The sequence below is a fragment of the Panthera onca genome, chromosome B1 (genome assembly GCF_046562875.1).
Source record: "Panthera onca isolate mPanOnc1 chromosome B1, mPanOnc1 haplotype 2, whole genome shotgun sequence".
Taxonomy (NCBI): Eukaryota; Metazoa; Chordata; class Mammalia; order Carnivora; family Felidae; genus Panthera; species Panthera onca.
The window spans coordinates 87,941,333-88,084,226 of NC_138342.1; the positions used below are offsets into that span (position 1 = coordinate 87,941,333).

General features: G+C 37.0%; 1 protein-coding gene, 1 non-coding gene and 1 pseudogene across 2 annotated transcripts; 2 read left to right on the forward strand and 1 right to left on the reverse strand.

The window, feature by feature from the left end:
• Nucleotides 1–800: 800 nt before the first annotated feature.
• On the reverse strand, nt 801–89,010 carry PPA2 (inorganic pyrophosphatase 2). The gene is made up of 12 exons (XM_060654507.3): nt 88,721–89,010; nt 75,461–75,525; nt 73,464–73,508; nt 68,816–68,869; nt 67,260–67,379; nt 58,687–58,773; nt 47,104–47,230; nt 22,852–22,979; nt 19,697–19,782; nt 12,287–12,356; nt 2,086–2,122; nt 801–1,017 (listed from the first exon to the last, which is right to left on the reverse strand). Exons 1-12 carry the CDS (start codon nt 88,893–88,895, stop codon nt 983–985), a joined length of 1,029 nt encoding a protein of 342 aa, XP_060510490.1. The 5' UTR covers nt 88,896–89,010; the 3' UTR covers nt 801–982.
• On the forward strand, nt 23,964–24,067 carry LOC132693442 (U6 spliceosomal RNA). Its single transcript, XR_009616824.1, has one exon. It is a non-coding gene; the product is annotated as a U6 spliceosomal RNA (small nuclear RNA).
• A 4,843-nt stretch (nt 89,011–93,853) lies between the features above and the next one.
• Nucleotides 93,854–94,173, forward strand: LOC132693279 (guanine nucleotide-binding protein G(I)/G(S)/G(O) subunit gamma-10 pseudogene; annotated as a pseudogene).
• Nucleotides 94,174–142,894: the final 48,721 nt, after the last annotated feature.

The window sequence follows — 142,894 nt, forward strand, 5'->3', positions numbered from 1 at the left end:
TGGTATGAAAAGGAGAAAAGCCAGAGGCAGAACAACATGTTGAGGAGACAACAGGGCATGAAGTGGAGCTAGGCCAGTGAGTCTGAGGCAGAGGGCTCGGTCGGGGATGCATGGAGAAGAGCCAGGAAGCTGGTAAATGGAGCCAAGTGACCTGATGGGAAATCCAGCACAGTGTGGGTACAAAGGAATGGAGAGGGAAAAGCAACATTTAGATGATCTTCATCAACAAAGACAGGAGAAGGGAGGTTCAATATGATTCCAAGGGTTTGAGTCGGGGGCTAGGAGAATGTTAATTCCACTGTTGAAGGCCCCGGGAAGATAAGAGTACAGTTCCGGACCAGAGGGGTTGAAGGAATTTGAGGAGACATCCAACAGAGACCCCAGACGACAGACCTGGGCTTCTTTTGTAGATTTGGGTGTCATCACCAGAGGGATGAGAATTGAAACTAAGGGGCCTGAGATTCAGAGAGTTTAGGCCCTCCAAAATATTAAGTTACAGGAAAGAGCTTTCATAAATGTAAACACGTACACAGGACTAGTAAGAGGACACAGGTTGGCTAAAGAAAGGTTCCGCCAGCAACTTGCAAAAAGATAATATGGTGTGAAAATGAGAATAATATCTATACAAATCTATTAACTTACTAAATTTAAAAATTCTACATTAACCCATAGAAATAAAGCTAATAAAATGGTTGGGTTCCTTTGGAACCCAGAAATTAGTATAGTCAAAACTCACTGCTTCTAAATTTCTGCTATGAAATTAAACAAAATCTTCTTTTCATACCAATAAATATCCCAAATAATTCAAAAATTTCAGTTTATTTACATATTGTATATCTCAAAAGAAGTTGGGAAAAAAAATGAAGTTTTAACAGGAAGTCAGTGAATTCTCATAGCTCTGCTGGTCTCTAGCATTTGGGGAGAGGGAGTCGTGGAGTCCTTGGAGATTGGAATCTTGATGACAGAACTTCAAATGTTCCAGTCACTTGCCAAGGAAGTGCCATACTTGCTCTGTGTCTGAAATGGTGGAAGGGGGTGTCAGGGAAGGGGTAAACAGCAAGGGAGAGAGGGAGAGATGGAGGGAAGAGAAATTTCAGTTACACCTTGAGGAAGTATTTAGGCAGATAAAAACAATCATGAGCTTGCTATGACACACTTCCCTATTTAAAGTTACTCCGCTTTAAATCCCAAGTTCTCTCATTTGGCTCAAGCCTTATATAAAACTGGGCTAAACACTCCGGAGCCTTTCCATTTTATTTCCTACATTTTTCTGGATCATTTTAGTCTCTACTGAATAACACAGAAGTTAGTGCCCTAGCGTCAGCATGAAAGGTCTAGGGAAAAAACCCTGTATGGTAAAATTTGACTGCTTGTCAAATATCCAAAAAATGGAATAGTATTGCAGAGAAACAATCTGTTAGTTTCCCATATAAGGAATATAGCTTGCTTTCCCATGAAATGTCTATGGATTTGTTCTTTTCTAAACACCGTAGAACTTGACAGAGTAAACAGTTCTCATTTTTCCTCCAACTTTGCAAGCTGAATGCTCTTCTAATGTTTTATATTAAAACAAAGGGCCAAAAATTTTGCAAAGTTTCAAAGACAAATGATATGTGTCTATGCTTGTATTTTGAAATTTTTACTACAGAACATTTTTACTTGTTTCTCAAAACAGCTTCAAATAATGGCAACAAAAAATAAAGTTATTTTCCATCCTACGATAAACTGTGATTTTAAGATATTTATTTAAAATGAATGATTCATTAAAGTGACAAGATAATTTAAAAAATCTTCCAAATTCAGATTACCTGGAGTCTCATTAAATTTATCAGAATTACCTGAAAATTTTCAGTACTTCACCAAAAGTCACTAACATAATCAAACTACTGTCTAGCCTAAAAGCAGTAAATGTGCTCCTTCTCATTTTTTGAAATTACAAAATAAATGATTTCATTTGAAAATTTTAGTGACTATTTAAAAAGTTATTTTACTTGGTTTATATAACTTTCATTAATCTATTGTGCTTTTTTGTCTGGTTTCCACCACTATAAACACATCTAGCTCAAGAACCAAAATACACCATACCTTCTTCATTACTTTCCTTATTCGGTGACGAGGACACCTGAAAGATAAAGACAGAGATGAATCCCTGTTATGAATATTTAGATGTGGAAACTACACCCAGAACATTTGTTTTGTTTTGTATTTTTATGGAACTAGACAACAAAGTTTACAAGCAACGGTTCTCTAACCTGAAAAAAGGAAGTACTTCTCTTTGCCTTTAATTATCACTGCTTCTTCTTTTGGATAAACAAACCACAGACTCAGAGTCAAACAGAAAAAGCATGCTTGAAAATATTTCTCTCATTAACCCATGGGAACTACTGAGAATGTGAAGAGAAGAGAGAGAGGTTTCCTTTCAGTTGTTTCTTTGGCCGAGGACTAGGGGACACAAACCCAACACACACATTCATGGATACGTGAGGCACACACACACACATTGTGGAATTCATTTAGCTGTCTTCCAGAGCATTTAAATTAATTTTTCTGTTCATTTCCATGACTGGGCCAAGATTTTTAGAACAGATGCAGTATAATCTGTGATAGACAAGTTTGAAAGAAAAGCTTTTCTGAGATACCAGATTTTTTTCATAATTAAGAACAATACATTTTTTAGTTTTTTTTTTTTCTTTCATCTTGTTTTATTGAGAGATTCCCTCATCCACACAGAGGAATGCACAAAGCCCAAGGATAAACATCTATGCAGTCACCACCCAAGTCGAGAAATGGAATAGGCCAGGCCCTTCCCCAGTCATAACCTCTTTTCCCCTAGGGATAATCACTACCCAAATTTTGTAACACATTTCAGATTTCAAATTTAACAATCAACTTCTAATTCTAGTTCTCTGAATTTGCTCATCCTAAGTAGGAAAGATCTGCCTCTAACACTTGAGGTCTGGGGCAAAGGTACAAATGGAAGACCACATACCACACATGGTAATACTTAAAAGTTATAAATCAAGCTAACAAAATGATAAATTGAACATAAAGTATGTTCCATTCTATTATCTTGATAAATATACTTTTGTGATGACTTGGAAGCCTTGCTTGGCATTCTAGACACCTCAGAGACTGCCTGAACATAGCCGAGTAAGGAAGAGAGGCACAGGGCCCTCAGCCCACCCCACTTCTCTTCTTTCCTCAGGCTCCAGTCTGTATTGAGGGCCTCATTTGTGCAAGGGCAGAAACTCCAGGCCACAAACCTACACACTCCCTTCCTCCAAACAGCCACCCACTGGCCCCTGCAGAAATGATGCAAGCAAATGATTCACACAGGAATGAGCACAGAGCTGGGGAAATGCCCACAGAGGCTGTAGTAACAGGCTTGTAGCAACCTGGGCAAAGAATTCCAGGGTCTTGAGTAGCTAGAGGGTGGTATGGAATGGGCCGCTTGGCTCCTGGTGAATGCACAACTATGGTCCCCTGGTCTTGTGGGGAGGGATGTAACTGGATGAAGGCCAAAGCAGGACCCTCTACAAAGCAGAATGCAAAGTAGGGCTCTCCTTGCTTAGGTATAAGGGTACTATTAAGATCAAGTCAGTAAGGAAGAAAAACTTAAATTTCAGCAATATTAAAATAGTCCCTGTAATGATTAATGTGTTACCTTGGAGGGTGTTTTTAGCTGAGATTAACATTTAAATTGGTAAACTCTCAGTGAAGCAGACTGCCCTCTGTAATGTGGGTGGGCCTCAACTAATCAGTTGAAGTTATGAAAAGAACAAAAAGACCAGCCTACCAAGCAAGAGGAAATTTTCCAGCGAACTGCCTTTGGACTTCCCCTGCATCACTGGCTCCCCTCTTGTCTCCAGCTTGCTGGCCTACTCAGATTTTGGACTTGTTAAGCCTCCATACTCACTTTTTACATATATCTACATATCCTATTGTTTCTTTGGAGAACCTTAATATATTCTCCTGAATCATAAATGGTTTCAAGTTATTTTTCCCTCTACTCTTTACGAAAAAGGCCAATCAAATATGCTTTATTTTCGGTCACAGAAAAATCAGGTAACAATGTAAATAAATAAAGAAGACCTCTGTATAATGTCATGTAAAACCTCCTTGAGATTTCCAAGTACTTCAAAAAAACAAAAATTCTATTCGCCTTCCTAGCACAGAGAAAATGCTTAATCATGGTTGGTTTTGAGGATGATAGAACTTATGTAAAAATTGGGTATGAAAGCACCACCACAGTAATAAAAATTATACTGAGAGTAGGCCCTTGGGATTTGATGGCTGTTTTACTACACAGATTATAAAACAGAGTAACCTGTTTATTTCTTGGAAATTGGTATGCTCAATCAACAGTGCAGGACATCTATCACAAAGTTTGTTGGAAAGTTAGCTGTTTAGATTTCCTGTTTAGAATGGGCAGCTGTTTCTTGCTGGAGCTGCCAAACATTTCAGGGGAAGAAAACGTATGGTATACATACGTACATCAGAGACATGGAGAGTTTGGTTCCAAACCACTGCAATAAAGCAAATACTGCAATGAAGTGAGTCAAATGAATTTTTTGATTTCCTACTACATAAGAAAGTATGTTTGCACTATAGTCTATTAAAATACAGTGTGCAATAGCATATCTAAAATAACAATGTACATACCTTAATTTAAAAATTACTGAGAAAAAATGCTAACTATCACCTAGGCTTTCAGCGAGTCAGTCTTTTTGTTGGTGGAAGGACCTGCCCTCACGTTACTGGCTGCTGACTGATCATGGTGGTGGTTGCCACAGGTTTGGGTGGCTGTAGCAATTTTTAAAACTAAGACAACAACGAAGTTTGCCACATTGATTGACTCCTCCGTTCATGAACAAGTTCTCTGTAGCATGTGATGCTGTTTGATAGCATATTACCTACAGTAGAACTTCTTTCAAAACAGGAGTCAGTATTCTCAAACCCTGCCCCTGGCTTTATCAACTGAATATATGTAATATTCTAAATCCTTTATTGTCATTTCAACCATCTTTAAAGCATCTTCAGCAGGAACAGATTCCATTCCAAGAAAACACTTTCTTGGCTCATCCATAAAAAGCAACTCATCCATTCAACTTTTATCATGAGATTGTAGCAATTCAGTCACATCTTCAAACTCCACTTATAATTCTAGCTCTCTTGCTATTTCTACCACATCTGTAGTTACTTCCTCCACTGAAGTCTTGAGCCCTCAAAGTCATCCATGAGGGTTGGAATCGACTTCTTCCAAATTATGACTTCTTCCTATGAATCATAATGTATTTAATGATGTCTAGAATGGTGAATCCTTTCCAGGTTTTCAATTTACTTTGCCCAGATCCGTCAGAGGAACCACTTATCTATGGCAGCTACAGCCTTACGAAATTTTTTTTTTAAGTTTTATTTTTATTTTGAGAGAGAGACAGCCTGAGTGGAGGAGGGGCAGAAAGACAGAATCCCAAGCAGGTCCCGGGCTGCCAGTGCAGAGCCAGATGTGGGGCTCAAACTCATGAAACTGTGAAATCATGACCCAAGCCGAAACCAAGAGTCGGACACTTAACTGACTGAGCCACCCAGGTCCCGTGAAATGTATTTCTTAAATGTTAAGGCTTGAAAGTCGAAATTACTCCTTTGATCCATGCACTGCAGAGTGCATGTTGTGTCAGCAGACACAAAAACAACATGAATCTCACTGTATAGCTCTGTTGGCACTCTTGGGGGACCAGGTGCATTGTCAATGAGTGATAATATTTTGAAAAGTCTTTTTCTAAACAGTAGGTCTCAACAGTGGGCTAAAATATTCAGCAAACCATATTGTACACAGACGTGCTGTCATTCAGGCTTTGTTGTCCCATTTACAGAACACAGACAGAGTAGATTTAGCCTAATTCTTAAGGGCCGAAGGATGTGGGGGATGGCAATAAAGTCACCAGCTCCATTAGCCTATTCTTTGAAACTCTGAAAGCCAGGCACTGACTTCTCTTCTTTGGCTCTGACAGTTTTAGATGGCAGCACCTTCCAAAAGAAGGCTGTTTAATCCACACTGAAAATCCGTTGTTTAATGTAGCCACTCTCATATTTTAGCTAGACTTTCTGGGTAACATGTTGCAGCTGCCTTTACCTTTAACTTCTGTGTTATGGAGAGGCTTCTTTCCTAAAACCTCATGAAGCCACCCCCGCTAGCTTCCAACTTTTTTTCTGCAGCTTCCTCAGCTCTGAATTTACAAAATTCAGAAAAGTTAGGGCCTTGCCCTGGATCACGCTTTAGCTTAAGGGAATGTTGTGGCTGGTTTGATCTTCTATCCAGACCCCTCAAACTTTCTGTTTCATCAATAAGGCTGTTTTGCTTTATCATTTGGTTGTTCACGGGAGTAGCCTTCAAGAACTTTTCCTTTGTGCTCGCAATTAGGGTAATTTTATGAAGCAAGAGGCCTACCTTTCGGCCTGTCTTGGCTTTCAACATGTGCATTCTCCATGAAGCTTTATCGTTTTTAACTTCTGATTTAAAATGGAAGATGTGCGACTCTTCCTTTCACTGGAACACCTGGAGGCCACTGTAGGGTTATTAATTGGCCTAATTTCAATATTGTGTTTCAGGCAATAGAAAAGCCTCTCTATGGGCCAGATGGGAACAGCCAGACAGTGGAACAGTCAGAACGCAGATAACATTTATCCATTAAGTTCACCATTTCATATGAGTGTGGTTTGTGGCACCCCAAAACAATTACAAGAGTAATATCAGAGTTCACTAATCACAGATCACCATAACAAATGTAATAATAAAAAAGTCTGAAATATTGCGAGAATTACCAAAATATGACACAGACACAAAGTGAGCAAATGCTTTTAGAAAAACGGCACCAATACACTTGCTCAACACAGTGACCACAAACCTCAATATGAGTACGATGTAGTATCTGTGAAGCACAATAAAGTGAACTGCAATAAAAGGAGGTATGCCTGTACAAAATAGAACACTTGGGCAACTCCTCATTAGCCTCAGGAAAGAAATGGACAAACTACTCTAGCAGAAACATCATCCCATTTTATTTTAAAAATAATTTCTGGAATGTTCTTATAACTTCATTCTTTTTAAAAGATCATTTCTACTTTTAAGTAATCTCCACACCCAACATGTGTGTGATCTCCTTCGAAATCACAAACCCAAGATCAAGAGCCGCATGCTCTACCGACTGAGCCAGCCAGGTGCCCTCTTATTTCTTCATTCTTAAAATATATTTCTTGGTCCGTAAAAATATTCAGTATGCACAAAGCTTTGTATAAAAGAAAACAATCATCACAAGTCTAGAACTCAGAGATAAGAACTATTATAGTTTCAAGGTCATTTTTTTAACCTTTTTCCATGTTAACTCATGCCAAAAGAGAGATGGATATTTAAATTTGAAAACAACAAGGGGTGCATGATACACAGCCACTACTATTTCATTCTTCACCTAGTCAATGGCCTCCTGATTCATAAACATGACAACAAACTACACCTTCTTACAGGAAGTGGAGTAACTAAGAGAAGCACCTAAAACTGACCCAATCCCAATTCTGTCAGGTGTCCCCATCACTACATCTTCATGGTTAGAAACATACAAAGGATTTTCAGTTACTTACTGGAAAAATGTGGGCACCCTCTAATAATCCAATACAAATTCTCCACAAAAGAGTATTATTTTATACTCTTATTTCAAAATACTATCTTCTCCCCTTTTCCCACTCCAAAAATACTTCCTCATGAATATTAGTATATTTGATTTCTTTCAAACTAATCTACAGTTTGCATTACCAAAGTATGTCTTTTTCTTTGACCCATCAAAGAAAGCTTACTCTAGCCTCTATCCCTATTCATGCATAAACTATATTTTGAGTTGATACGAACCATTAATAAAACTGCTCTGTACTTAGTGTTTCTCCTTCTAAAAAGGTCCCTACGAGCATCTTTCACTCCAGGTTACATTTGTTCAAACTGACTAACACGATACACTGATTGAAACAATATAAAATTGTGCTTTTACTATATGAGTTGATATTCTTTCACTTTATTATTATAAGGGTTCAAAATTAAAGGGAAAAAAAGTTCCCGGTTTTTCATTCAGGTATAACAGGGTTTTTGGTTGAATTATATTTCCAAAGTTCATAGGGCAGTTGCTCTACATTAATTTTACTTTTATATTCCTTTTCTGATTTTTGCTTTAGAAATCCAGCAAAATATGACCAATTCTTAGTTATCCAGAGACAAAATGTAGAAGTATTTTAAGTCGTGTAAGTTTAATCTACTGCCTCTCCCTTTCAATAATGTATGCAATTGGCTAGAATCTAAGAAAATGGTTGATTTTATTTTAATTTCTCTTGTCCAGGAGCACCTAGGTGGCTCAGTCAGTTGAGCATCCAACCTTGGGATCATGACCTGGGCCGGAATCAAGAGTTGAACACTCAACTGACTGAGCCATCCAAGTGCCCCACTTTTATTTTTTAGAGAGAATATATTTTTAAGTAAAGTAGAAAAATCCCCCTTTTCCTTCTCCTTCCAAGTACTACTCATTGTGCATCCATGAACCATCACCACTGCCATCTCTAAGCTTTGTGTGCTCCAGCTTTACCTGAGACTGCTTTTAGGGGAAACCTGGCCATGTGAAAGCAAAAACAAACACTGCAGCTGCTAAGACTTCTCTGAGAGGCACTCTCTCATCCCAGTTCCAGAAGTTTCTAGTGCCTTCCATCACTCCTATGAGCTAAAGATTCACAGTCTCATGAGATTGGGCCCCTGCAACTGAGCAGGAGTGTGCTTATTCTCCTTGCCCTGAATCCTAGATTCTAAGAATTTTAATCCCCATGGCTACCAGGGTGTAGAGGATCTGAGGCAGGTCTAGGAATTTCTTTAACAAAGAGTGTGGTTCTTTGTCGCCCTACATGTACGGAGTTTGTGTGTGCCACCTCACAAAGTTCTTTTTTTATTCCCCCAGTAAAATGACTAATTTCACCAAATATTTAAAAACCTTACAAATTACCCAATTCAGACATTCCCCAATCCATTTCCTCAGAGAGCAGATTACAAGGAAAGTGCTTAAATAAAAGCATGTGGGAGAATTCTGGGTAAAAATTCCCAGATGGGAAAAGTAGTTAAGTATTAGAATAAGTTGTTATATTGTGGAAACTAATTTCTTCTCTTTCCCTCTCCTCTTCTTCCTGTTTAAGTCTCTGAATATAAGACTAATTCTCACTGAATAATTTATATTAGTCACAATGACTTAACAATACCCAACAATGGAATGGGCTATCCCATGAGGGAGTATAACACTGGAAATACTCAAGAGGCTGGAATAGAAGGGATTTTTCTCTATGTGGTCAATTTAACTCAACAACATTAATGCCAAGTAACAGTAAAATCAACGTTTATTGAATACTGTCTGTTTCACATTTTACCTGGATTATCTCATTCAGTTCTCTACACTAACTCTTGTAAGAAAGATATTATTATTAGCTCCATTTTATAAATAAAGAAACCAGGCATAAACAAGTTAAATAATTTGCTTTAAGTTACAAGTGACAGACCTGGGATTTGGACCTAGACAGCCTGACTCCAGAACAAACCTTTTTTTTTTTTCCTGTTAAAAATTTCCTTGGACTAACTCTGACATGAAACAAACTGTGCATACTATATTTATAGCATGTAGTTCTGACACATGTACACACTCATAAAGTCATTATCACAATCAAGATAATAAATATATTCACCATCATCCCCAATTTCTTCCTGTCCCTGTAAGAGAAATTGTAAAATCTTTCCTTCCTGGCTCTCTCCCAAACTCTCCAACCAATGATGTTTTGTGTCATCATACATTAGCATTTACATTTCCTAAAATTGTATATAAATGGTATGATATAATATATATATGTATGTCTGCCTTTTTTCACTCAACATTTTTTTGAAACTCAGCCATGTTATAGCACAGATCAAATATTCATTTCTTTTTATTGCTGAGCAGTATTCCCATGCTTAACATACACTCTGAATATACCACAATTCATCCATCCATTCATCTGTTGATCGACATTTGGGCTGTTTCCAGTTTTTGTCTATTACAAATAAAGCTGATATAAACATTTGTGTATAAGTGTTTTTGTATGGACATATACTTCCATTTCTCTTGGGTAAATATCTAAAAGTGGAATGGCTAGATCATATGGTAGGTAGATATTTAACTTCTCAAGAAAATGCCAAACTGTTTTCCACAGTGGTTGTATCATTTTTCATTCCAACCAGCAGACTATGGAAGTACCTCCACATTCATGTCAACAACTGGGATGGCCAATCTCTTAAATTTTTAGCTATTCTAAAAAGTGTGCATAAGCATGTCACTGTGGTTTTTAATTTGCATTTTCTTAATGATTAGTCAAGTTAAGCATCATCTCATGTGTTTTCAGTATGTCTTCTTTGGTAAAGTGACCATTTGCACATTTCCTTTGGAGGTGAGGGGATGGTTTATTTTCTTATTAATGAATTGTGAGAGTTCTTTATTCTAATACAAGTCCCTTTATCAGGTATATGATTTTCAAATATTTTCTTATACTATGTGGCTTCTTTTCATTCTCTTAAGAGTATTTTTTACAGAACAGAAAACTTTAATTTTGGTGAAATCTAATTTACCATTTTAAAAAATAGGTTATGCTTTTAGTGCCATATCTAAAAAACTTTGCCTAACTACCCAAGATCAAAATAGGTTTATAGTTTTAGGTTTTAAATTTTGGTCTAGGATACATTTTAGACAATTATCATATAAAGTGCAAGGTATGGACTGAAGTGAGGTTTCTTTGGTACCCTATGGAATAACCAACTGTTCAAGTCCTACTTATTTAAAAGATTATCATTTTGAAAATCAGTTGTGCACATACATGTAGGTCTATTTCTGTATTTAATTCCATTCATTTCTTTGTCTAGTTTTACCCCATTACTCAGCTCTCTTGATTATTGTAGTTTTATAAAATATCTTGAAAAAAGGGCGGGCTCAGAATGAATGAACTCATTCTAACAAGTTTAATCAACAAGATCTATGTTGATAGAATATTCAGGATCAGTTGATTAGGTGATATTTTAGGATAAATTAACTGCTTTGGTGAATGGATAGTTTTAAAATACAAAAAAGAAAAAAAATGGATTAAACTTTTGAGTGATTAACAGAACTGTTGCAGGAAGTATATACTTGTGAATATGTATTGAGCACAATTTAATGTAGTAGCGTTGAGACCGAAAAAGGAAAAAAAAAAAAAAAAAATGACCATTAAGTAGTCACTTGACAATATGTACAGATCAGTTAGAAAAAATATTGTCATTATTACCAAGAAAAAATAAAAGCCAACAACCTGATGAGTATTATGTGGAAGCATTTGAAAAACAACTTGGAAAATATCTACAGCAGTCGTTTGCCATGCTTAGGGCAGAGATCTTAAGGGTAGTGGCTCTGAGGAAGATGAGAATAGAAATGATCAGAAGAATTATGGGATGTTGTTTATGAATATAGATGTTTGAATGTATTACAATCATGAAAGGCCAAGCTGTGTCAGAATGAGGATGTTGTGCAGATCTCATTGCACTGGGGATCTTCAGAGGCAGAGAGCACTGCCCTCTTACTGGGTGTCCAGGCCACAACGTGGGTCTCTGACCCACGTCCTGTCACAGTTCAACCACAAGACCATCCAGTTGTGTGTTTTGGAATATTGTGTCAAGCATTTTTTAACATTTATGTGACTTTACGGCCAAAAAAGAAGGAAGAGGCATCCAACTTGTAAAGGAAGATGAGGTGAATGTCTCTGTAGAATGTTCAATAAAATCTACCTGAAAGCTACTAGAATAAGTGACTTTAGCAAGTTTGTTACAGGATACAAGATCACTATACAACAAACTATTATATTTGTATATGCTGGCAATACACAATTGGAAACAAAATAAATACATTGTTTATAATGGCATCAAAAATATGAAACACTTAGGGAAAACACTGGAAAAAATATGTGAAGAACCTGTGACCTATAAAGCATTGCCAACAGAAATCGGAGAACTAAATAAATGGAAAGATATAGGTTGGAAGATGCAACATTGTTGTGTCAGTTCTCCTCAAATTTTGATCTATAAATTCAGTGCAACATCAAATTCTAATACACTTTTTTTTACAAATTAATAAACTCATATATATATAAATACCAGAGACCTTGAATAAACAACCTTATGAAGAAGAAAGTTGGAATAGTAATTTCCTTTTTTCCTTACCAGTTCAACTATTGATCTCGCTTCCTCTTGAGTACAATGGAAAGGGCTGTCGCATATCTGCACGTTTGTGCTGGTGAGGAAAAGACAATGTTATTATCAATCAGGATAAAAAATGAGCAATTACCAAACAAGAAAACCAACTGCAAATATCCCACACTGGCTGTGTAACTCCAGTTATTTATTTCCAGCCAGTGATAAAGGACCTGAATGAATATAAACTGAGATGTTTGTACATTCTTTCAGGCAGAGTTATAAATATAGTGCTCCCAGCACCGCACATTCCAGAATATGTTTTTCGTTTAAATAGTACACAGATCTAAATAATCTCCTTGAATATAAAAGACTATACATCACAACTACACTTTACGTTTTGTGAGGAAAAGAAACTTGACCCATGAAATGATGACTATAAGGAAGAATTTTCCTTTGAGGTGATAAACACTGTTACTGGCTACTGAACGATGCTATGGAATCTCTTTCTCAGACAGGTGAGGAAGGCTAAGCTAAGAGTCATGACAGGAAAGCACATGATACGAAAACTTGGTTTTCGTACAGGGAGGGAAGGTCAGCGGGGCATAAGACAAGGAAAAGCTCTATGAAATCAAAGCCTTCCCACACAACAGGGAATGCATGCTATCTCCACAAGCATGCTGCCCATTGTGTATTTCCTACTTCCTAGATGAAAGCAAAGGCATCATTCCTCTCAAACATATTAAGACTGATTTTTTAAAATTTCATCAAAGAAATCAGATTAAAATGGATATAGAAAGAAGCAGTAGAGAAGGGAGTTAAAGCCAAAGGAAAAAGTAATTAGCAGATCCCTAAAGAAGAGGAAACACATACACACACTTGTCCCCCAAGTGGACCTAAGAGATATATATTATCGGATACATTTTTATAATGGCTTTGTGAAAAATACATTGGGATATATATGATAAAAAGATCTGCCTAGTTATTTATTTATATAATGTCTGTAATCAGACATTGGGTACATAGCAATTACAGGTAAGTGGTTGTTCTCTTTTCTATCCAGACTCAAAATGTGGGATTTATTTTCATTCTTGGCATGAATAAAATTTGATGCAAGTTTGCATTATCTTTAAGGCTATTTTTTATTCTGTTCTCCACAGCCCATATTTAAGTAAGCTAAAAAATGAAAAAGGGAAGGTGTTATAAGTCAGATATTTCCCTAAAGAATGTCAAAACTAAATTTAAAAGAACAAGGCAAAAAATTAGACACTGTGAAGCCTTAAGTGCTAGTCCTCTGAAGGAAGCATGGTGTATTCTAAACATGCTATATACGATGTTTTTAACGTTAGAACTAAGCCAAAGTAAAACGTACCTTTGGAAATTCTGAAAAATGATGGTAACAGAACAGGGGAGACTTCTCTAAATAGGGCTGCCAGAAAAAATACAGAATCCCCAATTAAATTTGAATTTCAGATAACATCAAACTATTTTTTAGTATGTCTCAAATATTGCATGAGACATTTATATTAAAAAGATGTATTGCTCTGAAATTTAGATTTAACTGGGTGTCTGGTATTTTATGTTAAATTTGATAACCTACTTCTAAAGAAACCCTCTAACTCTTAAATAAAGAGAACAAACTGAAGGCTGCTGGAGGGGTACTGAGTGGAGGGAAGGGCTAGATGGGTCATGGGCATTAAGGAGAGCACTTGCTGGGATGAGCACTGAGTGTTGTAAGTGATGAGTCACTAAAGTCTACTGCTGAAATCATGACTACACTATATGTTAACTGACTTGGATTTAAATAAAACTGAATCTAGAAAAATACAAAAATAAATAAAGTAACCCTCCACTCAACAAAGCAAATCATCAACAGAAACGGCAAAAACAGACAATATTAAAGCCAACTCTGTAAGTTTTTAAAATTTTGAATAACTTTCTAAATATCTCTCATACAGTATCTTGACAAGTAACCAACGGAGCTGAGGAAAGCCAAGAGGCTCTGCCATTTTCGCCTTGGGCAAATGATTAGTATGACTGTTCAATAATGAAATGGAAGGTATACAAACAGACTTGAGAGATTCGTACGAGACAACATAAAGATGAGAGACCATAAACCCTCTTGTTACTATTTCTCCAACAGGCTCTTAGAGTAGCATTTGGTTAGCTAAAAATAGTGCCAACTTCCTCACCAACATTCTCTTAGTTAAAAAAGTATATAATCTGGGTTGTAATAGATGTCCCCCAGGATTTAAAATACTTTGAATGTTTGAAGGCATGTTATCAAGAAACATTTTTATTTTTATTTCCTCTAAATTGGCCCCTATATAAAAAGAGTTAACACTGATTCATATTTATTGATTGATTCAAAGAATTTTTTTTATACTATGTGTTAGGGACATTTCTAGATGCTGGGGATACAGTATTGAACCAAAGAGCTCCCGTGGAGGTTAGAATATTAAGGGTTCTTTTTAGCCTTAAAACTATGAATGTGGCCTGCAAGAGAAGCAGTGTAACCACTTGAAGGATGACTAAGCTAGAGGTATCTATTACAAATGAGATTTAAAATAATGACTGAGAAAAATGTGCTGCTTTCCTTTTTACAGTAAGATACTAAGTATTTTGTTGTAAATTTACACAAATTGTATAGCCTGTACGCAATCTTGCTGACCAAAACAAGCAGACATGACATTAGAAGAAAAGATCAGCAATACCAAAAATGCTGTGGATGACAAATCAAACTGCATTTAAAAATAATAAAAAGGTGTACTGATACGTAATCGCGCAAAATAACTGATTACATAAAAAGATACAGAAACAGAAAATTACCTGCACATAATAAGAAGACATATAAAGATGAAATTTACAAGGCCAGAGATATGGAACTTTTTAGTAAAGAGAAAATGATTTTCTTCAAGGCAGACAAAGGCACACACTCATGAGAATCCCCAAAGACAGTGTCCAGGATACAGATCTGTCAAGGCCTTTCATTTTCAAGCAAAGTAGTCAAGAAAAAAAAGAGAAAATTTAATTTAAAGAGATAAGAATGACAATGATTTTGAACCACAACCTCCAGAGTCTATAGAAGAAAACTGACATTGAAGTAAATCTATATACAAAACTATATATATAGCTACCCATATATAGATCAGGTACACCTTCCTCTAGAAAAGTAAAATGAAACAATTTTAAGACCTAAACAATTTGGAAGAACAAATCTATATAAATATTATTTAGGTTTATATGTTATTTATATATATATAAATACATATTTATAAATAATATATATTTATATATTATTTTTATATACTTATATATAATATATATTTATATAAATTATATATATAATATATTTATATAAATTATATATATATAATATATATTTATATAAATTATATATATATTCATATTCATTCATTCATATATAAATATATATATATATATATATATATTCATTCATTCAGTAAGCATGTTTAAATCACCAGTGGCAAGTCCTGACACTAAGTGCCATGATACAAACTCAATTTACAGCATAAAAAGATAATAACACACTCCAGGTGCTACACAGAGGTGTGTACAGCAGTGATGTGAGGGTACAGGTAATCTTGCCCAAAACAAATAACAACTCTTTGTAGAGGTAGCATCTAAACTGCTCCTTGAAGAATGAGCAGGCATTCATGGAGGAAAAACAGGAGACGGGAGGAAACAGAACATGAGGCTGGAAAAGTAGGTCTAGACATATTAATACATAGAAGAGTAGGATTGGATTCTATGATCAAAGGGAGCCACGAGAAGTTTTTGAGCAAAAAATGACAATCACATTTGTATCTTTCAAATATAATTCTGACAGTACCACAAAGATTTTATTAAACAAGAAAGGAGTTGCAATATAAAACAACTGAGTAAATAAATGACAAGTAACTGAATCAAGTAAGTGAAACTGAATTAATTATTAAATTAAAAACTAAATTTAAAAAACCCAGATGCTCTAGAAGAGCATCTGAGAATCAGTCAAAATTTGAAAAATTTAGATGGGTCAGAATAGATAATGGTTAATGAAAAAAAATAAACTGGCAAAATGAATAGTACATTTCTGATTTCTTAAAAATAAGGTAAATAAGCCACGGCTGAAGAAAGAGCAAGAGGGGCTGAAGAGTAAAACTCAAATGGCAAAAACCTTTATTTCTCCTGCAACACACTGGAAAGTGACTTTAGGGGAGAGCAGAAATAATGAACTTCTCTGTGTTAAAAGAATGTGTAGCTTTCAGAGTAAATATTAAGCAATGGGAAAAAAAACCCCAAAATAACAACCAAACCTCTTGTGAAGAAGAGGATTACTCAGAGTATCAATTATAGAATTTAATAAATGCAGGGATCTTGGAAGCAGAAGAGTAGCACTAGATTTGAAAACAACAAACATCTGTTGGTTTTAAAATATTAGTCAACAATTTGCTCCAAGACGTATTCACTGAGTGGCTAGCACATGTCAGGCATTAGGAATAGAAAGATGAATAAGGTATCCTTCTTCATGTGCTTTTGAGGAAGCTACGTGCTAGAGGAGGAGACAAATTAATAAACCACGCAGTTAAGAACTGGTAAGCGTAATAACAAAAGGACACAGGGAAGCAAGGAATGCACAGTATAATGGCAGCTTGGCTACGAGGGAAAGCTTCCCAGAGAAAGTGAAGTCAAAACTAAATCTTAAAAAGATGAGGAAGTTAGCTAGTTCAAGAAATGAGAAGATAATCATGGCAAAGGTAACAGCATGAGGAATGGCCTAGAGGTCAACCAGAGCATGGTGTCTGTGGAGTGACAAGTGGTTCTAAGTTGTTGGAACATGAAAGTAAGAGGCAAGAAGTGATAGAAAATGAGGCCAGACAGAGAGCAGGGACCAAATCCTAGACTAGGCCTTGTTTGCTCTTCTATGAGAAGTTGAGACTTTATGCTTTTTAAGCAGAGAGGCTTATCAGAAGCACCTAGGTAGGGAGATTTAAAACATTCAGATTCTTAGACACTACTCATCAGAGACCCTAATTTACTAGGTTTAAAGGAGATGAATGCATCTGAATTTTCCAAGTTTTCCTAGTTAATTATTACGCACTATATAGTGACAGAAATGCTGGGATAACAAAATGTGGGCCTACACTCAACTGAGTAGGGAAAATAGGCTGAAAAAGACAGGGGGAGCTTGCTAATCAGTAACAGTGTACATTTTAAGGAATTAAGAGGAAGAAGCAACTCATTAAGACAGGACATAAAAGCTACTATGAATACATTTTTACAATCAAGTGGTGATAAAAATAAGAAAAAAAATGGCCAAAATAAATTAAAATTTGAAGATTTTAACTTTAAATTACCTACATGAATAAAATTTATACCCAGAAATGTACACCCTGAACATTTTTAAGCTAAAAGAAGATTTATTTTGTTGTATTCTCTGAAAAGACAGAAGTAGAATATAGCTGGCAAGAACATTAAGCCTGGTATCTGGCTTAAATGATGGCTCTCCCACTCAGCGTGACCTTAGATCACTTAATCTCTACGTGGTTTCAATCTCATCATGTATAAAATGGAGACAATGATACACATCTTACAGGATCCTTGTATTAGGTAACACATACTAAACACTTCGAACTTGCAAAATAGTACAAAGTTCAATAAATGTCAACTCCTGTTGTTAACGTAATCCTTATCATCACCTAGGAGGCTACAGCAAAATGACTCCAGAGAGTAGAAATAAAATTACCCTCAGAGAAAAGGTAATTAGTCTCAGCACAGAAGGAATGACATCAAGCTACAGAAAAACTAACCAGAGGTAATCTCTACCTGTGTAGCTGAGGAACCTGGAAAACACACAGGCCCTTAAAGGACTGCAAAAACTTTTCCAAAAGTACCATGAGGAAGAAGATGAAAGCAAACAGTGAGCAAATACTTCTTTGGACAGTGAGAGACCCTTTTTACAGGAGCTCACCACATGAATGTCTGACTTAGAATATCATAAAGAATAGCTCAGTCTACTAATTACTAGGATAGTCACGACTAGAAGACATTCACTTATACCCAGTTTTGTTAATAAATTGTACTACTTAAATCAGAAATAATCACTTGATTTTAAGACTCTGCTAAAAAAAAAGGAGTGGTCTGCCTAAGTGGTTAAGAAGAAAGAAAGGAGAAAATCAAGGAGTTGACAATGTTACTCGAGCTTACAAAGAAACACAACCTGAAGGTTAATGCCTAAGCATTTGTGTCATAGGCAAGATGAGTCTCTTGATGACATAGATAAAATATATCTTGAGACTAATTCTTTACTCCATGTGATTACTGTATTCTAATGATTTCTTTAATGTCTCTCTTGATTCCCAGACTTCATGCTCCGAAAGGGCAGAGACTCTATTTATTGTAGTCACAGTAATAGTCCTGGAACCAGCACACTCCCTGGTCGCAGATCTTCAAATCAGTGTTTGTTGAGTGAATGGCTTCCCAATTTCTCCTGATTTGGAGAAGGGGACAGTGGAGTTGGGTACTCTACAGAATGACACGTGTGTTTGCTTTCTGTAGTTAGGCTTGCCAAAAGTCAGTTGTTTTTGTTTCTAAACCTGTTTATAAGAGCTGTCTTTATTACTATTTCATAATTTAAGCAGTAATTATGCTTACTGAAAAAGAGGATGTGGAAAGAGAACTGATTCTATGAATACTATGCAGGCCCTAAAAACTAGTAAGGCTAAAAAGCCTCAATAAAGGTGACTCACTATAATAACTTGGTGTCAAAGTAGATGTGGGTAAGAAAACTGTAAAAAGGTTAGAAAAAAGAACCTTAAAAACCTATGAAGGTTTTTAACTGTAAGGAGTTTAAGAATTAGAGGATCTTATCTTGGTTTTCTATTCTATATTACACTAGATTATATATATAATCTATATGGAACTTACATAGAAAAGGTCTTCGCCCTATATCCAAAGATGAGTGAGTACACATTTAAATGTTTTAAAATAAAATGTTTGAGTTACATCTGTTACTGTTGTTTGATTCCCTGTAATCAATCAGCTAGTGACCCAGATCATGATGGATAAAAAGGCTTTGTACTATTTCATCAAGAAATGATGTGGTGTTTACACATAAACAACCATGTCTGCACATTGAAAAATTGCTATTTATTCCCTCTTTGCACATATCACAATGTATTATAATTAAATGCCTGTTTACTCAACAATATCCCCCACTAAACTATAAATCTTTTGGGAAAAGGGGCCATGTCAATTCCCAGTTTCATGGTGTCCACCCAGCACTTGGTAATGCTTTCGATATTGGTGTTTCATGAGTATTCTTTAAATGAAAAAAAATTGTAATTCTCTTTTTAAAAAAATCAAATTGAATAGCATTATATGGATGTTTAGTATCAATTAATAATAAAATAACATTACATAGAAAAGACAAATCCTTACCAATTTATAGCCCCTCCATCACACTTCTTCATAAGCAATGCTTTCCAACATTCATGAGTAGATTTAATAACTTCAAGAGCAAAGGCCTAATTCCAAACCAAAAACAGATATAAAGATCACATCACCATACTAACATGGAACTATTATCACTATGACAGCTAATTTCTAAGAACGTGAGCTCTGGAGTCAAGCAAACCTGAATATAAATACTGGCATCCTTATTCACCAGCTGTGTGACTTTTGAGCAAGTTACTTAATTTCACTAAGTCTTAACTTCTTCATTTATAAATGGAAGGTAATAGAGATATTGTAATTTAGGGTTGGCAAACTAGGGCTTATGGGCCAAATTTAGCTCACGAAAACACCATTTTTATAAATGAAGGTTTTTTTTTTTTTTAATGTTTACTTTACTTCTGAGACAGAGAAGGAGGGAGGGAAGGAGGGAGGGAGAAAGAGAGAAAGAGAGAGAGAGAGAGCATGCGCGAGTGAGCGAGTGCGGGGAGGGTCAGAGAGAGAGGGAGACACAGAATCGGAAACAGGCTCCAGGCTCCGAGCCATCAGCCCAGAGCCTGACGCGGGGCTCGAACTCACGGACCGCGAGATCGTGACCTGGCTGAAGTCGGACGCTTAACCGACTGCGCCACCCAGGCGCCCCTGTAAATGAAGTTTTATTGAACACAATCATTCATCTGTGTGTGGTTTAAGACTGCCTTAGCACCACAATGGCAGAGGTTAAGAACTTGTGACAAAGACCATATGGCCTACAAAGTCAAGATGCCACACCTAATCCAAAAGGCCTAGCTATTGAAAGGATAAATAAGTTGTATGCAAAGTGCTTAGTCTAGTCCCTTGCTTATAAGGTAACCATACACCTATTAACTTCATCATCATCAAAACTATAGTCTAACTGCATAAACATGTTCTAAAGAACATCCACTGTCTAGAGGTGGTAAACCTCCTTAACATTTTCAATTATTTTTTTCTTAGTATAAACTTAAATGGTGTCCGAAAATGCAAAACCAATGAAACACACACACCTCTTGCTAGATATCTATCTAGCAAGACCATCTAAAGGAACACTTGTTCTGTTATTCCAAAGCAGCAAATTCTTTTGATTTTTTTCTCCTTGCTATTTTTTCTTAAGGAGAGTCCTTAGATATTAACTAATTTTACTAGCTATTTTCTCCTTCAATTACAACTAAACATATTACAGTAAGAAATGAAGAAATTAAAGAATCTTTGGAACCAAGATGTAATAATAATGAGAAATCTTCTGAAAAAGAAAAAAAAAGTTTTCTCAGGTCTACTGTCATGTGACATGAAGGAGAATGGCTAAATGAGGTGATATGGGGAGTCCCCTTTAACATATGGTACAAAAAAGCCAATTTGTTGTCAGGATAACACAAGGAAAAGATTTTTAACCAAATCATTCGAGTAATTATGATTATTTAGAATCACTTTTCCAGCACTTGCTTAAAGGAGTCAGCAGGAAAAATCTAGATAGCACAGGAGTCACCTTTTCAAACATGTTAAGGAGATGCAACTTAATTTTCCTGAGTTAGGCACTACATTTTAAACAGAAGTGGTAAAAAGCAATGCCTAAAAATGATTATTTTCTGAAACCAGGTTTATAAATAATCTAGTCTTCATTCAGAAAAGAATTAACATTTATCAAAATCAGGCAAAAAAACAAAAACAAACAAAATAAAAACCACCCAAACCATACTCTGAGGCAATAAGGAGCCATAAAAAGTTCAAATTATAACATATTATGACATATTTTTAGAGGAAAAAGACAAAAATTAATTTATCTTATAAATCTTAAATATTTATTTTTAAGAGTATTTAATTGAAAATAATAGTTTTATATCTACATTTAATAAGTCTTAGACAAAGCCCTCAAGATGTTAAGGGTTCTTTCGACGTGCCTTTTAAAAAATACTAGGTTATGGGGCGCCTGGGTGGCGCAGTCGGTTGAGCGTCCGACTTCAGCCAGGTCACGATCTCGCGGTCCGGTCCGTGAGTTCGAGCCCCGCATCAGGCTCTGGGCTGATGGCTCGGAGCCTGGAGCCTGTTTCCGATTCTGTGTCTCCCTCTCTCTCTGCCCCTCCCCCGTTCATGCTCTGTCTCTCTCTGTCCCAAAAATAAATAAAAAAAAAAAAAACGTTGAAAAAAAAAAATACTAGGTTAAGCAATAAATTCTTATATAACAAGATATTTATTATAATTTGTAAGTTTCCATTAACATGGCTTACCTTACTTGCAAAACATGTTTTACTTATTAGTATCCACTTAACTGTTGGTGTGTACTGTGTGTAATTTATATGGTGGTAAAAACTTTATTTTTTAAAAATTTTTTTTAATGTTCTTTATTTATTTTATTTATTTATGCTCATGAGACAGAGCATGAGCAGCGGAGGGGCAGAGAGAGGGAGAGTCACAGAATCTGAAGCAGGCTCCAGGCTCTGAGCTGTCAGCACAAAGCCCGACGTGGGGCTCAAACTCACGGAGTGTGAGATCATGACCGGAGCTGAAGTCGGATGCTCAACCGACTGAGCCACCCAGGTGCCCCAATGGTGGTAAAAACTTTAAAAAAAATATATTCCATGCCTTAGACTTAACATCCTTAGCCTATTTTCTCCATTTGTATCACATGAGAGACACTTCATGGTAACTTTGTGGTACTCCAACAGAAAAATTCTATTACAGTAGGATAATTTAAGTGCTTTCTTAACTGTTAAACAGCTTAAGTCAGTCATGGTAGAATGAACACTTAGAAGAGAAGCCTCTTGGGATTTACATTAATGGTAAGTTAACTTTCTCCTCTCCACAATAGTAAATGGAAGGTGGTTTTGTCATACGTAATATGCAGACTGAGACTGATCATGGAAACCCTTCATTTTCTGAGATGAAGGAGATATCAACAGATAAAGAGATGAATCCAGATATTTATCAAGACTTACTGCTTCACTTAGAGACCTCCTGAAAAAAATCCTTTAAAATAAATTTGACAAAATAATGTCCTTAAGTATTCGAGTCAGTATAAAGCATTATCATGTTATATACAAATATTCACATAAGAAACCCCCAAAGGTGAAAGAAGTATTGTACAAGTATCACAAGGCATATTTTAAAATAAAGATTATCATCTTCACCTTGTTTCTGAATTCTCCATTAAAAGCAAACTGGTTTTCTGGTTTTCCTTCTGGCACCTTATAAAATCTGAGCCAATTAAGCGTAGCTTCCAAGTAACCTGGTTTGTACTTCTTAACATCATCAATATCTGCAAGTGAAGAAACAAAATACTTTGTTAAAAACTGAAATTCATTCCTATTAGTGGTAGAGCACTGGACTGAGGGAGTCCACCTTTGTTGCTAGCTAGCAGTATAATCATCATGTATCAAACCGCCTCTGGACTTGAGGGTTTCTTTCATATGTAAAACACTACTCCTTCATTCTACAAACATTTCTTAAGACCTCCAGATGCTATGTTAGGTACAGGGTATAAGCAGATGAAGACAACAAAGTTATTTTCCTCAAGGAGCTCAGAGATTCCAATTAAAGGAAACAGACAACAAATAGCAATGAAGTGAGATTAAGTGAGATATACTTAAGGATTGACGTCATTCTGTGAGCAATGGAGAGTTTAGAGTAAGGTAAGTTACATCAGGATCTGTGTTTTAGAAATATTAAGCTAAAGGAATACGGAAGATAAAGAGAGGGCAGTCCCCAGAAGAAAACATACTAAAGTCATATGAGAAGGGTTTCTCACACACACACACACACACACACACACACACACACACACACACCAAATACTGAGTTTTGTTTTGTTTTTTTGAGAGAGCGCAAGCGGGGGAGAAGGGCAGAGGGAGGAGAGAATCTTCAGTAGGTTCCACACTTAGAGTGGAGCCCAACGTGGGGCTCAGTCTCACAAAAGTGAGATCATAACCTGAGCCAAAATAAAGAGGCAGACCCTTAACCAACTGAGCCCCCAGATGCTCCAGTAAGTTTCCCATTATGTGTCAGGCATTGTTCTAAGCAGTGAAATATAACAGTAAACAGAAATAAGCCCTTTCTCTCACAGTTTATACAATAGGAAGAAACAGACAACAAATAAAGAATATACAAAGGTAAGTGGTGAAAAGTCTGATGAAAAATAAAGTAGAATATGAAAGAGAATGCAAACAGGGCAATTTTAAACAAAGTGATATCTAGATGGTTCAGTTTTTACATTCATTTTCTATAATGATTTTCAGAATTTATTTTTAGTTCTACTGAAAACAGCTTAAAAATTGGAATGATAAGAAAAGATTAACATGGGCCCTGCACAAGGATGTGACACAAATTCGTGAAGCATTCTATATTTAAAAAACAAACAAACAAACTTAACCATCACATTCTGAGCATATTTAGTATATTCATTTAAATATAACTGGAAACAGTACCATATTAATAACAGACTCCTCCCCAAAAGAGGTCTCCAAGAAATGTATCCGTTCCAATAAATACCAATTCAAAAAATATGGGAAATAACTAAATGAAAGAAGTCTTTACTCACCACCAGACTGTGACTTACGGGAAACAATATAAAATGACATGGTAGCACTCGAGAAATTAGAAAGGTATAACTAAAAGTAGAAGATGACACCATGCATTCGGATAATTTAAAGATCACTTGGTTTCAGACTAGCTCATCCAACCTTGTGGGAATCCCCAACCACTAGGCATGATAGGGAAAAGTAAGCATTTTGCAGGCATGAGGTAGACAGGACGCCTGCCTTTTGCCTGTTCTGAAAAGGTTTGGTAAGAGTTACATATGCCTCCAGAAGCCAGATGTTTTGCTTAAGTGAAGTAAGTGTGGTAAGGCATGTAAAAATGGCAGAAACCATGGCAAACAAAAGACTGCGTATATTGCCTAAGGCATTCAAATTTAAAATTTTATAACACGTCAATGGGCCACACATCTATCTAGGGTAATTCTGCGACAAACAGCAGAAATATTGTAACTAAGGGAACAAATAATCACTTGAAACTGAACACAGGGCACACCTGCTCTATTAATCACAGTAAATACATATTTATTAAGTGGTGTAAGATGTTTAGGATAATGAAGTCTAAAGATTAAGATATTTTTAGTAGTATACATTGTATCCTGAGTCATAGAGTTCTTTGTCATGCCCAAAATAGAACACTCAATACTTATTTCACCTAATGCACATTGATTCCTCTTTAAATTCTGACTTTCTACTTATCTAATTAAAAGTGCTTCTTTCTAAAGTGAGCTTTCTATTGATCATTTTCCTACATTCTATATTTTTGCAAAATCTCTCCTAAATTAACTACTACTACTGAGTTCTTCCAATGCATTGTCTTCTTAAAGGGAAAGGAAATCTTTTAGTTCACTGAAGGTGAATAACCAGAAATGTAATTTAATCAATGTCCAAAATAAATCATTTTCTATTACTTAAATTTGATTTATGACTTTATCATTGTACCTTACCAAATCTGCCATTCTCTGTCCCAATGCATAGACTTTTTTGTTTTTTTTTTTTTTTTTAAGGTAAATGTTTTTAATTCAGTGACTTTAAAGGAAAAGCTTAAGGAGAAGCCAGTATCTATCTTGGCTTAGGTGGCTTTCTCTTCAGATATTATGAAGCGAACTTGGTAAAGACACCAATAACAAAAACCCCAACAATTTAATAACGCCCAATAAAACTCTGCAGACATAAGCGAAATGTTTCTATTCTCAATTAGAACCTGGAATAAAAGCTGTATTCTCTCTCTCTCTCTCTCTCTCTCTCTCTCTCACACACACACACACACACACACACAAATCAAAATGAGCAACATTCAGAAAATCTATCAACAGCAAATACCTCAAGCCAAAAATCTTATATCAATACCAATAGTCAATTCAATTACTCTTCTGAAAATATGAAAAATTACACCTATAATCTAGAAACTGATTTACAGTCTATAAAAAACTCAGTTGTTTTTTATAAAACTGAGAAGAGTAAGTATATTCATATTAAACATAAGAAAACTACAACTAAGAAAATGTACAAGATTTCCCAAAATTTATCCAACACATTCATGGTAGAATTAATATTATAAATACAAGTCTTCCATGAATTCTTTTCTTCTATACTGTACAGCTATATTGTCACTGGTTTTATTTATATTAAAAGAAAAGGAAGCAAACCCTGAGAAACTTAACAACAGAAAACAAACTGAGGGTTGTTGGAGGGGAGATGAGTGGGAGATGGGCTAAATGGGTGATGGATATTTTTTTTTTAATTTTTTAACATTTATTCATTTTTGAGAGACAAAGTGCAAACAGAAGAGGGTCGGAGAGAGAGGGAGACACAGAATCTGAAGCAGGCTCCAGGCTCCAAGCTGTCAGCAAAGAGCCCGATGCGGGGCTTGAACGCACAAACCACGAGATCATGACCTGAGCAGAAGTCGGAAGCCTAACCGACTGAGCCACCCAGGCACCCCTGGGTGATGGATATTAAGGGGGACACTTGTGATGAGTACTTCGTGTTATATGTAAGTGATGAATCACTAAATTCAATTCCTGAAACCAATTTTACCATATATGTTAACTAGACTCTAAATAAAAATTTGAAATGTATCAAATAAGTAAATAAATGAATGAATGAATGAATGAAAGTGTAGATGTATTTTTTAGTTTTCTTTTTTTTTAATTTTTTTAATGTTTATTTATTTTTGAGAGAGAGACGGCAGGGAGGGGGGAGGGAAGGACAGAGAGACATGGAGACACAGAATTGGAAGCAAGCTCCAGGCTCTGAGCTGTTGCACAGAGCCCTATGCAGGTCTCCAACCCACAAACCGTGAGATCATGACCTGAGCCAAAGTCGGAGGCTCAACTGACTGAGCCACCCAGGTGCTCCTTTAGTTTTCCTTTATTGTGGTAAAATATACATAAGGTAAAACTTGCCGTTTAATGTACAATTCAGTGGCATTAAGTACATCCACAATATTGTATAACCATTACTATTCTCCATTTCCAGATTCCATTTTCATTAGATATATATTTTTTAGAATATATATTAAGAAAAGGAATTCTCTAGTAATGATTTATACCCATTCTTGTAATTAACTTCTTATGGAAGTTTCTACTATAGTTATACAATGCATTTTCTTTTAATATTTATTTATTTGAGCGAGAGAGCACATGCACGCAGGTGCACGTGAGTGGGGGAGGGGCAGAGAGCAAGAATCCCTGATAGCGAGAAGCCCTACACCAGGCCTGAAGTCAGGAACCTGAGTTCATGACGTAAGTCAAAACCAAGAAGAGTCAAACACTTAACCAACAGAGCCACCCAGGTGCCCCACAGTGTATTTTCAAGATGAACTAACCCAACAATAAAATCAGAATAATCTAAAAGAGTTCTATTATATAGTCAATTAATTTATTTCAGTTTGTTTTTAACTACAAATCAAGCTCTTTTAAAAAACAGATCTACCGTATCAACTCCCTGAATGATTAACAAAGACTTTCCACTTCCGTAAAATATTTTAACTGCTGTCCATAGTGGTCTGTATGTTGAGTCTGGCAGAAAACTCTGGAAAGAAGTCCACACTTTGCTTCTACCAGTTAAGTTTTAGCTTTATCATGAATCAGGTATGTTTATTCCCAAAGCACTTATGCCAACCGTATCGGTGGTTGTAATTATGAGATTTATAAAATATTATATAAGGCAATGATTTTACCAGTATAAAAAAATTATTTCTATAAAACTGACTTCAATGTTTTGAAAGAATTCAATAAAACAGTTTGCTAAACATATCTGCTGTCAAATTAGGCCTGAGTAAAAAAAAATAGTTAAAGATGAGGAAAAAAAACCATACAAATCTACAATTATGCATGTAGATTGCTCTGCATAGTGAGGAAAGAGGATTTTAGATATGAAAGGTCAGGGACAGCCTCTGATAAAACTTTAGTAAATTGTTATTTTTTTAATGTTTGTTTACTTATTTTGAGAGAGAGAGAGAGAGAGAACACAAGCAGGGACAGAGGCAGAGAGAGAGGGAGAGAAAACCCCAACCAGGCTCCATGCTCACTGTGGAGCCCAATGCAGGGCTCGATCTCACAACTGTGAGATCATGACCTGAGCGCAAATCAAGAGAAGGATGCTTAACTGATTGAGCCACCCAGGCACCCCAAGTTTTAGTAAATTCTGGGATGAAGTGTGGGAGCAACTCATTCAAATATTTAGAAGAGGAGAAGTCCTGGGAAGAAGATAGGAAGTGCCAATAATCTGAGGTATGATTGTGCTTAAAATGGTTAAGGAAGACAGTAAGAAAGCCCTGTGTTTAGAGCAGAGTGAAGAAAGAATGTTAGGAGATGAGATTAGAGAAGCAAGCAGCCACAGGCCAGTCACAAGGGACTCTAAGGGCCATCCTTTTACTTTGAGATAAGAAGCCATTAGAGGGTTCTGGACCAAACAGTACAGATTAGGAAGATTGCTCTTTCTGCTGTGTAGGGAAAAGATCATAAAGGAAGAAGTGGAGTCAGGAAATCCAGTCTTTGTAGATGAAATACAATGAGGGCCAAGATAAATGGTAGCTGTATGGAGGTAGTGACAAATGGTCAATTTTGGATATTTTTAGAAAGCAGAACTAAAAGGAATTACCAAAGAAAAAAGTTAAAAACAAAACCCAGTAAAGATCAGACCTATATAAAATTTAAAGTATCAAAGAATGAAAAAGGAATAGCTGGCAATATTAAGTAACAATTTAAATTATAGTACAATCAATTAAGCAGTCACCTAAATATTTATCACTGTAATTTTTTTTTTAAGTTTCATAAAAAGGTGTCAAATGGCCGACTAATAGTGTACAGCCATTATTTACTTTATAACAAAGTGGTTTCCAAACTTGAAAATTTAATTAGAAAAGATTAAATCGAGTTTCCTTAAGAGAATTTTTATGTTAAAACTGGAGATATAAAATTTATAAACAATCATAGTTCTATATAAATTCACTAGAAAATTTATAATTTCTTTATTAAATATTAGCTTTAAGGAAAAACAGAGAATAATGATAAAATATAATGACAAATTTTAAAGTTCAATTTGGCTTCTCCAAATCTAGTACTCTCCAGTTTAATTTAGTTTTCCTTGACTAATTTTGATTTAGGAATTTACAAAAGCAAAGAAATTAATCTAAAAATATCTTAGTCAAAGCCTATCATTCCATCTCTGTAAACATTAGAGGATCATAATAACACTTTACATTTTGTAAAAGCAATCTTTGTGACTTAGCTTTTCCTTCATCGGAGACAGTGGTATACCTTCCATGTAATTAGGTTTCTTCTCCATATAAACCAATTCATTTGTTTTTAAAACCTAAAAGAATGTCACAAATTGTGATCTATTAAGCAAAAAAGAAAAAGAAAGTGGTTTGTGAATTAAAGTTTCTCCTGTTCTTTTTTAATTAAAGATACACTCTTACAGCAGGGGGAGATTCTAGTCACTTCTATTTTACCCAGACTTCAGAAATAAATGATATAAAAGAGGTGAAAACTCAAACTGGTAAGGTTCATTTTATACATACCGCCCATCAAGAATGAAAAAGAAATACCTAAGGTATGAGATCTTTTTAATCTAGAGATACATTAAAGCACTAATGGGCCTAAAAAATGATTGTGAATTAAAAACAAACAAAATATCAAGAAATTTTAAGCATGAGAAAATTATGACAACACACTTGGTAAGCAAATACAATAAATCTACAGATTAACAATAAAACATTTTAAATAACTCTCTTGCCTTCCAAGAAAGAACCATACCCAGTCCCTTCAACTTTTTGTATAATTAAAAATAGAATATTGAAAAAAAAAAGAAAAATATACTCTTTTGTTATTTATTTAACGAAAAACTTTTTGGTCCAAAAGAAAATAAAAACTCTAAGAATATTCAGAGAACAATGAAAATAAGAACACTCAAAATTTATAAGAAGAAATTAGGTAAATTAGGAAAAACATCCCATTTGGAATCAGCACTAAGTTCAAATTCCAGTTTTGGAATTCATATACTGCATCACCTTGGGAAAGGACATTATTTTGTATATTTTCTTCCATAAAATGTAGAAAATCTAAGCTGTTGTAAGGATTAAATAAAGCAATATATTAAAAATCATTTAATAAAAATAAGGGATCATTCTTAAGAAATATTAATTGTCATCCCTCCACTCCCCTAAAACCTTTTCCATGGAATGTAGACAAAGTTATATTCACAGGCAAACCTAGGTCCTTACATGCTTTCATCTCTCAAAAATAAATAAATAAACATGAATTAATAATTTAGAAAATTACTGAACATTCTTAAATTAATACTGACAGTTATTTTATGTTTAATGTGTATGACTCTACTGAGAAATCAATGCAGCCAGGCACAGATATACACAATATAAAATGCACTAAAAATAACACGAAAGGGATGTGGATATACATGCACACACATACACATGCATACTTAATCCTAACAGTTTTCTATAAACACATCTATTCTTATGGTAAAGATGGGGCCTCAAATGTATTTGTAATTAATTTCTTTTTTTTATTTCTTTTTTATTTCTTTTTAATTTTTTTCTAACGTTTATTTATTTTTGAGACAAAGAGAGACAAAGCATGAACGGGGGAGGGGCAGAGAGAGAGGGAGACACAGAATCGGAAGCAGGCTCCGAGCCATCAGCCCAGAGCCCGACGCGGGGCTCGAACTCACGGACCGCGAAATCGTGACCTGAGCTAAAGTCGGACGCTCAACCGACTGAGCCACCCAGGCGCCCCTGTAATTAATTTTTTATGACAAATGCATTTACCTTTCTTTCTAGTTCTCATAAAGCGTTTTCACTTCTATTGTGTTTAAATTAAACTTAAATAACCATTTTTTAAACACATTTGGAACAGAAAGGAAGCAAATACATAAATAAAATTCCTTTATTTCTGAAATGAGACTCACTCAATTCAAGTACATTAACCAAATTATCAATAATTAAAAACAATGCCCAACTTTATGAAGCATTTCTCTTCACAGAAAACAGAAACCTCGGTCAAAGATAAGCACTGATTTCATGTTTCAACATACAGGTTAACCTACACCAAGATAAAGAACATAAAAAGAGAAAACCAAAAATACTCAAAAACAAGATAAGCACCCTGTAGACTCAATATGGGACAAAAATGCCTGTTAGGCAAAAGCAAGATGGCCATATGATTTATTGCACATACTAGAATATTTCTGAGACTCCTAATCAAGAGGAAAAACAGCCAACAGAAATCAATCCTGAGACAACCCATGCAAATGAGGGTTTTAAAGTAGTTGTTACAAATATGTTCAAGGACTTTTAAAAAATATGGTTATGATTCATGAACATGTGGAAATCTCAGTTAAGGAAGAAAAAAAAAGCCTACAAAACTATCAGAACAAAAGAACCAAATGAGGAAGTAAATGAAAAGTCAGATGGGTTTAATAGCAGCATTTGGATATGGCAAAAAAAAAAAAAAATCACAGAAGTAGAAATTAAAACAACAGAAATTATCCTGTCTGAAGAACAATAAGGGATAAAGACTGAAAAGACATAAAGAGAGCTTTAGTGAACTGTGAGATAATAAAAAGTGGTTAAAAATATGTATTAGGAGTCTCAAAAGGAAGGTGAGAGAGAATGGGATGAAAAAAAATGGCAAATAATTATGCAAATGTGTAAAAACATGAACGTACAGGTCTACAAAGTTCAGTATATTCTAAGCAGGATAAATATAAAAGAAAGGATACTACTTAGTATATCAGAGAAAAATTGCTGAAAATCAAAAATGAGAAAATCTTTAAAATAGTCTGAGAAAAACAACATATACTCTGGGTAACAACACATTAACTGCTGACTTCTCTTCAGAAACAGTGGAGACCAAAAGAAAATGGAACATCTTTGTAAAGATCCCTTTAACTCAAAATTCTATATCCAGTGAAACTACACTTCCAAAAAACAGGTCAGAAAAGACAATATCAGATCAATGAAATGGAGAGAATTCATCACCAGCAGAACTACACTGCAAAAAAATGCTGAAGTCGGGGAGCCTGGGTGGCTTAGTTGGTTGAGGTCTTGATTTTGGCTCAGGTCATGATCCCAGGGTTGTGGGACTGAGCCCCGCATTGGGGCTCAGCACAGAGCCTCCTTAAAATTCTCTCCCTCTGTCTCTCTCTCTCTAAAAATTTTTAAAAAATAATAAGCTATAAAAAAATGCTAAAGCATTCAAGTTGAAGGTAAAGGACACCAAATGGCAACTACAGATCTTCTGTTTCTGTTTTCTGTAATAAAATATATGGGTATGGACAAGGCAAATATGTGGGTAAATGTAAATGAATACGTGTGTGCGCGCACGCTTCTCCTAATTTCTTTAAAAAAAATTTTTTTAATGTTTTTATTTATTTTTGACAGAAAGAGAGAGAGAGAGAGAGAGAGCGAGCATGAGCAGGGGAGGAGCAGAGAGAGAGGAAGACACAGAATCCCAAGCAGGCTCCAGGCTCTGAGCTGTCAGCATAGAGCCCCACGCGGGGCTCGAACTCACGGACTGTGAGATCATGACCTGAGCTGAAGTCGGATGCTTAACCGACTGAGCCACCCAGGTGCCCCACTTCTCGTAATTTCTTTAGAAGACATTTTATTATTTAAGACAATACGAAACAAAAGCACAAAGAATGGATGGAGGTTCTGGGAGCAACAGGCTCTCTCCTACAACTGCGGGTGGAAGTGCAAAGTGACACAGCCACTTTGGTAAACAGTGTCACAGGTTCTCATGATATTAAGCATACAATTACCATCTGACCCAGTAACCCTATTCCTAGATATATCCCTAAGAGAAATGAAAACCTATGTTCACACAAGAACTTGTATATAACTGTTCACAGCAACTTTATTTGTATCAGCGCGACTGGAAGGAAACCCAAATTTTCATTCAGTACATCAATAAACTGTGGTGTTATCTATACAACGGAACACTATTCAGCAATCAAATGAAACAAAGCATACTGATTACACACAATATGCAGGAATCTCCAAAGCATTATGCAAAGAATAGATATGTACACATAACAGAAATGTACACACGACTCTAAAGAAACAGAATAGCAGTTGTTGAAAAACTCCAGAATTTTAAGTATAAATATTTTCTCCCTCTAAAATAAGCTATTGTAATGGAAAAATTAGTATTAAAAACTTAGACACGAACCTAACATAGAATATAACAAGATCTTCTTAGTAATCTGTAGAAAAAAATTAAAATGCTGTTGTTATCTGGATTATTTCCACCAGGCTACAACACAAAGGGAGGGTAGCATATCATCAGCTGTGGATTTTTTGTTTTTATTTTTAGATAAAAACCAGTAGCATAAATGTAATGCCGTATCTCTTTGCTCATATTATTTAAAAGGAAGAAGATACTAGAAAATGGCCACATGCTTGAAATTTTGTCCAAAGGCGGCAAAAAGAAAAAGGAAAAGGTAAAAAAAAAAAAAGAGTTTCCAATTCTATGGGATTTAACCAAAGGAAATAATGCACAAAGCTCTCACTCCAGCACTATAGCTGCTGCTCTCACAGAGCTAAATATGTGCACAACGGGCCTCAAACAAAATCTGTGGGAAGCAAGAACATAACGTTTTTAACGATATCTTACAAGCATTCACAAGAAACAACAGCTCCATTCCACAACACTCATTATATTTTCTGCATCACAAATAGAGGCTCTAGCTCAGAATTAATAGTTTGAATACTTTCAGTTTACTCAGATCTCTAAAAGATTTTGTTTTCCACACTGGTCTGCACATCCATGCTTCATAGTACACAGTCTGATGAACTTAGTAACCCTCATTTTATTGACCTTTCCTTCTCCATTACCCTTTTCTACTAATTCTACTCTTATCAACACCTGTACTAAAAATATACATTAATATCATGAAAAATAATGGAAATTAACACACAACAAAATAAGAAATACCAAACAAGGTAATTCTACACAGAGGCCTATTTGTATTGTATCAGAAAAACCTCCTGGAAAAGACCTTGGTAGATTTTCTTCCCCCAAAATACAAATATTCATTGCCATTTCACAAGAAACTTTATGACCAGTAAAGTGAAAATCATTCGGGTGCCTTAAACACAGCAGAAATTCAAATAATGTTTCTAACCTGATCTTAACTGGAAGCATTTAACAGAATGGCTAAAAACTCAGGTTTGGGGTCAGACAGACAGACCTCCAATGAAGTTCCAGCTCCATCATCTAAGAGCTACCCTAGAAAACTTAAAAATGTGCCATGTCCCCAAGAAATCTACTTCGTAATCCTTTAATTAAACTGTGTTTCCTTCAGCACTATCTTTGAAGACAATTTATTTAGGTCTTTCCACTTTAAAGGAAAGCTGAAAATAATGAATTAAAAATATTTCCGGGGCACCTGGGTGGCTCGGTCGGTTAAGAGTCTGGCTTGGTTTCTGCTCAGGACGTGATCACATGACATGATCTCAGATTTGTAAGGTTAAACCCCGCATCAGGCTCTGCACTGACAGTGTGGAGCCTGCTTGGAATTATCTCTCCCTCTCTCTCTTTGCTCCTTCCTCTCATTCTCTCTCAAAATAAATAAACATTTAAAGCAAAAATAAAAATATTTCCTAGAACAACCAAAATTTATGAGATGGGAAAAATGCTAGGGATCATTTACCGATTAGAGGATAAATTCTGCACCTTTAGAGTTGGGGACAGTAAAGCTTCCAGAGCTTATAAGACTTTCCCAAGGTCAGCCAACTAACAAACACAAGAGAGGATTTTAGAATTTAGGCCTCCCGTACCCTTCACCATACCACAAGAGTATCACTGAAACCTAAAAAACACTGGAAGAGGTCAAGGTTTAAAAAAGAAGCAAAATATTCCCAGTGATGTAATTCTATTCTTAATTATAGTACATTTTACTCAATTTGTCCCTGTTCCTCAAACTACCTCTTCCCACACCCCATCCCTACACACCCATGCCTATTGAAGTACCTATTAGTGAAATCAAAGGAATGAAGATCAAAAAAACCATCCTTTTACTGGGACCTCTAATCATAATTAACTCACTGATGCCTACATTATTTAAGAGCAAAGGGTCAGCACTCCCAGAAAGTAACACTGTCCAAGGCCACAGATACATTCAACTACCCCAGTATTTTTCAGAGGAGTGGTGGGATGCAGTGAACAGCACAGGCTCTGGAGACCAACTGGATTCCAGTGGCTCCATGTATGACTTTAGACAAGTTACTAACCAAGAATCCCCCCTCCCCAGTGCCTCAGTTCCTTAATCTGAAAAAAAGGTAGGGGAGACACTATCACATTTTGCCTGAGCTTATGTAAATAAGCTAAACAGATATTCCAAAAGAAACACTCAGCATAATTACTAAACATGCAGTAGTTATTACAGAAATGTGAGAGCATTTAGGATGACAGTGATGATATACCAGCCCCCTTCCGGGCCAACGAGCCCGTGCACAGAAAAGCAAACTGAACTCTATTCTCGCTGGTTCTAAAGGATAACACACATATTTTCCTTTAAGATTTCTATGCTATTCTCTATTTTTTTCTCCCTAAATAACAGTATTAAATTGTGTTTTAAAAAGTAAGGAAATCAAACACCATGTAAATTTCCTTATTTTTAAGATCATAATTGTATGGACACTAGGTGTCCATTCAGCAAATGAAAATTTGAGTCAAAGAGATTTGGTTTTCACATGTTTATAACTGCCTTGAAAGACATTGAAGAACTATACAGTTTTATATGACTTTTAAATTTCTCTAAAAGTAAGCTGAAATTCTACATATATGAAATACAGATAAATTCTGATACTTCTAAGATCAGTACAGTGCTGGCCTTTGAAAAAGTCCCCAAAAGTCCTCATTTTCAATAATTCCCTTTTTACTCATGTAATTTATTCATCCCAGAATGTATCTAAACCAATATAATTGTTCTGATTTCAATTTTTGTTTTCTAATTTTTTGTTTTTAAAAACTGCAAAATCACTGCATAAGCAACAGTTTAAAAATAGAACAGACAATTGTTTTCATTTATTTAAAGATCAAACAAAAAAATCTTTAACAGTCTGCAAGTTGAAGTAGCTTGTAGGCCTAAATTACCTCCTATGAGGTTACTTCACCTGACATAAGGTCCTCAGGCATCACTGGCATTCTGAAGAGGTTCAAACATCTGTCTGGTGAGTATGTGAAGCTCTACATTATAGAAGGTGGTTAATTTAACCCAAGGAGAAATTACACATGCCCTCGTATTTCAATTTTCTTAAAAAGCTCTGAACTTGGTTATTTCATAACCAAGCACTATTATCCCTAATGGCCAAGGCATTCTCTAGTAACAATTTAGGAGCCCTGGGAGTCTTATTAACTCTTTCAGGCCATTAAGGTACCATTAAGAGCATTAGAGCCTGGAACCTAATTACAGGGTATTAAAAGGTCTTAGTGCTCTCCAGGTGTTAATGAGCCAGCCAAAGTGACTGATTTTCTACCAGGGAACACAAGAAATTTGTTTTTAAATGTTATTTAGACTTTTCTTTTTGGAGTTTCACCATGGCTATTTCTGTTTCAGAAGAAAAAACTGGAAGATTTAAATAATAAGATTAAAATTACAGAAATACAGCCAGCAATCACAGTTTCTAACTGAAATACATTCTCTGATGCAATGGCTAGTTTTAGTTCAGTCATGTCAAAGTTAAAACTACAAAATATTAGAACAGGTCATTACAGTCTGCACATATGTTCATCTGGATCAAAGAAGTGATTTCGTAATACAACAACCCTAAAACCTCCTTGTAGAATTGTAATAATTCTCCAAAAAATTTTAAAAATATGTATGGAAATAAAGAAGAACATACTGTCAGTAAATTAAACCAGACTTCTTTTTTTCAAAAAAGAAAACATAGGTACTGATCATGTCAAAAAACAGCTTCTTTTTTCTTAAGGTAGTGGAAATTAATGAGGGATTATTTTTTAAATGTCTAAACAACACTGAAAATGACAAAAATTTCTTTATAAATTTCTGTATTACACACATCCTCAGAAAACTACCGAATTGATAAAAATTATAGATAGCTATCCCTTCCCCTACATGATTTTAACCTTTCTTCCTATTGATCTAATAAAAATTCCAAGAAGTAAAGACAACAAATATTTACACTTTATTTACAAGTTATATATTTTACAATAAATATTTACACTTTATTTACAAGTTATAAAATCACTTACTCCTTTGTGATAAAATCCCAACTTATACACAGTAATTTTTTTAAGTTATTGCATTAGGTATTTTAAAGTTATTTAAGTAGAAAGTGACCCCCAAAAAGACCTTTCTGACATGTATGGACTCAGAATCAATCTCCCAACCACTTCATGTAAAAATTTTTGGAAAATGTACACCAGCCAACAATGAAAACAAAAAAGAGGACATGAAAGAATCTAAGAAAAAACAGAACTATTAACCCAGGGCAATGAAAAGAAACCCCGTGATGATTGCTGTGCAGCAAGCTATTCTCTTGTGTCTATAATTAATATGATAAAGGAGGTGAATAATAGTATTATTCACATAAACACTATGAATGTTATTTGTTATTTTTCAATTTTCAGACTCAAGAGACAAAATATGAAAAACAGTTAAAGAACAGAATTCAAATATGATAAAATTAGCCACTGTGGAGCTACTGTACAGGCCAGAGAAACTGGTCTGAAAAGGACAGAGAAGTAGTGCAGAAACTTCCATGTCCTGGTTTTGTACTGGGCAACCACAATTTATTGTTCAAAAGTAATGAAGTGATAAATAATGCCCAAAGTATAATAATTAGAGTTATTAACATAATTGAAGAAGAAATACAGTAACATAATTTAAAAATGTATAAGAAATTAAATTCCTAAGTTTTTGAAGCAGCAACTTGAGTCAAAAGGAAAGACAAAATTAAGAAATACAATGCTTGAGTAGAGAAGCGACTGTGCAGGGGAACTAAAAACATACAAGGAAGAAGATACGAGAAGTCAGACTGGCGTGAGAAGTGGGAAGGAGAATTGTACTTTTTATTTTGTATTTTTACATTTCTGAGTTTTTATTTCCAAGCATATGATTATTTTTATAATTAAAAATGCCATCCAAAACACTGTGTTTGTGATTCTGGAAGGTTAGATGTGGAAGGGACACATAATGAAATGTTTAAATGTTGCTTAATTTATGATTAAATATTGTTAATTTTCAAAGATGTAGAGAGAGAACAGCAACAAACTTGATTATCTGTTAGCTAATATTTATTTAATCATATGGGTCCAAATACACATTTTTATCTTACTGAAATAAAATCACAAGTTGTTATAATAGGTATTTCATCTAATCTAGAAATCAAGAAATTGATTCCTTTATTTGTTTGTAAGGTCTCCTCTCTCCTGCCAAAGGTCAATTTTTAATCTGGAACATATAAAATAAGCCACATGCTTACAATACTTAGGCTCTTACTGAACTACACAGTAGGTACCTTGAGAAGATAAATTATTATAATAGAAGACTATTAAATATCATAATCAAATCATATGAACTGTTTTTGTTTTGTTTTTTTTTTTTTAAATTCCTTCACAAATTTAGGAAGTTTTCCACCCCTGCAATTACGGAGCATCTCTCAGTTCTCATCCCCTCTAATGCCCCATTTTAGTAGGTGGTAATGAAAACACAAACAACAAACACACCAGGCTAAATAATGAAGAAAAAAAAGTAAAATTAAGAATGACTTCTGTCAGGGGCACCTGAGTGGCTCAGTTGGTTGAGCATCCAACTCTTGGTTTTGGATCAGGTCATGATCTCTAGTTCATGGGTTCGAGCACCACATCGGGCTCCATGCTGACCATGTGGAGCCTACTTGGGATTCTCTATGTCCCTTCCCCCCGCTTCTCTTTCTCTCTAATAAATAAATAAAACTTAAAAAAAAAAAAAAAGAATGATTTCTGTCAATTAACATTTGCTCAAGCAGCAGGACAACAAAATCTGTCTTTTGTCTGAAATAGTTGAGAGAACAGCTGGATCATGTTTGAGAGATACAACAAGTATAAATAAAAACTTGAGCTTAAATTTAAAATAATTAATTAATAATTATTATGACTCTGCCACATAGAGTCATCTAGTATTCCATGATTTATAATTTAAAAAAGTTCTACTATGATTTCTTCAGCCTTTGTGCCTGTATCTATTTTTTTCTTGGGTCACTATAAAAAGAAGAGAGAAAAGAAAATTCAATACAGATACGTAGAATATATCACAATAAGGTGAAGGCAAAAGGAATTAAGAATAAAACATTTCAAACTCTTAAAACTATAGAATAACTTACTCTACAAAATCTACATATATGATTACTTAAGGTACTACCCAGAGTGAACAATATGCAAATATCCTTAAAGTAAATAATATCCATTTCCCCCCATATTCCTTACTCATTCAGGAAATAAATACAAAACACAATGTCAGCACATCATTTCAGAGCAAAATATGTCAATAGTACTCAACAAGTTCTTGTAATTATTCTGGTCTGATGTCACCCAACCTAAATAAGCTTCAGTATTCCTTCCGGTGTGTCTTTTTGTACAAACATACACAAAAAGAATTTAGAAGATGCCAAAGTGCAAAGTCATCTCCATTCAGGAAACAAATAGAATTAAAGTAAAGAAAGAGAACTTTTCATTCTAACCCTTAGCAAACTCAAGAGAAACATGAGGTACTTATTAGCCTTATGTAATCTTGTTTCAGTAATACTGCTAGTTACAAAAACCACGAATTACTACAATCAAGTATTAACTGCTTAGTACGATATTATAGATAGACAATGGACTTTATAATCAGACAGAAATGAGTTCAAATCATAGTTCTACTATGTGATGGATGTGCAAACTTGAGCAAATTATTTAAATCCCTAGAGCACCTTTTAAATTAAGAATAATAATATGTACTAGAACAGGTACAAGTGCTTGGCATATGATGAGAGTTCACAAAGTTAAATCACTTCTGGAACAGAACTGGGCTAAAGAATAGTTTATTCCACCTAACACATAGTTTCATTCAGGCACTCAGCCTCTCCAGTGTATAGGGGGCATCCCTTAGCAGAGATTCATAACTTCAGTATGTCATATCACCAATCAGTTAGTTACATGATTTGTTTTGACTGGCTGTTGCACCATTATTTTATCAGTTCTCATTTGAGGAGCAGTTAATGCATTAAAGAATGTTTAACAGTGTATTTTGCTTCTCTTACATACATATATATGAGAAATATACTAAAGAAACCCAGGACAAAATAAAAGACAGACAAGAAATATATATAGTTATGAACTAAAGCCTCATTTTTAATTGTAGTTTTAGGTTTTAGTTTTGCCTCTGAGGTTATTTGTACTTCACCTTATCAGATCCTTTCCTTTCTTTTTTTTTTTTATTTATTTATTTTTTTTTATTTTTTAATATATGAAATTTACTGTCAAATTGGTTTCCATACAACACCCAGTGCTCATCCCAAAAGGTGCCCTCCTCAATACCCATCACCCACCCTGCCCTCCCTCCCACCCTGCCCTCCCTCCCACCCCCCATCAACCCTCAGTTTGTTCTCAGTTTTTAACAGTCTCTAATGCTTTGGCTCTCTCCCACTCTAACCTCTTTTTTTTTTTTTTTTTTTTTCCTCCCCTCCCCCATGGGTTTCTGTTATGTTTCTCAGGATCCACATAAGAGTGAAACCATATGGTATCTGTCTTTCTCTGTATGGCTTATTTCACTTAGCATCACACTCTCCAGTTCCATCCATGTTGCTACAAAAGGCCATATTTCATTTTTTCTCATTGCCACGTAGTATTCCATTGTGTATATAAACCACAATTTCTTTATCCATTCATCAGTTGATGGACATTTAGGCTCTTTCCATAATTTGGCTATTGTTGAGAGTGCCGCTATAAACATTGGGGTACAGGTGCCCCTATGCATCAGTACTCCTGTATCCCTTGGATAAATTCCTAGCAGTGCTATTGCTGGGTCATAGGGTAGGTCTATTTTTAATTTTCTGAGGAACCTCCACACTGCTTTCCAGAGCGGCTGCACCAATTTGCATTCCCACCAACAGTGCAAGAGGGTTCCTGTTTCTCCACATCCTCTCCAGCATCTATAGTCTCCTGATTTCTTCATTTTGGCCACTCTGACTGGCGTGAGGTGGTATCTGAGTGTGGTTTTGATTTGTATTTCCCTGATAAGGAGCGACGTTGAACATCTTTTCATGTGCCTGTTGGCCATCCGGATGTCTTCTTTAGAGAAGTGTCTATTCATGTTTTCTGCCCATTTCTTCACTGGGTTATTTGTTTTTCTGGTGTGGAGTTTGATGAGCTCTTTATAGATTTTGGATACTAGCCCTTTGTCTGATGTGTCATTTGCAAATATCTTTTCCCATTCCATTGGTTGCCTTTTAGTTTTGTTGGTTGTTTCCTTTGCTGTGCAGAAGCTTTTTATCTTCATAAGGTCCCAGTAATTCACTTTTGCTTTTAATTCCCTTGCCTTTGGGGATGTGCCGAGTAAGAGATTGCTACGGCTGAGGTCAGAGAGGTCTTTTCCTGCTTTCTCCTCTAAGGTTTTGATGGTTTCCTGTCTCACATTCAGGTCCTTTATCCATTTTGAGTTTATTTTTGTGAATGGTGTGAGAAAGTGGTCTAGTTTCAACCTTCTGCATGTTGCTGTCCAGTTCTCCCAGCACCATTTGTTAAAGAGACTGTCTTTTTTCCATTGGATGTTCTTTCCTGCTTTGTCAAAGATGAGTTGGCCATACGTTTGTGGGTCTAGTTCTGGGGTTTCTATTCTATTCCATTGGTCTATGTGTCTGTTTTTATGCCAATACCATGCTGTCTTGATGATGACAGCTTTGTAGTAGAGGCTAAAGTCTGGGATTGTGATGCCTCCTGCTTTGGTCTTCTTCTTCAAAATTACTTTGGCTATTCGGGGCCTTTTGTGGTTCCATATGAATTTTAGGATTGCTTGTTCTAGTTTCGAGAAGAATGCTGGTGCAATTTTGATTGGGATTGCATTGAATGTGTAGATAGCTTTGGGTAGTATTGACATTTTGACAATATTTATTCTTCCAATCCATGAGCAGGGAATGTCTTTCCATTTCTTTATATCTTCTTCAATTACCTGCATAAGCTTTCTATAGTTTTCAGCATACAGATCTTTTACATCTTTGGTTAGATTTATTCCTAGGTATTTTATGCTTCTTGGTGCAATTGTGAATGGGATCAGTTTCTTCATTTGTCTTTCTGTTGCTTCATTGTTAGTGTATAAGAATGCAACTGATTTCTGCACATTGATTTTGTATCCTGCAACTTTGCTGAATTCATGTATCAGTTCTAGCAGACTTTTGGTGGAGTCTATCGGATTTTCCATGTATAATATCATGTCATCTGCAAAAAGCGAAAGCTTGACTTCATCTTTGCCAATTTTGATGCCTTTGATTTCCTTTTGTTGTCTGATTGCTGATGCTAGAACTTCCAGCACTATGTTAAACAAGAGCGGTGACAGTGGGCATCCCTGTCGTGTTCCTGATCTCAGGGAAAAAGCTCTCAGTTTTTCCCCGTTGAGGATGATGTTAGCTGTGGGCTTTTCATAAATGGCCTTTATGATCTTTAAGTATGTTCCTTCTATCCCGACTTTCTCAAGGGTTTTTATTAAGAAAGGGTGCTGGATTTTGTCAAAGGCCTTTTCTGCATCGATTGACAGGATCATATGGTTCTTCTCTTTTTTTTTGTTAATGTGATGTATCACGTTGATCGATTTGCGAATGTTGAACCAGCCCTGCATCCCAGGAATGAATCCCACTTGATCATGGTGAATAATTCTTTTTATATGCTGTTGAATTCGATTTGCTAGTATCTTATTAAGAATTTTTGCATCCATATTCATCAGGGATATTGGCCTGTAGTTCTCTTTTTTTACTGGGTCTCTGTCTGGTTTAGGAATCAAAGTAATACTGGCTTCATAGAATGAGTCTGGAAGTTTTCCTTCCCTTTCTATTTCTTGGAATAGCTTGAGAAGGATAGGTATTATCTCTGCTTTAAATGTCTGGTAGAACTCCCCTGGGAAGCCATCTGGTCCTGGACTCTTATTTGTTGGGAGATTTTTGATAACCGATTCAATTTCTTCGCTGGTTATGGGTCTGTTCAAGCTTTCTATTTCCTCCTGATTGAGTTTTGGAAGAGTGTGGGTGTTTAGAAATTTGTCCATTTCTTCCAGGTTGTCCAATTTGCTGGCATATAATTTTTCATAGTATTCCCTGATAATTGTTTGTATCTCTGAGGGATTGGTTGTAATCATTCCATTTTCATTCATGATTTTATCTATTTGGGTCATCTCCCTTTTCTTTTTGAGAAGCCTGGCTAGAGGTTTGTCAATTTTGTTTATTTTTTCAAAAAACCAACTCTTGGTTTCGTTGATCTGCTCTACAGTTTTTTTAGATTCTATATTGTTTATTTCTGCTCTGATCTTTATGATTTCTCTTCTTCTGCTGGGTTTAGGCTGCCTTTGCTGTTCTGCTTCTATTTCCTTTAGGTGTGCTGTTAGATTTTGTATTTGGGATTTTTCTTGTTTCTTGAGATAGGCCTGGATTGCAATGTATTTTCCTCTCAGGACTGCCTTCGCTGCATCCCAGAGCGTTTGGATTGTTGTATTTTCATTTTCGTTTGTTTCCATATATGTTTTAATTTCTTCTCTAATTGCCTGGTTGACCCACTCATTCGTTAGTAGGGTGTTCTTTAACCTCCATGCTTTTGGAGGTTTTCCAGACTTTTTCCTGTGGTTGATTTCAAGCTTCATAGCATTGTGGTCTGAAAGTATGCATGGTATAATTTCAATTCTTGTAAACTTATGAAGGGCTGTTTTGTGACCCAGTATATGATCTATCTTGGAGAATGTTCCATGTGCACTCGAGAAGAAAGTATATTCTGTTGCTTTGGGATGCAGAGTTCTAAATATATCTGTCAAGTCCATCTGATCCAATGTATCATTCAGGGCCCTTGTTTCTTTATTGACTGTGTGTCTAGATGATCTATCCATTTCTGTAAGTGGGGTGTTAAAGTCCCCTGCAATGACCACATTCTTATCAATGAGGTTGCTTATGTTTATGAGTAATTGTTTTATATATCTGGGGGCTCGGGTATTTGGCGCATAGACATTTATAATAGTTAGCTCTTCCTGGTGGATAGACCCTGTGATTATTATATAATGCCCTTCTTCATCTCTTGTTACAGCCTTTAATTTAAAGTCTAGTTTGTCTGATATAAGTATGGCTACTCCAGCTTTCTTTTGGCTTCCAGGAGCATGATAAATAGTTCTCCATCCCCTCACTCTCAATCTAAAGGTGTCCTCAGATCTAAAGTGAGTCTCTTGTAGACAGCAAATAGATGGGTCTTGTTTTTTTATCCATTCTGATACCCTATGTCTTTTAGTTGGCGCATTTAATCCATTTACATTCAGTGTTATTATAGAAAGATATGGGTTTAGAGTCATTGTGATGTCTGTATGTTTTATGCTTGTAGTGATGTCTCTGGTACTTTGTCTCACAGGATCCCCCTTAGGATCTCTTGTAGGGCTGGTTTCGTGGTGACAAATTCCTTCAGTTTTTGTTTGTTTGGGAAGACCTTTATCTCTCCTTCTATTCTAAATGACAGACTTGCTGGATAAAGGATTCTCGGCTGCATATTTTTTCTGTTTAGCACACTGTAGATATCGTGCCAAGCCTTTCTGGCCTGCCAAGTTTCAAAGGAGAGATCAGTCACGAGTCTTATAGGTCTCCCTTTATATGTGAGGGCACGTTTATCCCTTGCTGCTTTCAGAATTTTCTCTTTATCCTTGTATTTTGCCAGTTTCACTATGATATGTCGTGCAGAAGATCGATTCAAGTTACGTCTGAAGGGAGTTCTCTGTGCCTCTTGGATTTCAATGCCTTTTTCCTTCCCCAGTTCAGGGAAGTTCTCAGCTATAATTTGTTCAAGTACCCCTTCAGCACCCTTCCCTCTCTCTTCCTCCTCTGGGATACCAATTATGCGTATATTATTTTTTTTTAGTGTATCATTTAGTTCTCTAATTTTCCCCTCATACTCCTGGATTTTTTTATCTCTCTTTCTTTCAGCTTCCTCTTTCTCCATAACTTTATCTTCTAGTTCACCTATTCTCTCCTCTGCCTCTTCAAGCCGAGCCATCGTGGATTCCATTTTGTTTTGCAATTCGTTTAAAGCGTTTTTCAACTCCTCGTGACTGTTCCTTAGTCCCTCGATCTTTGTGGCAAGAGATTCTCTGCTGTCCTGTATACTGTTTTCAAGCCCAGCGATTAATTTTATGACTATTATTCTAAATTCACTTTCTGTTATATTATTTAAATCCTTTTTGATCAGTTCATTAGCTGTTGTTATTTCCTGGAGATTCTTCTGAGGGGAATTCTTCCGTTTGGTCATTTTGGAGAGTCCCTGGCGTGGTGAGGACCCGCAGTGCACTTCCCCTGTGCTGTGGTGTATAACTGGAGTTAGTGGGCGGGGCCGCAGTCCGACCCGATGTCTGCCCCCCGCCCACTGCTGGGGCCACAGTCAGACTGGTGTGTGCCTTCTCTTCCCCTCTCCTAGGGGCGGGATTCACTGTGGGGTGGCGTGTCCCGTCTGGGCTACTTGCACACTGCCAGGCTTGTGTTGCTGGGGATCTGGCGTATTAGCTGGGGTGGGTAGGCAAGGTGCACGGGGGCTGGAGGGGCAGGCTTAGCTCGCTTCTCCTTAGGTGATCCACTTCAGGAGGAGCCCTGTGGCAGCGGGAGGGAGTCAGATCCGCTGCCGGAGGTTTGGCTCCGCAGAAGCACAGAGTTGGGTGTTTGCGCGGAGCGAGCAAGTTCCCTGGCAGGAACTGGTTCCCTTTGGGATTTTGGCTGGGGGGTGGGCGGGGGAGATGGCGCTGGCGAGCGCCTTTGTTCCCCGCCAAGCTGAGCTCTGCCGTCCGGGGGCTCAGCAGCTCTCCCTCCCTTTGTCCTCCAGCCTTCCCGCTTTCCGAGCAGAGCTGTTCACTTATGACCTCCCAGACGCTAAGTCGCGCTTGCTGTCGGAACACAGTCTGTCCGGCCCCTCCGCTTTTGCCAGCCAGACTCGGGGGCTCTGCTTGGCCGGCGAGCCGCCCCTCCGCCCCGGCTCCCTCCCGCCGGTCCGTGGAGCGCGCACCGCCTCGCCGCCCTTCCTACCCTCTTCCGTGGGCCTCTCGTCTGCGCTTGACTCCAGAGACTCCCTTCTGCTAATCCTCTGGCGGTTTTCTGGGTTCTTTAGGCAGGTGTAGGTGGAATCTAAGTGATCGGCAGGACGCGCTGTGAGCCCCGCGTCCTCCTACGCCGCCATCTTCCGGAACCCCTTTCCTTTCTCAATTACACTCAAGAATGGCATAAAATCTCTTGCTGTTCCATGTGCAAGAAAAGGTTTTAAATGCACATAAAATAAGAGAGGTTAACACTTAAGTGTTAATGAGTTCCCATCCATTCAGAAATGGCATATTTTCTAACTGAGGCCTAGAAGAAACCGGGAACGCGGAAAGAATGAAACTGAAAGAAAAAAGGCTAGAAAAATAGGGGGAAAAATAGAGAATAATAACAATGGCCATATATTCAACACTTGATATGACAGCCAGATGCTTTAAGTGAATCATCTCTTACTGTGGACAAGCTCACAAGTAGATATAATTATCTCCCTTAATGGGTGACCAAACTGAAATTCACAAAGGTTAGATAATCTACCCCAAATCACTCAGAAAGTAGCACAGCCAGAACTCAAACTGAGGTGTGTCGGACTCCAAAGAAAGTCCACTCTTTATCATAGCAAGCTATTTCTAGAACTTAAATTTCTAGGACATCAAAATTTTGTCAAAGGACAGTTATCTTTCCCTCCATTTTTGCAACGCAGGACAAAAACTAGATACAGAAACAGCGTATGTCCTTGATGAACATGCCTTCCTTAGGTTTCTACTTACTCAGATGAACAAGAGAAATTTAAGCAAAAAAAAAGGAAGGAAGGAGGGAGGGAACCTACAGACTGTATTTCTTAGTCTGAGGTACCACCTGTCTATCTAGCCTTTTCTCTTTCTTGTTCTTCCTAGCAATATGACACAACTCAGATATAATCATAATAGATTCTCCTTTATAATCTGTGGATGAAGGGAATAAAAAAATAAAACACATAGATTTAACTTTCAAATATACACATTCTGTTTTACATGAGCCCCCTTTAGATGCTAAGAATTTGAATGACATACTGATTTACTTCTGATTCTGGAAAGTTACAGACTTACCATGAAACTTTGAGGCTTCAGGGTCATTCACATTGATAGCAATTATTTTCCAGTCTGTTTCACCCTGGTCAATAAGAGCCAAAATTCCAAGGATCTTCACACGAATAACCTCTCCACAAGAAAGAACCTTTAAAGAGAAAAGAAATTCAGCATTTTCAAGGCTTTGGAGAAATCTACTCATATATCAGAAAATACATATGAAAGGTTAAAAGCATTACAGAATGAAAATTAATAAAGCTTTAATAATTAAAGATAATATAAAAATAGTCTATAAAGCCTATTATGATATCCCTTTTAAAATTAAGTATCTTGATTCCTTTTTAGAAACTAAAGTTATTTATAGATCTTGAAATTTAATGTACTAGGCCTAGAAACTCCTACTAAACAGAAAATAAACCCATGCATATCATTACATAGTATAAACCTGGATTTTGCTGCTTGGGGATAAAATAGAGAGCTGAGAATCCTCTTAAAATGCTGTTTTGCAAAACACATTTATCAGTTACAAGTGAAAAGTAAATTTTTAACATATTAGAATACAGCCTTAAGATAATGAATGACACTGGAAGAATTAATATGTTAAAAATACAGATAAAACAGGTTTCATAAAATGCCTTAACAAGATTTTAAAGGAAACCAAGAAATTGCATGATGTTGAAGCAGATGTTCCATGCATTAAAGAAAGTTATTTCAGTGGTTCCTTCAAAGTTGCCAATGCCAAGTTTATATGCATGCATCCTTCCTATATCCTGTTGGCCCTACAGAATTTCACTGCAAGCTAAAATTTGAACACATGCTTCAGAACAAATTCCTGCATGATTCAAAATGCAGCTTTACATTTGGAAAGCAAGGTACGCAAAAGAAAGTCACTTTTGTGTCTTGAAATTTGAGAAGGAAAAAAACCCAGATCTGAAACCATAAAGTCAAATAAGTCCTTTCAGAACATTTGCAAAATGAATCTAAAATCTTAATATAAATCTACAGGAATTTGTAATTAGTTACAACCTAATTACACACAACAGATTAGTACGATTTTATAAAGTAAACTGAAATCTCACTTGTAGGGCAATATGCACAATTATATTAACCAGACTCTCATATGTCTACGCTCTATTAAGTACCCATCACTATGTTAAACACTATGTATCTAAAAAAACCCCTGTTCTCAAAGTTTTCCGATCTTGCTGGGGAGACTTACACACCTCATGCCAGGAGATCCTTTATAAAACAAAAGTGTTCAAATTTGAAGTTATCACATAATTACTAGTGTAAGGCTGGCCACACTGGTTAGCTCAGTTATAAATTAGATTATTGATTCTTGACCAGAGGTAATTTTGCCCTCTTGAGACTATCTGACATTGTCTGGAGACAATTTTCGTTGTCAAAAACAGGGAGGTATTACTAGCATCTAATGGGAAGAAGCCAGGGATACTGAACAGGACAGTCCACTGTAACAGAATTATCCATCCAAAATGTCAATGGTGCCAATAGAGGACCCTGCAGAAGCTGTTGGTGGCAGGGGGAATTCCGAGGAATCATATAGTTTTAAAAAGCACCTTGTAGGGGAGGAGTCAAGATGGTGGAGGAGTAGGGATACCAGAATTTCCTTCATCCCTCAAAGGCAGTACTATTGAGGTCATAATACTTGGAATTCCAGGAATCCAGGCTACAAACTGACAGAGGCATCTCCAGGGGTATACGGAGACAGCTTGGTGGGACAGAGCCTTATAGTTTCTGATTTGATTTTTGGTCAATTCTTATTGTGTATATATATAAATATATATATATAAATATATATATATATATATATATATATATATATATATATTCTTTTTCTTTTTTTCTCTGTTCTCGTTGTTTGTTTAATCAGGCATTTTTACTCTGTTCTTTTTACACCTTTTCTGTATCTCCTTCTTCTTTATTTTCCTCTTTCTCTTTGTGGATTAAACCCTATAGTTTCTTTGATTCTCTGCCTGGTCTTTTTCTCCACTCCTATCATCTCTCTCTGTTTGGGATACGGTTTCTCTTCCCCCCATCCTTCTCATTTCCAAGTTTACTTCAACAAACCAATCAAAGCACACCTGGTGGATGATCCAATCCACCACTACAAGGAGTGAGATAAAGCAGCCAAGACACAGGAACAGAGTGCACGTAACACACTCCAAAAACCCCTTCTGAACTGCCAGGCCCTGAACAGTGTATGACCCCTTTTTAATACATTAGTACTCACAGGTACAGGACACATAACAAGCTATTAAAACATGTAAAGGACATAAAACTAGCTAAAATGACAAAATCAAAGAATTCTCAAAAGAAATTCCAGGAAGAACTGACAGCCAGAGAATTGCTCAAAACAGATACAATATATCTGATCAAGAATTTATAATAATAGTCGTAAAACTAATAGCTGGGCTTGAAAAAAGCACAAGAGACAGGAGAGAATCTATTGCTGCAGGGATCAAGGACCTAAGAAATAGTCACGATGAATACACAGGGACAGCAAGGATGGGACAAGCAGAGGAAAGAATAGGTGAAATAGAAGATAAAATTATGGAAAATGGGGAAGCTGACAAAAGGAAAGGAAGGAAATTACTAGACCACGAGAAGAGAATTAGAGACCTAAGAGATTCAATGCAATGAAATAATATCCATATTACAGGAGTTCCAGAAGAAGAAGAAGAAGAAAGAGAAAGGGACAGAAGGTTTATTTGAACAAATTATAGCTGATGGGGCGCCTGGGTGGCTCAGTCAGTTAAGCGTCTGACTTTAACTCAGGTCACGATCTCGTGGTCCATGAGTTCGAGCCCTGCGTTGGGCTCTGGGCTGATGGCTCAGAGCCTGGAGCCTGCTTCAGATTCTGTGTCTCCCTCTCTCTCTGCCCCTCCCCCGTTCATGCTCTGTCCCTCTCTGTCTCAAAAATAAATAAACGTTAAAAAATAAAAAAATAAAAAAATGAACAAATTATAGCTGAGAACTTCCCTAATCTGGGGAGGGAAACAGGCATCCAAGTCCAGGAGGCACAGAGAACTCCCTTTAAAATCAATAAAAACAGGTCAACACCATGACATATCATAGTGAAACTGGCAAAACAAGGATAAAGAGAGAATTCTGAAAGCAGTTAAGGAGAAATGGGCCTTAACCTATAAGCGTAGACACATAAGGGTAGTAGCAGATCTGTCCAATGAAACATGACAGGCCAGAAAGGAAAGGCAGGGAATGTTCAATGAGCTGAACAGGAAAAATATGCAGCCAAGAATCCTTCATCCAGAGGTGCCTGGGTGGCTCACTCAGTTAAGCATCTGACCTCAGCTTAGGTCATGATCTCACAGCTCGTGGTTCAAGCCCCACATCGGGCTCTGTGCTGACAGCTCAGAGCCTGGAGCTTGCTTCGGACTCTGCGTCTCCCTCTCTCTCTTTCTGCTCCTCCCCCACTCACACACTGTCTCATTCTCCCTCAAAAATAAATAAAAACATTTTTAAAAATGTTTAAAAAAAGAATCCTTTATCAAGCAAGGCTGTCATTCAGAATAGAAGGAGATAAAGGCTTTCCCATACAAACAAAAACTAAAGGAGTTCATGACCATTAAGCCAGCCCTGAAAGTGATCTGAAGGGGTGCCCTGCGAGTGGAAAGCAGCAAAGCAACAAAGACTACAAAGTAGCAGAAACATAATCACAAGCATGAAACCTACAAATAGAATAATGACACTAAATCCATATCTTTCAATAATCACTCTGAATGTAAATGGACTAAATGCTCAATCAAAAGACAGAGGGTATCAGAATGGATAAAAAACCAAGATCCATCTATATGCTGCCTATAAAAGACTCATTTTAGACCTGAGGACACCTGCGGATTGAAAGTGAAGGGATGGAAAACCATCTATCATGTTACGGGATGTCAAAAGAAAGCCAGAGTAGCCATACTTATATTAGACAAACTAGATTTCAAAACAAAGACTGTAACAAGAGATGAAGAATTATATTAATTATATTTAATTATATATTAAATATATAACTATATTTTATCATAATTAAGGTGTCTATCCATAAAGAAGAGGATCAATTATAAATGTTTATGCCCCCAATGTGAAAGCACCCAAATATATGAATCCACTAATCACAAACATAAATAAATTTACAGATAACAATACTGTGATTATTGGGGACTATTTACTATATTTGCTCTATTTACGTCAATGGATAGATCATCCAGGCAGAAAATCAGTTAAAAAACAATGGCTCTGAATGACACACTGGAACAGATGGACTTAGCAGATATATTCAGATCTTTTCATCCAAAAGCAGCAGAATACACATTCTTCTCAAGTGCACATGGAACATTCTCCAAAACAGATCACATATTGGGTCACAAAACAGCCCTCAACAAATATAAAAGGACTGAGATCATACCATGCATATTTTCCAATCACAATGCTATGAAACTTGAAATCAACAAAACACAAAATTTGGAAAGCCTCCAAATACACAGAGGTTAAAGAGCATCCTACTAAATAATCAATGGGTCAACCAGGAATTTAAGAAGAACTTAAAAAATATATGGAAGCAAATGAAAATGAAAACACAACAGTCCAAACCCTTTGGGATGCAGCAAAAGAAGTCCTAAGAGGAAAATACATCGCAATCCAGGCCCATCTCAAGAAGCAAGAAAAATCCCCAATACAGAATCTAACCTCACACCTAAGGGAACTAGAAACAGAGCAGCAGAGAAACCCCAAAGCCAGCAGAAGAAGAGAAATAATGATTAGAGCAGAAATAAACAATATAGAATCCAAAAAAACAGTACAACACATCAATGAATCTAAAAGCTGGTTTTCTGAAAGAATAAACAAAACTGATAAACCCCTGGCCAGACTTCTCAAAAAGAAAAGAGAGAGGACCCAAATAGATAAACTCACAAATGAAAGAGGAGAGATCACAACCAATACCACAGAAATACAAACAATTATTAGAGAATACTATGAAAAATTATGTGCCAACAAACTGGACAATCTGGAAGAAATGGACAAACTCCTAGATATCCACACACTACCACAACTTAAATGGGAAGAAACAGAAAACTTGAACAGACCCATAACCGGTGAAGAAATCGAATCCATTATCAAAAATTTCCCAACAAAATAAGGGTCCTGCACCAGACGGCTTTCCAGGGGAATTCTACCAGACATTTAAAGCAGAGTTAAGTTCTCACAAGCTGTTCCAAAAATAGAAACGGAAGGAACACTTCCAGACTCATTCTACGAAGCCAGCATTACCCTGATTCCCAAACTGCACAAAGACCCCACTAAAAAGGAGAATTACAGGCCAATATCTCTGATGAACATGAATATGAAAATTCTCAACAAGACACTAGAAAATCAAATTCAACACTATATTAAAAGAATTATTCACTATGATCAAGTGGGATTCATTCCTGGGCTGCATGGCTGGTTCAATATTCACAAATCAATCAATGTGATACATCACATTAACAGAAGAAAAGGATAAGAACCATATGATCCTGTCAACAGATGCAGAAAAGCATTTGACAAAATACAGCATCCTTTCTTAATAAAACCCTCAAGAAATTTGAGATAGAAGGAACATACCTTAATACCATAAAAGCCATATATGAAAAGGCCCACAGCGAATATCATCCTCAATGGGGAAAAACTGAGAGCTTTCCCTCTGAGATCAGGAGCACAATAGGGATATCCACTCTCACCACTGTTGTTTAACATAGTGTTGGAAGTTCTAGCATCAGCAATCAGACAACAAAATGAAATAAAAGGCATCCAAACTGGCAAAGAAGTCAAACTTTCACTTTTCATAGATGACATAATACCCTATATGGAAAACCCAAAAGGCTCCACCAAAAACTGCTAGAACTGATACCTGAATTCAGCAAAGTCACATATACAATTGCACAAAGAACCATAAAATACTTAGGAATAAACCTAACCAAAGAGATAAAAGATGTGCACGCTGAAAACTATAGACAGCTTAGTGAAGAAATTGAAGACGACAAAGAAATGGAAAAGCATTCCATGCTCATGGACTAGAATAACAAATACTGCTAAAATGTCGATACCACCCAAAGCAGTCTATACATTCAATGCAATCCCAATCAGAATAGCACCAGCATTCTTCTCAGAGCTAGAACAAACAATCCTAAAATTTGTATGGAACCAAAAAGACCACATGAATAGCTAAAGTAATGTTGAAAAACAAAACCAAAGCTGGAGGCATCACAATCCGAGACTTTAGCCTCTACTACAAAGCTGTAATCATCAAGACAGTGTGGTATCAAGACAGACACATAGAGCAACGTAATAGAATAGAGAACCCAGAATTGGACCCATAAATGTATGGATAACTAATCTTCGACAAAGTAGGAAAGAGTATCCAATGGAAAAAAGACAGTCTCTTTAGTAAATGGTGCTGAGAGAGCTGGACAGCAACACGCAGAAGAATGAACCTGAACCACTTTCTTACACCATACACAAAAACAAACTCAAAATGGATGAAAGACCTAAATGTGAGACAGGAAACCATCAAAATCTTGGAAGAGAAAAAAGGCAACAACCTCTTTGACCTCACCTGCAGCAACTTCTTACTTGACATGTCTCCGAAGGCAAAGGAAATAAAAGCAAAAACAAACTATTAGGACCTCATCAAGATAAAAAGCTTCTGCACTGCAAAGGAAACAATCAACAAAACTAAAAGGTAACCAATGGAATAGGAAAAGATATTTACAAATGACGTATCAGATAAAGGGTTAGTATCCAAAATCTATAAAGAATTTACCAAACTCAACACCAGAAAAACAAATAATCTAGTAAAGAAATGGGCAGAAGACCTGAATAGACGCTTTTCCAAAGAAGACATACAGATGGCCAACAGACACATGAAAAAATGCTCAACATCACTCATCATCAGGGAAATACAAATCAAAACCACACCGAGATACCACCCCACACAGGTCAGAATGGTTAAAAGTAACAACTCAGGAAACAACAGATGTTGGCGAGGATGTGGAGAAATGGGAACCCTCTTGCATTGTTGGTGGGAATGGAAACTGGTAACAGCCACTTTGGAAAACAGTGTGGATGTTCCTCAAAAAAAAAAATAGAATTACCCTACAACCCAGTAATAGCACTACTTCAAATTTACCCAAAGGATACAGGAGTGCTGATTCATAGGGGCATATGTACCCCAAATGTTTATAGCAGCGCTATCAACAATAGCCAAATTATGAAAAGAGCCGAAATGTCCATCGACTGATGAATGGATAAGGAAGATGTGGTTTTATATATACAATGGAATACTACTCGGCAATGAGAAAGAATGAAATCTTGCCATTCACAACAATGTGGATGGAACTGGAGGGTATTATGTTAAGTGAGATAAGTCAATCAGAGAAAAGACAGATAGCATATGTTTTCACTCTTATGTGGGATTTGAGAAACAACAGAAAACCATGGGGGAAGGGAAGGGGAAAAAATAATTTCAAACAGAGAGGAAGGCAAACCATAAATGACTCTTAAATACAGAGAACTGAGGGTTGATGGGGGGTGTGTAAGGGGGAAGGGGAAAATGGGTGATGGACATTGAGAAGGGCAATTGTTGGGATGAGCACTGGGTGTTGTATATAAATGATGAATCACAGGAATCTACCCCCAAAACCAAGAGCACAATATATACACTGTACGTTAGCTAACTTGGCAATAAATTCTCTTGAAAGAAAGAAAGAAAGAAAAAGAAAGAAAGAAAGAAAGAAAGAAAGAAAGAAAGAAAATAAAAGAAGCTTGATTGATTAGGAAAAAAATTTAAAGATAGCACATTGTAAACTGTTTTATTTTTATTCACAAAAATTAATCTACTTTGAAATTTCATATAATGTAAGAGCAGATCTGAGATGTTTCTGGTTACACCAGCAAACAGGAAACATGTCTTGGGATTATCAAGTTTCATCAGAATGATACATGCTCTCTAATCTCATAAGCAACAGAAAGGGATTGGACAAACCACTGCCTTGCTATAATACCTTTAAAGACTAGAAAGGAAACTGTCAATCAAACCAAAAACTGAGAATAAGATATTTAAGAACAAATGGTAAAATTCTTATGAATCTTCCATAACTCAATTCATTCTAAATCAATTCAACAAATTTATGCAGTAGTGTTAGACACCAAATGAATAATACATGATCTCTCAAGGAACTGCAACAGCCTTAAAATTTTCTGTATCCTGTGGCTCTAACTCTATTATCAACTTCCAGGACTCTGCTCCCTTTCCTTTTGTCCATTTACAGTGTGGTGTTCAAAGATGCTTTCCACTATGATGTTCCTTACAGATGATTTAAGGACTCTTTGCATACCCAGACACAAAAGAAAGGAGCACCATACCGACATAGACTTAGTCTTCATTTTTTGTAAGTGTTTATTTATTTATTTTGAGAGAGGGAGAAACAGCATGGGTGGGGAGGGGCAGAAAGAGAGGGATAGAGAGAATTCCAAGCAGGCTGCATGCTGTCAGTGCAGAGCCTGATGCAGGGTTTAAACTCACAAACCAGGAGATCAGGACCTGAGCCAAAATCAAGAGTCAGATGTTTAACTGACTGAGCCACCCAGATGCCCCAAGACCTATTCTTTAGATGGTGATTAACACTTACTTCATATTTACTATTGTTTCAGGTCTCATTAACTAAAGGAATACACTGCACTGGCTGTAAGATAAAACCTATTTTCCCAGTTCCATTATAAAACTATCAGTCTACCCTTCCAAGGAAATCAATGTCTCCAGCAGAGCCTGTTACTAATTCTTGCAGTTCTTGTAGTTCATTCTTGAAAAATGAGTTGAGATTCTCAAACAATGTAGGTGTGCCACAAAGCTTTTAGGAAGAATCAGATGGGAATTATTATCAACCTTTCTAGCTCTTATGGAAAGATTTCAAAACATAGGATTTTTAAGTCATAAATACTATGAAGCTGAATTCTTTCTCCATCATTCGTAAAGGTGTTTGGCAAATTACTTCACACGATGTTTTAGGACTTGGTTTCTCAACAGTGAAATGGAGATCCTATCACTTATTCCTTGAAGTAAAGAGCAAAAGATATAACACATTCATGAACTAGAATGTAAGAGTCTTCTACAGATAATATTTTTTCTCTCTGGGCACTACCTGTATTTATCAGCTCACACTTGTCAACTGCTAACTTCTCAAGGGCCTGGTATGAGCAGAATATAACAGTGGTCTACCACAAAAGTTCTGTGCTGATTCCAAATTTGAAGGAGGTAAAACTTCAGCTGGACCCAATCAATACAAGAAAACCATGGCAAGTAAAACGGCTTAAAGCCTGTTATCCTGTGTTTCTACTGTAGTATAATGAATTATGACAAACCTAAAGGTTTAAAACAGTTTAAATTTATTATCTCACAGTACTCATGAGTTAGAAGTCCAAGCACAACATGGCTAGATTCTCTGCTTACTGCCTGACAAAGACGAAATCAAGGTGCTGCACAGGCTGAGCTCCGATCTGAAGGTTCTAAAACTGAATCCACATAAAGTTGGTTCCTTGTAGTTGTACAAATGAGGACCCCATTAACTTGTTGGATGTCAACTAGGGACCACTCACTGCAACTAGAAGCCAACTGCATTCCTTTTCATGTGCCCCCTTCTCCATGTTCAAACCCGCAATGGCACATCAGTACTTCTCACACTTTGAACCTCTGAGTTCTTCTCCCACCAGTAAGAGAAAGCTCCTTACTTTTAAGGGCTCATTTAATTACACTGGGTCTGCACGGGAAATCCAGGATAATCCTACTTGAAAGTAAACTGTGCTATATAAAATAATATTATCAAGGGAGTGCTATATTACCATATTCACAGATTCTAGGGATTAGGGCAGACAGCTTTGAGAGGCCAGTCTAAAAACCCTGCCCCCCATATCCAGTTGTCCCAAAAGAAATGAAAAAAGGAAAAGCTATAGTCAGGAAAGCCTTTAACTTTATTAACTGTATAACAGAAAATAAACTGGAAAAAATGTCTAACAAAATCAAAATGTTTATATGTTTATCCCAAGAGGAAGAAAACATGGAAAAGATAAAAAAAACAAAATGAATTATTGGGACAGCAGGATTGTGAGGGAAGGTTTATGCTTGATTTCATTTCCATTAACATAACTACAATTTTCTTGAACAATAAATATTACCAAAGGAAAAAAAAAAGTCCTATATGTTGAAGGAATTTGGGTCAAAGATAAAAACAAAACCAGGCAAAAACAAAGATTCTGTTCCCTTGGAAGGAAAATAAAGGTAGATCCAATTAAAGGAAAAGAGCTGGACAAAGGCATGACCCTCAGGCCAACCAATACCTAAGAATTAAGGAGCCTGAAAAAGAAATCAAGAAGAAAACAGAATTAGAGCACAACCAAGATATTATGACACAAAGTCCAGTGAGGAGACTGTTTCAAGAAGAAAGACAAAGGTAACAGTATAAAATGCTAAGGGAAATTCAAGACAGACAAAACCTATGAAATAGGCCTGCTAGATTTGGCTAAAAGAAAGTTAGCAGGGAACTTTGTGAGAGTAGTTTCACAGAAATAACGGGGGGTGGAAACAATTCTGAAGCAGGCTAAAGATTAAGTGGAAAGTAGCAGATGAAGATGAGTGTTGAAAACTCTTTTTATGAGTCTTCATGTGAGGGGGAAGAAGCCAATAAAGAAAGAGAAGTTGTGAATACAGAACAGAGAAGGGATAAGAAAACTGTCACTCAAGAGGCAGGAAGGGGCAGGATCTAGAGCACAGGTAGAAGCCCAGGTCTCACATAAGAAAGACAGTTCTCACAGTAAGAGAAGAAAGGGAAGAAATAATGTGTGTGGACCCAGGTAGTTTGGCTGTCTAAGAAGGGTAAGGGAGCTCTTATATGCTGGTTTCTAGGGGCTCTACAAAATTTAAAGACAAAATGTTCTGCCTTTAAGTGAGAACGAAGTGTAAGCTGTTGAATGTCCGCAGAGAACAACAAATATTAGCAAGAAATGCGATAGAAGAATAGACCCAAAACACACAGAATTCTAGAAGTAGCAGCAACCTATGAAACTGTAGGTTTTATTCTCCTTCAGTAGGTCTTGGCAACCTGGAAGCAGACACAAAAACAAGAGTACCAGCTGGCTTTACTCAGTATTACATTTCCTGTCTGGATAATGGTAAGGAAGCTAAAGACAAGACTCAGCAAACATTTTCTGTAAAAACTCAGATAGTCGTTATTTTTAGACTTTGTGGATGGCACGATCTCTGCTACCACTCCCCAACTTTGGTGCAAAAGCAGCCATACACAATGCATAAGTGAATGGGCATAATGTGTTACTAATAAAAACAGGTGGTGCCCTATATTTGACTTGCCATGGCTGCACAGTTGACAAACCCCTAGTGTAGGAGAAAGAAATAAAGATACAAAAAGGGACTCGTATCAGAGGGATCAATAGGCTAGAACTTAGAAGAGCTGAAGAACTAAAGAGATCTGAAATTCTACAGCAGGAATAAACTAGAACATATATTAGAATAGCATTGTCTAGAAAACAAACCTTTGAGCCTATTTCACAAACATCAATAGGGTCGTTATCTCCACAGCAGTCTGTACTATTATCCTTTCGACAGGGATCTTCCCAAGTCTAAAAAAAAAAAGGGAGAAGTGAGGCAAAAATATAGGTTAATACTCATTAAAATGTATCTCAATTTTTCCACATGATCAAAGTTTTGCAGTCGTAATCCAAAGGAAACATTTTCAGAAACTACACAAGCTCCATGCCAACATGCCAGTAAAACCTTAAACATCATAATAATTAAGACATTTACAGTATTTCCTCCCTCCTGCCTCTCATTTTTCTGTGTAATCACATCTGAAAATACAAACATACTCTTCTTCCAAGTTGAGTCAGCATGTAAATTCATGCTCACTTTTCAAGTTTCAGTTCAGAGATTTCCACCGTCTATGCCATTTCCACTGGCTGCCTAAACTGTTGCTTCCATCATTCACTGCTTCCTTTGAGATGGTAACAGCACTGAGTCTAGCTTTCCGTGTTTGAAAATACACTTCCTATTCTTTAAATGACTTCTACTAGGAAAAAAAAAAACCAAAAACCAGCTTTGCCTTCATAAACTAAAGAACAAGATAGTATCTACACCAAATAAAAGAAAAATCTGTTTTTGTCTCATTTCATTTCAGTTAAAAAAAATCCTCTATTTTGCCATCAAATCTCAAGACCTTGACAAAAACACAAAAAACTGTCAACTCTATAGTTTACTTAGAAGATATACCTTGTTGGTTACAAAATATACACATGGGCATTTTTATAAATGCACACCACTAACAGAAATTTGTTATCAAATTTAAGTATCTCCTAGGCACAATCCTTCCCAAAGAGCCTCACAATTACCTAATTCTAAATGGAAATGTGGAAGCTCCCCAAAATTATTTTCCTCAGATTTACATTACAAGATACGCAGAGACTGTGTTACCTCAGGACTGTTATCTAGAGATAATTTCAGATTATCCAAGCTTGGTTCTTCTAATTTTATAAAGATAATTTTAAAAATATACCCTTATTTATAGCTAAACCCTAGATAAACTCCAATATTTTCCTTCTGGTGCTAATTATATTTAGGAATAAATTGAACCCACCCTTACCAAAAAAAAAAAAAAAAAATCAGTAAACCAAGATGTCACTACCCCAAATACTAATATTACTAGCAAAATATAAGAAGAACTGACATAAACACACTGGTTCTAGGTGAGAGGCACTTTCTGCATGATACACACAACCCCCCCCCCCCGCCCCCCACACACACACGTTAACTTCATTTTACAGATAAGTAAACTGAAGCATAAAGAATTTAAGTTTGCCCAAGCTCACATTTTCTAAATGGTGGCAATGGGATGAGACTCAAGGTATTAATTATTAGGCTATGATGCCCAAGTTTCAATGGCAACTGATCGGCAATTACTTTCAGATAAAACCTTATTCTATTTCATGGTTCTCTTCTTTTAAATACCTGTTCTTACTCTCAGAATCTCCCAAGCAGGCATCCATTCACACAGTCAATATTTACTGAGTACCTACTGTGGGCCAGGAGTTAGGAACAGAGATGAATAGGACACAGTCAATATCCTGAAGAATGTCACGTTAATAAATGGTACAGCATTTGTCATAAATGCTATAAAATTAATCTTAATGTGCTGGAGAAACCAAGATGGGACTGAACTATAACTGAAATCAGAAAAGCCAGAAGCAGAAGCAGAAAAATATCTGAAAGGTTCTTCCTTCCTAATGCAGGAATCCTCTCTTGAACCTCCTTTAACTTCACTCCCACTCTCAGGCAACAAATGTGATAAGCTAAAGTCACTCTGACCTAGATTCTAGTCCTACTTCAGTCACATACTACCTTGGCCAGAACATCCAGACCTGTTTCCTCACCTATTAAAAAAATGGCTAGAGACAACTGCTAGATACATCTCAGTCCTGAGTTCTATGATTGTTAGTTTAGTGGTCATTCATAATCTACATGAATACTACCAGTGAATAGGAAGTTCACAAATTCATGAGATAACTTAGCTCATTTTGATCAGCTTTAATTTTAAGAAATTCTCTCCATGAACTGAGACAAAAATAGTCTTCACATAAGTTTGTACTCTATATGGTTTTAGTAAGTCTTTCCATTTGTTAATTGGTTGGTCTATATTCCTCTCAGAACTCAACTTTCCATATTATCTATCAATTTATTCCTCCTGTTGAGGAAATAAGTACATAAGTGCAAGCTCTACAATCTTGTCACTTCTAAGGCAAGTTCTTCATGATTTCGTTTACAGCAAAACACCAGACTGGTTCATTCTATTTCCAGTCCTGTCTTTAATGCTTTATATGCACAGGCCTCAGTTTTTATTACAAAAAGAGATTCACACTAAATGGTTTCTAACTTAACTTTAATATATAGTATAATTTTAAGTAATCACCAGGAGAAGAAATCTTGACAAATTTAAAACTTTGATGACGCCCTCTTGTGGAGTCCTAACTGTATAACTAGGCAGAGAAACAACTAAAAAAACCCTCAATATCCACAAGAGGAAATTCCAAATCTTAGTATTTGCTTCCCAAAAGTTAAGATTAGCATTCAGAACGTAGAAATAACTTCCACAACTAAATAAGAAAAAGGGCAACTCAATACAAAATGGGTTAAAGACAAGAATAGGTAATTTAAAGAGAAAACATGAATGACTTATAAATATATGAAAAGATACCTAGTCTGATCAGAAAAATAAAAATTAAAACCATTAACAAGACACTGTGTCAAAAACCTAAAAATCTAATAATGCAAAATATAGTTGACCCTTGAACAACGTAGGGGTTAGGGATGCTAAACCCCTGCACAGCTGGAAATCTGACTGTAACCTTTGTCTTCCCCAAAACTTAACTACTAACAATCTACTATTGATCAGAAACCTTACCAATTACATAAACAATTAATACATTTTATATTTTATATGAATTATATACCATATTCTTAAAGTAAGCTAGAGAAAAGAAAGTGTTATCAAGAAAATCATAATAAAGAGAAAATACACTTATAACACTGTACTATAAAAACTCTGTACATAAGTGGATTCAAACCCATGCAGTTCAAACTCATGTCGTTTAAGGGTCAACTGTACTGGTAAGAATGTAAGGCACCTGGAACCCCATATACTGCTAACAGGTGTGTACACTGTAACAATGTCTTTTGTAAACAGTTGACAATACCTAGTAAAATAAGTGTGCAACGCATAGTAGGCAATCTGACTTATAGGTATATACCTACCAGTACATACGTATGTATACCACCTATATAGAAAAATGTTAGCATGGACCCAAGAAAAACATTAAAAAAATGAGAAACTATCAGCAGAAATATAAATAATGTTAATCTCATAAAAAAGATGACTATAAAGCTATGAAAATAAATAAATCAAAATACAAAGATTATTGATCTAGCCTAAAATAAACCTTTCTCAACCTTGTGCAGGTGTTTGGTATCATTACTTACAATCTATAAATATTAATCAATACATCTGTAGTCACCATGCTCTGGGCCTTAGGTCGAAACATAACTGACTTGTACAGAGCTGTACATACAGGTGCTTCTTGAGAGCTACTTCCTGGTTAATCAGGATTCCTATAACCAGATCAAAGGAAGTAGGATCTACCTAGCCACTATCTATTTTAATAGATTCGATCTGAAGCAAAAGGCTCTATGAGATGTTTTACTATTAGCAGCTACTATCAGCAGCAACAGTGTTGACATTGAAATAATATTCTTGAAAACTAACTATGGAACTAAAACATTTGCTTTGATTATCCCATTCAATACTGACAATAACCTTCTGGGGTGGGTGGTATGATGACAGAGATGTACAAATAGGCCTAAAGAGATTGAGTCACTGGTTCCAGGTTATAAAACTAATAGGTGGTACTAATCGATACTTGGGGTCAATAAACCACATTCATAATGAAATATGAATAATAAACACAACAGCATTACATTAATACTGAAGAAATCTTGGGGATGAGGGAAGGGGTGGGCAAAACGGGTGAAGGGGAATGGGAGGTACAGGCTTCCAGTTATGCAATGAGTAAGTCACAGAGATGAAAGGTAGAGCACAGGGATAGATCAGTGGTATTGTAACTGCATTATATGGTGACAGACGGTAGCTGCACTTGTGGTGAGCACAGCATAACCTACAGAGTTGTCCAATCACTATGCTGTACAGCGGAAAGTAACATAACAGTGTGTATCAACTATACTTCAACTAAAAAATATTGTTGTTTATTTAAAAAAATTACAGAAAGCTAAAATTTCATGATTCTAGTCCTTTAACATTACCCAGTCCACTAACATTAACAGGTCTTCTAAATATTCACTCAGAAGATATAAAATTGGAATAATCCATTATACATGGAAATATAACTGGGAGAAAACAAAGCAAGCTTCTGCTCAGGCCAAACTCAACCTTTGGGGACGGCACTACTGCCAGCGAGGGAGAAGTTATCAAGGTTCAACAGATCTGAACTAACCACAGCACACTGATGAATCACCAGTAAGTAAGAGAGACTCCTACTTAAACAATACTCTACAGCTTAATGTTCTTCCAAGCACGGTTGGCTTGGTAACTGCTCTTAACACACATCCTGCTGTTACAAGACAAAGCATAAGAAAACGGCAAAATCCAATACCATACAAGCTTATGAAACAAATGCAACACACACAATGAATTCATTACCCTTTCTCAAATATTTATTAATCACCTACTCTGTGCCAGGCACTAAGCTAAGCAGTTAGTTGGAAAATGTCAATGTACAACACAGAAAGAATCCCTATCCTCCTGGAGTCTGCATTCTAGCTGGAAGAAATTAACAACAAATATAATAAATAACTAAATCATGGAACGTGTTAGAAGTTGGTAGGTTCTATAGAAAAGGGAAAAAATAAAGTATGAAGCAGAACAAAAATTCAGGAGGCAGGGTTAAAATTCTAAAGGATCATCAGGGCAGACATCATGAAGAAGGTCATTTATGAGCAAACGTTTAAGGAGGTAAGCCATGTGGGGTGCCTGGGTGGCTCAGTCGGTTGAGCGTCTGACTTCAGCTCAGGTCATGATCTCATGGTTCATGGGTTCGAGCCCCACGTCGGGCTCTGTGCCGACAGTTTGGAGCCTGGAGCCTGCTTCAGATTCTGTGTCTTCCTCTCTCTCTGCCTCTCCCCTGCTCACACTCTGTCAATCTCTCGCTCAAAAAAATAAATAAAAAAAAAAAAAAAAAAAAAAAGCCATGTGTGTACCTGAGAAAGAGTGTTCCAAGCCAGAGGACACAATAAATGTGAAGGCCTGAGGCACAAGTGTGCCTGGGGAACAAGAGGAATTGTGCAAAGGCCAGTGTAAGAGTGAGGGAGCTGGAGGAGAAGGATGGGAAGCTGGAGATGAAATAAAAAATGTAAACGGGATCAGGGGCTGGCTATCATTTTAAAAGATTAATTCTGTCTTGGCACTGACAATGAAGCAAAAAGATATTAGATACAATTATCCCGTCCCATCAACACTTGGTCTAATTTCAATTTTGTATAAACATTAATCAATTTAGGGGTGCCTCCATGGCTCAGTCAATTAAGTGTCTCACTCTTCATTTCAGCTCAGGACGAGATCCCATAGTTAGTGAGTTCGAGCCCTCCATTGGGCTCTGTGCTGACAATGTGGACCCTGCTTGGGATTCTCTCTCTCTCTCCCCCTCTGTCTGCCCCTCTCCTGCTCACACTCTCTCTGAAAAATAAACTTAAAAAAAAAAAAAACATTAATCAACTTAGTTATTTTTGTTTGGTAAGTAACTTCAATGCAATAGACAGTATATTCTTTTGCTAAAGACTAACACACTCTTTTGGATTTGGGTTTAAAAAGATAGTAAAAATTTCCAGTTAAAAATGGCAGAGAGTGTAATACAGGTCTATTCTTCCTTACTTCCATTCTAGCCACACTGGTCTTTTTTCCTGTTATTCAACACAGTAGGCCTACTCCTACCTTGGGACCTTTACAACTTGCTGCTTCTTGCTGGATTCCCCTAGGGGTCCATACTACTTGTCCCCTTACTTCCTTGAGGTCTTCACTCAACACCTACTCACTGAGGCCTTCCCCCTATCTAACACTGCAACAATCCCAATATATTATAGCCCCATTCCCTGCTTTATCGTTCTCCAACACACTTATCACCATCTGACACACTGTACATTTTATTACTTTTTTTTGCCTTGTCACTCTGTCCAGAATAAAAGACCCAGAAGGATCTTTGTCATTCTGATTACTACTTTAACTCCAGTACTGACAACACTGCCTCGCAACATCAGGCGCTCAAAAAACATGTACCGAATGAATGAACAGCTCTGTGAAGGCTTGGTGTAGAAACAAAAGAAATTGGAAACACTGAAGGAGTCGCTGTGGTAAAATGGAAGCAAGAAAAGACAACTGTTGCAAAACGAGGCTGGAGCACAAAGCAGAGGCCAGATTGATTAGGCAGGGTGGAAGAGCCATGTTAAGAATATCATGTTTTATCCTTTTGGCAATATGAAACCACCAAAAAGGTTCTTAGAGGAGGAAAACATTAGCAGATTTAAGTTTTAAAATGTTATCTTGGATGCTGGATGGAGTATTAAGTTTCAATAGGCAATAGTTCAGGATGCATTAAGAGACTGCCACAGTCTAATTCTGTTATAATTAAAGTAGAGCTACTGTACCTAACAGACTAACATAATCGAAGGTAGAAGCATCTTGAAAATTCAAACATATCTGGAGGAGTAAAAAAATTTGTCAGGACTTTAGATAAACTACAAAAGCTCATAATTAGTAGATGATTAGTAGCAGTTATTATGCTCTATGGGGAACCAGTGGTTCAGTTGCTGATTACCCCCATGAGATTGAATTCCTTCAGAAGAAAGATCATATAATAAAAGTACCAGTAGATGTAATAATGTGATCCCTATCCATCTGGCACTCTTCTAAGATGAACGTGCGATAACTCACTTAACCTCAACATGACCATACGCAATAGGTATTTTATCATCTCTATTTAACAGGTAAAGAAAGTGAGGCACAGAACGACACAGTAAGTTACCCAAAATCATATTACTATTACATGGCAATATGGCTCCAAAACCCACATCCTCAGTCACGTATTTTGCTGCCTTCATTAATATATATTTGCTGCCTTATATTAATATATCATTTTTCTTTGTATACCCAACACCCATACACTGCTTAGCACATAAATACTTAATAAATGTTTAATGAAACATTAACATGTTTCTTTGTTAATGCCTACTTTGTCTCTGTTTTTGTCTTTCTCTAATTCAAATGCTTCTCTGGCCTTCCCCTCATCCATATATCCTCTCCCACAGACAGTATCCCCTAAGCTTAACAAATTTTTTTTTTTTTACCCTTTTACTGCTAGGTCAAACCGAATGTCTACTTAGGCACCTGGGGAGTCAGAACACCTGCCTTCATGGTTTCAACAGGCCAGACGTTCTTTTTCTTAGTACATCGTTTTAGAAAGGCTTGTTTTAACCAAGAACGTATCCATGTGGGTGGTCTAAATGCATCAAAGGCAGGCTGACTCTTTAGAAAACAATTTTCTTTTTTCTTCCCCTGTAAATATTTATTCTACAAGGGCAGCTGGTTTTTTGAGTTGGGTAAAGCAAGTCTCCCTTTTTTCAGACTCCCTTTTTTCCCTATTTCTCCAAAATAATTTGTAATTTCATGTAAAGTATTAAAATTAATAGATAAAATAAAAATAGAAAGCTTAAATATCCAGATAGATGGTCTAATATAGATGGCTCTTATAATCATACAGACAAATACTTCCCTATATCCACTAAGCCTAGACAAAATTTTCATTCTATATACTCCGAGTTTCACTCACTAAATAATTTGGAAGGAGATATCATTTTCCAGGAGTGAGGAAACACGAAAAGAAAACAAAATGGGAAAAGAAAGGATGCTATCACATATGAAGGTATATAAAAGCATAACTTGTCACATTCAAAGAAATGACTGAAGATAAAGCATATAAAACATTTTTCACTGACTCTTAATAGCCAAGCCCAGCAAAGGAAATATGTTCAAAATGCCAAATATGGGGGCGCCTGGGTGGCGCAGTCGGTTAAGCGTCCGACTTCAGCCAGGTCACGATCTCGCGGTCCGTGAGTTCGAGCCCCGCGTCAGGCTCTGGGCTGATGGCTCGGAGCCTGGAGCCTGTTTCCGATTCTGTGTCTCCCTCTCTCTCTGCCCCTCCCCCGTTCATGCTCTGTCTCTCTCTGTCCCAAAAATAAATTAAAAAAAAAAAAAAAAAAAAAAAAAAAAATGCCAAATATGAGTGTTCTATATCCCTAACTCCAAGAACTTGAGTATAGACATATATATAGTTTGAAAAAAATTTATAGATACAATGAAACTCCCCATTAAAAAATTTTAAATTTACAAATCTGTCAAACTGACACGTCCTCAGAACCAATTTAACTTCAAGTAGTCCACAGGATTTACAAGAAAATTTTTTCAGAAGACAGAGAAGTTTTATTACAAGAATGTTACCTGAGGGAGGGCACCATAATTCCATATATAACCCTTGTGAGGGAAGACATTCGCCACATAGCGTAGCTTGCCATCCTTTGTATCTTGTTTAATGGGATTCAATGGCTCCTTCGTGGCAATCTACACACATCATGGAAAAAAGGGGGAAGGAGAATGAGAAATGATTAATCCTATATTCAAATTGTATGTTTTAAATCTGGTATTATCAGGTTAAATATTTATATTCTAACTTACTGGTCAAAGACACTGTAAAATAAGCTAAGCCAGCTCTTATTTCTAATTTACAGTGTTGTGTAAGAAAAAACATCTGGAAAGGAAACATCCCATTATAGACTTAGGTATTCTATTATTTATGCATTCATTTCTAATACAAATAACAGAATGACTGAAATGGCAAGAGGATAAAGATTAACCTACTTGCTGTTTTGTTTTTGTTTTTTTAATTACTAAAAATTAGTGAAAATACTAATTTTGGGCATCTTATCATCAATCTTATGATAAAAAGGTTAACTTAAAGTAATTTTCACCAAGTAATTTCATTTGTTTTCTTTCTATCAAACATACTCAAACTGCCTTGTAAAAAAAAAAAAAATCTATCCTATAAAGAATAACTGAAGCCATTTTTTGGTGAATAAACACTGCTTAAATTAGGTAGATTCTCAGATTCTTGATCCTATACCTGAAGTAGAAAATAGCCAGAATTCTGAAACATTCTGAAGGAAGACCAAAAAAGAACCTATTATTTTTACTTTTCCCTATCAAAATATTAACCAAAGCAATGCTAGTAATTAGTGACAATTCTCTAAATATAAATTCTGAAAAATACATACCTACATAATAATCTTTAATTAAAATACTTTAAATAGTATTTGCCATTGCATCCAAAGCTATAGGAAAAGACTTAAATAATGAAAGAAACTAAGGGCCACAAATTAAATTTCACTCAGAACTTTAAGGGATCTTACCTAACTGAAGATGGAACAATAAAATTCTGAAAAGCAAAAGGGAAGTTCTTGATAGGTTCATGCCTCATGAAAAGATAGAAAAGAAAAAAAAAAAAAAAAGGTAACCAGGGGAATAGCAGACACTCTTAGTGCTCATTGATCAAGAGTTGGCCAATAAAATGTTTTCGTTCCTGGTAGAGTAAAATCTAAAGGACAATTAAGTCCTTACAAACTAAACTTGCCATGATTCCCAAATAAGTATACTTCAACTGTATCTATGAACAAAAATATATCTCAGAATCTGTTTAAATAAACCTTGAAAAGATTTGTTATTTTCAAAGACAGAAGAGTCAAAGAAAATTAAATAAATATGTGTATAACAAACTAGAATGGCAAAAATAGAAAACACGTGCTTCAAAGTAAAAATTCAGCTCTATTTTGCTTTTAGAAATGAGATTCAAAGTTCACAAAAGTGTTTTCAATTGTTTGTATCATAAAGTAGTTTGTCAACCATGCGAAATTCAAAAATATTATGCCAAACGACTTGAAACAAAGTTTTTATATCATTATTACTTATAATTTCCATTTGATATTAATAGAAAATATTCATACCTCCATTTTAGCATTTGTCCACCGAGGTACTTCTACAACCATATTAAACAAAGTCTGCAGTTAAAAAAAAACAACAACAAAAAACAAAGAGAGATTGTTTTTTAAACTTTACCTATCCTTTATCACTCACCTCTTGCGTGATGATGCTTTAGTTTCTTTCCCTACAAAAATGTGTGCAGACTGTATCATACATCTGCATATGTCGTAAATTTCTTCTGAAAAATTAGAGAAGCTGTCTAAAACACAGCAGAATTTAAGCCATCATGTCACTTGAACACTGCTGCAGTGTCAGAAGTTGCTATATTTCTGGAAATACCTTCACAGTATAGTGACACAACTAGAATGGGGTCAGGAAACCAGTTTCAAGTTTTATTTTCCCACTAAAACAGGAGTGATAGACAGGGTCCATCATGTGAGTTGAATGTCTCACTTTTCCAATCTGCAAAGTAAGTGTAAATACTCTGTCCTACTCACCACCTACGTAAGGTTGTTATAAAGATCAATTATGTAATTTAAATGAAAATACAAAAAAATTATAAAATATTTTGAAAATCACAAAGCACTATTTAAATTCAAATTACAATGATCATAATGTGAAATTAAGGATATCTGCGTAGGTAGGTATCAAGTTTACAAGGAGAAACGCCTTTCTACACTTAGTTTGCTTATCTAGTGATCTCTGGTTCCCTAAAGTTACAAAAGGACTACTACTTCTTTTTATCATGTTTGAATTTTGCACTGTTTAAAGCAAAGCAGATTATAGGTCAATGGTTAGCAAAAATAATTTCCCACAATACTTAGGAATACAAGGCTATAATTTCCTGCAGTTTGGGCCTTATAAAGAGAAAGTCTCAAGGGTAAGGTTGCCTTGCATGCCATTTTGATATCAGTAACTAACAGCTTACCATAGCACAGTAATGGTTTAAAACAGTGTTACACCAACTGTGGCCAAGAACCAGAGCTAACTGCAAGCTGACTGTTATAGGTTCATTTAGAAACATTTACAGCAATTTGATGCAGTAATTTTTAGGTCTGTTGAACCCTGAATTACACTTTTCTTTAATTACACTTTTCTAATAATAATTGTATTTTTTAAAAGTATCGGTTCACAACAGATTAGAAATAAACCAAAAAACTAACCCTTTAGTATAGATCATTTGAGAAAGCAGTGATTAAATATACTTCCTCTCAATTGTGCCACACATCAAAATCACCAGGAGAGATTTTATCAATTAAAAAAAAAAAGCTTCCTAGAGCCCCACCCCCCACATACCCACTTATTTGAATTCAATGGTTTTGAGGCAGGGCACTGCTTATTTTTCAAAGCTCTCCAAGCAATTTTAATATGTAGTCAGAGTGGAGAACTTCTGGTTTGCAGCATTGCTAAACAGTATCTGAGGGCTTTCCAAGTGAAACACAAATGCTATTATTAATTCAAAGGATGCCATTTACACACCTAAGTATAAATTTAAATTGAGCCGCAAAAAACAATGATGGTTGTTCAATTTTTCTAGGTAAGACTAAAGTTTACCAATGACAGAGCTGCATATCCATAATGAGATGAAGAACAAAGCCAAGAATGAATTCTCAACAATTGCTCCTTAGAAGTATGTCTCATACCTATCTTAGCAACCTCATACACAGTCTTGCTGTTCTGTTTCATTTTCTATGCTCTTTCATGAGGTATCCCAGCACCTGTTTAAATATGTCTCAAGTAGCTGTTAAAAAGAAAAACCTAAGTAAATGGCAGATGTTCACATAATTTATTCATCCTTGAAAGCCTGGCTATAAGAGGACAAAGGCATACAGATGAATACTCAGAGGTGATAGAGAAGACCAGGCTAGTGGCAATTGTTTTACACAATGACACTTACCAAAACCACTCAGAGACTTGAATTAGGCCAAAAGAACAAAAGATAAGGTTTGAATCTTATGCCTGCAAACCATCTCCCCTCATCATTTGTTCTGATCTCTAAAGAACAAATTTCCAGTCTGTTTTTCTTCTTTCCAGATAAAATGCATATAATCTATAATTTTTCAAAGCCAGTGTTAGTTGGGTTATCCTAAGACTACTGTTAATTATAAACCAGTAACAGTCTACTGACATCTAGTACAAAATCACAAAGACACAAGGGGACACATTTCCACCGAGAAAGTTGGGTATGAGCTAGGACCATTTACCTCCTTCAGTTATCTCCTCCATTTTTCCCTGCTATTTTTGTTGCACAAACCAAAAAGATAACTAATAAGATACGAAAAAAGTCAGTAAATTTTATATGCCTTTGGGAAAAATGGGAGGAAATCACCCTTCTTTTCTCTTTCCAACTCTTAAAAGATCAAATAAATTTTCGTTTTGATACTAAAAGCAAAGGCAACAAAAGCAAAAATAAACAAGTGATACCATCGGACTAATAAACTTCTTCATAGCAAAGAAAGCCATTAACAACATAAAAAGACAATCTAGAAATGGGAAAATACGTATTTGTAAACCATGTATCTGATAAGGATTAATATCTGAAACATAACTCCTGCAACACAACAGGAAAAGACCAATCTGATTAAAAGATGCGCAGAGGAATTGGACAGTTTTCCAAGAGACACACAGTCAACAGGGACATGAAAAGGTGCTCAACATCACAATTATCAGAGAATGAGATATCACCTCACACCTGCTGGAATGGCTGTCACCAAAAAGGTAAGAAATAACAAGTGTTGGTGAGAATGTGGAAAAAGGGGAACACTCTGCACTGTTGGTGGGATGTAAATTGCTGCACTACTACAGAAAACAGTATGGCAGTTTTCCAAAAAATTAAAACAGAGCTATTGTATGATCCAGCAATCCCACTTCTGGGTATTTATCCGAGAAAAAAAAGAAAACAGGATATTAGAAAGATACCTGCACCCCCATATTCACTGCAGCATTACTTACAATAGCCAAGATAAGGAAACAACCTAAGTGTCCATCAATGAATGAACAGATAAAGAAGATGTGCTTAATATATACAGTGGAATATTATCCAGCCATGGGAAAGAAGGAAACCTGCCATTTGCGACAACAATGGGTAGACTGTTAGGGCATTATGCTCATTGACATAAGCCAGACAGAGAAAGACAAATACTGCATTTTACCACTTACATGGAATTCTTATATATGGAACCTTATATATGGAATTCTTTAAAAAAAAAAAGGGGGGGGCAGCCTAATTCATAGAAACAGAGAGTAGAAAAGTGGCTGCCAAGGGCTTGGGGTTGGGAAAAATCGTTCAGAATTATAAATAAATAAACACACAAACCACAAACAGACTCAAATCAGGCAGTCTCTGACAAATGAACCATGTTCTAAGAATTAAATTTTAAGTTGGCTATATGCTCTCAGAATACATTTTCCCCAATGAGAAAACTATTTCCAGGTTGATACATAAAGTCTCTAGGAAACTATAAAGCCTCGAACCCCTCAATGTCTATTCACCCAACATCTAGGGCAGTGGTTCTCAAACTTCAGTACGTGTAAAATGCCCTGAAACACTGGTTAAATATGTGGACTAACTAGTCTCCATCAAGCAGAGATTCTGGTGTAGTAGATATGTAATTAAGGCCTGGATCTGAAGTTTTAACAAGTGTTCTACATTATTCCAATGTATGTGGTTTAAGGACCATTTTAACAAACACCAGTTTAAGAGAATACAAGATGGACAGCAGGCAATGGTGGTGGGGACTGAACAACACCCAGAGCTATTTGTGGAAGTAGATTCAAAGGCTGGGGTCATGAGTTTCAGTTGAAATAGAGAAAAAAAAGATGGAAATAAAGTTGAAGGGAAAAGAAGGCTGAGGAAGGTGATAGGAAAGGCTGTCTGGCATCAGTAAGATAAAAAGGCATCAACAACATGAGATGAGATGACAGACATCAGTCAGACGTTCTGGGCCTAAGTCAACAACTATTGAAGGTTTGACAGTCACATATTTAAAAGATATATTTAGAACATGTTTATTCTAGCATATAGGTGGTCTTTTTTCCTCCTCTATCCCCAAAAAGATTTGTCCCTGCATTCTAAAACAGCCTCTCAAACCACCTTTTTCCTTATAATAAAAAAAATGACAAAGTGACCAATTTTCATAAAGTACCTTTACTTTAGACTATCTACCATGATAAGTAACTTGCTACTAAAACCTGGGTTCTGTTCCTGACTCTCTCTGGTTTTTCACTTATAAGATGAAATGTTAAGGGGATTCCTAGAATAGTCAGATTCATAAATAGAAAATGGAATAGTAGTTACCAGGGGCTGGGTGAAGGAGGGAACGGAGAGTCACTGTTCAGTGGGCAGAGTTTCAGTTTGAGAAGAAATTCTGGAGATGAACAGTGGTGATGACTGCACATGCGGAAGTACCTAATTACACTGAACTGTACACTTTAAAAAGTGTGCAATAAAGAAAACGGTAAATTTGATTTTATAAACAAGAAAAAGAAATGAAATGGTAAGATCATCCCTAGCTGCCATACACACATATTGGAAGAATAAAAACATCAGAACGCACACAAAAATCTTCATAGAGGGGAAAAGTTTAGAAGCACTTTACAAATGCAAACAATCATCGAGGTCTTTAACGGACAACAGAAGTGATTCACAAAAATAAAAACCTTTAGATATACCTCATATTCATCATTTCGTGCTCTCTTTGTAGGAATGCCATTTTCCTATAAAAGAAAAGATGGTATTTGTGATTGTAATATCTCATCAAAGAATACAACTGCACTGCAAAGCAATCCAAGTAAGCCTACTACAGAAATATTCCACTACAGAAGCTGTCCAGACACCGGGTTCGAGAACTACCGAATGCCCAGTTTCTTTTCTCTCAGCATTTGCATCCCCAGTGCATGAGCATCAAGGTGTTTCATAAAATAAATTATTAGAAAAGCTAAATCTCTTTCAAGTATATTTTCCTAGTTTTTATAAAAATAAGCAAAGGCTCTGTTCGGTCTTAAAGGAAAGACTGTCAGTCTCCCGTGATTACACTTAAAACAGTCATTTCATTATTGAAATGAAACTCTAGGGAGCATGACTAACAAGCCATGAAAGTACTCAGCTACACCTCCTGCCTGTAAATTCCACAAAGGTGTGATTACTACGCCTCCATCAAGCACTTTTAAATTAAAAAAGACTATATGATGAGTTGGGAAGAAAAACTACTCCATTCACAAATGCTCACACTTACATGTAACCTTTACACACCAAAAAAACAAAAACAAACAAAAAACACCAAAGAAGGAAACAAAACAGAAAAATGACTATCCCAAGTAGGCCCTGAAACATTATTTCTGTTCCTAAAACAACCACCTCCCAAAGTACAAGGTGCAACAGTTCTAATCATTAGAGGGTGATCTAATCAATAACTATCTAATATTGATCTAATCAATAACTATCTAATCAATAGTTGAGGATGGGAGAAACTTATGTACACAACCACTGTGTGTACCAATCCCCACGTGCCCAGAATTCACAGGCGTATCCTGTTCTATGTTAGTCCTGCCCTATTCTCAACTTTCTCATATTCCCCAAAACCCATTCTCCTTAGGCAGAATATCATGCCGACTGGAATGTTTCTAGTCCACTCTTTGTTCCACCTCCACCCCTACCTACTGCCTGATTCCACAAAATATTATCATTTTGTTAGGTGAATAGATTTTGTCATGGTACACCCACACATGAAGCAGCACCCACCAATCACTCCTTTCATTATCCTGTTCTAGTTTTACAGCACTTAACATTCTCTGATTGACTTGTTTCCTGGTTGTCCACCTCCTTCCATCGAGTGGGAACTATATCTCCTATCTATCTTACTCACTGCTGCAACCCTAGTGCCTGGAATGCCGTCTAGCTCATAATAAGCCTGCAAGAACTATTTACTGAAAGAAGAAATTAGTAAGTGAATAAATAAATGCATGCACTTTTGGCCAAAAGCAAGCAGTGGTGTTGGGAGACAGGAGATATTTGGGTTGGACTGTTCACCGGCCAAAACAAAACACATGGACACACATAAAGTAAAATGGAGTTCTTTCTGCCCTCTCTTTGCCTTCTTTCTCTCTCCAGATTATATGACCTCCTGTCCTGCAGCTGAATACTACTTAGAAGTAATGAGCTGGAATGATTGCACAAGAGCAATTAAGAATACAACCTTTGGAGTTAGAGCACCTAAATTCATATCCCACTTCCCACAACAGATGATAGATTTGTGACCAGGGGCAAGGTACTGAACCTCATTAGCAAAATAAGGTAATAACAGTAGCCCTAGCTGTACTCAGATAATGCAACTCAAGCTCTGAGCACAGTGCTTGGATAAGCACTATGAGCATTCAATAAATCTTCACTATTATTCTCCCTGCAGCCATCTTATTGACAGTCCAGTCCTCTGAAGGGCTGGAAGGCAGCACCAATCCCACATCAGTGTTCCATAACCTTCCTCCTGGAATGATCCTATTCTCACACTAATTCTAATTCATGAAGGAGGCTTACAATCCTGTTGTGATAACTCTGTTATCCTTCTTGACTTCCAACCCACATTCTTTCCTTTCAAAATGCTTCTAAAAAGTATTTTGTGGTGATACTAGAAGTACACGTTGTCACCCCCAAAACAAGTTAAAAACTATACCTCTGTAGAGTCCACCCTCAGAGGAATATCATGAAAGGGGGAAATGTAGTCACCAGCTACATTCTCTGCAAAGGAAAAACAAAAAACAAAAATAAAAATACAGAATTAAAGCAATGGACTATCCTGTTCTTCAGAGCAATTATATCCTTATCCACTTTTAAACCTAAAAGGAGTTTTTAAAGTTTTTTCGAAATTAACTTTAACTCCCAATTTAAAGTTTAATTCAACTTTTAAAACTTGCCCCAATATGATGACCACAGAGAATACATACCAAGTAATCCACATTTGGTTTACTGAAATAATTTACAGTTGACCCTTGAACAACATAAGTTTGAACTGCTTAGGTACAGATTTTTTTTGATATAATACTGTAAATATATTTTCTCTCCTTTATGATTTTCTTAGTAACATTTTCTTTTCCCTAGCTTACTTTATTGTAAGAATACAGTATATGATACATGTAACATACAAAATGTGTGTTAATCTACTACTTGTGTTATGAGTAAGGCTACCAGTCAATATAAGCTATTAGAAGTTAAGTTTTTGAGGGGCGCCTGGGTGGTTCAGTAGGTTAAGCGTCCGACTTCAGCTCAGGTCATGATCTTGCGGTCCGTGGGCCCGAGCCCCGCGTCAGGCTCTGGGCTGATGGCTCAGAGTCTGGAGCCTGCTTCCGATTCTGTGTCTCCCTCTCTCTCTGCCCCTCCCCCCTTCATGCTCTGTCTCTGTCTCAAAAATAAATCAACGTTAAAAAAAAAAAAAAGTCAAATTTTTGAAGAGTCAAAAGTTATACATGGATTTTCAACTGTGAAGTGGGCAGGTGCCCCTAACCCTGCATTGTTCAAGGATCAACTGTACTTCTCTCTCTAGCTTAACACATCCAAAGCAGAAAATGTCTAAAATTGACTAAAGCCCCAAATATGAAATATCTCACTTGTGAACAGATACTCATTAATAAGTGACTGGATAAAAACTGATGTCACTTTTCCAAAGAGTAATCTAACAGAATTCCCAATTTCTGTCTATTATCCTATGAACAGGATGTAAAGATCCTACCCAATTAAAAGAAAAGAACAAATCATTTGTTTCCACTCAGTGATAAGAATGTTTATATTAAGGTAAGCTTAAAACAAAAACAAACTTTAATAATAGAAACTGTCTTATCTTCACTGCATATAAAAATGCATATTTTAAAAGCTGGGCTTAATACAGCCATAAAAATTTTTCAGTTTATAATTACCTAAGTCAGGGTATGTTTTATTTCTGCCCTGCTACCTCTTTGGCATAATTTTCAAATTTAGACTTTAAAAAAAAAATTTAACAAAATAAAACATGAACTGGCTGACAGCCTAATAGCAATGAGTATACTCAGCTCCCAAATCTTGGGTTTCCAAGTACTATTCTCCAGTAAAAAGAACTAGGACTTCTTAAAGAAGAGGCGGATTCTAAGGCTGGGACAAAAACTATACAAGATGAACCCAATGGATCCTGTAGGACCAGAAATCAACCAAGTGCTCAAAGAAACAAAAGGTTGGCTGTATGTCGAAAGGAAATGGAGCCAATCTACAAGAGCTCCCAAAGGTCAAAGGTGGAACAAACTGAGGAACAAATAACAGAGTATTCAATCACAAACCAAATTATTAAGTAAATAATACAAGAGACCCACTAATGCAAATAAATGATTGTTTAAATAAATAAATGAGGGAGAACAGACAAACATTTCTTACAAAAAATTCCAAGAAATATATACATATAGATGTCGCCCCTCCAAGAAGGAAAGCTTACCCTGCTCTCCCAGAGTGCAGACTAAACTTAATGACTGACTCACTTCAACATAGAAAGGGAAAAACAATAACATTACAGTAGAGAACTCTGGCAAGAAGTACCCTTAACCGAGTGATCAAAGTTGACATCACCAGGGAAAAGTCATGTTAATAACATGTACCTCCGGATACGCTGTGATGAGAAGGGTATGTACTTCACTTGTATTTTTCCCCCCAAACCCATAACCCCACTCTCATCACAAGAACGACAGCAGATACATCCAAACTGAGGGACGTTTTACACAATATTAACCAATACTGTTTAAGAGTCTCAAACTCATAAAACAAATAAGGAAATACTGAGAAATTGTTAGATTGGGGAGAATATAAGGAAATACAATAACTAAGTATAATGTGTACCCTGAACTGGATTCTGTAAGAAAAAAATGACATTAGTGGGAAAACTAGTCATATCCAAATAAAATCTGGAGTTCACAGTTGGTACCAATGTTGGTTTCTTAGTTTTAAAAAATGTACACTGTTAATGAAAGATATTAACATTTGGGGAAAGTTGGTAAAAGATATACTGGAATTCTGTACTATCTTTGCAACTCTGCCAAATCTGAAATTATTTCACAATAAAATTTAAATAAACAAAAACAAGCTGTGGCATCAGCCCACTAAAGTGAGAAGCATAGAATTTAACAATGGCCCTCACTCCACCAAAACTGCATTTCTTCTTCTCATGCTTCACAGGCTTTCCTTAGCACTTATTACTAAAGTTCTTGCAGGAAGGAGTTTCTGTTGTGTGTTTTCATTTGTTCTGTTATGCTCTCTCCTCAGTCCCCAGCATCCAGAAAGTACCCAGCACTTAGTAGGCATTCAATAAATACATCTCTATTACGATTTCATTTTTCCCTCCAAAAAGTTCATGTAATTTTTCTTTTCCCACTCTAGGAACAAGGGAGTTGTGCATGAAAGATCATGTACAAGGTAGGATAAAGTTGACTAAGAGTACATAAGTGACAAAGTATATGAAAAGCTTGCCATGACCTATAAAGCTCTTTTCATTAGTTAAAAAAGATGCATCTTAAAAAAATTCTTTTCCATACCAGATCAAACGTCAAATTCTCTGCCTGAATTTAAAATCCTCTATGAATAACACAAGAAACGAAATTATCAGTTTGCTGCATGATTATTTACTTTTCTATAAGTAACACAGATACTTAAATGGGTCACCTTTATTTTCTATTAAAATAAATTATGGCAGTGAAAACTGAAAATGATACAGACACTTTGGAAAACAGTGTGGCAATTTCTTATAAAGTTAAATATTTGACCCAGAAATCCTACTGTTAAGCACTTGACCGAGAGAAATGAAAACTTATGTTCACATGAAAACCTGTAAGTGAATGTTTATAGGTGGCTTTATTCAAAATCAAAACTGGAAGCAAATTAAATGTACAAATAGTAAACAGATAAACTCTGCTACACCCATATAATGGGTGTTTTACTCAATGATATATTAGTCCCAAATAAAAAAGAATGAACTATTGCCAAGTGAAAGAAGCTAGACTCAAACCATTCCATTTAGATGACATTCTGGAAAAGGCAAAACTATAGGGATAAAGAGCAGATCAGTGACTGCCAGGGCTTGAGGGTGCAGGGTAAGGGGGCTAAAGAGAGACCACAAGGAAACTATTTCGGGGTAACGAACTGTTCTATGCCTTGACTATGACAGTGTTTAAATGAATCTATATTTTATCAAAACTCAGAACTGTTCACACAAAAAAAGTGAACTAATGTATGCAATTTAAAAAATACGGAGCAAAAAAAATCGGTTAAGGAAAGTATGTATTAAAGTATAAATAAAGGGCGCCTGGGTGGCTCAGTCAGTTAAGCATCCAACTTCAGCTCAGGTCTGATCCCACCATTCGTGAGTTTGAGCCCCGCATCTGTGCTGACAGCTCAGAGCCTGGAGCCTGCTTCAGATTCTGTGTCTCCCTCTCTCTCTGCCCCTCTCCTGCTCATGTGCGCGCTCACTGTCTCTCTCTCTCAAAAATAAATAATCATTAAAAAAATTATTTTTTTAATTTAAAAAAAGTATAAATGGAAGCTCTTGTTCCAATGAGCAATCAGTCTGTAATTCTTCGCTTTAAGTCACAAAGATAAGACAGTTTTGAGAAAAATGCAATCCTTTAGCAGATTATATCAATAATTACATTTGAGACCTATCACTGTGATGGGAATTAACAATAATCCCAGCTCTAAGAATTCAGGATGTTGCACAGACCAGGGAACTTCATTATTAAAATTAAGGAAGTATAGGAAATTTGACAAAATAGCTGGGCTGCCTTTGTAATTAAGAGTGAAAAATACCTCTAGCACACTGATTTGGTGTTAAATTTCTCTAGAGCTCCAATGCTCTTGTTAACTGGGGACAAGCCCCAACAAACTAAGATTTAAGATGAATGCATGTTACTCAAGTCTGAGCGAAAAATGGGACTAGCCTAAGCTGTGATTGCTAAAAGCTAAAGATTTGTGAAGTGTGCTTAGGTACCTATCTCTTTAAATTGCAATCTAAATGTTATATTCAGGGGTGCCTGAGTGGCTCAGTCGGTTAAGCATCCAACTCTGGATTCCGCTCAGGTCATGCATGATCTCACAGTTCGAGAGATCAAGTCCTGCACTATCAGCACAGAGCCTGGTTGGGATTTTCTCTCTCCTTCTCTCTCTGTCCCTCTCCTGCACAAGCACACGTGTGTGCTGTCAAAAAATAAAAAAATACGGATGCCTGGATGGGTCAGTTGGTTAAGCATCCGACTTCAGCTCAGGTTATGATCTCACAGCTTGTGAGTTCAAGCCTCACATCAGGCTCTGTGCTGACAGCTCAGAGCCTAGAGCCTGCTTTGGATTCTATTTCCCTCTCTCTTTACCCCTCTCCCACTCATTCTCTCTCTCTCTCTCTCTCTCTCTCAAAAATAAGCATTAAAAATTAAAAAAAAATAAACTTTTAAAAACAAACATCATATTCAAACACTATGGTAATGCCAATACATATGTTTAAGTGGTATCTAATTGGCATCTTGGAACGTAAAAAGAGTTATTAGTGAATGAGTGGTCTCAGATAACCATACCTACTGGAAGCCATTTGGATCACGAAACAGTATAAATAAAAATGTACTAATGAAGAAAAAAGAATAAAAGAATTACACACACTAAAATAAAAATAAAATATGGCTTTAAATGTCAGATAATGATAATGCTTTGATGAGCAATACACCAGTAAATTCACACAGAGCAATGAATACAGAGATCAAGATCCTGACTTCTAGTTAGTGAGCTTGATAAAGTCACTCAATTTCTCTGAAACTTAATTTTCTCAATTTTTTCAATTGAGCAATGTACAATTTGTACGTAAAAGGTAATGTACTAGATGCTGGAATACAAACGTGCTAAAAGTGAGCTATATCCACAGCCAAGAAAGGGAATGCACTAAATCATCTACATAAGCATTATCCAGTAAGTGCAAAGACAAAGGTCCTCTTGGCATCATTATCAGAAAGCTAATCACTGACCTAATGCACAAAGGAACGAGAACCCATTAAAAGTTTTCTAAGGTCAGTGCTATGTTAGTATGCTCCATATAAAGAGTATGAAGAATCTCTAAAGGTAGATTTATTTTTTTTTAAGCTTATTTATTTATTTTTGAGAGGGCAAGAGAGCAAAGTGGAGAAGAGGCAGAGAGAGAGAGGGAGACACCTAAAGCAGGCTCCAGGTTCTGAGCTGTCAGCACAGAGCCCGATGCAAGCCTCAAACCCATGACCTGAGCCGAAGTCAGAAGCTCAACTGACTGAGCCACCCAGGAGCCCCTAAAAGTAGACTTAAAGATAGGTAAAATCTATCCTGATCCTCTCTATACAACAAAAAGGGTAATCTATATTATACATACGCGCCATAGAGAGATGTGGTATATGCAGCAAGCACTGTGGCAATGTATGGCACTTTGTAAAGGTAACAGAACTGAGGCACAGTACAGACAGCCCTTTCTCAGAGCCTCAGAATAATAAATTAGTAATAAATCTTGAGTGAGAACTTCATTATATGAAGTTCAGACTGGTTGTTTCTTTAGATTTAAAACCAAGTTGTTGCTATCAGTTTGCCTTTTAAATACCTATTTTGTTGTTTAAACAAAGCAATGCATGTACATCGTTAAAAAAATGACATCAGGGGGCGCCGGGTGGCTCAGTCGGTTGAGCATCGGACTTCAGCTCGGGTCATGATCTCGCGGTTTGTGAGTTCGAGCCCCGCGTCAGGCTCTGTGCTGACAGCTCAGAACCTGGAGCCTGCTTCCGATTCTGTGTCCCCCTCTCTCTCCACCCCACCCCTGCTTGTGCTCTGTCTCTGTCTTTCAAAAAATGAATAAACATAAAAAAATTAAAATTAAAAAAAAAATGACATCAGTACCCACCTCTCTCTAATTCAGATCCACTTTTAGAACAACCTACTTTCACCTCTTTAACTTACCTTAGGTCTAGTGATTATCTACATCTCCCCAAATAATATATTTGTATGATAATTTTTTACTTTACCAATTTTAGAGATTATCTACTGTTTCCAATGCTAAGAGAAAATTTTGTTTCATTTGACCCCAACGTATTCCTCTTAAATTCTCTACTGACCAATCTTAACACACTATAGCTTGATTCCAATGTTCCACCAAACACAGTATTTCTTGACCCTACTAACTGGCTTTTTACCTCATTCTCCTCATTCTTCTTTCTCTCTCCTAATTTCTATCTTCTGCATTTTCATTTTTTCTTCATTTCAAGGTGGTAAATGTTCTACAATCACACTGAATTTTCTGTGCTTTTCCTATTAGTGTATTTCCAAAATTTTTCTAATCATAGGAAAAACTTGGGAGTGCTTGTTTAAAAAAAAAAAAAGTCTTTGGACCCCCCATACCTAGGGAACCAGAATCTTTTTTCAAAAAAATTTTTAATGTTTTATTTATTTCTTTTGAGAGAGAGAAAGACAGAGAGCAAGCAAGGGGCGGGCAGAGAGAGAGGGAGACACAGAATCCAAAGCAGGCTCCAGGCTCTGAGCCGTCAACACAGTGCCAGATGCGGAGCAGCTTGAATCCACGTACTGTGAGATCATGACCTGAGCTGAAGTCAGAGGCTTAACTGACTGAGCCACCCAGGAGACCCGGGAATCAGAATCTTTTTTTTTTTTTAACGTTTATTCATATTTTGAGAGACAGAGCGTGAGTGGGGGAGGGGCAGAGAGAGAGAGGGAGACAGAATCTAAAGAAGGCTCCAGGCTCTGAACTGACAGCACAGAGCCCGACGCGGGGATGGAACTCATAGACCGTTAGATCATGACCTGAGCTGAAGTCGAACGCTTAACCGACTGAGCCAACCAGGCGGCCCCCGGGGAATCAGAATCTTAAGAAGAGATCTGGATATCTAGATTTTTAGCAAGCACCCACAAATAATTCTTACACTGAAGTAAGTTTGAGAAGCATTGTCTATGTGCTGATTTTTGGCCAAGTATAGTGTTACAGTTAAATTTCCTTTCCTGTTTGGCTTCTATTTTGACTTGTGCTTCTAATTATGTTTCTCCCATTGTCAGTCATAATCATATCTATAAATTATTCAAATGCCTCACAGATTCCACAGAGACTATGGAATTCTCTCTTTACACAGTTCCCTTTGAAATCGCTATCCTCTTGGTGCAACACGGACTGAATGCTTTTTTGGCACCCTAAGATTTTGCTTCTTTGGTCTCCAGCTCAGCTCTGTTTTCTGGACCCCATGCACTCATCCATCTTTTTTGGTTTACTTACTTGTTTTGCTGGAGCTTATCCCTAATTTGTGTTCTGTAAGAAAGGATGCATACAAGGTAAATTTCCCAAGTCCTTAAATGTCTGAAATATCTTTATTTGGTCTTCAGTCTAGATTAATGTTGTCTGGATAAATTGTAGGGGGAAAATTCTTCTCTCTCAGAATTTTTAAGGCACTACTCCAGTCTTTAAGCATTCATTTATGCTGGTAAGTCACATACCAGTTTGATTATCATTCCTTTGCAGGTGACCTGTTCTCCCTCCCTCCTCTGTCCCCAGCCCCAGGACTTTCAGAATCTTCTTTATAAAAGCCTCAGTTTTCTGAGATTTTATAATGCGTCTGGGACTAGAAATGCTTAGGTCCTTAAATTCTTAGATCTCTTCTGTTATCTATCCCTTTGTAATTACCCCTCCATTCCTTCTGACACTTGTCAGAAGTGTTGGTTGGGGTCGGTAGGAGCCTAAGTGCTAGAATGTAGAAGGCTCTGCTGGGGCAATACCATCAGGTTGTTCTACTTCCCTCCAAACACTTTCTTCAATTTCTGTAGAGGAAGCCAGCCAATCCCACAAGTCCTAAACCTGCATGGTAAGCATCTGTGTGCTATTCCATAATAAAACTTATATCGACCCCTCGATAAGTGCCACATCCCACCCACAACCACTCTGAGGTTCTGCAAGGAGCCTGGCTTCTTCTTAAACTACAGACCCTTGACACATATACTTAAGCTGGGATTTCACACATGCTGTTTCATCAATAACCACAGTTACATCTATTTTTCATGTTCCATAAATATTTTGAAATCTCCCGCTCTGATGAGTCCTTCTTATTTGTTGTTTTAGGGTTATCCTTTTTTATTCACTTACTATCAATTCAATAGGAAATTTATTAGAGGGAAAATCCAACAAACAACTGTAGTCACCCTACCATCCTGTCTTGATATTTCACTTTGTCAAAAATCAGACAGCATCCCTGAGCATAAACTAATGAATTCTTTCAGGCCCATCAATATACATACACTTGACATCGCCAATGTCAAAACTTTCCCTTCAACTAGACTGAATTGAGATTTTATTCTATTATTTTGTAAATTACCTATGTTTTTCTCTCATAACACCAAGTTGTATCAGGATCAAAGTTTATTAATGGTATTAGTAAGTTTATTAATGGTATTAGTAAATGAGAAAATGGAATGGAATGCAAAACCGGTATTTGGTTACATGTACATATACAAAATAGCTACATGGATGCCAAGTACCAACAAACTATTACATATTATTACTAAAAGCATTTCTAGAGACTTACTGGAAGCTTTAACAATGAAGAATACCAAGTACAAATAATTCTTCAATATTCACACAATAACCATAATGTTCTACATGTTCTACACAGAATTCAAATTCCATGGTATGAGCCAACTTAAAAAAAAAGGTTACAAAACTCATATATTTAAGACTCAAACACACATTGTGTGGATTATTCACAGAAAATTTTAGTAAGTTCAAATGTATGGTACATTCAACTGCAGATTCTATCACCTACCACTCAAATGATGTACTTAAAAGAAAACCAGTAGTAATTTTAACTTAAGCACATAGTTACTATAAATGATAAAATAAATTCATTCATTGTTAAAGAACTGCATGATTCATTCTCATGCTAAATAAAGCAATGTGAATTACCTACAGCATTGTTTCTCTAAATAAACCAGTCACTTGCTCCCTACTATCCCATAGTAACAAAAGTGCAAACTATGAAAAGCATAGCTTCTACTCATCTTTTGAGAAAATGTAAAAAACCTGAAATATTGAATTTTCAAGTTATTAGCAAAACAAAAACATACAGACTATCAAAGGAACATTGACATGCAGTGCTTATCTTTGGTCCCATATAAACAAGTCTAACTTCATCATGATTTCACAATTAATTCAAAAGACTGCAGGGCAGTATCCATTAAAACTGAGGCCTAGGAATTAATACATCGAGACATATTCAAAAGATTCAATTTTATCCGCATCCTGTTGTTTTCACCCTTCACAGATTATGACAAGAATTTTGGTCTTATATCTTGAACTCAAAAAAAAAAAAAAAGGAAATAACATAAGTTAAATATTTACCATATGCCATGTGTGCGACACTGATCATATTTACACATTTAACTACCACAGCAGTTCTATAATATTATTAGCATTATCCCCATTTTGCTGATGGAGAAATTGAGCTGAGGCCCAAGACCATTAAGACATGCCTATTAGTGTAGAATTGTTTCTTTGATACACACATGCTTTGGGAAGTTTCAGAAATCATCTCACCCAGTGCTTCCCCAACTTAATTCCATAAAACTCTGGAGTCACTATGATATTAACAAATGTGATGAGAAATAAGGGCTCTAGGAGTCAAAATTTTAGGACAAGTTACTTCACATCAGAACTTCCCAGAACTTTAATACGCACACTGTGACTCTCCAAGATGGTGATAAAATGGGAAGTGTTCTGCTCATTTATTAAACCATGAAGCCCTCTGTTTAAAGAAACCTAATAATAAACTATGGTACATCTGTGCTCAACTCGGCACAGTTTGGGAAATGATCATCTAGTCCAATTTCCTCTTTCTATAGTTTAAAAAAATGAATTACAGATAAGTTAAATGACTCACTCAAGGCCACACAGAAAGTTAATAAAGGGACAGGGCTGGCACCAAAGGGGCCTGGTGATTCCCTGCAAGATCCCTTTTCCTCTACATCATTCTGTCTCACTTCACTACTGTTTCTAAAAAGTCCACACTAATTAAAAAGGAAAAAACAAAGAAAGTATTAAAGTTATCATTTATTCTGATTCTTCTGAATAGCAGTAAAGAGAAAGCATTTGCAGATATGAAGCTCAAAAATGGTCTACCTCCCAATGCAGTAGTATTTCAGGGAATTGGGATATATTTGGAAATGTGGGAAATGATTCCACTGTAATAATGCTGAATAACACTTTTCAGCCAAGTGTTTATTTTTTTTAATGCTTTTTTTTTTTTTTTTTTGAGAGAGAGAGACAGAGCATGAGTTGGGGAGGGGCAGAGAGAGAGAGAGGGAGACACAGAATCCCAAGCAGGCTCCAAGTTCTGAGCTGTCAGCTCATAGTCTGACATGGGGCTTGAACCCACGAACCACGAGATCATGACCTGAGCCGAAGTAAGACGCTTAACAGAATGAGCCACCCAGGCGCCCCTCATATTTTTCTTTGAAGTCACGTACAACTACACTCTACTACTGCATATAGACACTGCCAGAGTTCAAAATACCCAATCTGAGACCATCCTTAAAAGGAGCAATGTGTTCACTGTTTTCCTCGTACTCCCTCACACTGAAGGGGTTTCCTTTCACTTTTCCTACCCCTGCCAGCAAGCAGTACACAGTCCTGGGCCAAGGATGCCATCTGGTGTTTTGGTTCAGGAACTGTTTAACCCCACATAACCTTCCAATTACAACCTCACCACCTGGCCCCTCCCCCAAACCACCCTTCCTTCCAATTCTTGCACATTTACCTCAGGAAACCTTTTTTCTTGTTTTCTGTCATTTATCCTAACTGGGTAAAAAAGATATCTCTGGCGTTCTAGTTAAGGACAACTCATGAGTCTGAAATACACTTGTAGCTAGAGAAACCAACCATGGTGAGTGGCCAATTCCGCCCTGGAGATGGCCTAATAGAGGCCCTGTCCAAGAGAGAATGTCAGAATATCTAATATTGATCCAACACCTTCAATCAATGAATGGCAGCACCAACAAGGACCTTGAAGATCAAACGCTAGGTCAACTGCATTATTTTACAACTAAAGACACTGGCCCTGTATGAAATGAAGCAATCACCTGCCCAAATAACAGGAAGTGAGAGCTCATACCGCAAAGTCAGGATTAAGGACTCTCTATTCCAAAGCCAGGAGTCAGTCAACTATGTCATATACTCTAGGCTCCTCAAGATATTTTTTCTCAGCCAACATGCAAGTAAAATATTTTTCAGTGTCTTTATATTTTCCTTAATTACTATATAATATAATAATGTAATATATTGGTATTATGACTCTCATGAAAGCAGGGCCCGTAATGAAAATCTCCCCAGTGCCATGTCTAACAGTGTCTAGCACACTTCATAAATACATACTGACGTTTTTGGTCTACTATTAACTGTACTTCTTGCAAATCTAGAATAATTTTACCATGCCATGTATGTTAGACAAGCTTTTATCTACTCAAAAACCTAAATGCCATTTCATAACACTCTTTCAATAGAAAACGGTGCCCAAAGTCATCACATCATACATAACCTTTGGGAACACATCCATTCAGAAACTTGGGACTTCTTGTTAAGGGTTCCTCTCCACCTGATCAGTCTTGACTAAACAAGGATGTAAAAAAAAATATGTACCAACGAGGAAAAAAGCAACCAATTTTGAAGAATATGGGTATTTCACTATCAGTTGCATCATAATCCTAAGAGTATACAAATTCAGTTTCCTTTTCCATAAAATACCCTTCGACGCTAAGTTCAGTTAAGGATACGTGTAAACATTTTATAAATTACATGTATCAATGAGACAAGTATTATTAATAATAATTTATATTCTATACACTCTGACTAATCACTACATACACTTCACCATGTAATCTTTACAGTCCTGTTTCACAGATAAGACAAAAAACAAGGCGTAGCAAAGTCAGAAACTCATCAGAGGTCACAGAGCCAAGAGCTGAAAAATCCAGGATTCGGGCTTAAATCTGAAAGCCTCCAAAGCTGGTACTCCTACGAGATGGGCGGTCAGGCAAGGCCGACTTCACAGAAAGAGTACTCCTACCCTTAGGGCTCTGAAATCAATGAGGCATGAAAGCAACTCGACCAACCTCGCTATTTTCACGTTATTGCTAACCTACACGGTGCAACGTGGGGCTGCAAAGAAAAATGAGAATAACGGGAACCGGGGTCATTTTCCGACTTGGCCGGCCAGCTCAGCGCCCCGCAATTCGTGTCGCCCTCTGGGGCTTGTTCAATGTGAGGAGGACACTGGCTACCCTGAGGCCCACTAGGCTCTTGACGCAGCACAGCATTCAAAGTGCCAACCTGTGAGTATTAATTCATGCTTCTGAGACAAGATCCTTGGCCAGAGTCGCCCCAGAAAAAGACCCACGGGACGAGACACTTCCAAAGTTCTGCCTGCCTCTCCAACTGCAGGCGGCCCTCCCCGGGAGGAGGAGCTTGATTACGCGCCCGAGAAAGCCGTCCAGAGGGCGGATTCTGCGTTTCCCTCCCACGACTAAATTACGTTGAGCCCGGAATGGCGGCAGGGACTCGCCTAAGGCTGCGCGGCCGCAGCGGGGTACCGCGGGCGCCCCTGCGCGCTCCGCGCCCGGCTCGGAGAGGGCGGTTGGCCGCGCCCAGGGCGACTCGGCGCTGCGCCGCCGGCTGCGCTGCGTCTCTGCGCTCCTCATTTGGGGGTTGGGTTCACCGTCCCCTTCGCTGGCTGCTCCGTGGCTCTGCGCGGGCCCCCGCGTGCGGGCAGGCGGCCTGGGCCGCTCGGCCACCCAAAGGAAGGAGGGAGGAGGCCGCGCGGACCATACAGGCTCCAGCCCGAGCCTCCTCTAGGCGCGCCGTCCGCGGGAGTCCCCGCGAGCTACTTACTGAAGAAGAGGCGGTAATCGGGGGTGTAGGGCTGGCCGCGCTCCTCCGTGCGGTAGAGGGCCATGGCGCGGTGCGGCCCGGGCCCTGTACTCGTAACCGGGGGCAAGCGGGCAGCAGCTGGGGCCCACGCGCGCCAGCCCCAACCCGTGCGCAGGAGCGGCAGCAGCACGCGCATGGCGTAGACGGCGGTCCGGCTCTGCGCTGGGCGGTGCTGGGGTCCTGGAAGAGCCTCGCGCCGGCGTCCCCTACTGGCCGGAGTCAACACTCTGGCCCCGGGTCTGGATCTGGATCCCCCACCCAGCCAATCTCTGTTTGGAGAAACGGGAGAAATGGGAGTGCCCAGCAAATTGCACTAAGGTACACTGTATATGAGCAGTGAGGTCAGGGTTCAAAGGTAAACAAGACAGCGTCCAGCACCCCTGAGGAGCTCATGGTCACTTATTAATGTGTATATGCTTTCGTGCCTTCACCAATCCAGTCAATATTTACTGTCATAATATTATCTTTATTATAATGATATATTGAGTGATAATTATGTGCCAGGCATCCTGTCCAATGTAGGAGACAAGCATCACACACACAAAAACATCGTAAGAATGATCAGACCTCCTTGTGAAGATTTGACCTTGACACTGACTTCTAGAGCAAAAAAAATAACATTAACTTCTTCTGTGCAAAGATGTTTGTATCATCAATGCTATCTCCTGCATGAAGCCTTTCCTATTTAACCAAACTAAAGGTGATTTAGCCTTTCTTTTTCCTATATTTTCACTTCTACAGTGGCACTTGGTACTGTACCCAGGTCTTTGTAAACATATTTCACCCTGACCAACCCACTGGATTGTTAATGTGCTAAACACTTAGGAATTAAGATTTAGTATCCTTGCTGGTTGTGGCAGCATGCCCTGCATAAAATAATGGCTCCTTTGTCGTGGCGGCAAATTGCTCCTGGAAGTCCCTTTTTACCAAATTTTTCTATTAGCATATGAAATTCTAGTTATTCACTTTCCAGAAAAACTTGTGAAAACAGTTGTTGCTAAGTGGTATCTCCACATTCTTTCCCCATCTCAATTCAGATGAGCTTCCTCCACCTTCTTAAGATCATCAATGTCCTCCTTGTCAATATAAAGTTCAATTCTCACAAATCAAAGAGAGAATCCAGAAGAAAGAATTAAAAAAGTTTTTTTCATTAGAAATTAAAACTTAATGTTAAATATCTGTTATTCAGTTAAAAGTGAAAGCAAAAAGAGTAGCAGTTTTACAGAAAGAGGCAAAAAAATGCATTTAAGATCTTTGTGAAAACTAAGTGAAATGGTTTTAATGAAAAGAGAAGGCATTTTTAAAATCATCTCTTAAAGCACTGTAATAAAAATTGGCTTCTAAGTGAACTGTTCCTGTGCTAAATGAATACATAAATTCATGAAAAATATAATTCTAACTTAAAATCACGCCTCTTACAAGACAAACATCTTTGCACAGATTGTTAATTAAGTTACATTGATTAAGTCATGATTATGGATCTGATTCCAGTCTAAACTAGTTTTTTTTCCCTCTGTTCTATAGCTACAAGTACATCCCCTGGTTCTCGATGTTAACAAGATAGACAAGATTTTTAAAAAATTGGCTGAAACAAACCTTTACTTACAAAATTCTGTAGGCAGAAATGTTACCAAGATGGCTCTATAGCTGTCATGTAACTTTATAGAGAGAGAATAATACTTATATCTAGATGGTGGTCGGGATTTTGATCAACATAAATGTCTGGAGGTAGGTGAAACAGAGCTCTCCCATATTAGAGACCCAAGTTACTTCTATTCCGTTGCTCTTCTGTGTTTGATTTCCATTGCTAAGGTCACCCTAATAGTTTAAAATGACTACTACAGCTCCAGCCATCACATCTTCATTTCACCTAGTAAGAAAGGAGGAAAAAAAACAAAAACAAAAAGAAGGGTGTGCCCCTTCCCCTAAGAACACATCCCAGAAACTATATATACTACTTTTACTTGCATTGCATTGAGCAGCACTTAGTCTATGGGCCACAACTAACTATAAACTAGGAGCCTTTTTTCTGGGTCATCAGAGGCCTAGATACAAAGTAGGAGCCATACTACTACAGACGAAGGGAAAAATGAATAATGGAGGACAAACTTCAGTCTGCCACAAATGTCATTTTCTTTCCCAACAGTCCAACTTCCTTGGAAAGGTCTGTGGGAATTCTACATATTTCTACTGCAACTGTGAACTGAGTTCACATTCTTTGCTACTGAGCACCTGAGTTCTTTCAATATCACAAGAATTATTTCAGGACAGTTAAAATTACAAGACTGGTCTACCCAATTTCCAGAAAGGATCTCTAGAAGATATTGTTAATAACCATTTAGATTCTCTACTTAGATTGTAGATCATAAAATGTTTTTGTCAACAGTGGTGGCTTTGTAATGTGTCAGCTTCCTTAAGCTAATCTGTAGGGCGGGCTCTCCCGTAAAAGGTCGGGGCGGGGAGTTTCTTTTGTGCATACATCACAGTGGCTGTATAATTTTATTGTTTCCTCATGTAGAAAAAAAAGCTTAACTGTTCTATTAACTTTTGAAGTTCAGATGTTTCAACAAGACAAACCCCACTGAGACAAAATTGTGGGCTATTTTCTAATGATCTATAGATTCTCAGAATAAGATTAAACCCCACAGAATATTCTGGAGCTTAAGTAGCTCCAGTTAGAATTGTCAGAGTATAACCAAAATCACTGGGCCTTTATACTCCAGTAATTGGATATGGGCTTCCCTGGAAAGGGTATGACATGGGCAAAGCAGCTAAGGCCATCCCTAAGAAGGCTGACAACTAAAGTGAAAGACTTTCGTTAAAGATGGTACAAAACCAGTGTTTTCCACAGCTGTGAAACTGTGCTAGAGATAGGAGTTGGAGCTAGACAAAAATGAGATAGTGATCCCAGTTCTGTTTTTGCTTTTAGCATTGGTAAGTGTAATACAAAGTCTAACTTGGATAGAGTTGTCATTTTCTGAAATGCTGAATTATCCTAATGGGAAATAAAAGAATTTTGGACTTGTGGAGTAGTCATTTATGTGTGATATTTTGTAAAAACAGCATATGTCTCTCAAATTCATTATTATCCTTACCTATAACAGGTAAATAAACAGATTTAAAAATGTACTAGTTGCCATTGCTCGTGCTTGCGAGCCAATCAAAATATGACAGGGGCCCTTGGGTGGCTCAGTATGTTAAGCATCCGACTCTTGGTTTCAGCTCAGGTCATTATCTCGTGGTTGGTGAGTTCAAGCCCTGCATTGGGCTCTGCGCTGACAGTGTGGAGCCTGCTTGGGATATTCTCTCTCTCTCTCTCTCTCTCTCCTCTCTCCTCTCTCTCTCTCTCTCTCTCTCTGTTCCTCCCCTACACATGCTCTCTCTCTCTGTCCCTCCCCTACACATGCTCTCTAAATAAATAAATAAATAAATAAATAAATAAATAAATTTTGTAAAAAAGTGGTTTAATACATACACACACACACACAAAGAACTCTTAAAAATAAGAAAATAAACAATTTTAACAATGAGTAAAAGAGGGGCACGTGGGTGGCTCAGTCAGTTAAGCAACAGATTCTTGATTTCCACTCAGGTTATGATCTCATGGTCGTGAGACTGAGTCCCATGTTGGGCTCTGTGCTGAGCAAGGAGCCTGCTTAATATTCTTTCTCCCTCTACCCCTCCCCCCTTGCACTCCCTCTCAAAAACAAAACAAATAAATAAAAATAAAAATGGGTAAAAGAACAAAATAGAAATACTACAAAGTGATTGAATAAGTTTGTGGGTGATAGAGGCTAATAGTCCCCCAACATCAGTACTCCCCTTCTTTTATAACAAAATAATTTTTTACTTTTCCAAATAAGAACTGTACTTTCCAGCTTCCCTTACAATAGGTATGAGCATGTAACTAAAGTCCACCAGTGGGATATCTAGGAACATTCTTCAGTAAAATGTGGTGTACATATATACATAACAATATTATTCAGTCATGAGAAAGAAGGGAATCCTGAAATTTGTGGCAACATGGATGGACCTTGAAGGCATTATGCTAAGTGAAATAAGCCAGGCAGAGACAAATACTTCATGATCTCATTTATATGAGCAATATTTTTAAAAAGGAGGTGAAGCAAACTCAGGAAGAGTAGAATGTAGCTGCCAGAGACTAGCAGGTGGAGGAAATAGGGAGATGGTGGTCAAAAGGTACAAATTATAAGTTCTAGGGATGTAACGTACAGTATGACGACTATACTTAGTAATCATTATATACTTGAAAACTGCTAACAGAATAGCAAGAGATCTTAAATGTTTGCACCACACACACAAAAAAAGATAATTATGTCAGGAGATGAAGCTATTAACTAAGCTTATTTTGGTAATCATTTTGCAATACACACACACACACACACACACACACACATATATATATATATATATATATATATGCAATATACACGTATCAAATCGTCACACTAGACACCTTAAACTTACACGATGCTATATATCAATTATAGCTCAATAAAGCTAGGGTGGGGAAAATAAGGAGGCAGGTAGATCATCCTTTACCTTTTCCTCTTCATCATTTCTTGCATTCTGTTACTTAGAACTTGGATGCTCCCTTGTCCATGAAGATAAGGGTCACACCTTTGAGGAATGGAGCTGTGAACTGAAAGGAGCTTGTTTGTACCCCACAGGACTTTGTGGAGCAGAGCTACCGTATTAGCTCTAGAACACATATCCCTGGACTTCTACATGAGAGACAAATAAATATCTTATTTAAACCACCAATATTCTTTTTTTGTTTCTGTTTTCTGGTTCTCCCAGCTGAATTTAATTCTCATCTTAATTTTCTTCTTTTTGCAAAACAAAATTTGTTAGGAGAAATTCAGACTAATTGAAGACCGACCCCCACTTTACTACCTATCTAATTTCATTCAAAATATTGTGAAAATATTCCATGAACTGTTACTTATCAAGTATTTAAACTAAGTTACTTGTATTACTAAGGGAAAAAATATGTAATGATTTCAACTCTAAAAGCCAAATGAAATGATATTACAAGAGAACTTTAGGCCCTCGGAGCCCGGCGCGGCCGTCATGTCTTCAGGGGCCTGCGTGAACAGCCTTCCACACTGGGTGGAGCAGCTCAAGCTGGTGGAGAGGGTCAAGGGCTCACAGGCAGCTGCAGAGCTTCAACAGTTACCTGTGCGCCGAATGCCTGCAAGGGTGCCCTGTAAGTTTAAGGTGTTCCATCTGGAAGCAACGCCTTCCAGGAGCCCAGATCCTGTGCTTTATCCTAAAGGCTGTAGGGAAGAAGTTCACTAGGGAATGCTTTTAAGCACAAAGTGATGAATAGCTGCCTCCAAGTCACAAGAAAACACTTTTCTCCAGCCAAATGACTTTAGATATTTCAGACCTTTCCTGTGGCCTGGTGCTATAGCCAAAATTCTATAAAAATTGATGAATTTTTCCACTCAGATAAGGAGACTGGGTGAAGGAGTAGACTTTAAGTAATAATGGCCTGAGTTCTTCTCAGGCCATTTTATTCTATAAAATAAAGTTCTTTTATATGTAAGACAAACAAAAATGTTACCACCAAATACACCTCTTTCATAAGCGAATTACTGGTGTTTCTATATGCCTGGAATATTATGTTCATTTTATTTACTGGATGTTTACATTTTGGGAAGGAAAACATTTTTGTTTGTTAAAAAATTGAATATTTATAATTTGTTGTTCTTAAGATTTTTATAGCATATCAAAACTTGTTCATTTCTTGTGAATTTACAGTTTCTACATGAAGACAAACAAGTATAGAAGAGGGGGAAGAATAGGCTTTATCAATCAAATGACGTCTGATTTTTCTATTTTTTTAAAATGTTTATTTATTTTTGAAGGAGAGACAGAGTGTGAGTGGGGGAGGGGCAGAGAGAGAGAGGCAGACACAGAATCCCAAGCAGGCTCCAGGCTCTGAGCTGTCAGCACAGAGCTCAACTCAGGGCTAGAACTCACAAGCTGTGAGATCATGACCTGAGCCAAAGTCAGACGCTTAACTGACTGAGCCACTCAGGCGCCCCATGGTCTGATTTTTCTAAATGAGAAGACTATTTTATTTGTAACACTAAACATCGAAGCTATTTCTTAGCAAACTTGTTATGGAAAGATTCATGTTGGGTTGTGTATTAGATTGCCCCATCCTGTGTGTGAAGCAGAGTTGGTCTTTGTCTTCTTAAGTTCCTCTATTTTATAGTTGTGGTTGTACTTAAACAAATTTTTAAAAAGGAAAAAAAAAAACCTTACATTATGTATTTAAAAAGATGTTTAAATGTGATCTTCGCAACATTTTAAAAATGATTAAAAACAAAATAATGTGAAAATACTACAGCCTAAATGAATTTTTAATGTCACAGGTAGGTTTTACTTTGATGATGTGCCTTTGATTTAATCTGGGACACTTTTAAAAGGATACTTTATTTGTGTTTGTCATGATCTTTGATGAGCTTGGAAATAAAAACTTCTGCTTAATTCATCATTTTTTTTAAAAAAGAGAATTTTAGTTGAAATCTTAAGCAGATTGGCAGAAAATTTTTACAAAACACATATCTAATAAGAATCGTATCCAAAATATACCCGAAAAACTCAAAACTCAAAATGAGAAAACAAATAACCAAATGAAAAATAGGGAAAAGCCCCAAAGAGACACATCACTGTAGAAGATATGCAATGGAAATTTGCATATGAAAAGACACTCTACATCGTTAGTCATTGGGGAAATACAAATTAAATCCACAATGAGATATCACTATCTCAGAATAGCTGACATTCGAAACACTGACAACACCAACTGCTTCCAGGATGTGGAGCAACAGGAAATCTCATTAATTGCTATTAAGAACAGAAAATGCTACAGCTACGTTGGAAGACAATTTGGCGGTTTCTTACAAAACTGAACGTAGTCTTACTATACATGTCAGTAGTCATGTTGCTTGGTATTTATCAAATGAACTGAAAACTTATGTCCACATGACAACCTACAGATGGATGTTTATAGCAGCTTTATTCATAATTGCCCAAACTGGGAAGCAACCAATATGCCCTTCAATAGGTAATAGGTAAATAAACTGTGGCCCATCAGGACAGTGCCAAAAAGGAAATGAGCTATCAAGCCATGAAGAGACATGCAGAAACTTTAAATGCATGTTACTAAGTAAAAGAAACCAATCGTAAAAGGCTACATACTATATGATTCCAACTGTACGAATTCTGGAAAAGACAAAACTGTGGAGACAATAAAAGGATCAGTGGTCGCCAGAGGTTGGGGTTGGAGGGAGGGATGAACCGGTAGAGCACAGAGGATTTTTAAGGCAGTGCAACTGCTCTCTGTGATTCCATAATGATGGATGCATGTCATTATGAGCCAACTCAGCCCTCCAGCCAACCTAGTAGTCTTCAAACCTTAGCAAACAACCTTAACCTGCGTGACTGATTAACATTTCTTTGTGTATCTATGATCATTCATAGTTCCTAGAAAAAACAGAACACCTCTGCATATCAGGAAACAGAAACCAGACCTCCAGGCACTAAGGAACAGACTTTCTTATACTGAGGAGGGATCTTGGGGCAAGCTGAGGGCAAAATACAGGCTGGCACACACCCCCTCCCCACTCCCCACCCCCCCAGCAGTTGGACTTTGTGCGATATTCCTCAGACACTCATGGCTACCCAAGAACAAAGAAAAGGAGTTGAAGTGCTTGCCATGGTAATGTGGGAAACTAAGACAAATGAAAAATTAAATTCTCTTAACTGCCTATAGCGCAATGACGAGTCCTTGAGACCAGCAGACTGACCTCCCTCTAGGAGCTCAGCTGCCTCAAGGGTAACACTTTGCTGGGGGCAAAAGAGAACCTTAGCTTAACATTATCCCAAACTTGAGGATCAGGTAAGTCAACTTCCTTTATCTCAACTGCCCTAAGACATATGCTGGCAATCATACTCCAAGCTTATGGCCCCTCAATATACATCTAAAGGATCTCATGACTGAGGTGTTATTAAATGGTAATAAATGGTGTTTCCTAGCAACAACTAGCCCCTCAAGGTCCTGGAAACCTTGCTTCCAAAATTCCTTAGAGAGTTACTGTATCCCTGACACCCTCCCAACCTGAGGGTATATAATGAGTTACCCATCACAACCCCAGTGCAGCTGTTCCTAACCATGGGTCCTGTCCCCATGTTTTAATAAAATCACTTTTTTGCACCAAAGACATCTTCAAGAATTCTTTCTTGGCTGTCGGCTCTGAACCACCCCACCATCACCCCAAAACCTCATCAATACAAGCTCCGAACACTGACATAATGTCTGTAGCCTGTACCATCTAGTCTGTATGTAATCAAGAAATGTTAACTGCCCTAAACTCCTTTAAAAACTCCTGAGCCAGGCAGAAACCTCAGAGTTGGCCTTTGGACAAGAGTCTGCCTTCTCCCCAGGTGGCCAGCCTCCTGAATAAATCTCATATTCGTTTCCGATCAAAGGAATCTTGAGTGTTGGAATCTTGTCTCTTGAGTGTTGGCTTTTCGAGTGACAGGAAGCCAAACTTGGATTTCGGGAACAATCATACGTTCATCAAGATCTATAGATTATACAGCACCAAGAGTGAATTCCAATGTAAATGAAGGAATTTAAGTGACAATAACGCATCAATGTAGGTTTGATTGTAACAAATGTACCACTCTGATGAGGAATATTGATAGTGGGGGATACTGTGCACTTACGTGGGGTGGAAGGGATGAGGGAAGCCTCTGTACCTTCTGCTGAGTTTTGCCGTGAACCTAAAAGTGCTGTGAAAAATAAAAATCAATAAAATAAAAAAGATTCCAAGAGACTTTACATCTCAAAAACTTTTGAAACAATTTTTAGTATAGCCATTTACATTTAGAAAATATATAATTTCTTTTCTTTTGTTATTTTATATCATGTTTTATTTTAACTTCCTAACTAATAGTGCCTGTTAGAGTGTCACTAGTACCTTTAGATGCTGTATTTATAACATTTGTTCTTAACTTAAATTGCTGTTGCTTTAGCATGGGCGTATCACTTTTGCAGGCTAGTCTGCAAAATCATTAATCATTTTAAATTAGGTGGAAGTAGGTTCACCTGAGGGCATTCCACGACAATTTTGCTCTTCCAGAGAATTCTAACATACCCTTCCTTATTATTATTGAGAAAATTGTGCATTGTTTATTTTTAAGTGAATGTCCTCATTTTTATTTTACACAATTTTACCCACCTCCTTCATCACCCTCAACTCCAGTAGCTTGATAGAAAAGCTTAAATTATCAGACGTCCTTTTCTGATGAGTTACTGAACACTTACTTTGAAATATAAAAATTTTCCCACACATACAGCTATTAAATAGCAACTAATTTTAGCTCTCACTTCAAAGGCTTCTTAATGTAGATAGGAAGGCTTCTGAATGAGGCAATAGTTCACTGGTAATCATTTTTCTCTTCATATTTCACAAATACATATCTGCCAGATCCATACCTGTATGATAACTCAGCAGGATGTTTTTATGAAAATTCTCAAAAGGATTGTTCAACTCAAATATTAGGATGTAGCTCTGGTACCTTAAATCAAGAAAGTGAAAAAGAATTGGTCCAAGTGAAAAAGAAGTTCCCAAAGGGTCTGATGCCTCTCATCACCTGACAGAGAGCAAGTGGCAGACAAGTCTCTGTAACCTCAGTCTTGGTGGCTCAGCCTTTGGGATGCCGAACAGCAAAGTGTAAATTTTGTTTTCTGAAGTGACATTGTGTCCAAGTTTTACCTAATTTCCCACTATCAGAAGAGTCCCTGGGAACAAATCTTGGAGAAAAGAACTGTGGGTATCAATACCATACCTGCCTGCACAACAGAACAAGCCAGGACTTAGTGCGGGGGGGGGGGGGGGTGTGTGGAGGGGGTGAGGGTCCTGGGCAGGGCTGCAAAGGGCAGCTTCCAGGGCCCATGCATTTTTTTAAATCTTTATTTCTTTTTGAGAGAGAGAGAGAGAGAGAAGAGAGGGAGTGATAGTGTGTGAGCAGGGGAGGAAGAGAGAGGGAGACAGAATCCGAAGCAGGCTCCAGGCTCTGAGCCACCAGCACAGAGCCTGATGCAAGGCTCGAACCCACAAACCATGAGATCATGACCTGAGCTGAAGTCAAAGGCTTAACCAACTGAGCCACTCAGGCGCCCTGGGTCACATGTTCTCTTTGGGTCACCAATGCCCCCATAGAGGCCATTTTTAAATTGCCAGGGTGTTTTCTGATGTTACAGTGATTGAGGAACATTACTGCCATTTAGTGCATAGGGGCCAGGGATACTGTCCATGCTACAACACTTTAAGAAAGACTTATACAATCAAGTGTTGTCCTGTGTCCTTCATTGCTCTGAAATGTCCCATCAGACATTTGTATAAGTGCAAATCCTGTTTTTTAAAAAATTATGTCAGCCTAAAAACTAATGATATTTTGTATATAACACAAAGTATTTATTGCATTGTTTTAAGATGTGCATGGTATTTCAGACTCTAATATTATATACTGTTCTAGTCTGCATTTGTAGCTTCTTAATTCATGGTGATTCTACATTTGGATGCAAACATATGACCATTTAATATGTCTTTAATATTAGTGCCTAAGCATTTGCATATTGAAATACATATAATTTTGTTACAAATTATTTTACTTATGTGTTTGCTTTATAAGATGGTTAACCATTACATCAATTTTTTTGAAATTATCCATGTAGTAGGTTTTATCATCTATCAATTTTGTTTCAAGAGAGTAAAGACATTGTTACAAAAGACTTCTTATTAAAATAAAAGTTTAGGGGTGCCTGGGTGGCTCAGTCAATTAAGCATCCAACTTTGGCTCAGGTCATGATCTCGCAGTTTGTGAGTTCTAGCCCTGAGTTGAGCTCTGTGCTGACAGCTCAGAGCCTGGAGCCTGCTTGGGATTCTGTGTCCCCCTCTCTCTCTGACCCTCCCCTGCTCATGCTCTGTCTCTCTCTGTCTTTAATAAATAAATAGTTACGAGAAAATTAAAAAAAAAAAAAGAAAAGTTTAGTTTATCCATTCACCCATAAGAAGAAATGAAGTTCTGATATATTCTTGTATGAACATCAAAAACATTAATGTTAGGGGCACCTGGGTGGCTCAGTTAAATGTGACTCTTGATCTCAGCACAGGTCATGATCTCATGGTTTGTGAGGCTGAGCACTTTTAGTGCAGAGCCTGCTTGGGATTCTCTCTCCCTCTCTCTCTGCCCCTCCCCTGTTTGTGTGCTCTCACTCTCTCTCAAAATAAACTTTAAAAAAAGAAGCATTAATGCTAAGCAAAAGATGCCAGACACAAAGAGTCACATGTCATATGATTCCTTTTATTTGATATATCCAGACCAGGCAAGCCCATAAAGACAAAAAAATATTAGCTGTTGTCAGAAGAATGGGGGGAGGGAGGAATAGGGAGTGATTACTTAAAGAATATGGGGTGTTCTTCCGGGGTGATGAAAATGTTTTGAAACTAGACAGGCGGTGGTTGCACAATATTGTAATCGCACTGGACGCCACTGAATTGAACACTCTAAAATAGTTAATTGCATATTGTATTACTTTTACCTCAGTTCTTAAAAAGGGAAAAGTTAGGTCTATTAAGTTTGAAAATAACTACCTTAGGAGTTCTTAACCTCTTCTGTTCCATGGACCCTACTAAGTAGCCTTGGGAAGCCTATGAAACTCTTCTCAAAATAATGTTTGTAAATATTTAAAATACATTGTTAATGAGTAATCCAATTATATTGAAATATATCTACAAACAAACTTTAGGAAAAAAAAAACATTGTGATCTAATAACACACTTGCTTCTTCACTGAGGCATGAAGTGACTGGATCCAGCAGCAGATCTAATCACTACCATAATTCTCAAGTAGTGATGGATGTAAATGATAGAGACACGTGTACCATCAGAAAAATGATATCACAATTATGTATCACTTCTACTGCAGAAGAAAAGCATAGACAGTGCTCCCACTATGTAGGGTTTGTTGTCTGCACTTATAAATGCTAAATTTTAGTTAGAAGTCCATGAAAATAAAGATGCAATCTTTTTTTTTTAAATCCAAGTTTACTCACCCCCTAAAATCTACCTCAGAACTGCTGGTGGTAAGCATTAGTAAAGGGAATGGGTATATATTATTTCCCTTTTGTCCTTAGAACCCCTTTGGTGGAAGTGGTTAAGAGCTTGAATAGAAGATGGGGTGCCTGGGTGGCTCAGTCGGTTAGATGTCCGACTTCAGCTCAGGTCATGATCGCACAGTTTTTGGTTTCAAGCCCTGCATCCAGCTCTGTGCTGACAGCTTGGAGCCTGGAGCCTGGAGCCTGCTTGGGATTCTGTGTTTCCCTCTCTCTCTGCCCTCCCCTGCTCACGCTCTCTCCCTCTCTCTCTCAAAAATAAACATTAAAAAAAAAAAAAAAAAAAAGCTGAGTAGAAGAATAGAAGAAAAGAAAAAAGTAGGTTGGTGTTCCGGATTTCTCTTTAAGACTGTCATGGTTGAAGAACAGATAAGAGTCTGTCCTCTACTTATTTTTTAAACATTTTTCTTCCTTATTTTAAAAGATATTTTGATCCAAGTTTTAATGAAACAAATGGCCAAGGAAGCAGACTCGCCTAGCTAATAGAGACATAAATGAATAAAAGATGAGAAATTAGTTTTATTCCCCCTTGTCTGGGGAAAAAAAAAAGTTGTTGTTAGTGGAAATTCTTTTCTGAATGATTGTAGATATATAAGTGACAATAAGTCCATATTCTGAGGCCCATATATCTCTTAAAAATAGAAAAGAGGACAATCGAGTTGTTTTTAACCAAGTCCCAGTGATATACAGAATATATTTGGTATTAAGCTTTCAGTCTTTCTGGCTAGTTAGTGAATTGAATGTAATAAAATTCATCCATCATCCAAGAACCACATGTTATTTAACTACACATTGTTAAATGGCACAAAAAAATAGAAAGTTTTGCTTCATTGTATTATTACTGCTTCTAGGCTAAAATAATCATGAGAAATTTCAGCTGCAAATGACACATTATAAATTCCTTGTAATATTATAAATACAGTAATCATGGTAATACTCTAATCTAATTCAAGAGTGAGCTACAAAATTGGCAATAATAGGTCCTGAACAAAATCTAATGAGACAACCCATTTTCTCTGCCCACTTTCTAGATTTTCCCTTTAGGCCTTGAGCAGTAGGAATTAATTTTGTTTTAAATGGTTTAACCATAGAACTCCTATCCCCCCTCCCCGAATTTATACTATTCTAATTACATGGAATAATGGTTTTAAAATGGGATTCAAAAGAACCCTGTGTTCCAAAGGCAATTCCTTGAAATAAATTTCAAATAATCCATTGCAAGAAAATATGGACAGAATTAATTTATAATCAAACCTCTTGCCTACACCACAAAAGAATTTTAGGATACCAAAAAGAATGCAGAATGGTTTTATAATGTCAGTTGGTAATGTTTGTGTTAGAAACTCAGTAGCTGAGGTATTTTCCTTGTTTGAAAATCACGTTTCTAGAAAGAGAACTTATTCTTGCCTTCATTCCTTTACTCATACCTTCATCTAATATTTAGTTAGATGTACTATATGTCAGGAAGTATGATAGTAACTGAATACAGAATGACAGAAAAAAATTTTAAAACTTCTGCCCTCATGGTGTTTATAGTCTAGTAAATAGTTCAGGCATTCAACAAATAATCACATAAATCTAACAGGATTAAAAACTGAGATAAATGCTGTGAAGGAAAATATAGGAAGCCATGACAGAAAATAATAGGAAGACTTGATTTAGGTTGAGGATCATGGGAAGCCTAGGTAAGAATGTAACATTTTAGCTGAAACCTAAAGAAGTAAGAGAGAACCAGGTGCCTGGGTGGCTCAGCCAGTTAAGCTTTGGACTCTTGATTTCAGCTCAGGTCATGATTTCACACTTCATGGGATCAAGCCCTAGTCAGGTTCTGCACTGACACAGCCTACCTGGGATTCTCTCTCTCCCTCTCTCTCTCTCTCTCTCTCTGCCCCTCCCCTGCTTGCACATGCGCTCTCTCTCTCTCTCTCTCAAAATAAATAAATAAATAAACATTATAAAAAAAAAAAAAGAAGTAGGAGAGAGCCAAGGGAAAAGTGGCATAGGGAAAACAATGTGCAAAGATCCTGAGGTAATACTTGCCTAAGGAATTTTTCTAAGGAAATATTTGCCATGATATATAAAATATTTTTTCCCCACAGGATGGATGCTCCAGGAAGCAGAACCTGAGACAGAATACTTTTTAGGAAGTGCCCTTAGACTCAATCTCTGTGGAAGGCAGGGGAAGGACTCAGGATTTGGCTGAGGGAAAAGTTCAGATGCAATGTAGACCCAAACAGCAGCTTTGGCTGACCACACAGGAGTACTAGAGGTCACAGGGCCAGTCAGAATTGCCTTCTAATGGGCCAAAATGGCTGGACCTTTATTTTTTTTTAATTAAAAAAATTTTTTTTAATTTTTATTTATTTTTGAGAGGGAGACAGAGTATGAGCAGGGAAGGGGCAGAGAGAGAGGGAGACACAGAATCTAAAGCAGGCTCCAGGGTCTGAGCTGTAAGCACAGAGCCCCACACTGGGCTTAAACTCAACGTCTGAGAGATCATTAAGTGAGCCGAAGTCGGAAGCTTAACCGACTGAGCCACCCTGGACCTTTATAACCTTTCCTCTATTGAATATAAGCCATTTTGGTAGAAGGTGTGACCTTGGGCAAGGTGGCTCTGCAGTTGATGCCAACCTTGAAGAGACTGACAGTTGAAGGCTCTCTGCTAACAGTGCTCCGAGCAGTTAAGGAAATCAGTCCCTCCTTGAAGGGGAGTCTGAGTGGCGCCTCTCCGTGAATATCACAATATTCAGTTTTATAAAAGCCTTACAAATCAATAAAAAGAAAACTATCCCAATAGCAAACAGAGTGGAAATTTACAGAAAAATCACATTACCAATAAATACATAAAAATATGCTCAACCACCGTCAGCAATAAGGAAAACACAAACTAGAATGAGAAGCCTTTTAGCTGTGCTGTGCACTGCGTTGGCAAAAATTTAATGACTGATAATACCCATAGTTGATGGAGGTATTGTTATACTGTCGCTCACTCATCCTGGAATTCCTGGGCAATGGCCCCTCTCAATGTGATACAGCTTCCTCAGTGCAGGAGCATCCCTGTTAGCTAGCTATCAGAGTTTGCAGTAACGACGATGGAGTTTCCACACTGGGTGAGGGAAGGGGGCTAAATCAAAGTAATTTTGAAATGGACTGATTCATGTGAATGTCCACACAGTCCACGGGAAAAGCAAACAAGACTCTACAGGGGTTCCTCATAAATACATCTCAATTTCCAGCTTTCTATTATTTTTTGTTCAATTTCAAAAATTTTTTTTTTAATAATACAAGGGGCTTAAGAAAGATGCTAACAATGTTGCTCCTTTGAATCAGATTATCTTAGGCAAGTCCACACTGATGGAGTTACCTTTTAGGCACCGCTTCGTTGATGTCAATAGTCTTTTCCCCTCTTTTAGAGCTTTCAGTTGGCTTCCATATGCAATCAGGTCTACATTTTTAAAAATTATCTATTTTAATTCCAGAATAGTTAACATACAGTCTTATATTAATTTCAGGTGTACAATATAGTGATTCAACAATTCCCTGCATCATCCAGTGCTCATCATGATAAGTGTACTCTTTAATCCCCATCACCCGTTTTATTCCATTCCCCCCACCTCCCCTCTGATGGTTAGTTCTCTGTAGTTAAGAATCTGGGTTTTGGTTGTCTCTTTTTTTCTTTGTTTGTTTGCTTTGTTTCTTAAATTCCACACGAGTGAAGCATATGGTATTTGTCTTTCTCTGACTGACTTATTTCACTTAGCGTAATACTCTCTAGTTCCATCCATGTCATTGCAAATGGCAAGATTTAATTCCTTTTTATGGCTGAGTAATATTCCTATATATATACAAATATATACCATAAATATCACATGTATCATATATATCATATATATATATATGATATATATGATATACACATATGTGTATACCACATCTTCTTTATCCATTCATCTACTGATGGACACTTGGGCTACTTCCATAAATTAGCTACTGTAAATAATGCTGCAATAAACATAGGGGTGTATATATCCTTTTGAAGTGTTTTTGTATTCTTTGGGTAAATACCCAGTCGTACAATTACTGGCTTGAAGGGTAGTTCTAATTTTAATTTTTTGAGGAAACTGTATACTATCCTCCACAGTGGGTGTACCAGTTTGCATCCCCACCAACTGTGCACTAAGATGACTTTTTCTCCACATTCTTGCCAACACCTATTGTTTCTTGTTCTAGCCTTCTATTTTGAGGTTCAGCTATTTCTTTTTTTTTTTTTAATTTTTTTAATGTTTATTTTTGAGACAGAGAGAGACAGAGCATGAATGGGGGAGGGTCAGAGAGAGAGGGAGACACAGAATCGGAAGCAGGCTCCAGGCTCTGAGCCATCAGCCCAGAGCCCGACGCGGGGCTCGAACTCACGGACCGCAAGATCATGACCTGAGCTGAAGTCAGACGCTTAACCGACTGAGCCACCCAGGCGCCCCAAGGTTCAGCTATTTCTATAGGGAGAGGAGTTACAATTTTTGTTTGTTTGTCCAAAAAAGAACTTACCTGTGTTTACATATATGCTAATAAATGCAGAGGAAAATCTGGAAGGACATTTTTTTTGAAGCTTACTTCTAAGTGTTTTTTATTGTTATAATTACCATGTATTATTTTAAATTTTAAAAAGGCTTTAGATGATCTCCCAGCAAAAGTGATGCCTTCTAAGATAGCTAATCATTTTCAGAACTTCATCTTAGACATCTTCCTCTTAGATATTCATTAAGAATCAACTACCACTCTGACCTTCTCCCCGTCCAAAAAAAAAAAAAAAAAATTAAAATTAGAAAAAAAGAAGGAAGATAGGATTAAAAAAACAAAACAAAACAAACAAAAAAAATCCAGTCCATCCTGGGTGGATCACAGTGAATAACTACAAAGGAGAGTAGTAGACAGGTCATATAGAGCCTTATGGGAGATTTTAAGAATTTGGGAATGGATCCTGCAGTGGGAGCCCAATAAGAGTTTTTTTGTTTTTTTCTCTTCAGATAACTTTATTTTTTTTTTATTTTTTAATATATGGGATTTATTGTCGAATTGGTTTCCATACAACACCCAGTACTCATCCCAAAAGATGCCCTCTTCAATACCCATCACCCACCCTCCCCTCCCTCCCACCCCCCATCAACCTTCAGTTTGTTCTCAGTTTTTAAGAGTCTCTTATGCTTTGGCTCTCTCCCACTCTAACCTCTTTTTTTTTTTTTTCCCTTCCCCTCCCCCATGGGTTTCTGTTATGTTTCTCAGGATCCACATAAGAGTGAAACCATATGGTATCTGTCTTTCTCTGTATGGCTTATTTCACTTAGCATCACACTCTCCAGTTCCATCCATGTTGCTACAAAAGGCCATATTTCATTTTTTCTCATTGCCACGTAGTATTCCATTGTGTATATAAACCACAATTTCTTTATCCATTCATCAGTTGATGGAAATTAGGCTCTTTCCATAATTTGGCTATTGTTGAGAGTGCTGCTATAAACATTGGGGTACAAGTGCCCCTATGCATCAGTACTCCTGTATCCCTTGGGTAAATTCCTAGCAGTGCTACTGCTGGGTCATAGGGTAGGTCTATTTTTAATTTTTTGAGGAACCTCCACACTGTTTTCCAGAGTGGCTGCACCAGTTTACATTCCCACCAACAGTGCAAGAGGATTCCCGTTTCTCCACATCCTCTCCAGCATCTATAGTCTCCTGATTTGTTCATTTTGGCCACTCTGACTGGTGTGAGGTGATATCTGAGTGTGGTTTTGATTTGTATTTCCCTGATGAGGAGCGACGTTGAGCATCTTTTCATGTGCCTGTTGGCCATCCGGATGTCTTCTTTAGAGAAGTGCCTATTCATGTTTTCTGCCCATTTCTTCACTGGATTATTTGTTTTTTGAGTGTGGAGTTTGGTGAACTCTTTATAGATTTTGGATACTAGCCCTTTGTCCGATATGTCATTTGCAAATATCTTTTCCCATTCTGTTGGTTGCCTTTTAGTTTTGTTGATTGTCTCCTTTGCTGTGCAGAAGCTTTTTATCTTCATGAGGTCCCAATAGTTCATTTTTGCTTTTAATTCCCTTGCCTTTGGGGATGTGTCGAGTAAGAAATTGCTACGGCTGAGGTCAGAGAGGACTTTTCCTGCTTTCTCCTCTAGGGTTTTGATGGTTTCCTGTCTCACATTCAGGTCCTTTATCCATTTTGAGTCCAATAAGAGGTTTTAAGCACAGACTGCTTATTCAATTTCTGCCTTATAGCCACCACCTTAATTGGAGTGTGGCCAATCAACTGGAGGGGAGCAAGTATGGCAGCTAGGAGTCTAATTAGGAGGCCATGTAAGGAATCCAAGTGAGATACAGTAAGAGCATTGGGAGTGGCAGCAAAACTGGTAGAAAACAGATGGCTCTCCTGTGGTCATGGAGTTAACAGGAATGGTAGAGAAGCTGAGATAGAAAATTATTTCCAGGGAGGAGAAAGAACAAATCCAGCACATCAGAAGATAGAGTCTAAGAGGAAGGAAGGCAAGGAATACTGGACATGGAGGGGGAAAAGGAATTAAGAAGAGCTGTGGAGGCACCTGGGTGGCTCAGTTGATTAAGCATTCAACTTTTGATTTTAGCTCAGGTTATGATGTCAGAGTTTGTGAGATCCAGCCTCACATAGGGCTCTGCCCTGACTACCCAGAGCCTGCCTGGGATTCATTCTCTCCCTCTCTCTCTGCCCCTCCAGCATGTGTGCTTGCTCTCTTTCTCCCAAAAATAAATAAATATTTAGTAATGGAAAAAAAACAAAAACAAAAACAAAAGAACCATGAAGCTGAGGAAGAATGAATTAAAAGTAAAATGGAAATAAGGTTAGGAAGCTCTGTGGGGCTGTATTCGGAGGCAATGAAATAGTAGTGGTCTATATCTTTAAGCAGCAATTAAGGAAAAATTTGTATACTTTCAAAGCAACTAAATATTGTATCTTTTTAAAAATTTTTATTAGGAAAACCAAAATCTTCCACTATATTTAAGCGTGTTTCATTTATTTCCCTTTTGCTGAAGAGCTTCTCTTTCATTTTAAAATATAAAAATAACATAACTCATGTGCCCAGTGGTGCCTGGTGTGATGCAACACATCTAAACAAATTTTGTAGTTAGGACAATGCTTCTGAAGCTAGGCTATTGTGTCTTTTTTGACTTACCTTCTAAGCTAGTTGGTTCTGAAATATTTTTCCCATACAGACAACACTGTATTCTTTAAGAAAAGGGACTTGGCTACTGCAAATGAGATAAACGATAATATGTTTATCAGGAAGAAGTATGCCTTATTAACATACTTTAAATCAAAAGACTTTCATGGCAGTGGTTATAATTGGAGAAATAAATTTTGTGTCATAAATGATCCTCTTCAGAGCCATCTGGCTCTCAGGTTAGAAGTCCCGCAAGGAGAGGTCTCCTAGCGCTTAGGATGTGTACTCTCTAAGGACCTGGAGTGAGGCAGCAGCCATTAACATCCTAATCATGCTATGAAAAAAACAGCTTTGCTTACCAAGGTGATTCGTGGGTCGTATGTTCAATATAGCTTCTCATACAAGACCAAACAGGGCTCAAAACTGCCTATCTAAGGCTGCAGCCAGCAAGATCCTCTTTATCTGGCGGAGAAGCCAGCGGCTCAATCAGCAGTGACATGTGGGCTGGCTGAGCTGTCTGGGACTGAGTCTGGCCCCATCTGAAGAAGGGCAAAGGGGAATGGGCAACTGAAATAAAATGGAGGCCTTGCCCACAAAGTCAAGCAGACCATAAGCCACCCAAGAAAGCTGCTTTCAGGTTTGACAAGAAAGGAGTGGGTATGTACTGACCTTTAGTGATCTTTTTAGGAAAATATGCAATCAGCTAGAATGTTAATCTAGTGCATAATTCTAGTATATATGCTTTTTAAAACTCTGATCTAATTCTAGGATGTACACCTATGAAATATATCTAAACTACTATCTATATCTTATGTGGAATATTATTCATTATATGTAATTTCATTTTATCTTATTCTTTTACATTTTCTCTCCTTTAAAACATTTTTTCCCGAAGCTTTACTCCAAGTGAAAATAATATCAAAATTACCTAACTAGTCAGCTAAGACTCTTTTTCACCAGCTTTGATGTCACAGTGCATTCCACTTTATCACATGAGGTTTCTCTAGAGAAAAACCACCACTGCCATATGTCTTTAAGAAAGAAAAGTCTGGTTAACTGACTAGCTCCATTTGCTGAAATCACTTTCCTTCTTATTATTTTTGTTTCCGTAAGAAATCATTTATTTTTTGAAAGTAAAAGATAACTTCATAAATAATACCTAAAAATAAATGCCCATTAGCTGTCTCCAAGATTACAAAAAGAAAAACTATGCAATTAAAAAATAATACATAGATAATTGATCCCTAAAAGATAAATCTAGAAGTGACTGAACTAAAGTGCTTTTCTTATGACTTTTGGAAATCTACAGTGGGTCCTTAGCTATCAATATAATTATCTCACTTAATTCCTGTTGGCTTTGCTTTTAACTGATCACCAGTAAAATTCAAATTTCCCCATCTTGGAAATGAAGCTTGAGTCTTTTCTCAGACACTGGACAAGGGAGATGATAAAGCATTTAATCTCATTCGTAAACATTCAAATGAGTATTTATCCCTCATTTGCAGCTGTCATACAGCTATTTCAATTCCCCTGCTTTCTCTCAAAACATTTTTAGTAGCCTTTTCTTAAAAATGTCATCCAGACCAGGTTACCAGCCACTTTAAAAATATCAGTCTCATGATATTATAATGATATCTCATTTTAGACCCCAAAATGTTATTACTCAGTGAAATCATACATCTTTTCCTGCTCCAAATGACCTTCACATCTTTCCAAACACCGAATTATTCAGAGGACAAAGATTTGGCATCACTGAGAACAGTCCAAATGGAATGCCATGGGCTCTGAACAAAAAGGATAAGAAAACCCATATATGTTTGGACTTTTAAATTTTCAAAACATCTTCAACTCTCTCATCTCATTGACTTCTTCATGATTTTCCCTGGGTATTATTAGTCACATACAGAGAAAGAAACTGAAGCCTGAAGAAGTCATTCTATGCCATTCACTCATTCATTTGATATTTATGTGATACCTACTATGGGCCAACACTGGCAGATCAGATCATGTCTGAGGTTACATAGCTAGTAAATGGCAGACTAGAACCAGGATGCTAGGTCCAACCTTCTGCTCTATCATATGGCCTGTGGCAGATAAGATTTTCTAAACTAAAATCTTTTGTTATGTATGCCATAGAAGTTTGCCACACCTCTATCAAGGAGTGAAGTCTAATATACTCCTTCTTTTGAGTCTGAGTAGGCTGTGACTTACTTGTCACTAATAGAATTAATGCCAGATGCTCTCTCTCTCAAAAAAAAAAAATTAAAAAATAAGAAATAAAAAATTAAAGGAATATTTGGGGTGCCTGTTGGCTCAGTTGGTTAAGCGTCTGACTTCAGCTCAGGTCATGATCTCGTGGTTTGTGAGTTCGAGTCCTGCATTGGGCTCTCTGCTATCAGCACAGAGCCCACTTTGGGTCCTCTGTCCCCCTCTCTCTGTGCTGCTCCCCCACTTATTCTCTCTATCAAAATAAATAAATAAACTTCAAAAAAAAGAAGTGGCAGAAGTGAAGTTACATAAATTCCAAGGTTTGCTTCAACTTCATGAGCTAGACGACTTGTTCTTAAACCTTGTCTTTTAAAGTTAGCAGTCCATGTGCCCTAAGGCCAGCATGTTGTCAGGAAGCCCAAACTAACCCCTGTCAAAAGACCACATGGCAAGGCTCTGAGAGCCAGACACCCAGGCAGCACCCATCTGCTTTAGCATTCCTTCTGTTCCGACCCCAGCCATCATCTATCTGACTGCAACTGTATGACAAACTGCATGATCCAGAACCATTAGGTGAGCCTTTTTTGAGTTTCTAATCCACAGTAATAATTAACCAGAACACTGTCACTAAGAAAAATCCAAAACATTTGTGATAACTGTGTGGTAGATTGCATTAACCACTCTGAATTCTTCATTCCTCCCTATCTCCATGCCCTTCCCATGTATCGTTGCAGCTCCTTGAGGCAGAATATATTGGACCATTCTGTGACTCATTTCAGCGATGTGTCTCCTTTTGCACTGAACGGTATTTGTAATTATAGCACAAGTAGGGACATAAAATGAGCTTAAATGTTTGGGTTTGTTCACTGTGTCTCTGTCAACATGAGAAGACTGTACCTTGTGGCCAGTCCACTGGTCCAAGGAGGACAAACGATGTATGGACTAGGGCTACCTCAACTGAGCACAGCCTAGATCAGCTGACCCTCACCCCATCTGCCGATGCATGAAAAATAATAAATTATTGTTGTTTCAAGCCATTGAATTTTGGGATGATTTGTTTTACAGCAATGGTTAACCCATATACTAACCTTTGAAAAATATATATCCTCTTTAGGCAAACAAAAAAAAAGAAAAATACTTATTATTATGCATAAGTCCTAATTTGTTGTTTGAAAAATCATTCTTCATCTTATTGTCATAATTCATCAGTCCTATGTTTTGGAAGGTGTGGCTGAGGTTAGCGGGGCTTTGATTCCTGTCTTTGCTACTCACAAGCTGCTTGATCTGGGCAAGACTTAAGCCTCTCTAAACTTGGTTAAAGGGAATAATAGTACCTATTCCAAAAGATTGTGAGAGAATTGAATGAGATAATCTGTGGTGTTAGTTCTATGCTTTTGTGACAAGTGATAGGAATACAACCCAAACTAAGAACAAATGGAAATTAGTTGATAAGATATTGCATATAAAGAAGGAAATATTTAACAACTGAACCACAAGGACATAGCTGATCCTTAAAAACAACTGAAGCTCAGGTCTTTAAGTAACTGGAAGACTCTTTTTCTCTTGTTCTTTCCCCAAGTATTTTACCTATTCCTCTTGGCCTGTCAGTATTATTCTTCCTTAGCATTTCCTTTGTAAAGCAGAACCATGGCTGCTAACGGCTCCCAAATCTGACATTCTGTGTTTCCTACTACCGTATGCTCTCTGGTCTTAAATTCAGAATTCTCAGTGGTGGGCTCTAACTGGCTGTTTTGGGGTCAAGTTAGCTACCTTGAATCAACAAAATATGGCCAGGGACATGGTCTGTGGGATGGTAGCTGTTAAATATACCACACGGCAGAGAGAGGAGGATAGTAGATTCCATTAGAAAGGACACTATACCCACAGCAGGCAGGTGTAATGGTAGAACAATTCCTTAGATGGCCACTATATACATAAATCACTTAGCATGGTGGCTAGTTTATGGTAAAAGTGCAGCATGTATTACTATCTTTTGACTGACCCAAAAATTGTCAGTAATCATCACTGAGATATTATCTAATATCCACATGCCTAATTTATAAACCAAGGTTGCAGAGCAGCCTAATGTTAGTTTCTACTGACATTCACCTTCACCTCAAGTGTTATATGGCACGTTAATAGACCTTCCCTGATAATACATGATTTGACAAGTCAGTGAAACCTGGGGAGTTTTCTTCCTTTTCTGAGACACCTTTGATCAAAATCCCCTTTATAGGCTTTATGATGGTCAATTTATGTGTGAACTTGAGCTAATGGGTGCCCAGATAATTGGTAAAATATTATTTCTGGGTGTGTCTGTGAGGGTGTTTCCAAAGAGATTAGCATTTGAATCAGCAGACTGAGTAAATCAGATGGCCTCATCAGTGTGGGTGGGCATCATGCAAACTGTTGAGGGCTTAAGTAGAACCAAAAGGCAGGAGAAGGGTGAATCTGCTTTCTCTGTTTGAGCTGGGGCATCATCTTCTCCTGCTCTTGAACGTTGGTGCTGCTGGTTCTCAGGCCTTTAGTCTCAGACCAGGACTTACACCACTGGCCACATGGCTCTTCCCTGGATCTCAGGCCATTGGGTTTGGACTGGAACTATACTATCAGCTTTCCTGGGCCCAGTTTGCAGATAGCATATCATGGCACCTCTCTGCCTCCATAATTGTATGAGCCAACCCGTCATAATAAATCTCTCTCTATATATATTCTATTAATTCTGTTTCTCTGAAGAATCCTAATACAGGCTTAAAGCCCATTTTATCACAGAAACAAAGGAAATTAGCAAATGGTATCTTCTGTGTATTGTATTTAAATTACACTCAGCAGCCTGTGCACCTACTGAAGAAGGGAATTTATACATGTTGCAATAACATGGACTGTATACTAGAAGATGTGTCTTTCCACAAAAATATACTTAAAAAAAATAAAAGAAAGGAACTTGCCTTTTCTTTTACTTAACAGTTGTGAGGAAAGTTCCCAAGTGATAAACTCCTGTATTCCCAACCATGAAAGTAACAAGAAAACAAATGGCCCTCAAGCCATCAGACTCCATTCCCAGCCCGCCTGCCTACTGTTTAGATGTCATAAATAACAAACAGTTTTCAAATCTCATCTTCCTCTAAGGAAATATTTGTCACCCTGGGTAGTTCTCTCCAACAGAATTGTAGTAGTCAGGTTGCCAGTGGCTCAGGTGGGACCCAACTCTCCTGCCATTCTTGTTTTACTAAGAGTTGGAGGGGACCATTTTGGGATGGTCTAAAACTCAGGTTTTATAGGTATTATATCTTCAGGTGTTTATTTAGAGCCCTGAAAGTGTTTTTTTTTTTTTCCTTCCTTCCTGTTAGAATTACCTAAACCTGGAAAGGTTCTTCCAGTCAGAGAAACTTTGGAGGTTCTTCAGGAAATACATACAGTAGACATTAATTCGTATGATCATCTGGCTCACAGTGATCTCCCCAGTAGTCAGACTCTGATGCTCCTCTTCTCTAAGGACTGATTCTTCTGTGCCCACTCCCACTCTAGCATATGGTAATAGCTTCCAATGGAAGCTGTGTGGTCTTTTCTCCATGGTTAGGCAAAGTTAAACACAGGCTCTCAACTCAAGCTAGGCCAGTCAGAGGCCTTCCTTTGGATTGTTAAAACTGGAGCAGTAAGTAATAAATATATGCATCCAGAGCCATGCCCACCAATCTATAATATGAGAAACCCATCAGCAACAGTGAGAAGCAGAAAGAACAAAAAGTACATAGGGAGTGTGAATGACATTAAAATCTATATTTCCAGTTACTGAAATTCCTGGAGCTGCTCTAATCCCTGTCTTTCCAAGAGGTGGTTGCTTAATCTTACATTGGCTTTGGGAGATTCACTGGTACCCTTCTAACAACTCCTCTTTATTGTTCATGGTTCAGTTACATTTCCATCACTTGCAGCCAAGAGTCCTAACTCCCTAGAAAGCAAGTGACTGCCTTTGATTCAAACAAACAACGTGAGAGTTTAGCCCATTCAGAGCCCAAAACTGGTAGCATTTTAAACCTCTGTCACCCTAGGTGAAATCAGCGATCACCCTCCCATATCTAACCACCCTGCAATGGTAAACAAACATGAATCCTAAGGTCCCCTTCTATAATCAGTTCCTTATTTCAGAAGAGGAGAATGATTTGTCCACTGAGTTCTTTTTTTTCCCTAATAGGGTTGAAATTATTCTTCATTTCAGCCCTCTCACGATTTCTTTGCTTAGTGACTTTAATTTTTTGGAAGAGTTCTCAGGATTGCGTGCATTCTTTCAAAAGTTACCAGTTGCCACAGACTAAATGCTTGTGTTCTCCTGCCTCCCCACCCTCCAAATTCCTATGTTGAAATCCCAATGCTTGATGCAATGGTATTAGGAGGTAGGGCCTTTGGGAGGTGCTTAGATCATGAGAGTGAGGCCCTCACGAATGTGATTGGTGCCCTTATAAAAGAAGCCACAGAAAGAGCTGGCTAGCCCTTTCCTCCATGTGAGAACCCAGTGAGAAGGTGCTAGCTCTGAACCAGGAAGAAGAATTTCACCAGAATGTGACCATGCTAATGCCTCTGTCTTGGACTTCCCAGCTTCCAGAACTGTGAGAAGTAAAAGTCTGTTGTTTGCAAACCACCCAGTCTGTGGTATTTTGTTATAGCAGCCTAAATGGACTGTAAGACACCAGTCATCACCAAAAACAAAACTAATGGATAAGCATTTTTTCTCCTCAGAGAGATGAGCAGTCTTTTGATTTTTGTTTCTAAGACAGGAATGCCTGTGGGAAGAAAATAAATATTTTTGAAATAATTATCTTCTAGAGCCCCAAGACTATCTGAGGAGCCTGCTGACCAAGTGTAAAGGAAATTGTTTATCCCCAATTCCTGCAACTCTGCTTGCTGGGTTTTGAACTTATTTTGTAGTAGAAGGCAGAGGATGAGGGAGGTAGAGATAGGGATGAAATTAGACCTGTATCAAATTTAGGTCTCCAAATATGTTGTCTTCCAGCAACACTGCTATTTGATCTTGCAATCTGGAAACCACAAATGCTATCTCTCTCATTGACTTGTACAGAATTAACCTTATTAATCAGGAGAATGCTGAAGATGGAGAGAGGGAGGTATCAATATTTATAAAAAAAAAAAAAAGTAGGTTTCTTTATTCTGGCTACTTATGGCTAAGTCTCTTCATGAGGAATTAACAGTGTTGCTCCAAAGGAGCTTGATTTTTTTCAAACTGTGTTCCATAAAGCCTTGTTTTATGTTTCACTGCAGAAGTCACTTGTTGCACATTTGTAATAATATTTTCTCTGTTCTGTTGATGTGTGATCAGAAACTTGACATACAACTTATAGTATCTCGCCACATAACTGGAAACTACCTCCTTCGATTTCCATAAGCATTCTAGGTACAGAGAAGAAGGCATTTAAGTACCAGATCCTTGGTGTTTCAGTCTCTGACACACAGTAGACTCGATAAAAATGTAGCAATGAATGAATTTAATGTTTCAAGACTGTGTACAATTCTTAATGCCAGAAAGAGGCCAAAAGGAAAGAAAGCAGGCTGTATATGTCTTGTTTTAGAGTTAGTGGGGTTCAGTCTTTTCAGAGTCACAGACCCATTTCAGAATCTGATGAAGCTAGAGACCCTTCCTCCCACAAAGCACACAATACATATAAACGTCTGCTTAAAATGTTAGGAGGTTTGCTGACCTAAGTATCTATGGTCTTTATGCTGAGAATTTCTGTTAAAGTAAAATATTCAATAATATATAAAAGTATTCATAATCACTGGGGAATGGCTTTGGGACTAATTTGTGTTCTGACAGCCTTATCAATTCTTTTTAGCCTATTGTCATATGATTTAATTGAATTAAGCAATCTTTAAACAGTCATTAAAAAAATAGAAGAGCTCTATGAATTGGGCAGTAGGAAAAAAAGAACACAAAAAATATTGATTCCTTCTGCCCATGGATTTCCACTCCTGGAAACCAAGGAGTGGTTGGTTCCACTGGATATGGGACCAAGCTGGATATGACTGTCAAGATATGTGATGTTAATCACCTTCTTGTAACGAAATTGACCATCTGAATCTGAACATTTATATAGACTGTGTCCTTTATTTCTTTTAAGGGTAGGATAAGATCGCAGAAACAAAATATTTTATAGAGGAAAATCCCAGATAAATCCACTGACATCTCCTTTACCTTTCCTCACTTCAATCAGTTCAATAACTCTAATCACTACTTAAAAAACAACAAAGCTTCTCTAGTATTATGCTCCAGTATATCTCTGTTCTCTAAGAACCAGGAAAGAAACAAGATGATATAGAATTACAGCCATATAAGTTTAACCAGACACTTTAGTTTCCCAAATTAAAAAACTGAGACACAGAGAGGTTAAAGTAACCTTTCTATGATCTCTGTAACTTTTCCAAGGTCTGCGTAACAGATTCACTCTCTCCCTGAATTATTCATCCATACACATTACCATGCGTCATTGCATTTCTCTCAGTAGAGTAGGTGGAAGTATATTTTTCCATCTAATTGATGTTGAGCTTGGTCATGTGACTTGCCAATAACATGTGAGCAGACACTTTAAACATGTTTGTCGGATTTGGTTTATTCTCTTGCACTCTTGCTACTTCACCATCAGAAATAGAGAGTACAGATAACTTCTAGATCCAGATGATGACATGTCGAGCACACCTGAGTCCTGACCTGGCGTCTGGAGTTTAGCCAAAGCCCACTCAAAGCCATCACCATGTCCCAGATCAGATGAAGAGCAGCTAACATGCCGGCCCATGAGGGAGAAAAGTCTTTGCTGTTTTAAGCCACTGAGATATTAGGGGCCGTCTTTTATACAATATCACTCCGGTGAAAGAACTAATAGAGTCTCATAATTAGCAAAGGTAGAATATTCAAACTCTTTTTTCAAATGATTGTATTGGTTGCAGTTTGATTCACAGGCATAGTAATAGAAGAACCTCAAGTAACAATGGCTGAAACAAAACTGAATTTTACTTCTCTATTAGAAAAATTGGTCTAGAGTTAGGCAATTCAGACCTAGTTTAGCGATTCTATGAGGTCACTAGGCTCTTTCTTATGCTCCATCCCTAGGACATGGCCCTTGTTTTAATGGTCCAAAATTACTCCTAGGGCTTCTGCATTCAAGATTCAGGAAAAAGAATGAGGTAGGAAAGAACAAAATGTTATACATGCCCCCTCTTTTTTAAAAAAAAAATTAATGTTTTTATTTATTTTTGAAGGAGAGAGAGAGAACATGAGTGGGGGAGGAGCAGAGAGAGGGAGACACAGAATTTGAAGCAGGCTCCAGGCTCTGAGCTGTCAGCATAGAGCCCAATGCGGGGCCCGAACTCACGAACTGTGAGATCATGAGCTGAGCCGAAGTCGGACGCTCAACCAACTGAGCCACCCAGGCGCCCCTAAAAAAATTGTTTTAATGTTTATTTTTGAGAGAGACAGTGAGTGCAAGCAGGGAGGGTCATAGAGAGAGGGAGACACAGAATCCAAAGCAGGATCCAGGCTCTGAGCTGTCAGCACAGAGTCTGATGTGGGGCTTGAACCCATGAACCATGAAATCATGACCTGAGGTGAAGTCAGACACTTAACCAACTGAGCCACCCAGGCACCCCTATACGTGCCCTCTCTTTTAAGGAGCTTTCTAGAAGTTCCACATAGTCTTTACTGAGATTTTATTGGCCAGAATTCAAATTACCATACCTAGCTAGATATAAGGGAGACTGTGAAATATAGTCCTTTAGCTAAATCGCAATGTGTCAAGCAAAAATTACAGGGTTCTATTATAAAAAGAAGGGGAGAATAGATACTTTGAGACAACTAGCAGCTTCTATCATAATGGACAAATAGTTGTTGCCCGACAGAAAGTGCCCAATGAATGTTAGGTGAATGACTTAATAAAAATATCAGTTAATTCTCAAGATCTAAATCACCAACTCGAGATTTACTCCTTTAACAACCTTCCTATGTATCATACAGTGGTGTTAGCTATAGTGAGCATGCTGTGCATTATATCCCTAGTACTTATTTATCTCATGACTGAAGGTTTGTACCTTTTGAGTGATTATCTTCCTCCAATTCCTTCTCCCTGTACCCACCTGCCTCTGGTAACCACGAGTCTGAACTCTTTTTCTATGAGTTGGTTATTTATTTTTTGTTTGTTTGTTGATTTATAGATTCCACATATAAGCGATATCATATAGTACTTGTCTTTCTTGGTCTCACTTATCTCAGTTAGCATAATGTATTTGAGGTCCACTTACGTTGTCACAAAGGATATCCTCCTTTCTTATGGCTAGATAATATTCCCTTGTGTATGTGTACCACATCTTTTTTATCCATTCATCCATTGATGGGCATTTAGGTTGTTTCAATATCTTGGGTATTGTGAATAATGCTGGGATAAACATGGAAGTGGGTATATCTTGTCAAAATCCTTTTTTCATTTCCTTTGGTTATATATCCGGAAGTAGAATTGTGGAATTGTGTGGCAGATCTATTTTTAATTTTTTGAGGAAGCTCCATATTTTTTCCATAGTGGCTGGACCAACTGATATTCCCACTAACAGTGCACAAGGGTTCTCTTTTCACCACATCCTCACCAGCACCTCTTGTCTTTTGTCTTCTTGATGATTGCCATTTTAATGGGTGTGAGATGATACCTCATTGTGGTTTTGATTTGCTGGTTATTCTCTGTAGAAGTCCTCAACAAGTAGCTTTTAGGAAAGTTCTATATTCAGATAAATAATATTTTATTAGATCAGAAGGAACCTAAGTAAAATATTATTAAATAAAGAGGATACTAAGGGAGCCTATTTCACCATTAACATCTAGTTCTGTCTATCTCTCACAATATCTATCATCCATCATTCCTCCCCACCATTCTCAGGGTCTCATTATCTATTATATTTTTCTGGATTTTTTAAAAGTTTATTTATTTATTTTAAGAGAGAGAGAGAGAACATGAGCAGGGGAGGGTCAGAAAGAGAGAATCCCAAGCAGTTTCCACTGAACCTGATGTGGGGTTCGATCTCTGACCATGAGATCATGACCTAGGCCAAAATCAACAGTCAGATGCTTAACAACAGACTGAGCCACCCAGGCATCCCTCTGAATTATTTAACTAGCTTTTGGTGGTAGAGATGTGTAACTACCTGTACAATAACCATTTCCAGTTCTTCCTTAATGGGAAAAACCCAGATTTATTTGGCATTGTATGTGCTCAGCTAAACAAATCATTTCCCAGCCTCTCCTATAGTTAGGCATAGCCATGTGATGAAGTTCTGGCCAATGAGATTGATACCAAAGTGTTGGAGGAGACTTTCTGAGAGTTGTCTTGAAATTGCTGAGAAGTTGAAGCCCTTTTGCCCCCTTCCTGTTGCTTAGACAGTGAAAGTAATGATCAGTGTTCTGGTAACATGTGAGTAGCCAGTGCTGATATGGTGAAGGAGAAACCATCACATTGACCCTGGACTGCCAATTTCTCTGAATTTTTTACTTGAAAGAAAAGTAAAAAAATGAGTTTAAAATACTATTATTGGAGTTTTTTGTTCTATGGTACAGAGTTATGTTTTTAGTAGCAAATGGATGGCAGGCTCAAATAGAGCTACTGAGGACAGTTTACTGAAGGGTGAGGGCAGAATTAAGGCATAATAACATGTTTACCAACTACAAGGAAGCCTGTTTGGCCACTGTGTATGCCTAAAAAATCAAGGAGAGGGCCATTATTGGACCCCAGTTGCTATAGAATTAGGCCTCCGGATAGGAGCTCTGGTCTTTAAGTAGACATGCTTGAAGCGACTCAGGGTAACAGTCATTCTGTCCACACTCTCCATCAGCTCTCTTTTCTCCTGCCATGTCTTCTGTTGGCCAAATTCAATAATAAATTAAAGGGTAGAGGCAGAACTTTTAAATAGTTCATGAAAGTCAGGTTCCAGAATGGAAGGATGGACAGAATGGAGAAGGATGGACAGTGAATCTGGAGGGGCAAAAGGATAATGTCCAGCACCAGTGCCTAATCACTTTCCCGCTTTCAACTCCACTCCCCCCCATCAATCCACCTTACATTACATAGTTATCTTCTGAAAGTAGACACTAATACCATTCTCTCTTTTGCTTACAATTCTTTAGCATATCTTAGTTGCCTAACAAGTCAAATCCAAACTCCTTAACTGAGCATCCAAGGCCCTCACCATCTTGCTCATCCAGCTTTTCTGAGCTTATTTCTCTGCATTTCACTACATGTATCATAGGTTGCAAGCGAACCACAACAATCACCATTGTGAATAATAGCCCATGCCATTCCATTTCATTTGCCTTTGCTCTTCCCACTTAAAGGGCAGGCCATTTCTTTCTTTCTTTCTTTCTTTCTTTCTTTCTTTCTTTCTTTCTTTCTTTCTCTCATTCTTTCTCTTTCTTTGTTTCTTTGTTTCTTTGTTTCTTTCATGTGAAAACTTCATCCATAAATTAGGACATAACTTAAAACATGTAGCCTATGGAACCTTCCTTGACATATTTAGGCAAATAGTCTCTACCTCTTTCTTATGAATACTAGCACCTAGTGTTTGCCCCTCATATGGACTACCAACTACGAATTCCCTCCTCCACTGCTCACAACATATTCTTTCTCAGTAAATGGGCTGCCAGTTGCCCAAGCCAATGCTTAGGAATCTTCTTTGGCTCCTTTTCACCTCCCATTTCCCATAGCCAATCCTCCAGCAAATCCTAGTATTTCTATCTTCAACACATATCCATAATTCAGCCCCCATCACTCCGCATCTGTCTCCTTTGTGTCATTCCTCATTTGTCACCATTCCCTTATCAATGTAACAGGAGTCATCCTTTTAAAATTGACATAAGAGAAGGTACTCTTCTCTTCAATCTCCTCCATTGGCTTTTCATCTCATCTAGAGTAAAAGCCAAAGTCTTTTCAATGCCCTACGTGATACGATGCCCCACCCCCACCACATGCATATAAACATACATGTGCCCCTGTACAACCTCTCTTATCTCATTGGAGCTCCTTCTTTATAACTCCTCCCCCGACCATAAGCATTTCCCCTCTCTTTACCACAGCACTATTCATATCTCGCTGATTTTATATGTACTTGTTAATTTATGTACTGTCTCCTCTCATGATAGTGTTAGCTCCATGATGACAAGAACTTCACTCACTGCTACCTCACCAGTACCAAGATCAATGCCTGGTCCACAGCAGCTGCAGAGTACACGAGATAAGTAATCATGCAAGGTTCTCTTCTTTTTTGTTAATTCCCATCTCTTTCAAAGAGAAATATAATGTGAGCTGTATATGTAACTTAAAATTTTTTGATTGCCACATTTTAAATGCTAAAAAGAAATAAAATTAATTTAAATAATATCATTCATTTAACTTAATATATCCAAGTAATGTTCATTTCAATATGCAATCAACATAAAGATTGTCAATGGTATATTTTAATGCTTTTTTCACGCTAGGTCTTCAAAACCTAGGGTGTTCTGTATACTTCCAGCACATCTCAATTTGGATGAGCCAGAGAAGAGGTGCTCAATAGCCACATGTGGCATATGGCTACTGTATCAGACAGCACAGCAGTGTAAAGGTAATGGTGGAAAATTGCAAGGAGGAAAGAAAAATGCCCAATAACCCAGTAGTTCTGAAGCATGGAGCAAGTAGCGGAATGCAGAGCATTCAACTTGAAAAAGCTATAATGAAGAGGGTAGCTGGGGAAAATGGCCAGGATCAGTTAAGGCAAGCAGGTAGAGAGACTGTTTTGTAAAACATCTGGAGTTGTAGGTGGTTGTGGTTACATGGAGATGGAAGATCCAGGGACAGAATGGGAAGAGTGGTCAGAAAAGACAGGAATGGGGGCATGAACACAGGATGAAGTGAAGAACGGGAGGACTGCCTTTTGGGTGATATGTAAGGTCAGAAAAATAAGGAACCTTGCCAGGCTCCCTGGTCTAAGGTTCCCAATGGAACTCGTGTTTTTTTTTCTTTTCTGGTATTAGCAGAGACTAATGGGAGGTATAGCAGTGGCCCAGTGAGCAATCACAGAACTTTGTTCAAACTTACAAGTTAATTTGTGGTCTCCTCAAAACAGATTCATGGTTTGAGAGGAGTCTTGCACTAGAACTACTCAACGGACAGAGCAGACTGGTCAAATTTATCTCTAATATTAAACTTTTAACATTCTATAGAAAACTTCTTTAATCGTTATTTAACCAAGAAGAGTGTCATGGTCTGAGCAGAAGAAATGCAGAGTAATTTTTTGACCGATTCTTTCAGAAGATTTGGCAAAATATATACATATATATTGCATAAAGAAATAATAAAGGTTTGCATAAAGAAATAATGATCCAATAATAATATTATTTGAAAAAATAATCCAAATATGAGGGGATAAGAAACTTTTATTTCCTCTCCTACTCACTATGCTACCCATGGCTTTTCCAGAGCTGTGATGGTCAGAGGGAAAAGAAATAAAGGCAGAAACACTGTTATTCAGCTCATATAGTTTTTGCCATTTGGCCTGTCAAAAAGCTGATGCCTTCTCTCATTGGGTGATTGTTTTGGGTTTTTAAGAGACCTTCTGTTGGGTTCAACTCACCTTCCTAGGAAGTTATTTTGGGAGAGTCCCTTTCAAGACAGCCCAAGTGATCCATACTTGGCCCACATGATATTTGCATACATCCCTGCCCTATGAAATTGCCTCATCCACCTCTGTCTTTTTTCCTCTATCACTGTTCCCTTAGGTCAGCCTCCCCTTTCAACATTTGTTGGAATTGAATAAAATGTCAGTCCCCAAGACTTTTGGCTATAGGTAAGGGCCAACACCCTTGTTCTGTTCCCCAGGCAGGGGGGAAAGAAATGTTATAGCACTCTGGAAATAAATGAAGATCACTGAAGTAAGAACTGAGGCTCTGTATTCAGAGTCTGCTATGGGAAGGGAGTCAGGACCATCACTTGCAGTTGGCAGAGACTCAAAGGCAGTCAGGAGAATGGAAAAGCTTGAGTATTAAGAAAGGAAAGCATTCAGGTGTGCTCTGGTTGTTGGGATGGGGAAACAGGAAGAGAGCTAACTAGAGCAGAGCATCTTAAATGATGGGTTTGAGAAACATATTTGACTTTTTTTGGCCGGTCCTGAGTTCGAAGTGGAGGGGAAGATAAGATAGCCAGCACTCATTGACGAAATCCTAACTGTTCTATGCGATTGCTACAGAGATTGTGGTTTGGCTTCCATTTGCTGCAGAGGATGTGGGTCAGAATTCTTCCAACATACTTGGTTTGGTCATTGTCCATTTGTATACTCAAACTGTTACATTTATTCCTCTGAAGAAGTCCTACTTAGCCATGTCCATTAATTTTCAAGGCTTAAGAATGAATCACCTAATTAATTTTAGGGTGCCTCTTCTGAGTCACCCCTTGGTTTGAAGAAAGAGTCTGTATTTATTTTTATACTTTGTGGACAATAAGACATTCTGTTCTCAAGTTTAGAGCCTCACCCAAAACAGAAAAGACTTCAGCATCCTGTTACATACGTCTCAGGATAGAGGATTCGTTTGAAAAGTTTGGCAACAAAAAGAGGAAGAGAAATCAGAGAGTGACTAGAATGAACCATCAGGCAAACAAGAGTTCCTTTTCTTTGTCTTCTCTTCTTTTTATCCTTCATTTCCTCCACCCCCCACTCCCCTGCACAGACAACATAAAGCCTCACAATAAATCCAAGATCTTTAGCGTGGCTAGATCCTTCAGTACTCAAGATTTTGTCTAGCTTTGCCCTTTTCATCTCACTTTCTACCACTCCTAAACACTATCTTGTATTTCTACTACTAGCAGGTGCTGTGAAAACCACCATAGTAAAGAAGGCAGGAAGACAGTATGATGTAACTAGATTAGGAGAGTGTCTCAAAAATCTAGAGAGTCTATTACAAATATAAAATGGCTTAATCCATTACAGCAGCAATTGCTGCAACAACTTCCATTAGTTCATTTCTGAATTCAATGAAATAGTAAAATTGGTGACTCCTTGTTCAGCCTAACCGCATGAGAGAGTGAAGTATGGAAAAAAATTACGAACTTCAGTAAACTGTTATAAATATAGAGTGTGAACAGAGCATTTCATTTCAAATTCCAGAGAATAATTTCTAGAGTTCTCAGTCTTGGTGTTCTGGGCTCTGACTTTGAAATGAAGTGAAAGATCCTGACCTTTCAATTAGTGAATGTTGCTATGAAGTTGTGATTTATTTTTGGTGCTGTGGGACTTTACATAAGGTTTAAGTATTGATATGGTTGTAATCTAAGTAGTAATTTGGTATAGTTCCCATGTTTGGTTTTTTCCTAGTTTTTAACAATCACAGGCAAGCTAAGTGGAATACCCATAGATATTAGTTCAAAAGGGGTTTTCTCATGATTTACCATTATTTAGACAGGAAACTTTCAGTTGTTTCACTAGTTTGTTCATCACTTCTGAAAGGCTATCATAGGATACAAATAACCCATTAATATAGCCACTCAACAAATATTTACTAAACACCAATTATGCACAGGTAGTATTCTAGGCAGTGGAATACTGAAGGGCATAAAACAGAGTCCACATTTTCAATGAGCTTCTAATCTCTTGTAGGGATTTCAAGAAGTGAGAAGAGCTAAGAAGAAGATAAAATGTGGAAATGGCATTCAAAGTGAGTGAGGGGGTTGCTTTAACACAGGTAGTCACCTCTAGGTAGTTACATTTGAGCTTAGACTTGAATGAGGAGGAGGAGGCAGACATGTGGAGATCCAGGGGAAGAGCAATCCACGCATAAGGAAAAGCAAATACCAAGGCCCTGAGATGAAAAGGAGTTGATGTGTTTAAGAGGTAGAAAGGCCAACGTGGGTGGAGAGTAAGGAACAAAGAGGAGAACAAGGGGCAGGGGAACGAGGACAAATAAGTCAGCAGAGATCACATCACATAGGGCTCACGGGCAGTACAAGGACAGTGGGGTTTTTTTCTGGTTGTAAAGAGAAGGCAATGGATGATTTTAAACTGAAGTGTGGCATGATCTGAATCATACTTTAGAAAGCTCACTTTGACTTCTGTGTGGAGGATGGACTATAAGGAGGCAGGAGTTCTCAGAAGCACATGATGTCACTCTTTGAATTTGTTCTGCTAGAAAACCAATCTAGAGGTTATTTCCATAGTCTGGGCAAAAAATGATGGCTAAACAATATTAATGACAGCATATATTTGGAGATAGAACTTGTGAAACCTACTGATGAATTCAATGAAGTTGTGTGATAAAGAGAGGAATCAGTATGATTCTTAAGTTTAGAGACTAAGCAACTTGATGGTTAAGTTGATACATAATCGAGGCTGGGAAAACCTGTGGAAAAGTGACTATAGAGGACTGACAGAGAAACCAAAGCTCTCTTTTGTCCAGTCCAGTTTAAGGCATGTGTTAAACTTCTAAGGGATATATCAAGAAGGCAGTTGGACAAAGGCAGTGAGAAATGCTAGTTGAGTTATTCAGCGCTTTGGATTTCAATCCCACTCCTGCCATTCAGAAGCTGGGGTCTTTGGCTGACTTAGTTAACATTCTGAACTTCTATTTCCTCAGCTTTAAAACTGGCATAATGATAATGAAAAAAGCAATATTTAATCCCAAATCTCCTGACTCCTAGTTCAAAACCCTTTTCACCCCACAGCTCTCCCCTTATTCTCTGGCTGCCCATTTCTGCCATTATCTGAACACTCTTCAATGTGTAACCAGTTTGCAAATGTGGTCACATTGTTTTATTTTTCCAATCAATCCCTGAGTCTCCACATGCCTATTAGCCTCCCTTACCCCTAGATGTCCAGGAGCTCCAGAGATGTGTGTCTACTCCAAGTCACTCATGTTGTTTCTTCTTATCAGCTCATGCTGTCATCATTTGAAGATTTGTCCTACCAATTTGGCATATACTGCAATAACAACCTGCTTGGGTCCGGTTGATGGCCAGGCTCCGTAGGGTCAACTCTGGGCACCAAGGTTATCATTTTTTAGTTTATATCCAGGCTCAGGTATTTTTCCTCAAAGTCCAACAATTCAGAATTGTTGGATTGGGGCACCTGGGTGGCTCAGTCAGTTAAGTGGCCAACTCTTGATTTCAGCTCAGGTCATGATCTCAGGGTTCATGAGTTCGAGCTCTGTGTTAGGTAGGCTCTGTGCTGACAGTATGACAATGTAGAGCCTACTTGGATCCTCTGTCTTCCTCTTTCTGCCTCTCCCCACCTTCCTCTCTCAAAAATAAATAAACACTAAAAAAAAAAAAAAAAGAAGTGTTGGATCTATAGAAGTTCACAGTGTCACCTACGGCATTGTACCTGGGCTACCTGCAGTCCTACCACTCATGGGAACTCCCACATCACTCCTGTACTCGGTCCTCCTAACTGTTGCATTGTGTACACTATTGTCTTTCTGGGCCTTCCCCCAAAATTCCAAATTCCGGTTTCTTCAAGTGCATTCACTCTAACTTATAGGAGTAAGGGACCACTGTATTGGGTGTTTCGTCACAAAATAAAACTCTGCCTAAAAGTGACATGTAATCTCCACCCTTAAATATAGGGGAGGCCAGCTTTATTTTTAAGCACTCCCAACACACAGAATCTTGTCTACACTCTGCCTTAACTGACATTAACTGACACCTACCTTCAATGTACTGAAGTGCGTATCTATCTTTCTGTTTTGTGTTTTGTTTGTTTTCATTCATTTGTTTGGCTTCTCATCTACAGTTGAAGTTCCCAAGAAGACATATTCACATGTAATTTATCTCTGGATTCTCAGCCCCAGACATGAAATCAAAGATTGATGAAAGAGGAAAAAAGACGAAAGGAATTTTTTTTTGGGGGGGGGGGTGAAGCAGTACCCATCTAGTCTTTGCTTCCTATGATATCTATCATTAAATAGAACGCTTTTTTCTATTTGATACAAGAAGTATGGATCCCCAGTAGTGATCAGAGAGAACTACCGAAGGTGATTTGTGCTGATTTTTTATACATTTCGAGAATCATCAGTAAGCATAATTGCAACTACAGAGCAAAACGTGGTGTACTGAGCACTGATGTTACAAAGAACCTGGAATGTCATATTCTCTAGCCATTAAAATTTCCCAAATAATTACCATTCTTCAATATTCTATTTTTATTGCTTCATCCCTTCATTTAAAGTTTTCTACTACTCTCTACCAATGCTCCACATATTGTCTACTAATACACCACCTTGCTTATAACTTGAAATGAACTTTTAAACAATTTTGAGTTATTCTAGCAGGTGTCAGTGAGGTGTCTGGTAAATATATCAATAACAGTTATTCAACAGCATTAATTTCTGTCTTCAAAAATTATGTATTATATATTTTAAAATATATAAACTTATATATATAAAATTATGTAAATTTATGTATTTTTCTGGTAACAAGAGTGTTACATGCCCACTGTAAAATAACTAAGCAATATAGAATATACGAAGTTGAAGATTACTTTTCCATAGTTTCACTCCCAAGAGAGCATCATAGGTTTCTCTTTGATATGTACTCTTTTGGATTTTTTAAAATACACATTGAAGATTTATACCATGTATTTTACAAAAATGTGATCAGATCATACACGTTTTGACAATTAAAAATCACTTATCAATTATCTTTCCTCGTCAGTATGTATAGATACAACTTACCATTTCTGCAATTGTGTGATAGTCAATAGACAACTGCTATATGCTTTTGAGCTAGATTTCAGGTGATAGGCAATTAGGTGGTTTTCAATTTTTTTAAGTGAAAACAAAGGTGTAATTAAAACCTATAAACATATATCTTCCTACATTTGTGCAACTATTTCTTCAGGAAAAATTCTTAAACAGGGTGTATCTGAATCCAAAATTTATCAATAGCTTAATTCTGAAATCGACATTTCTTTAAATAGATATTTCCAACTGTTCTCAGTAGAGTGTGTTAACTTACACTTCCACCTTCTAAAATGGTCTGTTTCCATCACTGGCATCATCACTCATTTAAATCTTTTCCAAGACAAATATTTCATTGTTTGATTTGTATTTCTCTCTTTTGGGTCAGGTGGAACATCTTTTTTTCATATGTTTCTGGTTATTTACACTTTTTTCGGTGGATTATGTTTTATGACTTTTGCATTTTTCTTATTCCATTTAGTTATTTGATATTGATTTGTAGTACTTCTTGTAATATATGGCAATTAACCTGTCAATTATATATATAGTAAATATTAATTCCAAGTTCATTGTTTCCATATTTACCTTTTTCATAGTATTTTTTATGTACAGTTGACCATTGGGCAACATGGGTTTGAACTGCATGAGTCCACATATATGTGGATTTTTTCAACAAATACAGCGTGGTAATGTAAATGCATTTTCTCTTCCTTATGACTTAATATTTTCTTTTCTCTAGCTCACCTTATTGTAAGAATACAGTATATAATTATATAACATAGAAAATATGTGTTAGTTGACTGTTTATGTTATCAGTAAGACTTCTGGTCAACAGTAGGCTATTAGTAGTTAAGTTTTTGGGGAGTTAAAAGTTATATGTGTATTTTCAACTGGCCAGTGCTCCCAATCCTCATGTTGTTCAAGGGCTAACTGTACAGATATTTCAATTTCTATGGACTTAAATTTATCTTTTTCACAGTTTCTGATTTTTATTTCAGACTTAGGTATAATTTTATCAAGTTATAAAATGATTTAACCATATATCCCCCTAGTACTTTATTCTCTCATCCTTCATTTAATTATGATTTTATATTTATGATAAAAATATTCTTGCTTACATATTTAATTTCTATATAACTATAAATTTCCAAGTAATATAATAACAAAATATATAATTTGTGATTATAACTTTCAAAATGAGAAATATTTAAAAGCTACATCTGCGAACTCAAGACAATACTTCCAGAAAAAAAGGTGCAAATTTAGAAAACAAGTAAATAAATTATCATATATTTGCTAATATTTATAAAAAGTATTTTGTTCTTTATAAAGATTGGGCTTTTTGATATCCTGCAGTGTGTCTGTTGAAGAGATCTTAATAAAGAGCCTCCACTTTGTCCAGCAGTACAAAGGCCTTCAGAAAAAGAGATCTGCTGGAGGCTTCTAAAGAAAGAAACTTCCTCATTTCTTACAAAAAGGTTTCTGTGTCTCCTTGTTCATGAACAAGGGAAACATTAAACTTTGAGTGTTTAGTAACCGTTCGACACCACAGGGAGAGCCAACAGAAGAATGAAATTGAGCTGACCCCCAGGGATTGCAGAATTGAAGAAGAGAAATTTACCATTGGGTGATGTTTTTTAGCTGCTGAATCAAACCTATCCTGATCTCTCTTTAAACTTACCAGTTGCTTGAATTAATACATCCCTGCAATTATTTAAGCAAGTTTCTGTTACTTACGCCCTAAGGTATCCTAATCAACAGTGGTCCTCTTAGATACTTGCATAAATACTACACACCTGTCTATAGTGACACTTTTCTTGTGGTGGTGTGATTATCAATTTATACTTGCCTGTATCTTTTTTAAATTTCAAGCAAGAATTTGATCTATATTGTATACCTGTCTATACCTACCCAGTCTAATGCCAAGGAAGTCTAGACACTTCAGATATTTGCTCAAAGTATGAGAAGAAATTATGCTATCAACAGACCTTACATTATCTGATTTCTTAACATCAACGTATTATGCACTGTTTTCCTTCATTCACTTATTCTTTTTTAAAATAAAAAAAAACCAAAATACCCAGATCCACATATATGCCACCTGTAATAAACAATTTATATTGCATATTCCCCATAATCTCCAATTTCCTCTCTTTTTATTGAGAAACAAATATTATCATTATCTACCAAATAGGCAGGCCAAATTTTTAAAATAGTATTGTTTTGTATGGTTTTAGAAATGTATGCAAAAATAATTATACTGTATTTAACATTTGACAGCCTCGTTTTGACATGCAACATGTGTGTTCTTGACGTTTATCAGTATTCATTCATCCTAACTCCTGCGTAGGTTTTGGTCATGGAAAGATACAACCTCTTATTCATGCAGTCATCTGTTGGTGGATATTTGCATTGGTTCTAGTTTTCGCTATTCAGTAATACTTCAATAAACATCTGACAATGCCTCCTGTGAGAGGTCTTCTTTCATGAGAGGCCTAAATAAGAACTTGGGTAGATACAGGGGAGGTATATTTTCAAATGTACTGGATATTGCCAAACTCTCTTCTCTCCAAAATGACTGCAAATTTTCAAATTTTTATGGATTATAAAATTGCTTCCCAAAGTAATACTTCCACCAACAATCTAAAAGAGTAAAGAATCCACATCACTGTTAACATTTGGAATTATTAGAATATTTACATTTTTGCTAATCTGATGAAGGTGAAAAGATTCTTCATTTCATTTCAACATAGTTGTGCAGATTACTACTGACATAACCATCTTTTTATATATTTAATAATAAATACATTTTCTATTACTTCAGTGACTTGCTGATCATATCCATTTGGTTGTCGTTGCTTTTGTAAGTTGTGTCTTTCCAAGTTACCTTTTATAACCATTATTGCTAAATGTATGATAAGAGTATTAATTTTTTCTATATCAGTTTTGTATTCAGCAAATTAAGTTAATTTAAATTTTTTAGACAACCATACCACCTGAAAATCACAATTTTTTTGCTCTTTTGTCCTGACACTTAGACATATTATTTATTTTCCTAGTTATTTATTTACATCTTCTAATATATGGTGAATACAAGCAGTGATAACAGCTATCCTTGACTTGTTTTTGTTAAAGTGCACTTGTCACAAGAGTAAATCTGGCTCTCATGCAAATGTAAAATGGATACATGCCAAGGATTTTATCCAACTCATTAATGAATGAGGAGTATATTAAAATTAAAGAATATATTTAGAGTTAAGTTACTTATGGAAAATTTAATAAAGGAATTTTAGGATAAGAATGCTGGGTTAGATCTAAAACTAGTTAACTTCCTACAGAGCAATAAACCATACTTTGGGGTTATAATTTTTGCTACATAGAAATTACTTTCATCTGTACTTGACAAATATCTACAAATTAATCTGTGTATCTACATGACTATAAAATAGCACAGTAGAATAGCACAGCCAATAGAAAAATCAACCAAAGGTATGAACCCAGTACTGCACTGGAAGAACATCTACTACTCTCTTTTGCCTATTTCTGAGTTTTGGATAATTTTTCTGTCATTTTGGTTTTTAAAAAATGCTTATAAAGTTTCACCATTAATCACAGTGTTTGTGGTTTCTTGGTAAACACCTTTTTAGCAAATGAAAGAAGTTCTCTCCCAGTTCTAGTTTAACATAAGCGAGTATCCAATTTAGTCCAACAAATAATCTTCCTACATTTATTAAAATGATTGTTTTGTCTTTTCTCCTTTTCATGTATCATTGAGGTGGGATATATGGATAAACGCTGATGTTTAGATATCATTTCATCCCTCAGAAATCTCTGCTTGGCCATGATGTATTATCATGTATTAGTTAAAACAGTGACATTTATTTCCTAATAGTTTAGGAATTTTGCATTTACATTTGTAACTGAGATTGCTGTATCATCTTTTTCTCTGGAAATGTCTTTGGATAGTTTTTTGTAACCAGACAGCTTTTGTAACCAAGGTAATTTTTTTTCTTTTTCTACTCCTTAAAAAGTTTAAGTTTAGGTATTCATTTTGAGAAAGAGAGAGAGAGAGAGAGCATGCGGTACAAGATAAGAGAGGAATCAAGAGGCAGTGAAATCCTGGAGTCAAGTGGACAATGTTTCCAGGAGGTGAGAATGGCCACATCAAATGTTGTAGTTATGAAATGTAGGATAAGAATTGAAAATTGACTCTTGGATTTAGTTATAGGGAGATCACAAGTAACCACAAGAGTTGTAAGGGTGGAAAAGATGGAGCGAAAGCCTGATTGAGAGGGGAATTGGAGTCAGTGAGTGTAGGCAACTTTTTTCTAGGAGTTTAATTGCAAAAGTTCAGAATAATGGGTCAGGATCTGGAGGGGGTAAGTGGGGTCAAGAGATCTTTTCATGTGTGTATGCATGTGTGTTTTCAGATGGGAGTGATAGCAGCATATTTGCTACTCAAACTGGCTCTGAAGAGAGAAAAATTAATGTGTAGGAGAGGAAAGGAAAGATTACTGAAGTGATGCCTTCAGCTAATCAGAAGGAGATGGTGTCTAGTGCATAATTCAAAGGGTTTGTCTGGGATCAAGGCACAGAACTTTCTTCTGCATAGAGAAGAAGGCAGGCTGCTAATGTGGCAAGTGTGAATAGATATGATGATGAAAGTTTGTGGAAATGTTTCTCTAACTGCTTCAACTCTTTCAGAGAAATAGGAAGCAAGGTCATCTTCTGAGAGGAGAGGAAAGAAGGGTTTTAGAAGAGAGAAGGTCTCCTACACTCCTACATTAGTGTAGGAGAGAGAAAGAATGGAGAATGGGCGAGGATGTGTAGTTTGATTCCTTGGCAGTACTAAGGGCCACTTCAGGTTCTAGATCATGAACTTAAAGTGAGACCAGTCAGTGTTTCAGTGTTGTTCTCAGCCATGTTCAGCTGCAGTGTGCAGATGTAGAGAAGACAAGTGGATCTAATAGGGTCACTGTTCTGCCCAGCAAATACCATAAAGGTAGAAGGAAACCGTGGAGTCTACAGTATACACGTAATTGCAATGCCTGCCTATAGGACTCAAGCTGGGTAAGAAGAGGAGTGACTGGAATAACCAAGGGATGAGGGATTGTGATAAAAGCTGATAGGATCAATGGATCAGAGATCGTGGTGGGGTTGAGGGATTGCTGGGTTCTGGCTACTAAAGAGACTTGAACTGGAAAGCAGTGAAAAGACGGACCTCATTTTAATTAGGGCATCTCTGTGGCAGTCTTGTGTGGAGAGTACTGGTATCATGAACTCCCAGAGATGTCTTACATTTGCTCCTGTTTGGCCATTTGAGGGTATTGCCACCTGGATCCAGTTTATGTTTGTTTGTTTTAATGTTTATTTTATTTTTGAGAGACAGAGACACACACAGAGAGAGAGCAAGAGACAGACAGTGAGTGCAAGTGGGGGAGAAGCAGAGAGAGAAAGAGGGAGACACAGAATCCGAAGCAGGCTCCAGGCTCTGAGCTGTCAGCACAGAGCCTGACACGGAGCTCGAACTCATGAATGCAAGATCATGACCTGAGCTGAGGCAGGCACTCAACTGACTGAACCACCCAGGCACCCCTGGTTTAAATTAATTTCTCAGTTTGGCAGCACATTTTAACCCCAGCTTTGCTTAAGGGGAGGCTGGGATTTCAGTTTCTCGAAAGAGACTTTGAAACTCCAGCTCAGAGTCCAGGCCAACACAGATCAGGCTTTTGGTGTCTCCCTGTGCCCATGGGTGTGGCTCTTCTAGTTTCTTAGCTCTGTGTAAGATGGTGGGGTGGACGACTGGGCTTCAAATCTGCATGCCAGCTCTCCTTCTTTACAGAATTTAACCCGTTTACTTGACTAAAACCCAAGTTCTTTGGTTATTGGTTACGGAGATTGGCGACTTGTCCAGGGACAGACATATATTTTACCATGTAGCTTTTTATTTCTTATTCTTTTTTTTTTTAAGCTCCTGAGTATTTCTCTTATTTTCTTGTAACCTGAGCTATATATTTTAAATGATGTTTATAGCACTTTGTCTAGGATTTTCAGATATTTTGTATCAGAACTTTTTGCGGGTTATCTAAACTAAAAATAATGCCAAAAAACAGAGGTCCATCACCTTTCTTTTGATTAGAATTTGGCTGATTATATATTTTCCATTCCTCTATAATCAACCATCCTTTGTTTTTGTTTTTTTCCCTCAAGTATGTATCTTCTAGGGAGCTTGTAGCAATTTTTTTTTTCTAGTAACTAGGTAATAATCTCCATCCTTAATAAACAAATTTCTATTTTAATACCCTTTGAGTACTGAAATATTTGGAATTTTATCCATTTATTTTATTCTTCTCTTTAGTATATTTATTCTTTGTTTCATTAAAAAAATTTCCCTTGCCTTCTGCTATATTATCAAAGCTTTTAAATCTTTTCCCCTTTATTGGCTCAAATATATATATATATATATATATATATATATATATATATATATATTCAATGATATTCTTATAGTAATTACCCTTACATTTTTTTAAGGTTTTTAAGGTTTTTTATTTTAATTCTAGTTAGTTAACATACACTGTTATATTAGTTTCGGGTATACAATATAGCTATTCAACACTTCCAGACATCACCTGGCACTCATTGTAACAAGTGCACTCCTTAATCCCCATCACCTGTTTCACCCATTCCCCACCCCCCACCCCCCCCCCCCCCCCCCGCCACTTCCCCTCTAGTAACCATCAATTTGTTCTCCATAGTTAAGAGTCTGTTTCTTGGTTTGTCTGTCTCTCTTTTTTTCCCTTTGCTCATTTGTTTTGTTTCTTAAATTCCACATATGAGTGAAATCATGTGGTACTTACCTTTCTCTGATTTATTTTGCTTAGCATTATGCTCTCTAGATCCATCCATGTCATTGCAAATAGCAAGACTTTGTTCTTTTTTATGGATGAGTAATATTCCATTACATATATCTCACATCTTCTTTATCCATTCATCAATTGATGGATACATGGACTGCTTTCATATTTGGCTATTGTAAATAATGCTGCTATAAACATAAGGATGTATGTATCCCTTTGAATTAGTGTTTTTGTATTCTTTAAGTAAATACCTAGTAGTGTGATTGTTGGATCATAGGGTAGTTCCATTTTTTAACTTTTTTGAGTAACCTCCATACTGTCTTCCATAATGGCTGAACCGGTTTACATTCCCTCCAACAGCGCATTTGGGTTCCTTTTTCTCCATATCCTTGCCAACACCTGTTGTTTTTTGTATTTTTTATTTTAGCCATTCTGACAGATGCGGGAGGTGATACAGCATTGCAATTTTGATTTGCATTTCCCTGAATGTCAATGATGATGAATATCTTTTCACATGTTTTTTGGCCATTAGGATGTCTTCTTTGCAGAAATGTCCATTCGTGTCTTCTGTCCATTTTTAATTGGATTATTTATTTTTGGGGTGATGAGTTTTATAAGTTCTTTATAAATTTTGACTACTAGCCCTTTATTGAATATGTCATTTGCAAACATCTTCTCCCATTCCATTAGTTTTGTTGATTTTTTTTGTTTTTGTTTTGTTTTGTTTTTGCTATACAACTTTTTATTTTGATACAGTCTCAATAGTTTATTTTTGTTTTTGTTTCCCTTGCCTCAGGAGACATATCTAGAAAAAAGTTGCTAGCCGATATCAGAGACATTTCTGCCTGTGCTCTTTTCTAGGACTTTTAAGGTTTCAGGTCTCATATTTAGGTCTTTAATCAATTTTTAATTTATTTTTTTATGTGGTCTGGTTTTTCTTTTGCCTATTCCTGTCCAGTTTTCCCAACACAATTTGTTGAAGAGATTGCCTTTTTTCCATTGGATATTCTTTCCTGCTCTGTTGAAAATTAATTGACTATATAGCTGTGGGATCATTTCTGGGTTTTCTATTCTGTTCTACTGAGCTATGTGTCTATATTTGTGCCAGTATCATGCTGTTTTGATTATTACAGCTTTGTAATATAATTCAAAGTCTGCGATCATAATGCCTCCAGCTTTGCTTTTATTTCTCAAGATTGCTTTGGTTATTTGGGGTCTTTTGTGGTTCCATACAAAGTTTAGAATTTGTTGTTCTACTTCTGTGAAAAAATGCTGTTGGTATTTTGATAGGGATTGCAATAAATGTGTTGATTGCTTTGGGCAGTATAGCCATTTTAACAATATCTGTAATTCCAATCCATGAGCATGGAATGTTTGTCCATTTCTTTGTGTCTTCTTCAATTCCTTTCATGAGTGTTTTATAGTTTTCGAAGCATAGTTTTTTTCACCTCTTTGATTAGGTTTATTCCTAGGAGCTTATTATTTTTGGTGCAACTCTAAATGGAATTGTTTTCTTAATTTCTCTTTCTGTGACTTCATTATTGATGCATAGAAATGCAACAGATTTCTGTATGTTGATTTTGTATCCTGTGACTTACTGAATTCCTTTATTAGTCCTTGAAGTTTCTGGTAGAGTCTTTTGGGTTTTCTGTATTTAGTATCATGTCTTCTGCAAATAGTGAAAGTTTTACCTCTTCCTTACCAATTTGTCTTCGTTTTTGTTTTTAAGTAGCCTTCATGCCCAATGCAGAACACATGTGGGGCTTAAACTCACGACTGTGGCATTAAGACCTGAACTGAGATCAAGAGTTGGAAGCTCAACTGACTGAGCCACCCAGGTTCCCTTCCTTATGGATTTGTATGCCTTTTCTTTCTTTTTGTTGTCTGATTGCTGTGACTAGGGCTTCCAGTACCATGTTGAATAAGAGTGGTAAAAGTGGACATCCTTGTCTCCTGATCTTAGGGGGAAATGTCTCAGTTTTTCCCCATTGAGGAATTTATTATGTTGAGGTATGTTCCCTCTAAATCTACTTTGTTGAGGATTTTTATCATGGATGGATGTTGTACTTTGTCAAATGCTTTTTCTGCATCTACTGAAATGATCATATGGTTCTTATCCTTTCTTTTATTAATGTGATATATCACATTGACTGATTTGCAGGTATTGAACCACACTTGCTTCCCTGGAATAAATTCCACTCGACCGTGGTAAGTAATTTTTTAAATGTATTGTTAAATTCAGTTTGCTAGTATTTTATTGAGGATTTTTGAATCTATGTTCATTAGGGATATTGGCCTACAGTTCTTTTTTCAGTGGCGTCTTCATCCAGTTTTGGTATCAGGATAATACTGGCCTCACAGAATGAATTTGGAAATTTTCCTTCCTTTTCTATTTCTTGGGATAGTTTCAGAAGAATAGGTATTAACTCTTCTTTAAATGTTTGGTAGAATTTGCCTGTGAAGTCGTCTGGTCCTGGACTCTTGTTTGTTGGGAGTTTTTTGATTACTAGTTCAATTTCCTTGCTGGTAATCAGTCTGTTCAAATTTTTTATTTCTTACTATTTCAGTTTTGGTATGTTATATATTTCTAGGAATTTATTCTTTTCTTCTAGATTGTCCAATTTGTTGGCATATAGTTTTTTATTATATTCTCTTACAATTGTTTGTATATCTGTAATGTTGGTTTTATTTCTCCTCTCTCATTTGGGATTTTATTTGTTTGGGTTGTTTCTCTTTTCTTCTTGATAAATTGATAAAATCAATTTTACTGATTTTTTACCAAGGACCAGATCCTGGTTTCACTGATTTGTTCTATTGTTTTGTTTTGTTTTGTTTTGTTTTGTTTCTGTATCATTTATTTCTGCTCTAATATTTATTATTTTCTTCCTTTTGCTGATTTTAGGTTTTTGTTTTTTCTTCCTTTTCTAGCTACTTGAGGTGTAAGATTAAGTTGTTTATATGATATTTTTCTTGCTTCTTGAGATAGGGCTGTGCTGTTATAAATTTCCCTCTTAGAACTGTTTTTGGTTTTGGTTTTGGTTTTCGTTTGCTGCATCCCAAATGTTTTTGTCTGTTGTGTTTTTATTTTACTTTGTTTCCATGTACTTTGTTATTTCTTCCTTTATTTCCTAGTTGATCCATTCATTGTTTAGTAGCATGTTATTTAACCTCCATGTATTTGTGGTCTTTCTGGATTTTTTTCTTGTAGTTGACTTCTAGTTTCACAGTGCTGTAGCCAGAAAAGGTGCATGGTATGATTTCGATCTTCTTGAATTTGTTGAGGTTTTCTAGAGAAAAATGACATCTCATACATATAAAAAAATATAGGTATGAGGTGAGAGTTCTCTAAAATATCACTATTGTTTCTGGGTGGTGGGATCCTAAGTGGTGTCTTTTTTTCCTGTTTCCTTACTCTTGTCTATATTTTTAAAATTTTCCATGGGTGTGAATTACACTGATGCCCTCTCCAAAAAACCAGAAAAACAGTCTAAGTGAAAGGCAAGTGGTTTAAACAAGATCAATATTATCTATTAGAAGCATGGATAGGTTAATAACCATTCCTCCTCCTAGCTATTGTCCCATTTCATGATCTTCGGTTGATAGGCTGATTGACAGGCTTCTTGAACGTGTGGTCTATGTTTTATCCTGCAGCTGTTTCTCACAATTTTCTCCTTGAGCCCCTAAAATCTGGCTTAAGTCACTTCAGTCTTCTGAAAATGATGTCTAATCCTCCTGCTTTCTAATTAACATTCTCCCAACTTGTCATAGTATAACTTCCTTCCTCTTAAAAAAAAAAAAAGTAGGAAGTACTTAATATCAAAGGAAATGGAGATAAAAATGTTTTGATCAGTGAAGTAAATATGATTCTGTTTTAGAAAAATTACTCTGTTGTCCCTTGGGAAGATAAAAGGAGCATAGTTGTATCAGAATGACCATTTGCATATTTGCATTTCCTTTTCTGTGAATTCTGTGTGTTTGTGACCTTTGCCCAGATTTTATTACCAAGGTGTTGGTGTCCTTGTCAATTTGCTTGAATTCTTTCCATTAAGATATTATTAAAGATCTTATTTCATTTTCACATTTGTGATTAATTTTCTTCCAGTTTATTAGTTGTATTTTATTTTATTTTTATATCCTTGGGTCTTTGTTTTTATTACAAATGTAGTAGATATTCCCCATAACAAATTCAAAAAGTACAGACATGAATTAAACATAAAGCAAAAGATGGGATAACACGGTGTAAAAAAATCATCCTGTATTTAAATCTTCCCCTTTCATGACTTCTCTGTTTATAGCATTTTAAGATTGCATGATGTATCTGTGTATTTTCAAGAGATTTTTATCTCTCTAGGATGTGTGTGTTTTGGATTTGAAGAAGAGAAAGGGAGGCTTGTTTCCTCCATTGAATCCCCAGTGTCCCTTCAGCTTAACATTCTGAGAGGAAACATTACTAATTTCTGAGAAGAAAATATACTGATTTCAAGTCATACTTTTCTAGAACTTCCATGGCAAGTATGGAGAGATATTTTGGTGACTGAAGGGACAATATGAACTGACCCTTTGTTTCTGATAAAATCTGATAAATCATCTATAAGAACAAAGAACAAAATCTTTAAAAAGTATTAGGGAAAGGTATACTAGCATTAATAAAGCTTTAATTATAAATGTAAACTATTTAATTATAAATTATAAATTTAATTAATAAAGCTTTATTAATATATCTCCTCTACAAACACAAACCCATCAAACATGTATTTCCACAAGAAAGCATTGACGAGTCTCTTAATACCAGTGTCTATACTTCCATACAATGCATTGTTTTCTACAATCAAGGGAACATTCTAAAGCTTGAGTTTGGCAGGCACACAAAGCCAAATATGTGGTAGCTCTAGGCTGCTAATATTTTCTGGTCTTTGTTTTGTTTCTGAAAGGAAAAGGAGGAAACAAATTTGTTCAAAGGAACCAGATCGACAAGTTTTTACCTAGGTTTAAAACCTTCAAAAATGTTCTATGATGATTTGTGTTTGTATTGTTGAAGTTTGTATTGTCTATTTAGTTCAGCAGATTCCCGGGACACAGTGAGAGCCATCGCAGTCTGCTTTTATGACTATGGACATAGATAGAACTTCTTCTTTTTCTTCTTCCTCCTCCCCCTCCTTCTTCGTCTTGACAGTTCTTTCTCTTCAGGCAAAAAACAAACAAACAAACAAACAAAACCACAAAAAAACAAAACAAAAACATTCCAGGAGTCCCGGCAATAAATTCTCCTAACCCTTTTCCCCATGTCCCTAATTATCAGAGCAGTAAATATAACCTCTTTTTGAAAACGGTAGACTTTGCCATTCACTTCCTCATTCTTTCTGTAGACATTCTGAGAATCCTTTTTATATGCTAGTTCTCTTTTAGTCACCAGAGATAAAGATGAACAGACGTTGCCTTTGAGTCCCTTCTAGAGGACAAGTCAGAGCTACAAAACATTGTCACACTGATGTAAAACACATATACGTGAAGGAAAGAACCAGGCTCTGTAAAAAGTGACTGAGAGTACACACATAGAACCACTACAAACACCTGAGGAGATGATGGAAAGCTCCCTAGGGAGGCGATCTTACAGCTGAGTATAAATTTAGAAGGTTGAATAAGGTTTATTCAGATAGACAAGGAAGGGGCAAGGAAATAGCAAGAGTGAAAGAATAATGTGCAAAAAGATTTTTCCCATGTTTTTGTTTCTCTGTCTTCTCACTCAATAAACTCTTTTCTGCCCGTTTCTTTCATGTCTGTCATTTTTAAAAACTGACCCATCAAGCAGCAGGAAGTAAATTTTAATGTATACAAAACTGCTCAAAATGCCGAGAGGAAGGATGCTTTATAACTATGAGCAATTTATAAAATATCGCTGGGTTAACAGATTAGTGTTTCTCAAGCCACATTTTAATTTTCAGAAAGATTAGTCTATGGAAAGGTGAAAGAAGAGCATGCACACAAAGGTTTATGTGCAGGGATATTTAACGTCGTATTATTTATAATGAAGGAAAAAATGGGAATATTTAAATTCTAACTTGAGACAACTAGTTATAGAAATTATACACATTAATATCTGATACAGAGATATGCCCATTACATATTCTTAATTGAGATAGTTACAAAAATCTGCAAAGTATGGTCTCATATTTGTATAGAAATGTATATAGAGAGGCATAAAATTAGAGAAACCATCACAAGGATATACTATCTGTAAAAAAACAACAACAACAACAGTATTCTTGCTAGGTTTTGGAATTATAGATAATTTTAATGTTATTATTGCAGGATTCTTTACCTCAATACCTGGGGTTCATTGTTTTGCCGCTTCGAAAAATAAGAGAGATGGGCTCACAATAAAATGAGCTGCAGGCAAAGTTTATTAGAGTATAAGATTAGAAAGGAAGAATATTATGAAAGCTCTCTTTAGGGAAAGGAGAGGGGCTTTTGAAAGTGAATGCCTGCAACTATAGGCAAGGGACTTTGTTTTATAAGGTTTTGGACACACACACACACACACACACACACACACACACACACACACTTCTTTCTCCCTTGTTTCTTCTCAGGTTCTACCCTTATTGGGTAGGTGACACTAAATGCCTAGTCATTCCTTTTTGATTGGCTCGTTTCCCTTTTTGAGGCGTGGTCTATGGCCATACCTTTCCTTGTGGGTCATACCTTTTATGGTCTACTTATTTTTAGTCAGGTCTCTTGTTTGTCAAATTCCTGAGGGAAATTGGAGGGGACGTAGGTGGTGACTGTCACATTTTCAAGAGGAACTTTATGCCTGAGGGAGTTTGCCGGAGGTCAGACCTTCCCAGAAAAAATGTTTTAAACTACGCGTGTTTCCCTACCCAGGAACCTTGAAGTCCTAACCTCTCGCTTTCTGCCTACTGAATCCTATCTTTCCCTATCATATTATTATCTCTTCTCATATTTCCAATACTGTCTATAATGAAAGTGTCTCATTTTATAATCACACAAAAATCACAGTAATATTCAGTAGTAGAGTTTGGGGAATAAACATATCCATTAATAGTTTAATGAACTTACAATATTTCAACTCCAACTTTTGTTTTCTAAATTAAAGGTTGAAGCTAAGTACAAGGAACAATTGCTTGTCTCATAAAGGAGGACCATGCCATTGGATTTTATTCTGTTGGATAAACATTTTCAAGAAATAAGTGAAAATGTTATACAAATTCAGATACTTCTGCTCGAAATCAAAATTTCAAATATTTTGCTGCCTTCAAATTTGAGTAAACAGCTTTTTAAAACATAGCACATATCTTGAATGAAACATGTTTACCTTTGTATGAACTTTAAGATATAACTTTAAGAGATTTCTGTGATGGAGAATCGAGATTGCATTATTATTTAAGGACAATTGTTTTCTGTGCCATAATCTTGTGTACCATGGGTTAGCAGCCAAATATAGACTGGCACTTAGCAATCAAGGTGACCTTTGCTCTGTCAATAGTGTTGCTTAGAAATAGGCTATTAGAATTCGTCTTTGTTAGTAATAGTATCTGTTTTGATTTTAAAAGTAAAGTTCCAGCATTTTCAAAGTTTTTCTTTTCTTTCGCAGATGAGAAATATGTAATCAGTGAGGACATGACTTATTTATTTGTTGAAAATCATAGTAATAACTGCATTTCTTCACTATTGACTATCTGCCACTGTCACACAGATGGTAAGGGAGGTGCCCTAATTATGAGAAGTTGATTAGGCCAAAACAATTAAAATGTAATTTCCTTAAAAGGATAAGTGGTTTCTTCAATAACATTGTGTGTGTGTAACGTAATGGTTAGAATCTTAGACCTGGCTTTGAATTCTGACTCTATCACTTGCTATTTGTAATGTTGGGAAGTGCCATAATCTTCCTGACCTA

What these genes read in the sequence shown, in the direction of transcription:
- PPA2 (XM_060654507.3), bottom strand. Translation starts at nt 88,895, where the DNA reads ATGCGCGTGCTGCTGCCGCTCCTGCGCACGGGTTGGGGCTGGCGCGCG. An exon ending in GATGGAGGGGCTATAAATTG is followed by an intron (nt 12,357 to 19,696) that starts GTAAGGATTTGT and finishes TTTCCTCACCAG; the next exon opens with CACAAACGTGCAGATATGCG. An exon ending in CGAGATCAATAGTTGAACTG is followed by an intron (nt 2,123 to 12,286) that starts GTAAGGAAAAAA and finishes TTTATCTTTCAG; the next exon opens with GTGTCCTCGTCACCGAATAA.